We start from the raw sequence: 109,546 nt of genomic DNA, 5'->3' as shown, positions 1-109,546 counted from the left end.
TCCCAATATTTATTACAAGATTGGGTCACATATACTCATCAGAAATGTCATTTCCCTAGGTAATGCTGAATCTGACCTGTATAAAGAGCAATTAAGCTATTGTGCAATATAAGACTAGAAGAGCACCATCATACATTTTGAAAATGGTGCATAACAAATAGCTTGTCACCTGAACGTTGACCATAATATCCTTGCATTATATTATTGCATGCTTGTTTCTCCAATTAAAAAACTTTAAAATAGTTCTGTTTAAAACCCCGTTTATAATCTACAAATCCTTTATTAGTATCAACAGTATGTTGCTTTGCTGATAATACCTGGGTTGCTGTGCATAGACACAGCAAATCTGTATTTTTTAAATATTCATGGATGTGGTGGTGTTAACCTGTAAACTGGACGAGTTACCCAATGAAAACTGCCCTCTGAAACATCCGCAGCACAGCCACTTAGGTAGGGCTTTAAAATGTCCAGGTACTGCAGAGGTAAATTGGATTAAAGGATGTCAAAATATAATACTATTTATCTAGAGCCAGATTCTGCCTCCTAGAACATGTTCAGTAGTTCTATGCATATTCAGTAGTATCTCATTCTACAAGTAGTCAAGGATGACAGAATCTGGCCCTAATTACCTGAACAGCAGAAGAGGGGAAGCAGAAATTAGGTCACTATATTTCATAGCTTTAAAAAATAAATCAGATCTTAATTAGGGTCTTTGGGCAAAATCATGCTCTCCTTACCTTCACAAAACTCGTACTGAATTCAATGCAGGGAACTAGGTTTTGGTTCTGTGGGTATGAGCCTCTTCTGGTCTACTGGCTTCAATGGAAATGTGCAGCTAAGAATATGATCCTGTATTTCTACTTTGACTTGAGATACTATGCCAACCATTCACGCTTCAATCACACAGTCTCACCAAAATCTCTTGATCAAATTATAGCTCCATAACAGTTTGCAGTTGTTTTACCTCTCTCTCTAAAATCTTAACTATAGCTTGGTTGCTACAGAAGCTGTAACACTGGGGGAGGGGGGAATCATCAATAGCTGTCAGCTAGTTTGCATTTCAAATCCAGTTCCAGTGCATGTGACCTCAAAAGACTATTGTAGTAGCACAGAAGAATAACTTCTGTGCATAATCTGCCAGGGAATTCCACACAGGGAATTTTGATTAAAAATCTGTGGATATAACCACGGTGCCCGAACTGCCGGTATACATATTGCTGATTTCAATACTCTTCTAAACAGTCTAGAGTTAGTAAAAGGGCCTTCACAGTTCATGCAATTTTTTTTCTAGCAGATTGAACAATAGTGCTAAGTGGTTTCACCTTGTGTCCTAAACAACAATGTAAGAGTAGTTTAAACAATAGTGCTTGATTGCTTCCCTTGGGAAACTAGTCATTTTAAGAATAATAGTATTCTAGCAGTTCAGTGATTGGTTGTTTCCTCTTGTCACTTTCAACAGAAAGGTATCAGGCTCCTCTGTAGATTTTTTTCACCTAAATTTTTGCAGCATCCTCTAAAAAGAACAAGAACAAGAATCACTATAGGAAAAAATATACCTGGCTGCCTACTTCTGTTTGCAGAGATCTGCAACGTTCAAAAATTTCCGTATGACCATTCCCAGGCAAAGTATTAAGAGCAGCATGTATCCGATGGTGCCTAGGAAGGTTGGGGAGGCAGGGGGGGATTGGAGGAATTGCAGCAGCCCTTCCTCTATATAGTACATCTGGTCATAGATGCTGAGGAAGGTGAAGATGTGGAAGAGCTGGTGGCTGTGCCCGATGATGTCGAACAGCCCCGGCTGGATCCTCTCCGGGATCTTGCTGATGTTGAAGAAAGCCGCCACCAGGAGCCAGAAGTAGCGCCTGTAGAAGTAGACGAAGAGGGTGGGGTTGTGGCCCCGCAGGTCGAAGAGGAAGCTCTCCAGCATGATGGGGCAGGCCATGCTGAGGGGCATGGCGAAGACGAAGGTCCGGATGGCGAAGGGGTAGGCGCACCAGTCGGAGCGGCTCTTGCAGCAAGCCACGGTGCAGGTGACCGCCAGCACAAAGGCCACCGGCAGCACCAGCGCGCTGTAGAGGGCGATGGGGAGGCTGCAGTCCAGCTGCCAGCCCAGGCGCTGCTGCAGGTAGCGGCTCAGGGCCCGCGCGTCCAGCAGGCGCAGGCCGGGCAGCAGGTAGTAGGAGTAAGCCACGGTGCTGGCGAAGCCGTAGTAGCTGATGGAGGCGTAGTCCAGGTAGAAGAAGGCGGCGCGCAGGCGCAGCGAGAGGCAGCTGAACACATGGGCCGTGCAGCTCATGGCAAACGTGAGCAGGACGCCCGAGGCGTAGCACCAGAGGGGCAGCAGGAAAGGGTGGTGGAAGGGCAGCTCGCCGGCGCCGCTCAGGAAGAAGAGGCGGCAGAACTTGTTCAGGAAGAGGAGCAGGGGGATGAAGTGGGTCCAGAAGTTGAGCGTCTCGTTGGTGGGCTGCAGCACGGAGGCCAGGCACTCCTGGGCGCTGCAGTGCAGCCGCCGGTAGCCCGACAGGATGAAGCACTCCACGAAGTCATCGGGCACCTCGTCCCAGCGCAGCAGGGGGGCGGAGGAGGGTGGGGGAAGCGCCTGGTCCTTCGCTGCCCGGCCTCCGGGCATGGTGGCCCCTCGGCCGGCAGCGCCTCTGCAGGGGCGGCGGTGGGGGGAGGCCCCGGAGCCGCAGCCGCCCAGCCGGAGCAGGACCGGTGCAGGAAAAGCCGCTTTGCTGGCTGCCGCCGGAGGAGGAATTGCAGCGGATTTGTGCTGCTCCCCCGCCTCCCCCCGCCAGCATCACTCATTGCAGCAGCGGCATCGCCCCAGCCAACGCGCGGCGGCAGCTCCTCCTGCCGAGGAGCCCACCCAGCCTCGCGGTAGTTCAGCCCCTGCCGCTGGAGGAGACCGAGCCGTGCCCGGCGTGGCCCCCCCGGGCAGCGATGCGCTGCTCCGGTTCCGCGCACGCCTCCCCCGCCGGTTAATGATTGAAGCGCAGCGGACTGCAGCGCCGGGCGGCTCGGGCGGGGAGAGCCATTGATTTGCGAGGCCGGCAGGGCCCGCTCGCCCACCCCGCCCCCGTCTCTTCCTGGCTCTGAACACCCGATACACTGTCAGGCAGGGGGTGACTGGGCCACTCCTCCCCGCCGGGCGGTGGCTTGCGTGTCACTGGCATCCCCGGCCGGCAGCGCGTCCCTCGCTCTGCTCCCTGCGGCTGCCTCGCCTCCTTCTAGGAAACTCACAAAGGAGCCACTCTGGGGAGGGCGGGAAGGGGCGGGCGCTTGAGGGGAGGGGGGACAATTTTCCAGGTGCTTTGAGAGGGGCCGCCGGCATTGTCTTGTCCGTTGTAATTAGCCGCATTGGACTACAACAGACAGAAGTGGCTCGTTAAAAAGCCTCATGCGGCAGAGTGGTTCATGCACAGTCACACTAAATGCAGCGGGGCAGACGCCTGACGACAGTAGCTAGGGGGGCCCCCTGGGAGAGAAGAGACAGCGATGCCAAATCAGGAATCGCTGACCAAATACAACAAAGAGCTGGCAAGTCCCCAGCCCCCAAGAGAGAGAACCGGTTAAATTTTAATTCGTTGGATTTTTACACTTTGCATTGGAATGGTTATGTCAAGGTACCATGCTGGCTGTGTTTTCGCTTGGTGACATTACATTGTGCAATGGACACCAATCTATGTAAAAGGCTTGCGGTGAATTATTTATTACACATGCCTGGGCAGAGTATACATGCTGTACTCATGGTATGTAATGTGAACAGCAGCTTTCTACATGCTGGCTGACCGGGAGAATCTGTTAGGGGCTTGACAGCAGAGGCTCTGTGTTGATCCTTAGACAAATCCTACATTTATCAACTGTACAGTTATGTAATTGGTACAGTTACATAATCAGAATATAAAAAGTGATACAGATAAAAAATGCACTGTAAGCATGTAACTACACTGAAAGATAATAAATAGAAGACAGTAGATAAAGTTTGGTAAGGGGTCACAGGCTGAGGGATGGGTAGATCAAATGGATAGGTCAGATGGATAGTTCTGATGTGTTTCCTCTTTTTGTTTGCAATTTTAACAAATCTTTCAAAAACACTTGGCAACTGTAGGTTCTAAAATAATATGATTATTTCACTGAAATACATAAATAGCAAATAATCATATATAGTCATAGTACTTTTTATATCAGCCCTTAAAGTATTTCAGCCCTTGCCCCTCAGGGTCTTCTTTTCTCAGAACTAACCATGCCCAATTGTTTTAACCATTCCTCATAGGTCAGGCTTTCTACACCTATTACCATTTTAGTTGCTGTCCTCTGGACTCTCCTGTTTGTCCTCATCTTTCCTAAAGATGTATTGTATTGAATACAATGCTTCAGCTGAAGCTTCACTAGTGCAGAGTAAAGCTGGACAGTTACCTCCATGTCTGACAGAACACTTCAGTTAATGCATCTTAGAATATTAGCCTTTTGCACAACTGCTCATATTATTGACTCATTCCATTTGAGATTCACTATAAACCCCAAATCCTTTTACTTAGCTGCTTATTTTCCATTTAGTAATTGTGCATTTAGTACTTTACATTTGTTTTTTATTGAATTTCATCTTGTTGACTTCAGACCAAGTCTCTGATTTGCCAAGGTCATTTTGAATTCTAATCCTGTATTCCAAATTGTTTGCGGTCCTTCCAACCTTGTATCCACATGTACCGCTTATATTAGTTGCTGGAACTTCTGCAAGATAGAATCCATTCCTAATGCCTCAACCCACTCATTCGATACATCAGCACAGATCAAAATTACAGCTTTCACTTGGTATATTCCCCTATGAGGTATCTCAACCCTCCTCTTCCACCTTTCCTATCTTCTCACTTTCAGACCTGATCCTGAAAAACTCCCAGTTTGTGGGAAGCTTTGCTGGAGTAAGGACATTTGTTCTTCCTTTTCTGTTCATGCCTCTCTTCTGTTTTTCTTCAGCAGAACCTCTAGGGTATAGATTCTGTGATATTTATATTCTGTGCATCTCCGTTGACTTAATAGTGTAAGTCCAGGCAGAATTTGTCTCTACAGTAAAGTTGAACCTAAATTGCTTTCCTATCTGTTTCTACACTGACTTCATAGTTAGGATCTAACTATCTGAAAGATTAATTAACCATTCAAAACCAGCCAAAATGGCCATACAGCACAGCTGGTTAACCTCAGACTCAGACTGGGATAAGAGCATATTTGGTGATAGGATCCTGATACTGAACCTTTAGTTTCCATCTGTTTACTCCTACCAGTATTATTAACATGACAAGCATGTAATGCTAAGACATGTGAAGTGAAGTGCGTATTGATTGCACACAACATTGATTATGAGAGTTGTGCACTGCTTCGGCATCCAATCAAAGTGCTGCTACAGGTCAGTTGGCACACCCCACAAATTCTGTGCTAGCAAACGCAATTAGCAAAATTACCTTAGCCCGGGAGACCATCTGGATTATAACAGTCTTGTAGCCTGCTGAGATGGAGGGCCCTTCATGTGGCCTACTCACTAGCACAGGTTGCCTGTCACTGAAATAAGGCATATGAGGAAAGTAATAGAGAAGAAGAAATGAGAAAAACAATAGATTCACAGAGACAAAGTTGCCTTTTTGATGTTACAGGTGAAAGTCACACCTGTGGAGAAGGCCAGAGTGCCTCTTTTGCCTTCAAAATAGGACTTAAATGGGACTTATAGTGGTACACAGGCTTTCTTCTATCCCACATGTGGGTATGTTTTATCCCATTAGTACTACCTAAACATTTTGTGCCTGGTTCTTATATACAACAGTGAGGGGGGAGGGGGGCATAATGGAAACAGCTAACAGAGGTACCTGTCTTTTAAGTTTTTGAGTGCGCTGCTCTGTTGTCCCATTATTGTCAGATCTACAACTTAGCTGTCCATTCAAATTCCTCTATTTTTTTCTTCTAAAAGGAATATTGAGTTTACCATCTCCTTGTGGATTTATTTATACATCACAAAAATATCACTTATAGCAATCTGATTGAATCTGTGTAAACTGAATATTGAAAGGTGAATAAGCACCTAATCTTGCACTGAATAGAGATGTCACTTCTACAGAAGTTGTGAATGCTAAAGGATGCTGGATCAGATTGTCCCCGTGCCATTTTCAAAAGTCTGTTATGTGCACACCTTCCTGGTGTGGCATAGGGGAAACCCCATACACCTTTCTCAGTAAATAATATTTTCTTGTTTTCATAGTCCTTATGCAGTTGGAGGACATCTGTCTGTCTGTCTGTCTGTCTTAAATATGACTTCTTTTCCCAAGAAAATTTCTGTGCAGATGTTTAATCATACCCATGTCCCTGGCAGTGGGAGGAGACTTTGCGTGCTCCTCCTTCTGCCCCCAGGTCAATCTTAGCCTGGGGAGGCGGAAGACAGTTTCTCACTCCCTGCCCCCACCTTTCCAGGGAGCATCGCACTTCGAGTTGACTTAAAAGCTGAGCCCCTTGCAGGGCAGGAGGAGACTTCACGTGCTCCTCCTGCCCCCAAGTCCAGAAGCACCACACCCCTCGCAGGTCAAGAGATTTCGTGGGCTCCCCCTTGCTCCCAGGCAAATCAGGGCCAGATCAAGCCCTACAGGTGAATTGATCTGGTCCTCGGAGGCCCTACCGCTTCGCTCCCGCCCCCAGGCTAATCAGGGCCTGGGGGTGGGGGTAAGCGTGTGAAGTCTCCTCCTGTTGCCAGGAGCGCGCAGCACTTCTAAGCGCTGTGCCACACTCCTTGCAGGGCGGAGGCAGGGCAGGAGGAGACTTTGTGCACTTCCCCCCATCCTGAGGCCCTGATTAGCATGGGGGCGGGAGGGAAGCAGTAGGGCCTCCGCGGGCCAGATCAACTCACCTGGAGGGCTGGATCCAGCCTCTGCCCTAACTAATAATGAGCCCAAAGTACTGCTCCCAGAGGAAGGTACTGCTTGTCCACAGTTTTAGTAGCAGAACTGGACCTCCTGTTTGTAAAGTTTGTGGCTAAGGAAGCTGTACTTCCTTGTTGAATGTGGAGAGATGGAAGTAGACCTCTCGTCAACATGGGGAGGGTTCTGTGTAACCTGTTCTCACTGGTTTTGAATATTCACACATCAAAATAGATGCTGACAGTACACACATGGGTTCTTCCAACCCCATAGTCCATAGTAAAGCAAACTTTTCCTTGAAAACAAGTAAGTAAGGTCTGCAGGACTTGACTCTTCACTTAATACTCATGCTAGTGGCTAGGAGATGCACTTCAAATTACTAAATCTTGCCAGTCAGGGAATAGGGGCCAAATCCTGATCCTAGTGAACAGTCTGAGTAGTGAGATAGGCTTCCATCTGTCCTGCAGAACTGCTCAGCAACCTCTCTCCTAGGCAATAGAGAAAAACAGCAGAGACACTCCCTGGCCACTACTGTAGCTTTAATGCCATTATATCCTGGCCTATACTATGTGGCTACATCTAGACTGGCATGATTTTCCGCAAATGCTTTTAACGGAAAAGTTTTCTGTTAAAAGCATTTGTGGAAAAGAGCGTCTAGATTGGCACGGACACGTTTCCGCAAAAGCACTTTTCACGATCGTAGCTTTTTTGCGCAAAACAAATCTGAGCTGTCTACACTGGCCCTTTTGCGCAAAAGGATTTTTGCCCGAACGGGAGCAGCATAGTATTTCCGCAAAAAGCACTGATTTCTTACATGAGATCTGTAGGGAGCCTCTGTGGCTTTCCAAATTCTTCCTCTTTCCCTCCTGTGATCTAGAATCATAGTAGTTCTGCTGCATTGAGGCCCAACCATGACCAGAGAAGAAAGTGGGGTGGAAGAATCTGCCCCTAAGTGAACAAAGGCAGTAAGAAAAACAAGGATAATGCATAATAGCATGTGGTTTGCTCAGTGCAGTTTAATGTTAATTATTTATGATACAGTTTTCTAGTAACTATTCTGTAGTTTATTGGGTAATGATTACTCCCAGTGAGATAACAATAACTGAACAGCTCCAATACCTGCATCTAGATCTCCTTATATTTCACTTAAAATCTAAAATGCACTGCAAGCACCAAATATTATTTTTATTATTATTCCTCCCAGTAGTAATCCTCTGTGTATTTCTGCATCTCTGTGATGCCTCACTTAAGCTTAAGAGATGGCACAATATTATAATTCACTTATTGAACACTGATTGATACTGTACTACTGCATTGCTTTGTAAATAGCATGGATTCAGGAATACACTTATATGAAATGTATTGGAGATGACCTTTAAAAGGCCAGCTATGGCTTTGTCACTCTTCCCTTTCCCAGAGTACTGTGAATCATGTTGCTTTTATTTTGGTACAATTTATTAATTACATGTGCCCAGAAGCTAAGCAATAAGTCGCTAGATTGAGATCATGAGATAAGTTATTAAAAGAATTAATGAAGTGGCTTAAATAAACGGATTAAAGCCAAAATGGAGTCTGCAGTCACCAACATGGTAGGGCTCCCCCCAAAAGCTAGTGTTCCCACAGTATGCTCCTCCTTCCCCAGCTCGACATTTGTCTTTATCCAGAGTCCTTGATTTTCCTGCTAATCTAGGTAACTCAGCCAGTCCAACATCAGATTAAGTCCAGTAGCATCTTGAATCCTCTCCTACTGCATCTTGTACTGCATAGGGTTGCCAGGTGTCCAGTTTTGAACTGGACAGTGCAGTATTTGAGCTTTCTGTTTGGGAAACAAATTGAGAAAATATAAATGTCCAGTATTTTCTAAATAAGATGTAATATAGATTGTGATGCAATGTCAAGTGTGTCCTGCATTTTTGTTGAAACCATCTGGCAACCCTAATACTGCATTTCGGTGTGTACTTTGTATATTCTCTTCTTCTCTTCACTATGTATTTTAGAAATGTGCATTTTGTCTGTCCATTTGTGAATCTGTTTGTTCAAGAACGTCTCTCAAACGGTAAGAGTTAGGACTACCAAATTTGGTATGCAGCTTTCTCTTATAACTTAAAGTGTGATAGGGGTTTGATTGTACCACAACAATGGGATGTGCCTGGAATTTGATTGTTTTTCATAAAATGGAAAGGCAGGTATCTGGCTGGAGGGACAGTTATACTTCAGAATGACCACAGGGAGGTAGCAAGGGGCCAGGGGTGGGGACCAGGACATCTATAACCCCCAATAGGATCAGGGGTGGAGAAAGGGACAGCTATCTACTATATTTCAGGGAGTTTGTTTGCGTGTCTGTATGTCTATGTGCTATCTGTCTGTCCCTCAGCAGGGGACATGGGCGGTGAGTTATATGGGCTTGTGGTGCCCATGCTCCAGCAATATTCAGAGCCGGGGGCCCTGCTCCACCAATATTTGGAGCTGGGTCTCTCCCCCGGCCCTGCCTGGAGTGGGCCCCGGCCCCCACCTGCCGGTCCCCCCACGCGTCCTCCCACCCTGGCCCCAGAGCGCCCCCCAGCCCCGGCCCTGCCGTGCGTAGCTTTCAGTCTGGCTCCCCCTTGCTGGTGCACACTGCCAGTTGCTGCTGCCATGCACGGAATTTACAGGTGAGCGGGGAGACACCTGGGCGTGACGTGACATCATGGCCCGAGACTTTAAAACTGCTCGGTGCAGCTTTGCACCGTGTGGTCTAGCTCTGGGGTTGGAGTCCAGGGACTTCTGGGGCCTGAGCGCAGACTCCGGCCCTGCAAAGTAGAAGGCATAAGGGAAGGGAAGGGAAGGTGGAAAACTAGGGGGAGGGGGTGTGAGAGGAAGGGGCTTGTGCGGAGGGGGAGAGAGAGGGGGAAGAAAGGGGAAGGCACCAAGGCACAGGGTGGAGGAGAGACAAATGCCAGGGGGCCAAGTGCAGACAATAAGGAAAAGGGTAGGAGAGGAGGTGTCAGTGGGAGTGGGGACAGGGTGATGCTGGGAGAGGAGAGAGTAAGGGCATTGGGGACTGGAGGGGGAGGTGCTGGGAGAAGGCTTGAAAGAAGGAGTGGGCATGAGGAAGGTGGGGATGGAGCAAGTCATGTGCGAGGGCACAGAGGGGCAGAGAGTGGTGAGGGGGTGAGCATCAGGGAAAATGAGGGTAAAGGGTGCAGGGGCAGTGAAGGAAGGGGGAGGCACCAGAAGGGTGCAGGGCTAAGGGAAGGTGCAGGTGCCAGGGGATTCTGGGGGTGAAGCAGAAGGGCAGACACCTGCAGGAGAAGGACCAGCACCAGAGGAGAGAGGCAGGGCAGGTGTGTAGAAGGAGGTGTTAGAAGAGGGGATGAGGAGGGGTAGCTCACCGGATCAGAGTGGGGCTACTGGAGGAATGGGCACAGGGGGGAGAGAAGGGCTGGTGGAGGGGGGCAGGTCGCAGGAGGGCTAAGGGCAGTGAGAAGGGCAGGAGTCAGGACAGCAGAGGAGGGTGAGGAGTTGGGGGCAGCAGGCACCAAGGGAGCTGATGGAGCAAGGGGAGGAGACATGGCAGCAGAGAGAAAAGGTAATGGTTTATAAAATATTTATTAACTTGGGTGCCCAGCGGCACATCCAAACAAGCCACATGAACTCAGTACTGGTGCACAACACAAAATTTATTCTGCTCATGGGAGGAAACTATTAGGCTATGTTTACACTGGCGGCTTTTTGTGCAAGAACATCTTGCGTAAGAGTTCTTGTGCAAGAAGTCGTGCACAAGAACACGTCCACACTGTCATGTGCGAGCTGTGCTTTTGCTCAAGAGCATCCATGGCAGTGTGGCCGCTCTCTTGAGCAAGAAAGCTCCAATGGCCATTTTAGCCATAGGGGTTTCTTGCACAAGAAATCCCTGCTGAGCATCCACACTGCCCTCTTGGGCAAGAGAGCTTACACCTGTTAGTAAAGAGCATAGCTCTTGTGCAATATGCCCTCTCTTACCACACCATACTGTAAATTTCCTTGTGCAAGAGCAGGCAGGCAGTGTGGATACTCTGTGGGTCCTTGCACAAGAACAGCTGTACTTGCACAAGAAGCCACGAGTGTAGACATAGCCTTAGAGGGAACACTTCCCCCAGCCTCTCTACCCCCGAGTTAATGTCACACACGTTGGGTTAATGCAGTTGCAGGATAGTTGCATGAGGGGGGTTTGGTGGGGGATAAACTAATTCCTGTTGGTAGGAGGATGGTGGGAAAAGTCCTTCGAGAGGGGTGACATGACACCTTTTACTTCTGGTCATGTGTCCATCTGGCTCTGAGTGTGTTACCTCCAGAGGTCTGGTTAACAGGTGTCAGGGGGCGTGGTTAATGGGGGTCGGGTGTGTGGCTAATGGGGCACCACCAAAAATTATACAAACCTGCCGCCCCTGGCAGGGGAATATGCATCCCTCCCCTGGTTGTGCCTACTGCAGCTGCAGGTACCATGGACAGGTACTTCTCACCAGACCCCAAGCCGCTGTGGTGAGAGAGAGCTGGGGTTGTCCTTTCTGCCTGGGACAGCCTGCATCCTGAACCCCTCATCCCGAGCCCCATGCCAGATCAATGATTTAAATGAAAAAAAAAACCCGTAATTTATTGGAGTTAAGAACATGAGCAACTCCGTGTAAATGTTCTAGTATTTCATATTGTCCTGCTGCTCTGCCTCTAACTCTGAGTTCGATTTGGGCCCTGAGCCTCATAACAAAAATGTCAGGGAGTGGGTGTCACAATGCATATTAATTCTGTATCACGTGGGTAGAACATCAAGAGAATGCTTAGAAGCTGTGTGGGATGGAGGGTGGGGACAGAGCCCCTCATTCACCTTCCTCAGTCATTATCCAACCCGCAGAAATACCATGATCCTTCTTAGTCCTCCCTAAAGTTTCACTGGCCCAGATCACCCCTTCCAGTGGCAATTCCTATGAGACCAGATTTGGAGAGACGTAAAGACTCTGTCTCCCTGACTGAGTTCATCTGAAGAAGTGGGTTTTGCCCATGAAAGGTCATATATATTTTTCTTAGTCTCTGAGGGTATGTCTACACAGTCACGCGTAGCTTGAAATAAGCTACGCAATTTGCAAACTGTGTAGATTATTTTGAGAGAGCCTATTTTGAAATACATTTCAAAATAGAGCAATATTACGGTGTCTTCCTTATTCCTCATACAATGAAGAATAAGACACCCATTAATTTCAAAATAATGGACATGCTGTTAAGACACACACAATGCTATTTTGGGATAACAAATGTTATCCCGAAATAGCACAGCTGTGTAGACATACCCTAAGGTGCAACAGGACTACTTGTTGTTTCTAAATCTTTCTGTTAGAAGAAGGAATTATCTTTCTCCCACAACTCTCCTCAGAAATGACAGGGGTTCCACTTTAAAATTCAGGATAGATCTGAGTGGATTTGTAGGAGGTTCATGTTCTCCATGTGTGGAACAGATAATATATAAGGAAGTAGGAGAGGCTGGGGAGTTCAGAACTCATTCTTCATTATGGAAGGTGGGGTTCTGAATAGTAAGAAGCAGAACTGACTGTGTCAGGCTATTGTTTACAGCAGGCTTTGGTTGTTGTGTTATGTAATACCTAAATAAAATCAATGGAGTTGTTAGCTATAAGCTCTCTTTGCCTTAATAAAAAGAACTTGCTCCCTAGGGAGGATCTGTGGCTCCTTGCCAGTGGCTGGGGCCCCTACTGCGTCTCCAGCTTCTTAATTACACTTCTAGGGAGTTGTTCTGTGTGTCTGAGTTGGGGGTCATGAAAGTTATGGAGGCATTCCCCCCACATGCTTCCTCTATGTCCATCCACCTTCTCACACAAGTGCAATATTTCCACTGCCCTAACATACTGGAAAGTAATCCAGTTTGTTTTGCTAAATTTTCTTTGCTCAAGTGTATCTTTTCTGTCAGAAACCATGCTACCATGTTTATAAAATGTAAAATCAACATCCATTCCAAATTTAAAATAAGCTATTTTATTATTGGAATGTACTCTATAAAGGTAACAGATTTCCTTACAAGTGATGTCAGGTTATTTACTATTGTGAATAACTTGCATTTCCTCTTTTTCTTCTTTTAAACATCTTCATGGTGATAATTGACATGCTGTGTATACCTAGCAATTTAAAATTTCAGCCCCTACTCAGTCCACGCCTGTGCCTATAGTAGCAATGCAGAGACCATAATCTCCCTATGTAGACCAGAAATCACGCATAATGGGGAAAATGCATCCCTGGAGTAACTCAACTGAAGTCAAAAGAATTACACGAGGGATGAATTTATCCCATTATGAGCACTAACAAAGCAGGTGCACTTAGAGATAGAGATGTAGCTGTGTGGAAATAAATACTTGACCAAAATAACTGACAGTATTCCTGAGTAAAACTGTCTCCAGGAATTAAAATCTGCATCTTGTGGTGTACATGCTTGATTATGTCCATGCCACAGCTGTGTGTAATTTTGTTTTCCTTTTGAAAATGAACTGTGCCATATGTGCCCTCTAGTGGGAACTGAATAATAACACAAAGTGTTGTTCTTCTGTAAAAGTTGCTGTCCCTGTGTGTATTCAGTCATATCACAGTAGGCTCCAGAAAAGTTTTGTACAATTTTTTACTCTTACTACCAATGCACCAATCAGCAAGAGAGCTGGATTCTATTTTTGCCATGCATCAACAGTTGTAGGACCAGAGTCAGTATTCAGTTATGCTTGCATTACCCCACTACAAACTTCAAATATATATGGTGGACTTCAAATTGAGGAAGAAAATGGGATTGAATAGGTGTAAATTTGGAGAATTTGGTCTCCAGCATCTTAATTACTTGTGATGATGAATGAGTCAGAAAAAATCCATCCTGACTTTTAAAAACCAGACTGTGCCTGCTGGCCTGGCAGCTAGAAAATATCCATCTCTTTATCTGTAAACTAAGTAAATTTGGTATGTCGTCAGTAAGGCCTGGTCTACACTAGGAGGTTAGGTCAAAGTTAGCCACACTAGGTCGATTTTATAAACAAAGAATCTACACCACCAAGCCCCAGCTTTAAGGGTGGTCAAAGTCAATTTCTGTACTCCTCCTTGACAAGAGGGGTTGCGCTAAATTCAGCTTTGCATGGTTCACTTTGGGATAGTGCAGACGCAATGCTGTTAAAGCTGATGTCATTGTTTTCCAGAGTCCCAATGTGACTGCTTTGGACAGCACTTTCAACTCTGCAGCTCTCCCAGCACACAGAAAAAGCCCCGGAACTTTTGAATTTCATTTTCTGTTTGGCCAACGTGGTGAGCACAGCAGCACACCTGACTGTGAATGCCAAGTGTTGTAAATGAGCTCCACTGCATGGAGCATGTGGGAGATCCAGGATCTGACTGCTGTGTGAGAAGAGGAATCTGTGCAGGCAGCTTTCTAGTTAGATTGCATGGAGATTTTAGCACCATGCTCCACAAACTAGGAGTGGGAAACCTACATTGGTAGCTTCCCACTGGGCTGCCTATTTTGCCATTGTGGATCATACTCTTCTTCTCAAATCCTGTCATCCTTTACTTTGTGAACATGCTTGACTGCTCTCATGCATTGCTCCCCATATCCTTTCATTAATGACACAACCCAATCTTCCTCACCATAATCATCCTGGCAACAAGTTATAGGTCCTTCACTCCAACTTTTAGGAGCTGGTTATCTTTGGCCTCGACCAGTCGACTGCGAGACGTTTGAGCCCCCCCATTTTTCCCCCACCCCTGAGAAGCCCCACTGCCTACCTCCAGCAAAAATGGAGGTAGTTCTGGCTTCCTGTGGGGTGGATGGAAGTCCTGCAGCTTTGCAACACTTCTGGGTGTTCCGGAAGTGCGCTGGCTGCTCCTCTCCCTAAGTTCTTTGGCGTGCTGGGAACTTGCCTGGGGGTACGTCTACACTACAGCGCTAGTTCGAACTAACTTAGTTCGAATTAGTTAATTCGAACTAAGCTAGTTCGAACTAACGCGTCTAGAACTAAAAACTAGTTCGAACTAGCGTTTTGCTAGTTCGAACTAGCAAGTCCACATTGAGTGGACTCTGAACAGGGCTTAAGGATGGCCGGAAGCAGTGCTGGCAGGGCATAAAAGGAGGACTTAGAGCATGGAGATGCTGTCTCAGGCTAGCCGAGGGCTGCGCTTAAAGGGTCCCGACCCCCACCCCGGACACACAGTTCTAAGGGGTGCCCCGCTTGCAAAGAAGTTCTGGCTTGGAGTGCCCTGAGTGCCCACACTGGGCACATCACACCACTCGGCCATCAGCCCAGCTGCACTTGCCATCTGGGGAGAGGGAGTAATTGGGGGCTGCAGGAGAACTTCCACCCCCAGAAGCCCGCAGAGCCAGCCCAGTCCTCCCCATCGGGGGCTCGTACCCCATTCCTCCCTCACCTCCTTCCACTTACCCTTCCTTAGCCCCCCTTCTTATTGATGTACAAAATAAAGATAACGTTTCTTCCAACATTGACTCTGTCTTTATTGAAAAAAAACTGGGGGAGACTGGGAAAAGGAGGTGGGAGAGGGGAAGAGAAAGGCTGGGAGAGGGGAGGGCAACTAACATGATCAGAGGTTGGGAACAGGTCCCAGATGAAGAGAGGCTACAGAGACTGGGACTGTTCAGCTTAGAAAAGAGGAGACGGAGGGGGGACAGGATAGAGGTCTCTAAAAGCAGGGGTTGGGTGGAGAGGGTGCATTCAGAAAAGTTCTTCCTGAGTTCCCATAAAGAAGGACTAGAGGACACCAAAGGAAAGGAATGGGTAGCAGGCTTCAAACTAGTAAGAGAAAGTTGTTCTTCTTGACAAAGCAAATAGTTAACCTGTGGAACTCCTTGCTGCAGGAGGCTGTGAAGGCTACAACTAGAACAGAGTTTAAAGGGAAGTGAGATCAAGTGATGGAGGTTGGGTCCATGGAGTCCTATTAGCCAGAGGGTAGGAGTGGTGTCCCTGCCCAAAGTTTGTGGAAGGCTGGAGAGGGATGGCACGAGACAAATGGCTTGGTCATTGTCTGCGGTCCATCCCCTCCAGGGTCCCTAGGGTTGGCCGCTGTTGGCAGACAGGCTACTGGGCTAGATGGACCTTTGGTCTGACCCAGTACGGCCATTGTAAGCTCAGGGCTCAGTGTCGGGGGTCTCAGTGGACCCCCTTGATTTTCATGCACACCTGGTCCTGGGTGGCCAGGCTGGCAGCTCTCCTGCCCTAGACGGCCACTTTCCTGTGCCTAGTGCGGAGATCGTGGACGAGGTCCACGATGTCCGCACTAGCCCAGGAAGGTGCCCGCCTCTTGCGGTCCAGGGCAAACTCCCGGGAGCCGCCAGCCTGGTCCCGGCAAGAGGGGGTGGGCTGGGGGGCATCGGGTGGGTGGCTCTGTGCCGTGCCAGGTGCAGGGTCTGCTAGCTGGGTGCTGGCAGGCTTGCACCTGGCACGGGCACCGTAGCCAGCCCGTGCCCCTTTAAGGGGTCCGGGGCCGGGAGGGGGGCATAGAGTTTCCCTGGTGTTGGCCAGAGTGGCCACCAGGGAAACCTGGGGAGGGCTAGCCTCCCACTAGTTCGAACTAAAGGGCTACACAGCCCTTAGTTCGAACTAGCTAGTTCGAACTAGGCGTTAGTCCTCGTTTACCTAGTTCGAACTAAGCGCTCCGCTAGTTCGATTCAAATTCGAACTAGCGGAGCGCTAGTGTAGCACCTATTAAAGTTAGTTCGAACTAACGTCCGTTAGTTCGAACTAACTTTGTAGTGTAGACATACCCTGGGGGAGTCCCCAGAGGAGGCGCGTGGGGGCTTCTATGCACCGCGGGAGCGGGAGGTCGGCCCTGGAAGAGGCATGCATGGGGGCTTCCCTGTGCCACAGGAGGGGGAGTTGGCCTCAGAGGAGGCACGCGCGGGGGCTTCCCTCCTCTGGGTGGTGCGGTGGTGGGGGAGTCCTGGGAGGAGGCTGAGGGAGGGGACTCCCTGCCCCCACTGGCACCTGCCCCCTGCTGCAGTACCCTGCTCCCACCCCAGCACTCTGTCCCCTACCTCAGCACCCACTAGCATCCTTCCCCAGTACCATGTCCCTTGCGCCCACCAGCATAGTTGGGGCCACATGAGGCTTGGGGTTTTTGTGGGAGGAGGTTTTTTTTTGCATCTCCCTTGTGTGGCTCCTACTGACTTTTCTGTGGGTCAGTGACCCCTGACTCAAAACAGGTTTTCTTCCCTTCTCATAAATAAAGACAATGCAGAAACTTTTTGTGTTTAACATAGTATTTTATTTAAAAATGAAGCCTGGCCAAAAAAAACAAAACAAAACAAAACAAAAAAAAAACCCAGTTGGGGCCAAGCCTCTATCTGGCCACAGCATTATAACACTCCTGCACACCCCAGACCCGAGCCTATCATACACTGAATGCCCCTGCCCTGAACCCCTCACATACCTCAACCCAAATTCCTGCATCCTCACAGCCATGAGCCTGTGGCTTGCTTAGTATCGCAACCCTCCATCTGACTCCAACACTCCCCAGCCTGGAGCTCCCTCCCTGAGCCAGCATCCTCTTCTCGACCTCCTCCTGCATCCAGATTTCCTCCCAGAGCTTGCACCTCTCACCCCTTCCCACACCCAAATCCCTCATTCCCATCCCAGAGCCCACACATCCTGTCTCAACCCAGTGAGGGTACGGCTAGACTGCAGGAGTTTTTCCAGGATTCCAGAGATATCCTGGAAAAACTCTTCTGCAGGCAAGAATGCATTTGTTCTTCTGCTTTTTTTAGTGGAAGAGCAAACATGCTCTTTCGGTAACCCCTATATTCCTCGTTCTACGAGGAATAAGTGGGATTCCAAAAGAAGGGTTTTTTCTAACATTTGGTTCAGTCTAGACAGGTCAAATGTTGGGAAAACCTCTTCCTACATAAGAATTGGGAAAAAAGTGGCAGTGTAGAGCGTATAAGGGCTGGAGAGAGCAAGTGATAGAGAGGAGGAGAATAGAGAGGGCGGGGCTTCAAGGAAGGGGTGGGGTCTTGGGGGAAGGATGGGGCAGTAGATCTTCACTTGTTCTGAGATTTAAAAAGTGATCTTGGGTGTAAAAAGGTTGGAGACCACTGCCCTAGAGTATGTCTATAAGGGTACGTCTACACTACAGCACTAATTCGAACTAACTTAATTCGAATAAGTTAATTTGAACTAAGCTAATTCGAATTAGTGCATCTAGACTTAAAAACTAATTTGAATTAGCGTTTTGCTAATTTGAACTAGAGAGTCCACATTGAGTGGACCCTGAACCGAAGTTAAGGCTGGCCGGAACCAGTGCCGGCAGGGCATCAGGTTAGGGTTTAGAGTGTGGAGCTGCTGCCTCAGGCTAGCTGAGGGCTGTGCTTAAAGGGACCCGACCCCCACCCTGGACAAACAGTTCTCAGGGTTCCCCACTTGCTTGTCTACCTCGATGAGGGACAGCAAAGCAGTCCTGGCTTGGAGTGCCCTGAGTGCCCACACTCGGCACATCACAGCACTTGGCCATCAGCCCGGCTGAACTTGCCGCAGGCTGCCATTCGGAAGGGTCAATTGGGGGACTGTCAGGATCCAGGAGGCCTTGCAGGAGAGCTTCCACCCAAAGGAGCCCGTAGAGCCACCCCAGTCCTCCCCATTGGGGGCTCATGCCCCATTCCTCCCTCACCTCCTTCCATTTACCCCTCCCTAGCCCCCCTTCCTGATGTAAAAAAATAAAGGACACGTGTGTTCAAAAATACAAACTCTCTTTATTTAACAGAACTGGGGAGGGGGAATAAAACTGTGGGGAGAGGGGTGAAAGGAGGCGGGAGAGGGTAGGAGAGAGGGTGGGAGAGGGGAGGGGGAAAACTGGGAGGAGAGAGCTGGAAGGGGGAAGGAAGAGGAAGGAGGGGGAGGGGAAACTCAGGGAGCGGGGTGGGGGTCTCGCCGGCCCAACCGCCTTCCAGCACGACAAGGGAGGGGGCCTCGGTGTCCGCGGGAGAATGGGGTGGAGGGTGCAGAGGTTGAGGTGGGGGGTGTGGACATAGAGGAGGAGGGTGTGGGTGTTGAGGAGGAAGAGGTGGGAGGGAAGGCAGGAGTGGGAGGAGGGACAGTTGTTGGGGGGCAGCAGGCACAGGACCAGCACAGGGCACCACAGGGCAGCAGGGCCTGTAGGTTTGCATTTCTGGCTCGGTCCTCAGCCAGCTGCTCCTGGCGGAGCTGCAGGTCTGCCCATATCCAGGCCTCCACTGTGCGGTACAGGGCTTGCAAGGACCCCAGGTGCTGGTCCCAGTACTCCTGCTCTGTGGTGGTGGTCCGGAGCAGGCCGCGGGTGCGGGAGCATGTCCCGGGCAGGGTGGTGCGCCCTGTACGAGCAGCTGGTGCAGCTGTAGAGAAAGAAGAAAAGTGGTCAGTTCTCCCTGGGGACACAGTAGATGATGACCAGCCCCCTGTCTTCCTCCCGGCGACGTGAGGATGACCGTGCCCTGCACCGTCAGAGCCGTTGTGCTTGTACAGAGGCCATGGTCAGGATGTCTGGCTATCCCCAGGACTGGGAGCTGTCCCAAGACCGCATCCATGTCCCTGTGCCGTGTATAGTGTGGCCAGGGTGGGGGAGGGAGGGGAGATGTCCCCTGCTTCTGTGTAGAGGGGACGTGTGAAGGGAAAGCATCCTGCTGGGTCCCGCCCCGGGGTCGGGAGCATGTCAGGTCTCTTCACACACGTATGTGCCTATTGGGCCACGGCCCCTGGATGTCACGCAGCTGGAGCCACCTGCCCAAAGGTGGCATGGCACATGCTCGCACGTGCACAGGTGTCTGCGTGATCCGTGGGAGGCATGGCCCACGCGCGCGGTCCCTGGTCTCCCTCCCCGCCTCCCCCCGTGAACTACTTAAATCGAACTACTTACCCGATACGGTCTCCCTGGACGACCCTGCCGACTCCGGTGCTGGAACTCCTTGCGGTGGCCTCTCCGGTGCGCCCAGGTCAGGGCCCTCTGGTCCCGGCTCGCTGCCTTCTGGGCTGGTGCAGATCTCCCCTCCCCCCAAGAGTCAGTCGAGGTGGGGAAGTAGGGGCAGGTGGCAGCCCCTGCTGCGGTGCTGCCCCTGGTGGCCCTGGCATACACCTGCCGCAGCTGTTTTATTTTCAGGTGCACCTGCTCTTGCGTGTGCCTGTGTCCCTTTCAGGATGACTTAATGTGGACGCGCTAGTTCGAATTAGCAAAACACTAATTCGAACTAGTTTTTAGTTCTAGCTGCGTTAGTTCGAATTAGCTTAGTTCGAATTAACTAATTCGAACTAAGTTAGTTCGAATTAGCGCTGTAGTGTAGACATACCCTTAGACACTGATTAGCATATGCATAGTTCCACTGAAGTTGTTTATTCATATACTTAAGTACAGGTTGGACCTCCCTGGTCCAACTCTCTCAGGATCTGACTGGCCCTGGATGAGGGATTTTGCCAGACCAGGACAAGTCATATCTGGCCCCCTTGCTATCGGCCACCCCAGCTCTGGACTGATTACTGACCTCCTGGCAGCCACCTCCCCCACCAGCCCTGCTGCCCTGCCAGTCCTGCCCCCTTCCCTGCTAAGCCAGGCAGCCCAGCTCCCTGGGCACAAAGCTCCTGGCTGTACGTGGGAGCTCCGCTGCAGTGTGCCAGGCTCCTGGCCCCTCCGGGCAGCCTCACTGAATTGTATCTAGCAGTCCAGCCACGGCACGCCAGGCAGCCCAGCTGTGGGGAACTCAGCTGCTGGCCTTCCACAGGGATTCTCTGGTCCTGGAACATCCGTGGTCCGTTGCTGGACTAAGGAGTCCCAGTTAACAGAAGTTCAACTTGTACCACGCTGATTCAGAACCTGTCTTTCCCCTCATTCATTTCCCCTTTCTTCTCTGTCTATCCTTGATCTCTCCCTCTCTTCCCCTTTGCTCAGTCCCTTTCTTTCTGTTCACACACTTCCCCCTTTTAGTTCCCTTCCAACCTTCCATTTGGCTTCTTATCCCATTCCTGTTTCGTTTTTATGTTCAGTAGAATCGCTATGGATAGTAATTCCATGCTCCAATAATGAGAAATTAGCAGTAGGGATATATTACCGACCACCTGATCAGGACAGCGATACTGACATCGAAATGCTGAGGGAGATTAGAGAGGCTACCAAAATAAAGAACTCTATAATAATGGGGGATTTTAATTACCCCCATATTGACTGGATACATGTCACCTCAGAAAGAGAAGCGGAGATAAAATTTCTCAATGGCTTAAATGACTGCTTCTTGGATCAGCTGGTGCAGGAACCCACAAGGGGAGAGGCAATTCTTGATTTAGTCCTGAGTGGAGCTCAGGATCAGGTCCAGGAAATAACCGTTACAGGACCGCTTGGGAATAGTGACCATAATATAATAACATTCAACATTCCTGTGGTGGGAAGAACACCTCAGCAGTCCAGCACCCTGGCATTTAATTTCAAAAAGGGGAATTACACAAAAATGAGGGGGTTAGTTAAACAGAAATTAAAAAGCACAGTGACTAGAGCCAAATCCCTGCAAGCTGCATGGAAACTTTTAAAAGACACCATAATAGAGGCCCAACTTAAATGTATACCCCAAATTAAAAAACATAGCAAGAGACCTAAAAAAGAGTCACCGTGGCCTAACCACCATGTAAAAGAAGCAGTGAGGGACAAAAGGGTATCTTTTAAGAAGTGGAAGTCCAATCCTAGTGAGATAAATAGAAAGGAACATAAACACTGTCAAATCAAGTGTAAAAATGTAATAAGAAAAGCAAAAAAATATTTTGAGGAACAGCTAGCCAAAAACTCAAAAAGAAATAACAAAATGTTTTTTAAGTACATTAGAAGCAGGAAGCCTGCTAAAAAACCTGTGGGTCCCCTAGATGATCGAACTATAAAAGGAGCAATCAAGGACGATAAAGCCATTGCGGAGAAACTAAATGATTTCTTTGCTTCAGTCTTCACGACTGAGGATGTTGGGGAGATTCCCAAATCTGCATTGTCCTTTGTGGGTGATGAATCTGAGGAACTGTCCCGGATTGAAGTGTCATTAGAGGAGGTTTTGGAACAAATAGAAAAACTTAATGTTAACAAATCTCCGGGACCGGATGGTATTCATCCAAGGGTTCTAAAAGAACTCAAATGGGAAATTGCTGAACTATTATCTGTGGTTTGTAACCTATCCCTTGAATTGGCTTCCGTACCTAATGACTGCAAGATAGCCAACATGACACCAATATTTAAAAAGGGCTCTAGAGGCGATCCTGGCAATTACAGACCGGTAAGTCTAACTTCAGTACCGGGCAAATTAGTCGAAACAATAGTAAAGAATAAAATTGTGAAGCATGTAGAAGAACATAATTTGTTGGACAAAAGTCAACATGGTTTCTGTAAAGGGAAATCCTGTCTTACTAATCTTTAGAGTTCTTTGAAGGGGTTAACAAACATGCGGACAAGGGGGATCCAGTAGATATAGTATACTTAGATTTTCAGAAAGCCTTTGACAAAGTCCCTCACCAAAGGCTCTTGTGTAAATTACATGGCCATGGGATAAGAGGGAAGGTCCTTTCTTGGATTGAGAACTGGTTAAAAGACAGGAAACAAAGGGTAGGAATAAATTGTACATTTTCAGAATGGAGAGGGGTAACTAGTGGTGTCCCCCAAGGGTCAGTCCTAGGACCAATCCTGTTCAACTTATTCATAAATGATCTGGAGAAAGGGGTAAGCAGTGAGGTGGTAAAGTTTGCAGATGATACCAAACTGTTTAGGATAGTCAAGACAGAAGCAGACTGTGAGGGACTCCAAGAAGATCTCACCAAACTGAGTGATTGGGCAACAAAATGGCAAATGATATTTAATGTGGATAAGTGTAAAGTAATGCACATCAGGAAAAATAACCCCAACTATATGTACAGTATGATGGGGGATAATTTGGCTATGACAAATCAGGAAAGAGATCTTGGAGTTATTGTGGACAGTTCTCTGAAAACTTCCACACAGTGTGCAGCGGCAGTCAAAAAGGCAAATAGGATGCTAGGAATTATTAAGAAAGGGATAGAAAATAAGACCCAGAATATCTTATTGCCCCTTTATAAAACTATGGTACGCTCACATCTTGAATACTGTGTACAGATGTGGTCTCCTCACCTCAAAAAAGATATTTTGGCCTTGGAAAGGGTTCAGAAAAGGGCAACTACAATGATTAGGGGTTTGGAATGGGTCCCATATGAGGAGAGGTTAAAGCAAGTGGGACTTTTCAGTTTAGAAAAGAGGAGACAGAGGGGGGATATGATAGAGGTATATAAAATCATGAGTGGTGTGGAGAGGGTGGATAAAGAAAAGTTATTTATTAGTTCCCTAATTAGAAGAACTAGAGGACATCAAATGAAATTAATGGGTAGCAGGTTTAAAACTAATACAAGAAAGTTCTTCACACAGCGTGTAGTCAACCTGTGGAACTCCTTGCCAGAGGAGGCTGTGAAGGCTAGGATTATAATAGAGTTTAAAGAGAAGCTAGATAATTTCATGGAGGTTAGGTCCATAAAAGGCTATTAGCCAGGGGATAAAATGGTGTCCTTGTTCTCTGTTTGTCAGAGGCTGGAGAGGGATGGCAGGAGACAAATCGCTTGCCTCTCTGGGTCACCTGGTGCTGGCCACTGTCGGCAGACAGGATATTGGGCTAGATGGACCTTTGGTCTGACCCAGTACGGCCGTTCTTATGCCCTTTATGCTGTCATCCATTTTCTTCTTTTTGCTATTTTTGTCCTTGCCTTCTTCCCTAAATATTAAGGTGCATTTGGCAAAGTCTCTTGTGTCCTTTCTCCACCCTGCTAGGGGTGTGCAGCAGCTAGAGAGACATGATGACTGTTTTAAAACAGCTGGTGTGTCTCTCTAGCCGCGGAGGGTGAGAGGTGGGAGGACTTCACATGCTCCCCACCCCCACTCCCTGTTTGGCTTGGGGAGCGGCAGGGCGGCTGCGGGCTGGATCCACTGACTTGGAAGACTGGATCCAGCTCACATAGCGCCCTTTGCCCACCACTGGGCTAGAGAGACAGGCTGACTGCTTTAAACAGCCAGTGTTGTCTCTCCGGCAGCTGCACACTCTTGTGCGGCGAGGAGACTTCTCGGTGAGGCAGCATTGCGGCAGGTGAGGGGGGCAGGCTGGAGCTGATACATGTGCTGCCTTTCAAGCCAGCTCCCTATGTGCATGGGCTTCTGCGGACCCAACTCTGCAGGAGGCAGTGAGGAGGGACAGGCAGGAGCTGGGGGGAGCAGGCTTAAAAGCCATTTCACCTCAGCACCAGATCCATGGTGCCGCCTGCCCCGCCTCCTGAACTGCAGGGGAGGCTGCTGCCAGCGGCGGATTTAGGGCAGGGGGAGCGGGGCGGCTGCCCCGGGCCCCGTGCTTCCCGAGGCCCTGCACTTGAGCCTTGGCACGACAGTGCATGTGCTGGGTCAAAGGTGGGGGGAGGGGGCTGCGAAATGTTGCTACCCGGCCCCGTGGCACTCTCATCTGCCCCTGGCTGCTGCAAAGCAGCTTCTGCCTGTGGGGGTCCGAGCTCCCTGTGGAGGCTGCTCCACAGCCTTCTGAGCAGCCTGTCCTCAGCGAGCCTGGGCCTGCTGCAGGCAGAAGCTGCTCCGAGGCAGCAGCCTCTGTCTGCAGGGAGCTCGGACCCTCCCACAGCCAGGCTGCTCCACCACCCTGCCCTGCTGCCTCTGTATCAGAGGCAGCAGGGCGGCAGGCAGCCGGTGAGGTGAGCTGGTTTTTAAACTGGCTCCTCTTGTGAAGCAGCTCGGCCTCCCACCTGACCAAGAGGCAGCAGCGGCGGTGGCAGGGGGCGGGGCTGGGAGTGCCCTGGGACTTCCGAAGAGTCGGGTGTCGCTAAGTGTTCATGCGGTTACACAGCCCCGCGGCCACACGCTACCGCCCCCGCCTCCAACCCCGCACTCTGACACCCCTGCCGGCGCTCGCCGCTGCCTATTTGCCGCCGGCGTGACCCCGGCGCTAAACTCGCGTCAGTGGCGAGGGAGCCAGGCCCCCTGGAGCCAGCCACTCGGGGCGGGGCTGGCAGCGCGCGCAGCACCCTCCCTCCTGCCGCGCGGCGCCAGCCGCAGCAGCCCAGCCGACCGAATCGCTGGCTCAGCCATCGATTCGCCGCACTTCCTCCTCCCCGCCTCAGCGCGGCCAGTCTCCTTCCCTTTACAATCGGTGCTCGATTCTTCGCCGCCAGGGCTGAGCTGGGGAGAGAAGCAAGATGGCGGACAAAACGCCAGGCGGGTCGCAGAAAGCCAGTGCGAAGGTGAGGCCGCCCCGCGGGCCCTGCAAACGGCGCCGCTGCCTGGGGCCCGCGCGGGGCAGGGGCGGGAGCGGCATCCATGCCCCGGAGGCGTCAGGCCGTGCTGGGCGCTCGGACCCGGCCGCGCAGGCCGTGCGGCCTGCTCCGTCCCGCCCGGCCGCGGCGTTACTGCGGGCTGCTGGCGGCGGAATGGATGGGGCGGCGGGCAAGGGCTGGGGCAGGGAGGTCGGGCCCAGTGTTTCTCCTACTGCTTGTCCAGCATCGGGGTGCGTGTGTAAGGCCTGTGGGATGCGCCCCCCCCCCCCCACTGCACCATGAGCCCTCGGGTCCCTTCCCTGCACCCTCTGCTGGCACCGCGTCCCCCCTCCCGAGCGGGAATAGTCGTTGGGGCAGAGCGGGGCAAAGATGCAGCCTTGCTCCTCTGGGTTCGCCCCCTCTCAGCGCTGCATATTCGGGGGGTTGGGATCGGTGTGTCCCCCGTTACCTGGATACTCATTGCTTCTTTGCTCATTGGGATGGATTTTGCCTTATTTTTTGTTTCCCTGAAACAGTCTCAGTAGCTTTCCCGGGCCTTGCTTGAAAACATTATTTTTAAAGCGTCTGGCGCTGGTGATGAGTAGTTTTAAGTTTCAGTTCCAGATTGAAAACATTTTCCCTATTCTATCTGTTTTATGTTTTAATTATTTGTTATAATGTGTGTGTGTGTGGGGGGGGGGGGTGAGGGCAAGCGATTCAGGTGTTCTTAGGCCATCTTCCCATTACCATTTGTGCCAGCAAAACTTAATGTTGCTCAAGGGTGTGAAAGTTTTGCCAGCTTAAATGGTAGTGTGCACCATTGGTGGGATAACTTCTCCTGATACAGCTACTGCTGCTCATTGATATGGTTTTATGTCAATTGAAGAGCTCTCATTCCCTTTGCCATAATGTGGCTACACAAGCCAGTGTATAGTGGCTCAACTGCATTGGTTCATCTGTACTGTAAGTTCACTAGTGTAGATGTAGCTAGAGACTCTGGAGAAATGGACAGACTTGTCCTAAATCCCATGCATTTTTCTAGTGTCTGATTCCTAATCCTGTGCTCAGATTACTAGGCATTTCCCCCACTAGATTGTTTGGCTTGACAACTTTTCAGTCATTCTTCCTCTCTGTTCCTAATTTCCATGGCTAACTTTATTTCCTGTAGTACTGGAATAAGCCAGTATTTTCTGTAGTCCTGCAGCAGCATTTGCACAGATCCTGTGTGATTAGATAGCCATTGCACTTGTACGATTGAGGCCTAAATACTCTATCCTCTTGACTCAAAAGTCTAGAAATGTTTGGAATTGATATTTTTGGGGTAGTGGTTGGAAATTAGGAAGAGGTTGTTGTTATATTAAGCCTCAGTCTGGCAGACACATGCATGTGCTTAACTTGATTCACATAGGTGGTCCCATTTTTTAGTTTGGAAATATTTATACCTGTTTGGCTATTGTTTCCCAATTGTGGATTAAAAACTTGTAGTTAACTTGAGGTTGATTTTTCTGTTTCCATGGCCTGGTTCTCTCTTTTGATTGAAAACATTGATGTTTTTCTTTGGTGAGCCAAGTTTATTTTCCATAATTAACATTACCAAGGATAGCGAGGTCCAAGTCAAAACTGTATGGTAGCCACTGGTTAGTTTGTTTAAAGCCACACACAAAATCTGCATTTGGCAAGAGTGGATGCTTAGGAGTAATATCCAGATGTGGGAGAACCATTAATTCCTGCGTCTCCCACAAAAGTGAGGAATTAGTAAGGACTCTAGTCTACTCCCAGGGTTGAATGCTTTTTAGCATCTGACAATGATCCTAGACATAGTTAAGCAATAAATTATCTCATACTCAATAATGTTGCTGGTATTAGGCTATGACTACACTGTGGACCTTATAATGGTACGGCTGTACCATTATAAAGCTGCACTGCTGTCAGGTCTCCTGTGTAGCTGCTCTATGCTGGCAGGAGATTAAAGCACCCTCCCAATAAACAGGAGTAGATAGGTCAGCGTGAGAGTATCTTCTAGTGACATAGAGCTGTGTACACTAGTGCTTGTCTTGGTGAAACATTGGTTTGGGGTGTATTTTTTCACAAAAGTAATTAACAAAAATGTTGCTTAGAAGAGTGCAATTGTAGACAAAGCCTTAGAATGGCTAGCCAGTAACTGTATGTAGTTCTTCCTAGCAGCTGACTATTCAGCCTTCCCAGGAGGAAGGGTCATGGACCAGGAATAGGATATGGGACTTGGAGGACCAGGATTCTGTTTCCATTGCTACTTAATACATAAATTATTTAACCTCTTAACTTTTCAGATGAAATGTGCTATATGTACGTATTAAATACCTATTGTCTCCCATCACTGGAATGTTGTGTTTTTTTCCATTGATCCATATCACTTATAGACCTGAATAAGAATTAGTAGTAGTTTCTTCTGAAACACATGACATTTGAATTTATTACTGTACTGCTCTACTCCTAACAGTGTAAAAGCAAGTGCTGCTGTGAAAAGTTGGCTTAGCAACTGGAGGAACTTTGTTTTAAAGTGCCTGGATAATGATTTACACCAATTCAGAGGAGTGACTTTGTTCACAACGTATCAGCAAGCGTGCACTGAGTAGATCAGTGGTGGGTAAACTGCAGCTCAGGAACTGTATGCGGCCCACTGGGGCTCCACTTGTGGCCTGAAGACCCTTTATCTGCTCCCTTCCCCCACATGCTTCATACACTGGAGCCCCATATTTTCTATTCTTCTCACCTCTTTCTTTCTCTCCCTCCCAGCACTTTCTGAAATGTGAATCACCTGATTGACGCTTCATCTCTGCTCCTTTTCCTTCCTCTCCCTTCTTTTTTTGCAGCTGTTCAATTTCTGGGAGGGAGTGGGAGGAGCACATATGGAACACAGATCAGGCGATTTGCACACCCCGAAAGTGCTGGGAAGGAGGGAAGAGTTGTAGGAAGTAGGGATGTCAATGTGTGAACAACTGCATGATTAACCGATAAGCCTGGGCTACAGTAGCCAGTACTAGAGGCTGCAAGGAGGGAGGGGAGCTGTTGCTGGTGAGGAGCTGGCTTTAAGCAGGCTCCCCACGAGCACTGGTGGATCTGCCTGCATTCCTCTTCTCCCCCCCCCCCCCATGCTGCTGCCTCTGATAGAGAGGCAGCAGCATGGAGCGTGAGGGGGGCAGGCGGGAGCCAATATGCACATGGAGCTGGCTTTCAGGTAGGCTCCCCTTGCATGCTAGCTCCATGGACCCACCTACCCCCCCTTCTTGGTGTCGTCTACAGAGGCAGTGGGAGGCCAGGGCAGGCAGAAGCCAATGCTGGGGGGAACTGGCTTAAAACACGGTTCCCCCCAGCACCAGCTCTGCGGTGCTGCCTGACCCTCCTTCCCCCTGCCTTGTGCTGCTGCATCTCTAAGTCAGTAGTGCCTGGGGGGAGAGGGTAGGAGAGGCTGCCGTGAAGCAGCCTCTGTCTGTGGTGGCCAGGCTCACCTGATACAGAGGCAGAAGTATGGAATGGCAGCAGACCCTGTCCTTGGGGGAGTCTGAGCTCCCTGTGGACAGAGGGTGCTCTGCAACAGCAGCCCGTGTGTGTGTGGAAGGGGGTGGAGACAAAGGCTGCAATGTGGGGTGGTAGACGGAGCCGGTTGGTATGGGAAACTGGTTTTTAACTGACTCCCTTCACGGACCAGCTCCCGCCTGCCGCCCCATGCTGCTGCCTTTGATAGCACATTGGCTGCTGGTCCTGCCTTTGGGAACTATCGAATAGTGGTATAACTGCTAAAATTTCATCTGGTTACATGACTATTCAATTACACGCTATTTAACTTCCCTAATAGGAAGTGTGCAGCTTCGATGCCGAGTGTGTGAGAGGTGCATGGGATAGTGGCAGAGGGGGTGGAGGGATGGGGTCGCAGGTGGAGCCCCAGTGGAATGTGGGTTGCTACAGCCCACTGAGGTGAAAGAGGGCCATTCATACAGCCCCCATCTCTATTTTTGGTTGCTCATCACTGGTTTAGATGGTTTTACTCCGGAACTAAAATTTATTAAGACTGGGATAACGGAGTGATTTTTGAGATGCCTGTGCCATGACAGTAGCATCTCCTTCAGAAGTTAGGCATCTATCTTTATTTCTGGGGTCAAGAAAGATTGCAAGAAAATGAGGTAGAATAGTGCTTGATCCAGTCACATATTGTTTCTTTAGTCAGTGTCTCTTGAAGTGTCTTTCAAATTTCGATAAGATCAGCAACGCAGCAGAATTTCTCTTAAAGTTTGTTTAAGGCTATGGATATAGCCTTCAGCCTACTGAGCATATCTTCTACATTTATCTTTATTCCAACATTAGATATTTTGGATGAGATACTTCTATTTTATCATGGCTTTCTTCACAAAGTTGTATGAAGATAGGCCAATTCTTAATAAATTGTTCAAAACAGTCAGCCCCAGAACATCTGGAGGGAGAGTTAGTTTGAATCCTCCTGCTCTCTTCAGTGAAGCTGAAGCAAAATGGTTGTCAACAAAAGTATTTTGCGACTTCACAACATTTTCTTTTATTCTTGGAGAAGACGCATTTAAGTCTTTGTCTAAAAGATATATTAAATGAGCACTGCAGTCATGTTGTTAAGGAACATCCTTCTGTTTCTTCTAAGTTTCTTCATCTTTGCCATGTTTGCAGCATTATCTCTGTCAAAACTGCATGTGACAGTTCAATTTTTGGTCACAGTATATTACAGCTTTCACTGCCACTTTTTAAAAATATTCTATTGTGTGGCTCGATGTATCTATTATTTCTGAAAGATATGCAACCCCATCATCTATTGTCATACAGGCACATGTTATTGGATTATTGTGTACAGTGCTCACCCAGCAAGGCTTAAACTGGCAAACTTCCTCTCAGTATTGCTTGCACACTGTTCAAATTCCTTCTCATATGCTGCATCTTGCAACCTTCCACCAAAGTTTGCTCTACCAGGTGGAGTGGAGCCTGATTATTGAAGTAATGGAGTTATTACAAAGTTCTTATTTACAGTGCACAAAAGAGAATTTGTGGAATAAATGAATTGAGCAATGATTTCATGGATGTTATCTTTTTGGTATATGCTGGTTCTTACTACAAACCCATTCATGGGGGTGGTTTTATGGATGATTTAAATCCTTTGCTTGCTACTGACACTCTTGTTCTCTAAAATATGTTTAGTTATGGCACATTTAGCAGTAGTGCTAATGGATGACTCCAAAGTTATTGCAGATAGTCAAAGTATCTTATGGTTAAAGGGGATCTTGAAACAAAATTAAAAAATGATTAGAATACCCATTCTTCTCAGTTGTTCTCACTCTGTTATTCAGTTAATCATTTACATTTTTCGACAAGGATGCAGATCCGATTCTAGATTGTCAAAAAAGCTAAGACTGAATGCACTTACTTTAGGAGCAAGCCCCATTGAACTCACTGGCACTTCCGTTTTTTGAGGAAAAACAAGTATAGAATAGGATTCCCTTGAGAGAGCTGACTTATGCTGAAGTAAAATCGTGACCAACTTCTGGCATCACTCGTATGGTCTGTGGTCATGATTAGGGATGTGAAGGACTAGTCAACTATCTGATAAGCAAAGGGCCCCTCTTTGCTGCCTCTATCAGAAAGAGGGGGAAAGAGGATGGGGTACTTCAAAGCAGCAGCACTGCTTGAAACCTGGGGCCAGACTGCGGGTTGCATGCTGCATTTCAAAGCGACAGCACTGCACAGAGCCTGGGGTCAGCTGGGGAGTCCCTAGCTGACTCTGGGCTCCACACAGTGCTTTTGTCTTTGAAACTACACTTCAAAGGCAGAGGTGCCTTATCGACTAATCAAATAGTCAATGCAAAATCCATCAACTATTCGATTAGTCGATATTTAATATCCCTAATCATGATGTTCCAAAATAAGGGGCATGTATTATGTAATGTAAAATAAAAAAAATGACATCCAGTGGCAACTGGCAACTCTAGATTTCTCTAACTGAAGCTTTCTGTACTGTGTATTTGGGTGATAGTCTAAACCTAGTTAATTTAATTAAGCTATAAGGATTAGCTAAAATAAACTTTTTCTAGCAACATCCAACATAGCAAACAGTTTGAGAATTTACTTGTTAAATCACTTATTAAAAGACATAGTCTTGAAGAATGATCCATCACAAGGTGAATTATTTAAGTTACTAACCCAATTGATCCAAATTGTTCATACATATACACAACATATTCTCCCAGTAAGCAGTTTTCCTTATGATTTTTAATTCTTGCAACTAGGCCGTGCATCATCTTCTCACACTACTTACACTTGACATGTTTTCCTTTTTCACCCAGGGAAGGAATTTCTTCAAAATATTCCCAGATAGTCTTTCTTACTCAGAAGCCATGGCAGTTTTTCTGTGTGTGTGTGTGTGTGGGGGGGGGGGGTGCGAGGGGGGAGAAGAGAGAGAGAGAGAGAGGCTGTGAGTGTACTGAACAGAATAATATTTTGCTCTTTTCTTTCCAGTCCACTCCCCTGTTCCTTTATACCTTTTCAAACCAAAGAGCCAAATTACATCAAAATTTGGAAGAAGTGGTCAACAACGAGCCGTATCAGAATGCCCATTTGCATGACTGAAAATATATATAACTTAATATTAATAATTGACATGATTAATAATAGCATAAATAAAACATTGTACTCAGAGACTTTATTTAATGGGACTTCACCCTCAACAGCAGTAGCAGTCTGTGGATGTGGGGGTGCAGGAGTCAGGATTGGCGTTTGTAAGGGGCTCAGGGCAGAGGCTTGGTGTGTGGGAGGTGCAGGAGGCAGGACAGGTGCAGGAGGCAGGACAGGTTGCTAAGGATGGAAAGTAGAGTATGTGGGGGGCGGCTCAGGGGCCAGATTACTTATCTGGCCAGGGATACGCTGCTGCAGCGGCGGATTTGGGGCAGGGCGAGCAGGGCGGCTGCCCCGTGCCCCGCGCTTGCAGATGCCCCGTGCATGCGCCGTGTCAAAGGGGGGGGCCCCGTGAAATTGTGCTGCCCGGGGCCCCGTGGCAATCTCATCCGCCCCTGGACTGCTGCACCGGGGCAGCAATGGCTGGATGAGGGGCTAGACCAGGATAGCGGCAGCCATATTGTGGCCTTTCATCCTACCCATGTTGCAGCAGGAAGGGGTCTGCCATGAACACTGTCTGCGGCCAGATGAAGGCCTGACTGCGGGGCCAGCCCCAGGATCAGGGCCGGCGACAGGATGCCATGGCCAGATGGGGCCTGGCCCCAACTGAGGCTTTGTTGACTAGGCTGCTGTGGCTGGAGCTCAAGCTGGACCGTTGCAGAAGTCACAGGGCTGCCAAGTCTGGGCCATAGGATATGCCCCAGGAGCACAGTGGTTGGCCATAGGATATGCCCCAGGAGCACAGTGGGGTGACTGTGGCCAGATGGGGGCATCTGCTTCCTCCAGTTCCTCTCACTATCCCGGCTGGGAGTGCGCACAGATCCCCTACAGCATGCTCTTATGTACTTAAAAACTTATGTTGTTATGTTTTTAAAATTTTGAATTTTTCATTTTAATTTAAAAAGTTGCATGTATTTTGGGAATAACAAAAGAGTGATATTTGATTGAGTACTGAGCCATAGGTTGCTGACCCCTGCTTTATACTCTGCCTACTTTCATATACATTGTCTGACTTTAAGACGGTGTCTTAACTAATTCCTCAGCCTTGCTTGGCCCACCTTCACCAGCACATAAGCATAGATCAGCAACTGTCATATTCAACCTGTGTCATTTCACATGTGACTCCAGTCTGTTGTGAAACAGAAACTGAAAACCCAGAACGTTCAAGAAGCAAGAGTTGGTAGTTCTTCTGGATAGATTAGAGCCATTAATTCATTTTTATGAGACTAAGTGTAAGTTTATCATGTTTGTGATGAAATTTAATTTTAATTTTTTTAAAGGGGAGAGAAATTTAGTCTTTTATTGTCTTAAAAAAACCAAAAAAGTCCATTTTTTTCTAAAATGCTTCATTGATTTTTATCTACCCTGCTGTGAGCAATAGTATAACCATCAAGAATCTTGTCAATTTTATGCTATGACTTAAAGTTCCTTCTTTGTTTATTGCCCCTTTATCTGCTCAGTGGATGCCACAGGAGTGAGAAGATCTAATTGTAAAAACAAGCCGAATATTTTTGTGTGTGTGTTGTGAGCTTTCTGTTTCTTTTGCAGTAGAAGAAAGCATCCACCTGAAGAACATAAGAATGGTCATATTGGGCCATGTCTGAACCAGTTGTCTAGCTAAACGAGTATATTGTCTTCCAGCTGTAGCCACACATTTTAACATCCCTACATCGTATGGTTGGGGTCCTGACCATCCTGGACAAAAGTCATTTTCTGTGAATTTAGCTAATTGTTTTTTAAAACTCAGTTATAATTGTGGCCTTCACAACATTCCCTTGGCAACAATTTTCACAGATTGACTGTGTGTTATCTGAAGTGTTTCCTTATATTTGTTTTAAATCAGTTAATTTCAGTGGTGACCCCTGGTTCTTTTGCTATAGAAGGGATAGATATTTTCTTTTTTTTTCTCCATACCATTCCTGATTTTCTAGATCCTCCACCTTATTCCACACTTAATCTCTTCTCTCTTAAGGTGCTGAGTCCCAGTATTTTAATCACTTGTTCCATAACCCTAATAATTTGTATTCTTCTCTGTACTTTTTTTTTTCAATTCTAATGTATTTTTGAGATGGGGTGACCAGAACTGCATGTAGTATTCAAAGAGTGGATGTATCATCTTAACTATCCCTTTTCTAATGGTTCCTGACATTTATTTTTTTGACTGCCACTTCCCACTGAACAGATGGTGTCAGAATACTATCCACTATGATTCCAAGATCTGTCTCATGCGTGGTAACAGCTACTCTAGATCCCAGCACTTTTTTTTATAGTTGGGATTATGCCTCTTGTGCTTGTCTACATGTATTTATTGTGTCATTGTTTTGCCCAGTCATTCAGTTTTGTGAGATTCCTTTGTGACTCTTAGCAGTTTGGACTAGGGATGTAATAGTGTAGTAGATTAAGTGATCAGCAAAAACTTATAGGTTAATGCTATAGACCACAACTCTTTTTCCCCCTCCCTGCCAGCAATTTTTTTAGTAAGCTGGCCAGCAGCCCAGCTCAGTCCTGGCTTGCATCAGGTCAGAGACCTACTTCCACTGCTGCTCTGCATTTGGGGCAGGCAGACTGGCTCAGTTCTGGCTTCCGCTGGGTCCAGGAGCTCAGTCCACCTCCCTCCCCCCACCAGGACAGAAGCTGCTGCCTTTGTATCAGAGGCAGCAGCACAGGGCGACAAGCAGCTAATTTGTGAGAGGGACTAGTTTTTAAACTGGCTCCCCTCATGGACCAGCACCTTCTTGGCACTCATGGCAATGCAGAGTGACAGGGGGTCCTCAGGAGTAGGGCTGGAGCATGCTGACTACTGGCCCCACTCCTGGGGACTATAGAATAGTCAAGTAATGGATAAGAATTCATGAGGTTAAATGACTATTCAATTAACCAATATTTAACATCCTTATTTTGGAATCTGCAAACTTAGACATCCCACTGTTTATCCCTTTTTCATATAATTTAGGAATATGCTTAATGTCACTGGTCCCAGTACAGATTCTTGAGGGAACCCCCACCCCTAGTATTTATTGTTTTCTATTTTGAAAATGGACCTTTTATTTCTACCCTTTGTTTCCTAACCTTACTGGTACATGAGAAGACCTTCTTATCCCATGACTCTTTGCTTCAGAGCCTATTGCGAGGGCCTTTGACAAAAGCTTTCTGAAAATCCAAGTATGCAATAGCCACTGGATCTCCCATGGCAACTTGTTTGTTGTCCCTCTGAGGGTACGTCCACACAAGTGTTATTTTGGAATAATGGACATTATTTCAAAATAACATAGTGCGTGTTTACACAGCAAGCTGTTATTTTGAAATAATTTTGAGATGGAGGACTTCTTACTCCAACTCCTGTAACCCTCATTTCACAGGAGTTAGGAAAGTCCAGGGAAGAGTGTTGTTGTTTTTTTTTTCTTCAACTTTCTGCTGTGTAGACAGCACCATAAAGCCCAATTAAGCTATTTCAACTTCAGCTACACAATTGATGTAACTGAAGTTATGTATCTTATTTTGACTTTTGCCTTGCAGTGTAGACATGCCCTAAGAGAATTCTAATAGAATTGCAAGGCATGATTTCTTTTTACAAAAGCCATGTTGATACTTTCCAAAATATTGTGTTCATGTATGTGCCTGATAATTCTGTTCTTTTAGTATAGTTGCAGTTGTTTTGCCTGGTACTGAAGTTAGGCTTATCAAACTGTAATTGTCAGGATTGTCTCTGGTGCCTCTCTTAAAAATTGGCAATAAAAGTTGATTTATGAGAGAGTCTACATGTCACAGTTAATATTTCTGCAATTTCATATTTAAGTTCCTTCAGAACTCTTGGGTGAATACTATCTAGTCCTGGTGACTTACTGTTGTTTAATTTGTCAGTTTGTTTGCAAACTTCGTCTATTGACATCTCGATCTGGGACAGTTTCTCAGATTTGTCACCTAATAAAATGGCTCAGGTATTGGAATTGCCTCATATCTGTAGTTACAGTGAAGACTGATACAGAGAAATTCATATAGCTTCTCTAAAACTGCCTTGTCTTTCCTGAGTGCTCCTTTAGCAGTTCAGTCATCTAATGACCCCACTGCTTGAACATCAGGCTTTCTGCTTTTGATGTGCTTAAAAAGTCCTGTTAGATTTGTCTTGCTATTTGTCCTTCAAATTCTTTTTGTCTTGCCTAATTATATTTTACACTTGACTTGCTAGAGTATGTTCCTTCATGTTTTTGTCAGTAAGATTTGGCTTTCAATTTTTAAAGGATTCTTTTTTGCCTGTTGCTGCCTTTTTTTGTTGGTTAGCAAAGGTAGCATTTTTTGGTCCTCTTCCTGGTTTTTTTTAATGTGTATAGTTTGAATCTCAGGAATGGTGTTTACCTGCAGCATGCAGGCATTTCACCCTTGTGACTGTTCCTTTAAATTTCCATTGAACTAGCTTTCTTGTTCTTGTGTCATTTCCATTTTTGAAGGTAAATGTTACTGTTCTGGTTTTCTTTGTTGTTTTCCTCCCTTCAAAGACGTTAAATATAATTACACTATGGTTGCTGTTATTGAGGCTTTGGCTATATTTACTATTTGGATCAGATATTGTGCCCCACTTAGGACAACATCAGGAATGATTTCTCCCTTGTGGGTTCCTGGGCTAGCTGCTCTAAGAAGCAGTCATTAATCATGTCTAGAAATTTTATCTTGCCATCCTATCGTGAGGTGACACACACCTATCAAAATAGGGATAGTTGAAATCTCCTATTATTGTTGGGTTTTCTGTTTTTGTAGCTTCTCTTCTCGGACAGAGTATTTCACAGTCATGGTGGTTGCTACTATATACTAGTAATACTGCATTCTTACATTTAATCATGGAATTTCTATCCATAAAGATTGTGGTAGTTGGGTTAATTCCAGTTTTTTACTATACTTGATTCTATTTTCTTTCACAGATAGAGCCCTCTCCCACCAATGCAACCTACTTTGTCATTCCTATTTATTTTATTTAGGGATGTAAAATCCCATTTCAAAAAGTTAACCAGTTAAATGTTAACTGGTTAACCATGATTCCCACAGACGGGGGATCCTCTGCCTGCAGTGCGGTGGGTGGGCTGAAACAGCTAGCCCTCCAGGCCACGGATTAATCAGGCCAATAGTGTTGCACAGAGGGTGAGAGGCTGTTCCAGCCTGGCTGGGTTGCCAGTAAACTGCTTACCCAGTAAGCATCACCCAATAGATTGGTTAACTACATAATAGAGACATAATAGAGACTCTCTGATCACCCTCTTATTGCTAATATGCCTGTAGAAACCTTTCTTGTTACCCTTCACATCCCTTGCTAGCTGCAATTCCAATTGCGCTTTTGCCTTCTTGATAACTCCCTTGCATTCTCGAGCAGTATATTTATACTCCTCCCAAATCATTTGTCCAAGTTTCCACTTCTTGTAAGCTTCCTTTTTGTGTTTAAGCTCACCAAGGATTTCCCCAGTAAGCCAATCTGGTCACCTAACGTATTTACTTTTCTTACTCCACATCAGGATGGTTTCTTCCTATGCCTTTAATAAGACTTCTTTAAAATACTGTCAGCTCCTCTGGACTCCTTTCCCCTTCATGTAAGCATCCCAGGGAATCTTGCCCATCAGTTCTCTGAGGGAGTCAAAGTCTGCTCTTCTGACGTCCATTTTGCTACTCTCCTTTCTTCCTTTGATCAGGATCCTGAAATCTACTATCTCATGATCACTGCTTCCCAGGTTGTCACCCACCTCTACTTCCCCTACTAGTTCCTCCCTGTTTGTGAGCATCAGATCAAGCTGTGCATGGCGCCTGGTTGGTTCCTTCAGCACTTTTACCGAAAAGTTATCCCCAACATTCTCCAAAAACTTCCAGGATTGTCTGTGTACTGTTGTATTGGTCTCCCAACAGATGTCAGGGTGATTAAAGTTGCCCATGAGAACCAGGGCCTGCTGGAAGCTTATCTCAGTTATTTGAAGAAAGCCTCATCTACCTCATCCACCTGATCCGGCGGTCTATAGCAGACACCAACCACAACACCACCTCTGTTGCTTCCATCTTTAAACTTAACCCACAGACTCTCAACAGGGTTTTCTTCCTCTATATGCTAGAGGTCTGAGCAATCATACTGCTCTCTTACATACAATGCAACTCCTCCTCCTTTTCTCCCCTGCTTGTTCTTCCTGAACAGTTTATATCTTTCCATTACAGTGCTCCAGTCATGCGAGTCATCCCACCAAGTCTCTGTTATCCCCAGGGCTCGCCAAGCTGCGGCGAGCCCAGCTCGCCAGCTGCATAGTTAAGCACCCTGCGCATGCGCTGACCACGCTGCACGGCTGGGCCAGCTTGTAATCTACTCGCCACGGGTGAGTAGATTACATTAATTGTCGAGCCCTGGTTATCCCGATCAAATCGTAGTTCTTTGACTGGGCCAGGGCTTCTAATTCTCCCCAGGCTTCTTGCATTTGTATACAAACACCTTAGATAATCAGTCGATTGCCCTACCTTCTCCATTCGAATCAGGGTCCTCCTTTGTTGCTTGTTCCTCCTTGTGTTTCTTCCTGGTATCCAACCTTCTCACTTACCTCAGGGCTTTGGTCAGAGTCCCCCAACAAACCTAGTTTAAAGCCCTCCTCACTAGGTTTGCAAGCCTGCTCGTGCATTTGCTCTTTCCTCTCTCGATTAGGTGGATGCCATCTCTCCCTAACAATACTTGTGCCTGGAACAGAGTCCCATGGTCGAAGAAACCAAAGCCCTCTCTCCGACACCACCTGCACAGCCATGCATTCACTTCCTCAATTCGACGATCCCTACCTGGACCTTTTCCTTCAACAGAGGATGGACGAGAACACCACTTGCGCTTCAGATTCCTTGAACTGTCTCCCCAGATCTATATAATCTTCATTGACCTCCTCAAGGTCATTCTTGGCCGTATCGTTAGTTCCTACATGGAAAAGGAGGAAGGGATAGTGATCCAAAGGTCTGATCAACATAACATTTTTATGTAGGCATGGCCTCAGACAGTGAGGAAGAAGAAAAGGCACTAAACTATGAGAGAAAGTTAACACTACTGGCTAGTTTAATTGATGCTTTTTAGAAGTGTGGCAGTAGTGTATAAAGGTCAAGCAAGGACAGTTTCCAGTGGGTACTTGTAAAGCTGTGAGCAGCAGCAGGGGCAGAAACTAGAGTTATTCGTGGGAGAACAGTACTTGACAAATCTTGCTAGAAGGGTAGTATAGGACTAACTCTTTCTCTTTGTAGCAGCCGGGAACAACTGGAGGGGATTAGTGTGTCATATTTATTAGACATCTATAAGTAGAATCTGATACATAAGCTGGAGTCCAAAACGGGTTCTTCAGAAGAAATTCCATCCTCCTACTGGTATTTAGGTTTGGTTTCTTTTCTAGCACATTGCTGTTGCATCTGTTGGTGGAACACCGTACATACCCTCTGGTTTTTTACATTTCATCTGTCTAGTTTGTTTGTCTAGCAAATTTATAAAAATTACTTGATCTCTCTCAACTGTCTTTCAAACAATTGTATACAACAGGGCTATGCAACATGCGGCCTGTGGGCCACATGCAGCCTGTAGCTTGTTTGTTTGCGGCCCGTGGTGGGGTTTGGGTTTATGCTCAACATGTGGCCCGCGGTTGGGATCTTTTGAACATGGCCTCTACTGGGAACATGCTCCAGAACGGCGAGGCATCTCCCAGACGGGGTGATCATTGAAAGACGCAAGTGGACAGGCTGGCTGAAACAGACGGGTACAGGGTGTCGGCATTTCTAGCCGTCAGGGAGGAGGTGCTAGGAGTGCTGGGGCATTGTGGGAAGTGCTGGCTGCTTAATCTTGTGGGCAGAGCCTGAGAGGTGCTGACTGGCTCTCACTGGCCACTTAAAGCTTAATCTTTGTATTCATGCCAGTCAGTGTGAAACAAGCTATTTGCATATATTTGCATGCATGTGCAACCCCACTTAAGTTGTGGCCCTCTGCATGTGCTGTGAGTATCATTGTGGCATCCGGGACTTCCAAAGTTGAGGAGCCTTGATATAATACGGTATTGTTCTCTGTAACTTTACAGCTGTGGCTATGCCTATACTACCGACTCTGCACTATTGTCAGATGTGAAGGGGTGTGATACTGTAAATCAGTGTTTCCCAATTTTATTTGGCCACAGAACCCTTTTCAACTTAAAAGAATTTCAAGGAACCCTTAGGGTTGCCAGGGTAAAATCTGTCCCAAAAAAAAAAAAAAAAAAAAGACCCACCAGAATCGGTCAAGCAATAAATAAATAAAAAGCTGCAAAATAGACTCTGTCTTTTTAAGGGGGCGGGGGAGTGCCGCATTCTCGCGGAATCCTTACTTTCACTTCACGGAACCCCAGGGTTCTGCGGAGCACCAATTGGGAAACACTGCTGTAAATGAAGTTATACTGGCAAAACTTTTATTTTACTGGTACAGGTCGTTTCTCTTAAGCGAGTATGACTGTTACTGTACTGATGTAAAATGCAAGCTTGCCTGGATAGCTGTTCCATGCTAGGAGTGGTTTGCTTCTATAGTATACAGGCAACTCTGACTTACGACCCCCTGATATACTAACCCCTGCATTTTTGACCGCCTTGCTTTGGCCGCCACCTCCACCTGGCACAGCTCCGAGCTGGCTCTGGGAGCAGCTCGTGCCATACAGTCTTCCCCTGGCACAGCCCCCAGCCGGCTCTGGGAGCAGCTTGCGCCATGGACTACAACTTCCAGGAGGCAAAGTGGGCCAGGAACGTAACCCCCACTTTTATCGTTGCACCTATGGGGGAAAAAGTGTTCGACTTACAATGGCTCGACTTACGACGGTTCTTCAGGAACCAATTAGGTCGTAAGTGTGGAGGTCACCTGTACTCGAACAGTGGTTCCCAGCCACTGGTCTGTGGACCGGTGATGGGCCATGAACCCCTGCCTGCTGGGCCACGGTATTCTGCCAGGCCATGCCCCCAGCCTACTGGGGAAGCCTTACCAAGACCCTGGTTCCAGCTCTGTGGCAGCCACGCAGCCTGGCCGGCAGGGCAGCATAAGGAACAGCTGCCCCATGTGCTGCGGCTAGAGCTGTCCCTACTGGGGCAGCCTCATCATGGCCCTGGGTTCAGCTCCGCGGCAGCCACCCAGCCGATGGGGCTGCGTGGTGGTGGCTGATCCAAGGGGTGGGACTGATCTGGGGGTGGCTGGGCTGTGCCACTGAGTGGGCCTGCTCTGGGGTCGCTGAGCTGTGTGGTGGAGCAGGGCTCCTCTGGGGGTTGAGCATGCTCTAGGGGGCGGCTGATCTGCATGGTGGAACAGGCTGCTCAGCCATGATGAGCCCTGGGGGTTGGCTTGGGACCCCCTTGTGGGGCGGCTGGAGCTGAGCAGGGGCCACCACTACTGAAGAGGGTGGGGTGACAGGACAAAGTGGGAGAAGCTCTCCAAGTTGAAGTCAGTGCCCTGCTGCTTTCAGCCTAGCCTCTCCCCAACTTGGTCCCTGTTTTCTTTTTTTCCCTCCCTTCCTCTTGGCCACAGCCCCCCTTCTCCTGCCCTGCCTCCCGTACCCCTTTGCCTTTCTCCAAAAATTGGTGAAAACCAGAACTATCCTGCAAAGCATGCCATCTGTTTAACAAAGTATGATTTTGATCTTCCCATCCACACAATCACATGTATTGTGTGTGTACAGATGCAGTGTAAAATAATACATGACCACTTACAAGTAATTACCGCAATGAATAGGAAAATATGCAGATAAATTAATTACTATAATGAATATGCAAATGTTCCAGTGCTGGGCCGTAAAAAGTTTTTGAATGCGTTTGCAGGTCCGCAGTATAAAAAGGTTGGGAATCACTGTACTAGAAGATTTACCTGCAATTGTTCAAATTCTTAACTCAATTAATTTTTGTTTCTTGGAAAATAAAATACAAATGTACATAGTTCAGTTAAATCATTTCCTTGTGGTAGGGGTGGGGATGAGGGGTTCAGCATGCAGGTTGTCCCTTGATGGTAGGATACCCCAACCCTCTCTCACCATAGCAGCATGGGGTCAGGTGAAAAGTGCCTCTCCATGGCCACTGCAGCTCTTGCGGGCATAATCCGGGGAAGGATGTATGTCTCTTGGCTGGAGCAGGTCCAGGTTCGTCTGCCCTCTGTGTTTCCCAGCTGGAGGAAGTGCATATGTTTCAAACTCTGTTCTTTCCCTTTTCTCCTTGATGAAGGGGAACAGCCAGCAATGGTCCTGTACAAATCTGGGAGGGAGGGGGGAGAAGGTTCAGCCACTCAGGGCTGGTGCAGTCCTATGAGGAGGGAAGGGTCACCCCCAGCCAGCCCCTTTCACCTACCTGGTGATTTTGTCTCTTTTCTGTATGGTTTTATGAGAAGCAACCTCATTCCAAGCACATCCCATTCTCCCGGTACAGCCAAATCTTGACTAGGCATGTCAAATTTTAATTAATTGGCTAATCAAATAGTCAATGCAATTTGCATTGACTATTTGATTAGTCGATAAGTGTGTCTCCGCCATTGAAGTGTAGCAAAAGCCCCTGTTTCAAAGTGGCATTGCCACATGGAGCCTGAGGTTAGCGGGGGAGTTCCCAGCTGACCCTGGGATCCACATGACACTGCTCCTTTGAAACATCGCGTGCAGCCTGGGCCAGCTGAGGACTAGTCGTTCATATCCTTAATCCGGACCTTGCTTTAAGTTATGATAAGAGGAGGCTGTATATTGAATTTGGTGGTTCTAGCTTTTACTGTTTGACAGGAGTGGGCGAAGGAGCCTCTGTGGGCTGCATGTGGCCCACCAAGTGGGTTGATTTGGCCCGCACAAGTCCTGCAACTCTCCCGCCCCTAGGCCAATCAGGGCCTAGGGATGGGGGAGCATGCCTCTACCAAATAGGGCTTATCTAGACTATGGGGAACAGTTGAAAGAGGATATGCAAATTGTGGGAATTTGCATATCTTCTGATGGCAGTTTCAAAAGCTCTCCGGGCTCGAACCTGTGACCTCTGGCTACAGAGGCAGGTACCTTATCCACTGCGCCACTGGGGGAGCCTCAGCCCCCCCAACGTCCCCACATTCTGGGCCCCCTTTATCCTTCCTTTGTTCCAATGGTGCCTGGTCCATCCTTCGCCAAGCTGGTGGTGGTGGTGGCTGGTCTCTGCTTTCAAAAGTGAAAGTAGTTTAGACGCGACTTTTTCGGCGAACGGCCCCTTGGTCAAAAAGTCGTGTAAACCGAGGAGGGGGGAGTTCGCCAAAAAAGCTGCATCTAAACTACTTCCGAAAGCGCAATCGGAAGATGATATGCAAATTCCGCAGGAATTTGACTGTTTTTTTTGACTGTTGCCCATAATCTAGATAAAACCATAGAGGCAGCGGGGGAGGAGGAGTACTTCAAAGTGGCAGTGCCACATGAAGCCCGGGAATCCCCAGCTGATTGCGGGCTCCCTGCAGCGCTGCCCCTTTGAAACGTGGTGGCGGCATTTCAAAGGGGCAGAGCTACCCTATTGACTAATCGAATATTTGATGCAAAAATGCATCAACAATTCAATTAGTGAATTACACGCTACTTAACATCCTTACCCTGTATCCCGCTTCATCTCCAGCATTTATAATAGTGTTAACTATAAAGAAATGTAATAAACGTATTTTTAATGTATAAAGGAGTTACACTTAGAGGCTTGAGAAGCACTAGTATACGTAATCCAACACTCCCAAGATGTCTGAGGGGTAGTTATGTTAGTCTGTAACTGAAAACACTTAAACAGCAAATGATCCTGCAGCACCTGAGAGACTAATAAAAAATATAGATGGTGGTATGAGTTTTTATGGGCACAACCCACTTCTTCAGATGAAAGAAAGGATGATAGCTATGTCATTAGAAGACTTCTTCCATTGATCCAGTGCTGTCTAGAAGAGGTCTTAGGTTGGCTAATTATGTTGCTCAGAGTATGGATTTTTCACACCTCCGAGTGACGTAGCTGGTTCAGTCTTGTTTTCTAGTGTAGACTAGGGATGTACAATCCTGGTTAGTCAGTTAACCAGTTTAACAGAAGATTGAACTAACATTTAACTGATTGAATGGGATCCAGACTGATACCACCCTGCAAGTTGACTATTTGCATTTCCCTCCCCCTGCTGCCTCTATATCAGAGGCAGCGGGGCAGGAAGGAAAGCGGGAGGGAAGCAAGAGCCAATGCTGGGGAGAGCCATCTCTGCGGTGAGGAGGTGAAGGGGGACAGGTAAGGCAGAGGCACGGCACAGGACCCGGTGCGCACCGCCTGGCTCTTAATACATTTAAAAGGCAGAGCCACAGCAGTCAGGGACCTGGCACGAGTGGAGACTGTTTCAGTCCCCGCTTGTGCCAGGTCCCGTGCTGCGTTTCTGCCTTTTAAATGTAATAAGAGCCCAGTGGCTCTTACTAAATTTAAAAGGCAGAGGCACAGTGGGGTTAGCTCCTGGAGCTGGTGCAAGCCAGGACTATGCAGTCCTGGTTCATGCTGGCTCCGGGATGCTGCAGCTTGTACTACCTTTAAAAGGCAGAGCCACAGCAGGGTTAACTCCCAGGGCTGTCGTTGGCCGGGACTGCTTAATCCTGCCCCCCCGGAGCTAACCTCACTGCGGTTCTTCAGTTTAAATGTAGTAAAAGCTGGGCTGCTGCATGCCCAGCTCCTACTACATTGAAACTGCAGAGCCGTAGTGGGATTAGCGAGCACCTCCCCGATCGACTAATCGAGTAGTCCTCTGATTAATCATGATTTAACATCTCTATTCAAATCTTGAAGCTCTGTCCATCATTTATTTTAAGTGGATTTGGTAGTGTTAAAAATGGAGGTAGTGTCCTTAAGGAAACACAGTGCATGCAGATATAAGTGGTAATATCTTGGTTGACTGGAAATGGGGAATACTTTTAGTGATGCATTTCTTAGACTAGTGGTATCTGACATTGTTCCAATCTGGCTGAATGAGGAATAACATTTTCTTCACGTGACATGTTTAAAAAACAAATTTCTTACAATAAAGAAGATTGTTAATGCCCATGTAGCTAACATTGAGGAAATTTGGTAATCTCTACACTTTATTGTTAATTTTAATTTAAAGATAAATGTGTATGAAAAAGCCATAAATTAAAGGGGACTCTTCTGTAGTAGTGGAGTTTTCAGGGAAGTATGTAAGAGACTAGTTGCTTCTTCTTCCCGCCTTCCCTTGCTGCCTCTATTAGAGACAGGCAGCAAACGGGGGGAGCAGGAGCCCATGCTGGGGGGAGCTGGCATTTGCTTTTCGGATAGTCAACTAGTTCTTCACATCCCCACCAGGATTATCTGGTCCAGCAACATCTGCAGTTTGGCATGACCACAGATGTTCCAGGATCAGAGAATCCTGGCATATTGCTGGGGGAGGGGTAAGGAACTGGGTGTCAGCATGTGGCTCAACTGGGCTGCAAGGGGGGAGTCAGGAGCCAGTGTGCAGCTCAGCTGAGCTGTGGGAGGGGCAGCAGTGGGGGGGGGGGGCTGGCAACAGGGGACCTGAAAAGACCTCCCCATGTCCAGAAAAACCCCTCCTCCGGGAGCAGTCAGGTCCTGAGAGTTCCGGGCTAGGGAGATCCAAACTGTAGTCTATACTCCTGGGGAATTGAGCACCAAAAAATTAAAAACTCTGTGCACAGTATTTTAAAGTTCTTCAAAATTCTGCATATATTATTTGTAAAAAAAACCACTATAATTATAGCAACCAGTGTTCCTTCTAGGTGCATGGCCGCATGGCTTCACAGGTGATTAATCAGCCCCCCTCAGTCAGAGGCTCCGGGCTCTGTGCACAGAGCTGTCTGACTGGGTGGGGCTGATTAATCACCTGTAAAGCTGTGCTGCCCCATAGCTGAGAGGGAACACTGATAACAAGCTTCAGTTATGAATTTATTTCAAATACCTATCAGCAAGTATGCTTGTAACAATACAGACAACAAAAAAGATGCAGGAAATGCTTTCTGACAAATAGATTCCGTACTAGGAATATTAGTACAGAATGCGGTAGGGATGTTAAAATACAGGGAAATGGCTGTCTACATGTAGGGATGTAAGTGATTAGTTGACTATCTGATAAGCATTTGACTAGTGACTTAACTAGTCATTTCCCCCCACCCCTCTTGCTGCCACTATCAGAGGGACAGCAAGGAGGGAACAGTAGTCTGTGCTGGGGGAAGCCAGCTTAAAAGCTGGTGGCTAAGAAGTGGTGGAGCTGGGGGCTTGCCTTCCCCAGCCCTGCCTTCACCAACAACCCATGTTAACAATCCTTCCCTTTTAGAAAGAACCCTGTTCCACACTTCTCCCACCCACGTGCAACAGGCTCCATCCTAGCACCTACTTCCCTCTCGCTCAGCTCTTCCATTTCCCCTGACTACCCATGCCTTTGTGTGACTTCTAAGCGGAGCAGGAAATAAGTTCCTGTATTGTTTAAATAAATGATTATTCTGCATTCTAGGGATGTAAGACTGTAGCATGAGCTTATCAGTAACCCAAATGGTCCCCCCCATCTGGCTCCCTGGGACCGTGGCAGCAGGCAGGAGCCTATACTCAGTAGGAGCTGGCTTTGATGCCCCTGTGTCAGAGGCAGCAGCATGGGGCAGCAGCCAGCTCTCTTGGGAGTGGGGCAGCAGGTGGGAGATGGTGCGTGACATGTATCCCTCACACCCCATTTCTTCTTTCCCATGTGGCCTTGGACCCTCACTAAGCCATTCTCCATCCCCATAGAATCCTAGAATGCTAGGACTGGAAGGGACCCCGAGAGGTCATCGAGTCTAGTCCCCTCCCCATGGCAGGACCAAATACTGTCTAGACCATCCTTGTAAGACATTTATCTAACCTACTCTTAAATATCTCCAGAGATGGGGATTCCACAACCTCCCTGGGCAATTTATTCCAGTGTTTGACTACCCTGACAGTTAGGAACTTTTTCCTAATGTATTGCTCCATCTCTTTCCCCTTATTCCCATGTGTCCTTGCACCCCAATCCCATTTAACCCCTGTACCAATCTGTCCCCCTACCCACCACTAGGCTTTCTGAATCCCAGTCTGTGACTTCCCAGAAGCTCAATGTGCCCAATGCTGGCCATCCCTCCATATCCCATGCCTCCTGACTTGGCCCCAGGAGCAGGGTTCAGTGAGGAAGGCTCTTTTTCTATCCACAGCTGGAGCGGCTGTCACCTGAGAGTGGCTGGCTGCTCTCTAATCTGGTGCCACAGTGAATGATAGAAAGGAGTAATTACAGCACCTTTCTGGTGAAATGTATTTTCTGCGGTGGTGGAAGGAGAAGAGTGCAAAAGGGGAGAATTTATGTATTTATTTAAAATATTTTTATCCTGCCTCTTTCTGTAAAATATTTGAAGCGGCTTACGAAATGTTTATATATATTATAAATATATATAAACGGATAAAAAGGGTGGCTTTGTCCTGGCACTGAAACTGTGCCAATGTTGGTGCCAGGCGAATGTCCCGGGGGAGAGAATTCCGTTGCCTGGGGGCAAAGGCTGAGCAGGCTCTGCTCCTCATAGGTGTCTGCGCAGCACATAAATTTTGAGCATAGGGAGTGATGTGGAATTCTCCCAGGAGTATATTATAGTACATGTCTGATTGTGCCTTCAGTTTCAACAGTAGCCCAACGTGTCTGTCTTCAAACAGCATAACTAGGATAAAAATATTTTGTCACCTAACAATAATATCACACAACCTTTATATTTTAATTGAATATGCATTTTCTTATACTGAAACATACTTATTAATAAAAGTGTGTGGGGGGAGGGAGAAATTAAAGTAAATGTGTAAAAGTAGAGCTGTGTAATAAATTGCCACTCTACATTATAATCCTTAAATGATCTTTTAGAGCAGGAGTGGCCAACTCATTTAACAGCGAGAGCCAAAACAGCTACAGAAAAAATTGCCAAGAACCGCACCAGAATTGTCAAGGAAAAAAAAAAAGCTCCCCAGAACAGAATTGTCGAGCAAAACCAAAAGCAAAAATTTTTTAAGAAGGGGGCTGTCCCTTTAAAACAGCCGCCATCTTGGGTGCCATTTTTAAAACCCCACAGCTCCGACCCGGTAAGCACAGGGAAGCCTGGGGCGGAGGCTGTTTGGCAGGGCGCAGGAGTGGCTTCGCGAGCTGCGCTTTTGGGGGGCAAGAGCAGCAAGCGGCTCACGAGCTGCAGGTTGGCTACAGCTGTTTTAGAGATTTAACTTGTAGACAGCAAAATATTTACGACTAGGTATGCATAGTCTTAAAGACTGAGCCATTTTGCTGTGCGATTCCATACTTTTGAATTGAAAATAGCCATAAAATGATTAATTTCATTTTAAAGTATTAGAATGTCTGTTTGAAGATAAACTTTTGAGAACAATCCTTCCCACAACTTAGAATACTGCAAATCAATTCTTCCAAAATTTAAATGATAAAATTGTAAAATAATCAAAAGAATGCTCATAGAGTATGTGTGTTGCAAAGCCTTAAGCAAGTGGAATGAATGCATGTTTCTGTCCTCATCTGTCAATTTTTGGTATCCCAAGTACTAGGCTATGGAGTAATTTTTTTTCTTCTTCGCTGAGGTCCACTTGTCAGAACAGGTTGTAGTAGAGTATCATTTGGGGGCCAGTTTTACAGCTTTTCAGTTCTTTGAACTTCACTGTGTTTGCCTTCCACATTACACCTGAAGGAGTTCCCATGCACTGCCTGAGCAGCATGAGATGGTATTTGCAGGGTAGGAATCCGGGCCATGACTCTTCCAACTTTTGGTTTACTTGAATTAGGCTCCAGTTGGCAGTGATTAAAAATTGCTACCTAATATATGTTTGCAGATCAGTATGATCTAGCTTGTTGGTCTCATTTGAGTTCTACAACATAAAAAGCCACCAGAAATATTAGTATTCTTGTTTCTCTGACAATACAGTGAGCCCTCGCTACTTCGCGGTTCGACCATCGCGGATTCACGACTTCGCGGACTTTTTTCTGTACATTAAAGGGTGGTTTGTTAACAGTACTACGTAAAGGGAGGGTTTTAAAAGTCTGAATATACATGTTAAATAAATACGTAAATATGGTGTCCCTACTTCGCGGATTTTCAGCTATCGCGGTCGGGTTTGGAACCTATCTACCGCGATAAACGAGGGTTCACTGTAGACGTTGAATTCATGTTCAGATTGCTCCCTTTATTCTCTCCTTTCCTCCTCCAACATTTGTGGAATCGCACACTAGTGGATAGAGTACAGAACATGGTGCTTTTGTGCATTCTATACATGAGTTTCAAATGCTGTGTACAATCTGACATGTTTTACATTCACCAAAGATTTTATCCACTATACTGTCCTACAGCCCTTAGAACAGTGGCTCTAAGCCTTTTTCATACCACGGACCAGCAAACCCATTCACAAACTTTTGGTGGACCAGGAACATTTTATTTATATATTTGCATATTCATTATGCAAATAACGAATGTGCAAATATGCAAACAAAATGATACCGTCTGCCAAAAGCCCTGGCCCCCAGAGCTGCAGCGAATAGCCAGCTTTAGCTCTGGCAATCGCCCTCCATTCCAAACATCTGTGCCAGCCCCCAACTCCTTAGAGCCCACCATCACCAGACCCCCCCACCCAGTGCTAGCCTCCTGTTTCCAGAGCCCTACTGCACCCAACCCCCCCCCCCCCCGTGCCAGCCACCAGTCCCCAACATTAGCTCTATCCACAGAACCCCCAGTGCCAGCCCTGCCCCTGTAGGTCCCTAATCTACTAACCTTGTCCCCAGAGCCCTCCAGTGCCAGCTCCCCACCCTGGATGCCCCTGTGGTAAGCCCCCCCCCCCCCCCGTTGCCCAGGTCGTGACTGCTCTAAGGCTGTTGTGCTGCAGCCCTCCCACCACTCAAAGAACCGCTCTTTCCTGTCTGGAAGGAGACCCCACCCCTGCTTAGTGCTGGTTGGCTGAGAGGCAAGGCAGAACATAGCTCTTCCAACAAGCGGGAGGGGATGTGCTGGGTGGTGTACCCCAGCCTCCCAGAGCTGCTGTGGCCCAGCAGCCAGCGGCACTGGTCCACAGACCAGCGATTGGAATTGCTGCCTTAGGAAATGTAGATGAAATTTCACATAATACGCATCCCCACTGTTAGAAAAATTATGTACTGATGAACAAATATAGCCCTCAAAGAGTAATTTCTCAGTATCCTATATTAGTCTTAATATAAAAGTTTTGTGTAGTTCTTGGAAAATAGTGGAACACAAACTTCTGTTTTGGTTTGGATGTCCTGGGGGTTTTGTATAAATTCCCTACAAATATTGTACTACTTGGTGCAAAATGATTGCTTTAGTTCTCGTTTCTTTTTTGGAAAATTGCACTTCTAGCAGCTGTAGGCTTTGGGATTACCATGATGTGGGGATTGTCTCTTGTGGATGTATTCCTTTAGTTTTATCACATTTATGGTCTTAAGATGTTTTTAATTACATTACAATTGTTTTCTTTGTTTTATTTGGTAATTATGATACCATCTTTTTTGGTGTGTGAGTATATCTGTGCACATAGAACCCTCAGTGTTAAAGGCTAATACAAGTTAGACCTCTATAATCTGAAATCCAAAGAGCAGAATTCAGATATTTATGGATAATTGCAAGAGCCTTTTTTCTATTCTTTGCTGCCTCAGATACTATCAATATATTGAGTATAACTGTTGGACTGCTCAAATATTTTTAAAAAGTTGAAATATATGAGGGCAAAGGTGCGTGCTGGGATAGAGGTAGAGAAAATTGAAATGAAAATGGAATTCCAACAGCTATATCTGAAAGGGCCAATGTCTTTTGCTTATTAGTGAATGCTGTTTGTATATTCGTAAGTGACTTTTCCCCCATCTTTTGCAGGCCAGAATTCCAGATGCGGTACACACTACTGGATCTGCAGATAGTCATGTAAGTCCTGAAGAATATAGCTGTTAGATTACAAAGAATAGTTTGTTTTGCCATAGTCATCTCCCATTAGTGGGTAATACATATAAATGATTGATATGCATTAGTAAATGATACATAGAATTATTTCAATCTTGCTTGCCAGTTTCATGTATGTGTCTCTGCATCCTGAGCTTTTGGCATATTCTGCATGCATGCTTCTGAGAAATGCCATTTGTGATTTTAGCACTTCAGATTATTTTCTTAAACAATTTAGAAAACCGTAATTACTTAATGATGGTACTACGGAATTTGTCTTCCTCTCACTTCTCTTTCTTGACAGAAAGGCACAAAATACTAGAACAAGATCCTTTCTTACTGATATTAGATGAGCTATATATAATATTTGTTGCAATAATAATATTAGAATAAACTGCAAGTTGGACCTCCCTGGTCCAGCACCTTCAGGATGTGACTGGACCTGGACGAGAGAATTGCTGGACCAGAGGAGTCCCCTACATCCTGCCGCTCCCCACTGCTGGCTTCACTTCCACCCCAGCTGGCCACCCTGACAGCTCTGGCTGGGCTGTTGGACACTGGTCACTCTACTGCTGGTCTTGCTGGGCTCCACGGATGCTGACTTCGGTCCTGGACAGGCTGCTGCATGCTGGTTCTGCCCCAGCTTAATTGCCCCATACTTTGTGTATAAATGAGTTGATAGCAGTGGTAGGACTCTGAAAATATTTTGATGGGATAAAGTGTATTATGTAGAGTTCTGGTAACTACTGGAGAAGTTTTCTTTATTCACCTAGTCCCATTTTGATTCTTAGTTTCAATAATAAACAGAAGTGGCATTTAAAAATTGAGATTAATACCAGTTAAACTTCTCTAATCCATCATTCTCCCATCTGGCAACATCCATGGTCTAACATGATTTTAGTCAGTCAGATGTCCACTTATCATGTGTTTGGCCTAGTTTCCTGTGGTCCCATAAAGTTTGTCCACAAACATCAGTGCTGGCTCTGTGTTCTGTACTGTTATTTAGCTCTAGTTTATGCTAAATATCTTCCAAGAGCCCAGTAAGCAGTGGAAATGTTGGTAATGTGGCTAAACAATTTTGACCTCCCGTAGTTTGGCAAATTCTCTGATTTGGCACCAGTCAGGTCCTGAGGGTGCTGGACTAGAGAGATTCAAACTATATTTACTATCCTTTAAACTCCCAATAGTCAAACAAGTTTCTGTCTTGTTTCCTCTTTCTAGCCTCCCCACTTCTTGGGGAAGTTGTTCTCAAATGATATCTTCCCTCTCAGTGCCTTGATGTCTTTCTTCCATCCACCAAGCAGGCAAATCCTCAAGATGATCAATTATTACTACAAGTTGGACCTCCCTGGTTTAGCACCATGGTGACCTAGGCCAGGAGCCAGCTGGTCCCCTGCCTCTGGCCCCTCTACCTTTGCCCTCGCCTTGGGCTGCCAAGGGTGGCAGGGGTTCTCTGTCCGTGGCCTACGCTGTTGTGTGCAGTCATATTTCCCTAGTTTCTGTGCTGCCGCAGGCGGACGAGCTTCTTCAGCCCCTGTCTCCGTACTTCTGCAGGCTGTTGGGGTTGTCCGGGTCTGTGCTGCTGTAGACAGCGGGGCTTCTACAGCCCTGTGCTTTCATGGGTGGCTGGGCTTCTAGAGCTCCTGGCCCCATGCTGCCATGGGCACCTGGGATTCCCCATCACCTGGTTCTGCACTGCTGGAGTTCTTTGATCACCAGCCCCAGCACTGCTGTGGGGCTCCTCTGGCCCTGCTGCTCCCGGGCTCTCTGGTCCAGGAGTATTCATGGTTCTGCCGGATGTTGCTGGACTAGAGTGTGCTGGTTTTCAGAGGTGCAACCTGTATTTCAGTTGTTCATGTGTAATAGTGCTAGAGAGGCAAGAATCAGGAATTGGGTAATGAAAGTTTTAATTGCACTGGGGCTAAAAGAGCTCAATAATATAACTTTCTTCTATATCTTCCCCCAGCAAAAATATTATTTTAAACTTCTCAGCACTCTTTTAATTTTATTACCACTAAAATCCTCCACCACAACTGGCTAGGAACAGTATTCCCTGTAAGTTTTGTGCTTGTACAGCCACTCAGAAGATAGTCATATGCTGCCCAGATGGTTAATAGAGAGATCATAGCTAGGTTTTTGTTTTTACTGGTGGTACACATTTGCACATGCTTCAGTGTGTATAAAATTTATTCTACAAATGGATGGAAAAGATTAGAGAAAACATTGGCTAGGATCACAAAATTGTTTTTTTGGCCAATAGAATTTGATTAGCTGCAACTATTTTCAGTGTCTGTCCATATTTCTTAAATGGCTGCAGGAGTTGCCACTATGTTATGGTTAACTTACCGTTCTCCACATTGGCATCTTCAGCTTCTGCTGACCCATATTATTGGGCTCACAAACTTGGTTAGGTTTCCCCACAAGTAAGCTTAGCATATCACAGGACAACCAACCTAGATCATCATCTAAATTTGGATGTCAGAACTTTTCTCCATAGGCTATTGCTGAATAGTTTTAAATTATCAAAATATTTCAAAACTGTATTGCTGTTGGAATACTATCTGTCCTGTGGGACAAGTCTAGGCAGACTTCAAGGAGTTTTTTTCCCAACTAGCAGATTGGCTGAGTCCTTTCCAAGTAAAACGTTATTTTGGATGTTAGATTCCAAGAATGAGGTTCATTTAAAAAAATTTTTTCTAAACATTCTGTTTAACATTTGCTTTTTTCTGTTCCTTTGGTAGCCTCTTTTGGAAAATAAACTTAAAGCATTCAGTATTGGCAAAATGAGTGCTGCCAAGCGAACTTTAAGTAAGAAAGAACAAGAGGAGTTAAAAAAGAAGGTAATGGTAAATAGCCAAGGTTTTTTTTTCCTATTTTTATATATATATATATATATATTAAATTATCTTGATATATTTGCTAATACAAAGAAAGAAGTGGCAGTGACTATCGAAATTATGCTCGACAGTCTGTGTAATCTACTTGCCTGTGGCGAGTAGATTACAACCCAGAAGAGCCGGGTTCGGGCGATCTGCCCATGCGCAGAACGATCTGTGCATGCACAGAACTCTAGACAGCGTGACTGGCGATTGGGGCTCGCCGCAGCTTGGCGAGCCCTGCATATGGTAATCTTTAAAATATTTGCTGTCAACTATGTTGGGGAACACAGAGCTCTGTCTTGGAAAAGGGAAAAAAGCTGGGATAAATCTGAATGAGAGATCAGATTTTGTGGCCTTCCTGGAAGCTTTGTGTTATAACAGTTCAGTGACTGTTGTCATAATAAAAAGCTTCCAGGAAATCAGCCTGTACCCTTGACCTGCTGTCACCTTAGGCCACTTTTTTCTTGTGTGGTTTTATTTTGTATATTGTTTGACTTTAATTGCTATCAGGAGTATCAGAGGCACTGTTCAGTGTTGCATATTTTTTTCCTACAAAATAATTTTATTTTCAAACTAGATATTTTTATTTTGGGAACACAGTATATTTGTTAAATATGGTTTAGCGCAGAAATGCACATATCTGATATAAAATGGATTAAGAACAACTTGAAATATATAAGTTTTGTAAGGCCATTAAAATATCTCAATATGTTTTAACTCTTTGCTTTAGCTTGTGAACTGATGCTAATTAAAGTTGGAGTTTTTTAAAGAGCCTAAGCAAGTTAAGTGCTCAACTTTCTCAGAATTTTCAATAGGATTTTGCTTCCTAACTTTCTCATACTCCTTTGAAAATCCTAATGTGAGGCAATTTAGTGTTGCTAATTTGCAGCCTCTTATTTGTATTTATTTGTCACTTCTGAAATATACCATGTAAAATTGATCCCATTATTAATTTCATTCAGACACACAATTTGACTGGTATAGTATACACTATACAATTTTTTTTTTTTTTTTTTGCAGCACAGAGGTTACAGTCTGTGGTTTTTTAAATATTTTTCTGTTTGGCCTTTCTTTTTAGCTCTGAAATTATAAATTGTTTAAAAAAATCAACTCTACATTTATTAAACGAATAATCATATTTGACTTGTCTCTAGCTCTTGTGTTAATAATTGTCCCTACATTTCTGCTCTGAAAAACCATCTTGTCTGAAAGTGAAACTTATCTGTTCTAATTCAGTATGTGATGAGCGCCAGAAAAAAAAAAAAAAAAAAAAAAAAAAGAAAAGAAAGTCATATGACCGCTTAAGGTTTGATGTCTCAAGGATGCTGTTTGTAAAAATAGTAAACAAATTGACATTTGGTGTGTAGGAGGATGAGAAGGCAGCTGCAGAAATTTACGAAGAATTCCTTGCTGCTTTTGAAGGAAGTGATGGTAATAAAGTGAAAACTTTTGTAAGAGGAGGAATTGTTAATGCCTCTAAAGGTAAGACTGAATATTTCATCCTTAACAATTTTTGGATAATTATAAAGAACAAAGGTTAGGTTTGGATTTTATTTTGTGTTAAGTCTAATAAAATATTCTGCCCGCCAAAATGTTTCATTATGCTTTTAGGAGATGTTTATAAAACTTACTAGCATGTCAGTGAAATTATCACTTTTTTTATATTAAAAGTAAAGGTTTTTTTTATTAACCAACTACACATTTTACACATGCCTTTCCTGAGTATTACAGTTAAATTGCAGAGAGTGTGATACTATTATAGCATTTCATTTTGATTTATAAATAGCTATTTTTTATATTCTGTGTTAAAGGGATAGAATTTCAGAAATAAATTAAAAAAAACTGGGTTCTATAGCTCATTATTATGCAGTAACTGCTAACAGGATTCCTTTTTAAAATCCAGATGAACACGAAACAGATGAAAAACGAGGTAAAATCTACAAACCTTCAGCACGGTTTGCAGATCAAAAAAATCCACCAAGTCAGCCATCCTCTAATGAGAAGCCTCCATCTCTTCTAATGATAGAAACCAAAAAGCCTGTAAGTTATTCTTTTACAGATATTTACTACTTATTTAATTATTTTTCAAAGCATTTAGACACATTAACTAGATATAGTAGTTTTATCCACATTTTTAATTGGAGGAGCTAAGATATGGACATTGATTGCCCAAACATTATAGTGAATCATTGTAGAGTTTACAATGTAAAGGTCTGCTAGTCCTTTATTCAAAACAGTATCTCATGGTTCTCTAAAAATGGTGCTCTGTCTTGATTTTGTGCAGAAGAAATATTGTACATGGTCTAATATTCCTTTTAACCAAGATAATTTCATCGTGAATTAGTATTTGGTGAATATTAAAAAAAAAATTTCCAATCATTCAAGTATATGTACTTGGTAGCACCAGCTCTTTGCAGTTTTCAAAACAGCTGTCATCTGTTTTCATATGCATGTAACTTTAAGAAACTTTCACCTTTTGGACTGATTTACATTTTCCATGCTTGGTCTCTGTCTCAAGGTGAATTTTTTGAAGCTTAAGCAAAATCCTTTTATCCCTGGCAAGTCTTCTAAGATGAAGCACTTATTTTATCTTTCATTTTTCTCTCTTTTCTGTCAGCATGTATATCGTTAGTTTGTTTTGCTTTTAGCGAAAAAAATTACAAAAACTATTAAGAGTATATTAAGATGATTCGAATGAACACTCAAATCAGAAAATTTGAAAGTTAAGGTTTAACCTGAAAACTTAATGCTGTTCCTGGGCCAATTCATTTTGATGGTCTTTAGCTACTTAATCCTGTTTTCTAGATAGAATGCTTTCAACAATATATAGATGGTGTAAAGCATCTATGGTATGTCTAGACTACATTCCTCTGCCAACAGAGGCATGTAAAATAGGCTACCCGACATAGTCAGTGAAGCGGGGATTTAAATATCCCCGGCTTCATTAAAATAAAAATGGCCGCCATGCTGTGCTGGCTCAGCTGATCGTCGGTGCAGCGCACGAGGCATAAGGGAGTGGTTGACAAAGGCTTCCCCTGTTGACCGAGCCACGTCTTGACTCACGTGCTGTGCCGACGATCAGCTGAGCCAGCACATTGCGGCGGACATTTTTATTTAAATCCCCACTTTGTTGACTATGTCGGATTGTCAACAGAGGCATGTAAAATAGGCTGAGGCGTGTAGTCCAGACATATCCCTATAGTCTTGGGTGCCAGTGTGGGGGGAAAAATAAGTAATATTAAAATTAGTCAAACCTACCCTAAACATAAAACAATATGCCATGGATTTATAGAGTTGGATATTAATGGACAACATATTAAACATTTCAGTGTGTCAGAGTTTTAGTTACAAAAAAGAGCTACTTAGTTGCACTTCTTGAGTACATTTTACTTGTCCCACTGAGCCCTTCAGTGTGTTGCTGTGAAAATGTTACTGTTTTGTAAAATTGTAAAAAATAACAGCTGAGGGAAGCAATTTTTATTTTCTTGCCAACTACTTCCATCCCCATCCTGCAATCCTCCAAATGCAAAACATGTCTCCACAAAATAAGAAGTAGTATTTCCCCAAAGCTGTAGTGTATAATATTTAGTGATTAGGGGAAAAAGTACTTTTATATGTCAGCTAACTGGAAAAATGTATTCAGTTACATTAAATTACATACCTCAGAGGGGTAGCGATGTTAGTCTGTAACTGAGAACTTAAAAAACAACTAATGGTCCTGTGGCACCTTAGAAACTAACAAAAATGTAGATGGTATTATGAACTTCCGTGGGCATAAACCAAAAGCTATCTTAAAGAAGAAAGAATGGGTCACATGGGTTAGATAAGAAGCATATATTAATGCATTAAGAAGCAAGCATGAAATATTAGAATATTCTCATTCTTAATTTTAAGTCAAGTATTTTTCTGACACACTTTCCTTTTAAGAGTAAACATCCCTTCAGAGCTATTTCTGTATTTGAAGTAGAAATAGAAGGAAATACTGCTTGAGTATAGTGTTTGTGTATGAATGTATATTTCAATATGCATGAATTACTTAACTGGACATAGAATATAACTTTCAAAGTCTAAGGGTTCAACCCCTAAGGGCTGATCTACACTACCACTTAAGTTGATCTAACTTATGTCACCCAAGGTTGTGAAAAAGCACCAGCATACACGTGAAATTTGTGTCATGGGAAGGACTATGGTGGTGAGAGATTCTGTGCTGCCCACATAGTTTCTATTTCTTGCCAAAGTGGAATAATTGTGCCAACAGGAGAGCACTCTCCTTTCAGCACAGTGTGTCTGCATGAGACACATTATAGTGGCAAAGCTGTGCCGATGTAGCACTGTAGTGAAGTTTTGCCCTTAGTAACTAAGGATGTAGTCCACTTTTATGATTAAAGTAAGTGATAAGATTGACAAACAGCATTAGAAGATGTTAAGTATGTATCTTACGTCGTGAAGATAATGTTTGAGCATGAGAACACAATTAAAGATTGAATTGTCATGTATAAATCCAAAGACAGAGTTAAGATTTACATTCTGCCGTAACTTTTGTATTTCCTGACTTTGTGTTCATAGGGCTCAGCTTTAATGTTTTTAAAGGTGGATTTTTGTCTGCAATTCAGTCATTTGGAAACCTGCAGTCCAAAGATAATATGGACTGGAACTGATCTAAAATACACATCACTCAAACATTTATTTGACAAACCATTTCATTGTGTGGTGTTCTGAAACATCCAGCACCTTTCTTGCTGACACATTCTTTATTTTAGCCTTTGAAGAAGGGGGAGAAAGAAAAGAAAAAGAGCAATTTAGAACTCTTCAAAGAAGAACTAAAACAGTAAGTAGCAACGATGGCACACGTTTTAAATTTCCCTTTTTACAGATATCAAACCAGGAATCAGATCATCACATCAGTTTCTAGTACGCTTGAGTGTTACTCCAATAGAGTGCATGGCATCTACTAGTCCTTTGGGGGGAGTCACATTTCATGAATAGCCAAGGAGTTTGGTTCCTCAGTTAAAGCAGGACTATGTACCGGGAGTGCAACAGTCTTTGCCCCCTCAGCTACGGGTGCCTGTGCAGTGGCCATTCTGGACTACCCATTCTAGACCTCAGGGATCTCAATGCCTTCGTCTTCACAGCCAAATTCAAGATGGTGACCCTAGCATTGATCATCCCATCCCTGAATCTCGGAGACTGGTACGCTGCCCTCAGTCTGAAGGACGCCTACTTTCATATTTTGTTCGCTGCTCACCACAGGCAGTTCCTACATTTTATGGTTGGCCAGGATCATTACCAGTTTACTGCCCTCCCCTTCGGCTTGTCTATGGCCCTTGGTGTCAGCCGACGGTCAGGGCAGCGTGTGCGTGTGTGTTACACCCAAGTCTTCAACTGCTGAGACGCAAAGTCTCGTTGCAGCGGGCAGCCTAGGAGGCTGGAGGGCGCCCCGAAAAATAGTTTAACGTCCGTGACTTTACTGCTAGGACCGAGGTCCCATCGCAGAGGGTAGCCAAACAGGCTAACAGACGCCCCAGTGTGTACAGGAAGAGCTTATTACACTTCAGATTTTAGCTGCTAGAATTCATAATTTCTTCGCAGCGGGCAGCCCAGGAAAGGCTGAGAAGTGCCCCAGTGGACCCTGTCACCTGGGAGTAACACAGATCCAAACGCCCAAGCTCTTCCTATAACTGTCCCTTTATGACCGGCTGAAGTTCTTTTAAATTGTGCTTGGTTCTATTACAGCAACTGAAGGAGTCAGGTTAAAGCTTAAACAGTTACAGGTTTGTTGAGGAAGCTTATAAATCATATGGTTACAATGGCTATTGCTCTATTTCTTAACTACTAGCAAAATATAGATCTTAAAAATGGTTACAAAGAAGATAGATAGAAAAATAGAAATAATGGTACCAAGTAACAGCTTACTCTTTCTATGTGTACACTTAAGACAGAGGACCACATCCAGGTACAATTTTTACCCCCTTATGCTGGAGTTGAGAGGCACAGGTCAGGCCAGGGCCGGGCCCTCAATTCCTAGGAAAGACGAAAATATGAGGTGGGCGTCCCCATAGAACCTCGAGAGGTCAAACACCTAACCTGACCAGCAGGTAGAGGGTAGAATGATACTCAAAGTGAGTGTGTTGCTGGACCTATTTTTATACTCATGGGGTCACGTATTTCTCTTTCTTGTCTGTCATGCCAAATGGGGCTGGTCTGTCTTTTGTGAGACCAGTTCTTACAAGGGAGTTGTGAACTTAATTTACACTTGTAAGAGAGATAACTAAATTGGAATTACTGGGGATTCTTTTCTCAGTGGGAAATTCCTCTCCCAGGGACTGTGTGTGTTCGAATCAACATGGGTGTCAGCCTGGGCAGTTCTCGCAGCCTCGAGGCCAGCTTATTGCCTTAATCGCTCTCTCTCTCTCCTCATATCTGTTTTCAGCTCCTCAGGATCAGATGAGCCAGCATAGACTATACTGATATTATTGCTCCTTCTCTGTCCTGTATGCTTCAGGAACCTCAGAGAGGCAAATAAGATGGATGAGATGGGGGGGTGGGGGCTGTCTGGCTACACTTGGGTATTCACAAAATGCATGGCCGTAGTCGCTGCCACTCTGAGGAAAAGTGGTGTCCAAGTGTTTTCGTATCTGGATGACCGGCTGGTACGGGGTCTCTTCTCCGACCAAGTGCTGGCCCACATTGCCCTGGTACGAGACCCATTTCAGGAGTTGGGCCTTCTCTTAAATGTGGCCAAGAGAAGGCCTGGTCCCCAGTCAAGTCATAATTCATGGGCACTCAGCTGGACTCCACGTTTGCCACGGCCTCCCTGCCCAGGTCATGTTTTCTGGCTATCAGAGACATTGTCATGACTCTGTGGGCATTCCCAATGATTGTGGCCAGGAACTGCATGCCCCTGCTGGGTTTCATGGTCACCTTTACTTATGTCATCCAGTACAGCAGACTCCACATGCTCCTGCTGCAGTTGTGGCTGGTGTGGGCTCACAACCTGTCCCTGCACTCTTGGGGCAGAATGGTGATGGTTCCCCCCAAAGTCCTCCATTCTCTGGATTGGTAGATCTAGGAGGAGATTTTCTGCGCCCGAGTACCATTCTCTAGGCTGGGGATGTTAAATTTCGATTAATTAGCTAATTGAGTGGTGGATGGAATTTCCATCCACTACTCGATTAGTCGATTGTGGGGTTGCTTGCTATTCCACTGTACCTCTCCCTTTGAAATGTACAAGAGCAGCCTGCAGCTTTTGTATATTGCAAAGGGAGAGATGCAGCGAGTTCTCTCTGCCTCTCTGCTTTTGAAATGTACAAGAGCCACAGCAGCTCCTGTACATTTCAAATGGAGAGAGGCAGTGGGAACCCGTGCCAGCAGGCAGCAAAGCAGTCCCCGCTGGCACGGGTTCCCCTCTGTGTCTCTTCATTTGAAATGTACAACAGCCGCAGGCGGCTCTTATACACTCCAAAGGGAGAGGAGCAGCAGTGGGACCAGCATGAGTGGGACTGTTTCAGTTCCCGTTCATGCTGTTTCCCCCCTGCTCCTCTCCTCTCCTGCCCCCTGTGAAGACAGTGCTGGCACCGGGGGGTGGGGTGGGGCGGGAAGAGGGGGAGGGAACTGGCTTTTAAGAACTTAGAAAACAACTTAAAAAAAGGAAACTAAGGAGGGATATGAGAGCACTCTATAAAATCGTAACTGGTGTAGAAAAAGTGAATAAGGAAAAGTTTTATTTAGTTATTCCCTTAACATAAGAACTAGGGGTCAGCAAATGAAATTTATAGGTTCAAAAGAAATAAAAGAAGTGTTTTTTCACGCAGTGCACAGTCAACCTGTAGAACTCCTTTCCAGAGGATGTTGTGAAGACCAGGACTTTATCGGGGTTCAAAAAAGAACTAGATAAATTCAGGGAGTTAATTTCATCAATAGATATTAGCCAGGATGGGTAGGAATTGTGTCCCTAGTCTGTTTGTCAGAGGCTGGAAATGGATGACAGGAGAGGGATCACTTGATATTTACCTGTTCTGTTCACTCCCTCTGGGGCATTGGCCACTGTGGGAAGGCAATATACTGAGCTAGATAAACCTTTGGTCTGACCCAGTATGGCCTTATGTTCTTATGTAAAATGTTGAATGCTCATATTTTGGAAGATATAGTTAAAAATTGTTTAGAAACGATCACTCAAATTGTAGCTAATTGCGCTCTGTATTTAACGTTTTTGTAGAATTCAAGAGGAGCGTGATGAAAGGCATAAAACAAAAGGTAGATTAAGTCGTTTTGAGCCTCCTCAGTCGGATTCAGATGGCCAGCGCCGTTCCAGTAAGTAATCATTATTTTATTATGTATGTATATGTGTGTGTGTGTGTGTGTGTGTGTGTGTGTGTGTGTGTGTGTGTGTGTGTGTGTTTGAAAAAATGTGTAGACTAAATATACATAATTTCTTTTTATTTAGTGGATGCTCCTTCAAGAAGAAACAGATCTTCTGGTGGTAATATAGATTCTTTTTCATTTAGTACTATATTGTTTCATTTAAATTAATGCTTTGGATTATAATAATCTTCTGTTCATTTTAGTACTGGATGATTACGCACCAGGTTCACATGATGTTGGTGATCCAAGCACAACAAATTTGTACCTTGGAAACATTAATCCTCAGGTAATGTGGAATTTAGCCATGTAACAAGAGCACTATTTACATTGACTCCAGTTGAACTCTTTCAGGAATTTTCTGTGGATTTTTATCTCAGTGAAATTTTGTTTTATGGTGACCAGTAATAATTAGACTGTACATTTAAAGTAGTATTTATTAGTGAAAAATATTATCACACTGTAGATTCAGATTTAAACAGTGGAATACTGAGGGCAGCATTTTCTGTGGAAACATTTTTACTGTAGATCTCCTTGCTGGAAAAGATCAGGCTGAGCTGAAGCCTGATTGTGTTGGGTCAGAATATGAGACATTCCTTTTCAAGCCTTCCCCCAAGAATGAGGCCAAAAACAGCACCACACTGAAAACTCACATATATCTACGTCGGGGTTCTCAAAATTCATAGCACCGCAAAACTCTTCTGACAATACAAATTGCTACATGAACCAAGGAGAGGGGATTGAAGCTTGAGCTCACTAGAACTCTGCCATTCTGGGGTAGGGCAAAGAAGATGGGCCTAAAACTTGAGCCCCACTGGTTAGGGCTAAAGCCTTCAGGCTTCAGCTCTGTGTGCTGGGGCTTTGGTTTTGACTCTGGGTAACAGGGCTCAGGATTTAGGCCTGGGCCCCAGTAAGTCTAAACCAGTCCTGGCAACCTCATTAAAAGGAAGTTACAACCCACTTCCCCACAGTTTTAGAACCACTGATCTACATAGTTGCCTGTTTTTTCCGAGAATCGAGAGAAATAATATCTCAGCATGATATATGTGCTTCACCAAATCTGTAGCTAAATGCTAATTCTGGTTTCTTTTCCTATAGATGAATGAAGAGATGTTATGTCAAGAATTTGGGCGGTTTGGACCATTAGCTAGTGTTAAAATTATGTGGCCAAGAACTGATGAGGAAAGAGCCAGAGAGAGGAACTGTGGTTTTGTTGCCTTTATGAACAGGAGAGATGCTGAACGAGCATTAAAGAATTTAAATGGTAAAAGGGACTTTAAATTGTGTCTAGTCATAATTACCTTTTGTGGGAGGCTTGATTATAAGTTTGGTAGACATGTATCCTAGAGTTAAGTTGTGTCAGAATCAGAGGGGTAGCCATGTTAGTTTGAATCTGCATAAACTGAGAAGTCCTGTGGCACCTCATAGACTAACAGTCTATAAATCTATCAGATTTAGTCTATATAAATCTGTTAGTCCAGTGTTTCCCAATTTTATTTGGCCACAGAACCTCTAGAGTTGCTTTGCGATTAGTCGGGGGGAGGCAAAGACACCCCCCTCCACTTTTAGTTGGGGGCGGGGGGGGAGAGACCCGACGCAAAAAAGCTCTGTCTTTAAGAGGGGGCAGGGGAGTGCCGGCTCCTCGCGGAACCCTTACTTTCGCTTCGCAGAACTGCTGGGGTCCGTGGAGCACCAATTGGGAAACACTGTGATAGTCTATGAGGTGCCACAGGACTTCTCAGTGTTTCAAAATGTTATTGAAAACATTGCATGTGATAGAAAAGTTTGAAACTTACCATATTCTTATTTCATTTTTATTTGCTAGTGCAGTTTTAAATGCCATTTAAAAATAAGATTGAAGTTTTATGGCTTGCTTTCCTCTGAGAGTGGAAATAGTTTTTCTAATTGCAAAGGGTGGAAAGAATGCTACTGTATTATACATAATTAAAACATTTAAATAGTGAATTGATTATTTTTCGTAAATAGTTAAAGGTGTGAATTGAGGCAGGTCTATACTTAATATTTGTGCTACTATAATAAAGTTGATTAGAAGTGTGAAATTGTTACATCATTTTCATATTTGCCAAAATCTTGGTATAGATGCGGATAGACTGGCAAAATAGTGTTTTGAAGATGTAGTGTGTTTCATTTGGGGAAATGACATAACGATTCCAGTGAAAGCACATTCTTAATAATGTTAGCTGGGTCTATATTAGGGCCATATCTACGTGAGTGAACTGTCAGGGTACGTCTAGACTGCATCCCTTTGTTGGCAGAGTGATGCAGATAGGCAGGTCGACATTGCGAATGAAGCGGGGATTTAAATATCCCGTGCTTAATTTGCATAAAAATGGCTGCTATTTTTGCCGACTCATCACTTTGTCGCCAAAAAGCGGCAGTCTAAAAAGGGAACTGTTGAGAAAGAAAGCCTTTTTCAACAGATCCCTGCAAGGAGGCATAAGGGATCTGTCAAAAAAGGCTTTCTTTCTTGACAGATCCCCCTCTAGACTGCTGCTTTTTGCTGACAAAGTGTTGTTTGCAAAAACGGTGGCCACTTTTATGCAAATTAAGCACGGGATATTTAAATCCCTGCTTCATTTACAGTGTCACCCTGCCTAATCTGCATCACTCTGCCGACAGAGGGATGCAGTCTTGACATACCCTCAGTTGCACAACTACCAATGAAGTGTACTGCTCTATGACCGCTCATGTAGTCACTCTTTGCTGATGGGGGAGAGCTCTCCTGTAAACATAATACAAACACCTAAATAAGAGACAGTAACTATGTTTGTGGGAGAGTGTTGGTTGTGCACAGGAGTGCTTATGTTGACAAAAAGCTAACACCGCTCAGAGACTTGTGGGTTTTTTTCATACCTTGAGCAGCGTAAGTTTTGCTCACAAAGGGGGTAGTGCAGACATTTCCCATAGTACCACTGTATTGGCAAATCTCTTTGTGTAAACTAGGCCTAAATAATGCTCTACAAACTATTTTATAGCTCATCAATTTGATATGAGTATTAGAATCAATTGAATTTAGGACAGTGATCTTCAAAAACTTTGACTTGATGCACAAATCCTGTGCTGTTAATACTGGCAAGTTATGAAAAGAAAAACCTGCCAAATGAAGAAATAACACAAAAAACGAAAGGAAAAAGTACTTAAAGTACTGCTTTCATGTAACTGTGGGTGAATGGAAAGGCTTTCTCTCCAGCCTACATATCCAATTTTTTGTTGTTGCGAGTGAGTGAATAATTTTTTACTTGGTTTAAGGAAGATACAACAAGCTATAGAATGGCTAATTTGTGATTAATTCAGTTTTGCCACAATGACTGCCAGTGGTTGCTTTGAAGTTGAAAATTCCCAGAGGGAATTCAGAATGTTTTGGATAATAAAGAGATCATGCTCAAAAAGGTCATGCATTTAAAATTAAATGCAAAAGTGCATTTAAAATGTGTGATATTTTTATTTACACTCACTAAATTGTTTATCTGTGAATAAAACTTCAGATTTTTCTTTTAACTTAGTAGTTACATATTTATCCCAATTGGGGAATAAATAATGAACAGTTTTTATTGTCTTTGCCTTACATACTTCCTATTTTGTAGTGAGAGTTGTTCACTTTCCTGTATATTTTATTCATACTATCTTTGGCCTTTTCTGAAGAGTAGTTTTTTTTGTTTAGTACTCATTTCAGAACTTCCATATGGAGAAACCTAATATTTGGAGAATGGAGTGTTAATCACCAGTATATATGCAAAGACTTTATGGTTACTGTGGATTTAGTTAGTTTTTAACAATTCAACATCAATGTGCACGGTACTCTTTTGACAGCATACTTTGAACCCCTCCAAAAATCTTTTATGTAGTGGATTTTCATTTTGGATGGTTGTAACCTGTAGGGATGTTAAAAAGCAGTTAATTAGGTAATGTGACTATAATCACTACAAGCTGTGGGCTCCCTGGGAGTGGAGCTGGTAGCCAGTGCATACTGGGGCTCTTAGCTGCCGGCACCATTCACAGGGAGAACGCAGCACGGGCCACAGCTAGCTCCCTTGGAGATGGTGTGTGTTGGAAGCCAGCATGTATCGGCTCCTGCCTGCTTCCCTTCTACTGGGAAGCTTGCTGCTGTCCCTTGCTGCTGCCTCCGTGACAGAGGCAGCAGTGTAGAGGTGGCAGCTGGCTCCCTGGGCGTGGGGGGTGAGCCTGCATGTAACTGTTCTGGTAACTGATAAGTTCATGCTTATCAATTAACCGTTTAAACAGTTTTGCTATTACTTCCCGAGTAAAGTGCAATCTTGATATAATCTTACCTGAGTAAGTGAAAACAGATTAATTTTAGTATAGGCAGGTCTGGGCCCAAAAGCCATAAGGAAACATTGTGAACAGTGGCACAGTACCAATTTATAACATTGCTTACAGTTTTTTTCAACTAATTCACTTTTACAGGCAAGATGATTATGTCCTTTGAAATGAAGCTAGGTTGGGGCAAAGCAGTACCTATTCCACCACACCCAATATACATTCCACCTTCCATGATGGAGCACACCCTCCCTCCACCTCCATCAGGACTGCCTTTTAACGCTCAGCCTAGAGAGAGATTGAAGAATCCTAATGCTCCGATGTTACCACCACCAAAAAACAAGGAGGATTTTGAGAAGGTAACTTAAAAATGTACCATGGGCCATATCTAATTTATATATATTAAATCTATGGTAGTCTTTTTCAATGGCTTTATAGAATTGCTTTGTTCAGTCTGTTTCTGGTGGCCCTTAGCTACACAAACTGAGCTGTTCCCCGCCTTAGCCTAAGGGACCTTTATCCCTGAGGCACTGTCTGACTACATTAGGCCATGGTATTGGGCCTTGTCTTATTTTTATTTCTCTTTTAAATCTGGCCATCATTTTCCCCCTCCAAACTCCCTGGGGTTTTTTCTCCTACGTCCCCCCTTTCGTAAGCTGCCAGATTTGCAGTGTCTAAATTATTTCCTTTAAAGCAAATGCTACATATGAATTCAGATAGCTTAATTTTTACACTAGAATGAGCTCATAAAATAGTTCTTCTGTCTAGATGGCTGCTAGTAAGTTCAGACTTTGAGTCAGTATTTGAGAATAGCTGGAGTCAGAATGTTTTCAGAGGTTTTTAGAACATTAGCTATGACAATAAAATGAAGGGTAAGTATTTTTTTAAACACAAGCCAATTTGATTTATATTTGTAAGAAGTTGTTGATTAATGAATGAAATTTATAAGATAGGTTTATTTTTTAACAGGCTTGGGAACAGAGTAGGAAAAATTAGTATGATTCAGGTCAAATAGTTGAGAACTGTTTCATAAATTAAAATTCCTTAGTTATTCTCAGTGTAGTACTTATTCAGTGCATTGATGTGCATTCCGACAGGAATGTTCTAATACTTTGCAACTAGTGAACTTTTGTGATTCACTGAACACAACCATCTGCTTTTTATGTAATTGCTTAGTTATAACTTTCCAGCAGTGATTGCCTGCAAGTCTTGTGATAGATGTGTAGTATTTTCAATGCATATGTATATTTTTGCTTGTTACTTGTTAACAATACTCACATATTCTATGTTTATTATCTGATGTGACTTCATATACAGACTCTGTCGCAAGCCATAGTCAAAGTGGTTATCCCAACAGAAAGGTACATGTTTTTCTTTATTATTACTGATCTAAATATAGAAAATATCCCCTTCGGAATTTTAAAGAAAAATTGTGATGTTGAGGAAAAGGTAATGGCTTGACTGAGCAATGGTTCTTTCATACTACTTATAATAGAAATTCATTTATTTTACAGCCTATATTTCACACTTAATATTTACCTCAGCAGTTTGGTGGAGAAGAACAGAATTATGATTCTCAGCAGCCAGACTTGAATACTAGGGTATAGTTCATGTAATTTAATCAGAGAACATTAGTCTGAGAAGTATTTAAGATTAGTGACAGTTCTGTAGATCTTGCCATTAACATCTGAATAATTCAGAGCTATAACATTTCTGTATATACTGCTTTCTTTTCAGAATTATGAACACATAACTCAGAACTCTGGTGTAGTTGACCCTATTGATTGAGCTTCATTACCCTTTTTGTTTTGTTTTGTTTTTTGTTTACTTCATACACAGCAGTCAACTAAATAGGTAATCAGGTAGAAAAGGGTGTTCTGTAATGCAATGAGTATGTATTTAAGTTTGACCTCACATTAGTTTAACTGCCAAGGCATTGATGTAGGTACACCCTTGCTCAGTTAAGCTAAAACCTTCTCCCAAACATAGGAACACAACACTGGTTTAAAAATTAATGAGCACAAAAGAAACCAAATTCTCTTTGACATTGGCCTTGGTGAGCAACACCAGCTGAACTGTCTGCGGCAGCGGGGGACCAGGAAAACATCATGGGATGGATTGGGAAAGTATACAGTTTTTGACCAGACATTGGTACGATCGGCTCCAATAAATGTGGTTTTATTGTAACTGAAAGAAATTTTTTGTTGGCCAACTTAAGATAATTGACATTTTTAAATAATGCACTTTAAACCATCATCCTTTTGTACTACACTGTTTTTATTGTCATAAAATAGGCCCTATTTTTTTGTGTGTAAAGGGTTTTGTAAAAATAGTTTAAGGCAGTAGTATAAACACATTTTCCAGCATACACAAACAGTGTAATTTTACTAAATTTCAGGATAATGCAACTTTTGATTAGTTTGATGTGGAATTATTACAGTGGCCAGCAGGAATTTGCCTTTAAAATCAGACTTAGTAAGTTGTATTGGTTAGTAAAGCAAGTATTGAAATAGGAATGTTTGTAATGTAACTAGCTTTCAAAGAAAACTATGCTCCCATTTTATGTATTGCAGCATTTTGAAAGTTCATGTGGTGAGGAGTACTTATCACATTACCTGAACTGTGTTCAAAAATAATTTTGAATTCAGTGTTTTTTAGCTTCCTGTTGGTAACTTGATTGAAGTGACATTAGTGATGCCAGTAGTGGGAAAAGACTATATGATGTCCCTACTGTGCAAATTTATGTAATTGACTTCAATGGGACTGCTCATACAATTGCAGATAATGTGTACATATCTGCAAGATTAGAGGCCTATGATTATAAAGCCAGTTTCCTTTCTTTTCCTTCGAACAATACTTAATTTTGTATATATTTTAGTTTATACACTGAAAATTTTCTGTTTATATTTTCATTGTTTTGCAAGCGAAACTGGTTTTAAAGTATTGTACTCTCATTATAGGTATTAAAAGTGATATGGTCTTGTCAGAAGTGTGATGTACTAAATCTTTTCTCCTGTGCAGTTGTGCAGTTAAGACTGGATATTTTTCTAAAATATATGCTTTTGTTCAGTCACAAATAAATGGACTTGATGGAGTTGCTGGTTGAACTTCCATGGTTGTGTTATGCAAGAACTTTGGTTTGCTAATCACAATGATCCCTTCTCACCTTAAAAATCTATGAATTTATCAGCATCAGGAGGCTCAAATCTCATTTTAATTTTTCACTGTTATTTTCAAGTAATTAGCTTGCTGTTTATGAAACATTCTTGCTACTTGGACTTTCAGAACACTGCACTGAATAAAATGGCTGCAGAATTATTTTGAGTATGTTGTCTGCAGAATGTTTCCAGGCTTGTTGTCAAATGTAGTATCATGCAGAAAAACACTGAGTTTTAGGTAGGGCTTAGTTGAAGTACTGCTTTTGGTCTTTTGTGTAATATATGAAGGAAATGCAGTCCTAGTAATAATTAATGCATTATTCAGACCATTTGCCAGTTTCTAAGCTGTAGGAACAAATTATGTTTCTTTAGTCTTAAATTTATTTTTCATTACATTCTTTAGTTTTGTGGGGAAAAAATAGTCCAATTACGAATTTTATATTTGTGAGAGCTTTGAACTATTATGATGGTAAAAAATAAAATAGCCATCACCTAGTAATCATATGGTACATGGAGACACAAATGAAGTAATTCTGTTATTTTTCTTTTATGAACAGTTACCAAATTTTAAACATAATACTTTATGGATTTTATCCTATTTTGGAGTCACTGAAAGGGAAATATACGTACAATGTTTGAAGAGCCAATATCCTTTTGTTTTGCTTTTAAATAACTGATATGGGATAGAAACACAAAGCAGCTAAAAATAAAGCTGTGTTTTTTTTTTTTTTTTGCTTGTACCACATCTGAAACACTTACATTGTGAAGCCTTTCATTGATGTGCAGGATGTGACCTATATTTGAAAACTTAGGGCCCTGTTTCAAAATGTAAACCTGTTTCCATTATACTTAATATTAATTTAGCCAAAAGAAGGTCACTGTTAAATAATAAATGTATTCTGATTGAAAATCAGGTTCTGCCATATTACAGGAGTTTTATCAGTCTTTAAGTGGGCCTAAATTTTCAAATTAAATAATACCTTCAGATTTTCATCCAACAGATTTGTCTAACTGTAAATGTCTAAGGCTGTTGTGGGGAACAACATGGAATCTAGCTTTCTTTATAGATTTTGGAATTTTAATTTGGCTTATTGAGTTTGGGTTGCTACAGAATGGATGAAACAGCAAATGGTATGTCTTGATAAATGACACACAGGTTTGTTTTAATGGCATACATCTTAAAATGTCGATCAAAAGGATGTTGGCTCATTAATGACCTAATTTTAATAAAATCTTCATCTGGTTTGTATAAGGAAAGCTGATGCACAATTTTGCACCCTCAGACATTTTTTCTTCTGTATTTTTTAACTTGAAAGCTGGATGGAGTTTCTATTAAAGTGGTTACATGATAATTTGTATTAATTTTAAGTATAACAAGCAAACAATAGACAGTCTACAGAACACTAACTTTTAAAATGTATCAACACTAAATGATACATTAAACTAGAATGTATCAGTACTAGTTCAGGGATAATTTTTCGTTGACTAACTTAGAAAACTTTTTGGTGTTCAGTTGCCCTTTTTTATAAGTAAGATCATTATGTTTTGACTAAGGAAGAAGAAGACATGGGCTAAATTGTTGAAATTTAGGAATATGAGCTTCAGGTAGAAAATGCACACTCCACCTTTATCAGGCATCTTTTCATTTTAGTATGCCTGTGTTCTTGATGCACATTTAACATTGCTCCATGTTACCTTTTTATATTACTTTTTTTAACAGTACAGCAAAATAATCTCCTGCACACAGTAATAGTATTTTAGGTGGAGTGTAGTTTTATATAGCGTTAGGTCTGAATCCATTTTTCTTTAACTGTGTTGTTGTTGTAGGAATTTGCTCGCATTAATACATCGAATGATAGAGTTCGTGGTACGTGAAGGGCCTATGTTTGAAGCCATGATCATGAACCGAGAAATCAACAATCCAATGTTCAGGTACTTATTTGTTTAATATTCAGTAACATTGAATCTGTTTCAGTTATTGTTAGTATTTTTTTTAATTATAGTGGGAGATGTTTTCTGGATGTGTATCTTGAATGTAAATAAGTTATTTTTTTGAAAATTTGTGAGTTTTACTAATTGTTCATGTGTCCTGAATCAGAATGAAAGCTAAAACGTCAGCATTTTTTGTGAAACAAAATTTCCTCCCTGACAAAAATTTCTAAACAAAATAGTTTCAAAATTATATTAATTTTAAGCACAACAAATTTTTTGTGTTAAATAACAAAATATTATGTTTTGACACTTTCAGCATGATTTTTTCTAATATTTTAAAGACAAAATTTTGTCAGTGAAATTTTGATTGTTTCAAATGGTAAAGTAGGTGTTTTTCCAATGATAAACTGTTTCAGAAAGCTCTCATGCTATTATAGCCATTGGTACAATAAAATTCTTTCAAATGTCATGCGACTCCTAGTAGTCTGAAGAGTTCAATGTCATTGATAATGAAGTATAAAATGCATATTTTACACAATATATTATATGAACACCAGACTCCAGTAGAAGTTAGGAGTCTTTATATTAACTTGGAGCAGGAATCAGATAAAATCCCTAGCAAGCTGCTGTTTGTCCCACAAGAAACTATGGCATTTTGTAATTTCCTTTTGTCCTGAATCTGAATGAAACTTCAAAATTTCCTACAAAACAAACTTATGAAAAACTTAAATTCAGTCTTGGGGGCTATAATAACTCTTCAAGCTCATATATTTCCCACTTGCTGAAGGACAAGCCACTTAATCTGTATAGGTCCAGTAGCTGTGCTATCAAAATCCTACTCTGTCCTGGAGCACAAGGTGCTCTAATGGAGTTCTGCATTTCATCCTGCTGTTTGTCTGTGTCTCCATGTATTGATTCCCCCAAACTGCTATCGCTGTGCAGGGGCAACGCTCTATTTCTGCTGCTCTTAAGTAGCTTGTGGCCAGAGTGGGATGAGGGGAAGGAGTTGCATATTGATGCCTTTCATTTATTTAAATAGTGTTTCCTTTGAATTGTGTGTGTGTGTTTTAAGGTATACATGTAATAATACTTTACTTTTTAAGGTATACATGTAATAATGCTTTACTTTTTACCCCCCTCCCCCCCCCCGTACCTTACTTAGGTTTTTGTTTGAAAACCAAACTCCAGCCCATGTATATTACAGATGGAAGCTTTATTCAATTTTACAGGCAAGTAAAATGTTAGTGATAATTCACAATGTTGCACATGATAAAGTACGGGAACACTGAGTGAAATGTTTTGTGTTTTTAGGGAGATGCTCCAACCAAATGGAGGACAGAAGATTTTCGTATGTTCAAAAATGGATCATTTTGGAGGCCGCCACCATTAAATCCATACCTGCATGGGATGTCAGAAGAGCAAGAAACTGAAGCCTTTGTAGAGGAACCTAACAAGAAGGGTGCACTTAAGGAGGAGTAAGAACTTAAAAGATCTAGTATTTTCAAAGATGTCATTGTGATGTCTTATCTGCTAATTTTTTTAATAGTATGGCATGCTATCCCAGATACCCTACTGTGTTTTACTGTAATGTTAAGAGTTTGGATCTCTTTTAGAACTGTTGTTGCATGTATGTTTTTAGTATCGTTCATGAATTTTTAGTGTGATTAATTTCAAGTCACATCTGGTTTTTGACTTAGATTTTGTTGAGTTTTCCCACCCTTGCTTATTTAACTGCTTGAAAAGTGCTCAGACTGTTGGTCAGTGCAGCCCCCTATTTAAGGGAGGATAATGTCAAAGTATTTGTCATTTTCTTATCTTCATGTGTTGGTGGGTGACACTAATTCCAGAGTGGGCTGGAGAAAATAAATGAACAGTTAAAACTTGCCTGCTTTGGATGTCTGAAAAGACTTAAATGTAAATATTGTCCCTGTTTACTCATCCTATCATTAGAGCCCTGCACTAATTTATATCTGAGTTTGTATCTGAATCTACAACTGTATCCACAAAAATGAGTCGTGGACATCTGCATTGATATAATGCGGATATAGGCAGATTTTCAGAGTTCTACCAATGACCAGCATTTGATCCACCTTGACCCTATTCTAGATAGATGGATTTTAATACTTTTATATCTGATGATTTCATTAACTGGAAATTAAAATATGAAATAGTTACTAATTGGCAGAGGGAAAGTTAGTCACAGGGCAATATAAATTTTCTTCCGTTTAGTCTAACTGCAGTGACATGTTAATATCAGTAGTGCACAACAAAGTGTTATGTTACAGAAGGAACTTTGTGGCTGAACTTATTGAAAACTTCAACTCAATTCAAAACAGAAGCTGGAAAACTCTGTTAGTCTCTCTATAGTCTTACCTTTCGTTTGGCACACAAATTCTAAGATTATTATACACAAAGGAGAGTAGACAAGAACACGAATTGTGAATACCTTTTTGTATTGAAATACCCCATAAAAACTTGACAGTCACAGGTCTGATACAGACATAAATTAGGAATAACTCTATTGCAGTCAAAATAGTTAAATCACTTGTTACATAATTGTGAGAGGAAAATAGGGTATAACCTTTCTCTCCTTATATATGTCTTCCATTTTGTCAACTCCCCCCTCATATGTTTAAAAAAAAATGTGTGGACTAGGGATCTAAGCGGATAGTCGACTAGTCCCTCAACTAGTCACTTCCCCAAGCGTGGGAAGCAGGAGCTGGTGCTAGGGAGAGCCGGCTTAAAAAAGCTGGTTCTCCCCTAGCACTGTCTCTGTGGAGGGCAGGGGAGGCATGGGAGGTAGTGGGGACTGGGCATGAGCTGGCTCTTAATACATTTAAAAATCAGAAGTGCAATGGGGAGGACCCGGCATGAGCCAGGGCAGCTGATTCCTGGCTTGCTCTGGGTTCTCCCCACTGCGCTTTAGCCTTTTTACGTTTAAGATTGGTGCATAGTGGGGGAACCCAACACAAGACGGAAATCAACTGGCCTGACTCGCGCCGGGTCCTCCTGCTGCGCTCCAGCCTTTTAAATATATTTAGAGCTTGCTAGCTTTTAATACCTTTAAAAGGCAGAGCCTCAGTGGAGTTAGCTTCCACGGCTGGGAGCTAACCCTGCTGTGGCTCCCTCGCTTATTGACTAGTTGATGGAAAATCCATTGGCTAGTCAATGTTAAATTTAGTTTACTCAACATCCCTAGTATGTACTTCTGTTTCATTATTCTTTATTTACACCATGTAATTATTGCAATATGTGCAGCTGTGGAAATAGGCTACAATGTGGCATAAATTAGAGGAGAGTTTATAGTAGACTTGGTCTGTTTGGTTGGCTAGTTTGTTTTTACATTTTGATTATTTAAGTTTATTTTGGCCCTAAACAAGTTGATTTCACTACATGCTTAATTAGAAACATATAGGCAAAGTGATATTCTATTATATTAAAATGTGAAAAACACTGTGAAATTTTAGACAGAGGGACAAGTTAGAGGAGATCCTGCGTGGATTAACACCTCGTAAGAATGATATTGGCGATGCAATGGTTTTCTGTCTTAATAATGCTGAAGCTGCTGAAGAAATTGTAGACTGCATTACTGAGTCATTGTCCATTTTGAAGACTCCTCTTCCTAAAAAGGTATAAAGCATTTCTCTAATCATACTAAGTATAATTGGGGATCTTTCACTTCAAGGAGTGCATGCAATTAAAATTGTTTCCCATGTTTAGGATGATACTGAGTTTCTGTATTAAAACCAGAGTTTGAAGATTGTTTTACATTCTTCTGAGAGGTGCCATTTTGTTGAAGCAAATTCTTATTTTCTTTTTGCCTAGTATTTTTCCATTTGAATCTTTTCACGTTCTCAAATTAGCCTTGTATATGGGTGAGGGAAGCGTTGCCAGTTCACTGCCTGAATAGAATATTGTGAGTGTTCATACAGATGGAAAATAAATCAGAAATGTAATATTTACCTGTTCAGTACATACATTCACTGTATAACCTTAAGTTCTGATGACTTTTCTTGTTGGCAGTGGAGAGAAACATGTGAAAGGATAGTTGGCATCAAGCTAGTTTAATTTACAACTGCCCAAAGTATTTTGAATTTCCATGTCTTTAGATTTATCTGAAAATATTACAATATTATCACAGCATAATTTAATTTTTTTAAATTGATCTTAATTTGGATGCTCTTTATTGTAGATTGCAAGATTATATTTGGTGTCAGATGTATTATACAACTCTTCAGCTAAAGTTGCCAATGCTTCTTATTATAGAAAATTGTAAGTATCAGTTTTTTTAAATTCTTTACAGAAATTAAGGAATGTAATCATAGCCTTAAAAGTATATCCATCTAGTTCAGTGGGCTCCAGCCTTTTTAACCACAAGATCACCTTTTCAGTTTAAGTGCAATGTAAGATCTACCTCAAACCCCAATACCTTTGCCCCATTTTCTTCATACCCTTCTTGATGTCCTGCCCCTGCTCCACCTCTTCTCCAAGGCCTCACCCTACTCACTCCACCCCTTTTCTCTCCCCCTCACTTTCACCAGGCTGGGATAGGGAGTTGGGGTGCAGGCTCTGCTTTTGGGCCAAGGAGTTTGGAGTGTGGTAGGGGCTCCGGGCTTAGCTCAGGGTTGGAGTCCAGAAGGGGTTTCAGGATGCAAGCTCTAGGAAGGAGTTTGGGTGCAGGGGGACTCACATCTGGGGCAGGAGGTTGGGTGCAGGAGGAGGTTCAGGGCTGGGACAAGGGTTCAGGGTACAAGCTCTGGCTGGGCTCTGTTTAACTGAGATGGCTTCTGGGTGGTGGAGCAGTGGAGTTAAAGCAGGCTTACTCCTTCCCTGGTCTTGTACCACTCCTGAAAGTAGCTGGCATGCACAGCAGTGGCTCCATGGCGCCATGTGCTGCCGCTCACCTACAGGCACTGATCCCACAGCTTCTACTGGCCACGGTTCCCCCTTATTGATCAATGGGAGTGATGTCTCCCGGCAAGGACAGCATGTGGAGACATCCAGGAGCAGCAGTTACCACAGGGATAATTACTCCAGCCATGACAGGTTAAGCATTTTAGAACTCAGTACTCAAAGAATTACATTTAAGCATAAAGAGAAATGAAAATTATGAAATGCACAAACCAGTCAAAACCCAAAAGTAACCCACTCTGCAAGCAGTTTAAAAGAAGTAACAACAACCCCCCTCATATGTGTTGTGTCAGGAGATGAGAGGGAAGGACAGTGTGTATTTGTGAGTATGACAGACACACACACACTGTGTGACAGTGACAGAGATATTTGCATTGCCAAGCTTCCTCCATCCCCTTCTCTCTGTGCGGAGATAGGATATAGGAGTGGGGGGAGGAGGGACACTCACATCAGCACCCCCCCCTTTTCACGAGGTGTACCGGTAGTTCGGAATAGGAAGCCTAGTTCGAATTACCTAGTTCGAGCGCTGCACGGGGTTCGAACCAGCGGGGTTTTAAAAATGGCGGCTCCCCACTTATGCAAATGAAGCTCGGGAAATTCAAATCCCGGGCTTCATTTGCAAGTGCGGTATGCCTTCATTACCCCGCTAGTTCGAACTAGCGGGGTAGTGTAGACATACCCTATCATACTACATATAGCATGTTTTTAAAATATATGTGGTAGGTGGGTTCTTTTTGTTCCCCCTTCTTCCACATGGGATCATCTATACACATGGCTTTTATTGGCTTTAATTTTAGAAATGGCCTCATGGACCCAGTACCCATTTGCAACAGTCAGGCCACTACCTTAAACAATATTTTTTAGTTTTTTCCTTCCACTCCTAGCACAGTTTTCCTCACTTAGTTTCTTAGTTTTCATCTTATTCTTGCCACTGGTTTGTGGTCTAAATCATATCAGTGGATCAAATAGCAGCAGGAATTAGAACGATAGGAACATCAGCTCTTTGTGACGTAGTTTATCACCTTCATTTCTTATCTTGTGGTCAGTTGTATTGAATTTACTGCCAAACATTTTGAAGTTTTGGAGTGAAAGAAGAGAATGACACCTTGAAATATTTTTAAAAGAATTTGATGAGGTGTTAGGTGTTTTAGATACATCTGTCCCTAACGTTTTCTTGCTGATTTTTGTTGTTTCACAATCACATTTCTTTGCTTCTGACTTCCTGTGTTAAAAGTCCACACAAACAGGAGAAGCATATTGTACAAGGAAATCAAGAAACTGACTACATATGAAAACCTGTCACAGGCAAAAAGAATACAAACGAAAGAATATAGAAATATTTTCCCTGAAATCCATGTTGTTTCAGTGTTAGCCTCCTCTCGTCCTTTCTGCAATGAATCATCCAGGTGGCCCCTTCACACCACTGAGGAGGCCCATTATGTAATTGGGGCTATTGATGTTTCTTCTAGTAATATAGCAAGTAAATCTTATAGACAGAAGCATTTTTAAAAGTTGAATTTGTCCGTTGGAAATCTGGATGGTAGATACAAAACAGAATCTCACTCATAATTTTCCAAGCACTGTGATAAGCATAAACTAGAACTCACGACCAGAGAGTGGGAGCAAGCCATTGATCTCTTTTGCTCCTTGGTTTCTTTGGAGCCTTATTAAAGTTATTTGTAGCCTTCCAGGCTGCCTTGTTACACCACTGTTTTGACTCTCCAAAACATTGCAGCCCTCAACTCAGCCTATCCCCCCCATGTCAGGCCTCATACTGTGGTGTCCTCATAGAGGGACTCTTCTGCCTGGAAAGATCTTTTATGCCAGCCACTTCATCCCTACTGATGAGTATCTCCCTGTATAATTCCACCATTCACTGAAGCAAATTTCATATATGGTAACTGTATTTGGTTTACAATGCAAATTCATGGCTACAAATCCTGACGATGAACCCACATATTTAAAAGGAATAGGTTCCAGGGGCACTCATGAACTAGACTGCAATCCTCATGTTATGCTGTTTAACTTAAGAATTATGTTTAATTCCAGTTTTGAAACAAAATTATGTCAGATATTTTCTGATCTCAATGCTACCTACCGTACAATACAAGGCCATTTACAGTCTGAAAATTTCAAGGTATGTGTATTATTCTTAATATGAATATTGAGAATGTGAATTAATAATATACTTCTGCACAAGAGAATATGTTTATAACATGTTGATAACTCCTCCCCCCCCCCAACTTCCAGAAACTTCCAAATTAAGGGTGGTATCTTTTTGAATTTAGTTCCATTTCTGTTTCTTTTATCAGAGATAATTGCTTTGAATTTGTGTTCAAAGTGTGTCCTTATACAGATGTTACTTTTAAAAAACATTAAAGGAAAAACAGTTTTTCCTCCTAGAAGTTTTTTGTGTAAAGGTAGTGATCAGTGTAAATGGGGAAAAAAACCAACAGCTAATTAATGAATTAGTGAATTATATACTCGTGGTATTGGGAAAGAAATGTAGCATTTGAGAATGAATTTGTTGTGGTATGATCACTTTAGTTTTATGTTAGACCATATCCCCTTCTGTGAAAGAAATCTTAATGTTAAAAGAAATTGCTGAGCACAAAATACACAGTTTTATTTTCATCCTTTTTGTTTATTAGTGGTTGATAATTAGACTTTATAAATCCTTAACAGAGAATGATCATTTGCTACTTTTTTAAAGTAAATTTATTTCTAATTTATATGTTCAGAAAACATACAGTATTTGTTTTACTGTTGAAAATTGATTATATTCTACATGCATGTTTTAAAACTTTATAGTTTTATAGTGCTATGCTATCAATTTCTGATAATTTAAAAATACCTCTTATTACAAAGAGCTAGCATTTTTCTGTTTTTAGCAACGGGTAATGACATGCTTCAGAGCATGGGAAGATTGGGCGATTTATCCGGAACCTTTTTTGATCAAACTGCAGAATATTTTCCTGGGGCTTGTAAATATTATAGAAGAAAAAGAAACAGAGGTAAGTGCTTCGCTTAACTAAAACTAAACCTTGCTAATGATGCAAATGTGGTGGAAGCAACCAGAAAAGCCAGCAAGGATTATTTTGGCATCCCTGATTGGATAAGTGTCGCTGTTGTTTGACAGGTTTGAAATTTATGTACTTTTATAAACTTGAGGCAGCTATTGGCTCCTCAGGTGCAGCTAAGAGAATTTCTTTTCATTTGTACCTTGGAAGATAAATGTGACAGTTTCTTTCAGATATGGATGTCACTACCATAATTCATGCTTTTGTCACTTTCATACTAGATTACTGTATTGCAGTATATCATGGAGTTACATCCTGAGACTGTTTGGAAACTGAAACTAGTGCAGTATGTGACAGGCCATTTACTTAGTACTCTAAGTACCTTGTAGAGCTGACTTGTGAATTCCCAGGTGGAATTTAAGATGTTGGTATTAACCTTTTAAAGACTCTCTCTTCCTCTGCCATAGTGTAATAGTTGGAATTAGTGGCACTTCCAACTCAAGTAGTATCTCAGTTTAAAAGAGGTAAACTATTGGCATGTTGAGGAACAGGATGTCTTCTGTGGCTTGCGTACCCCAAGCTTGGTCTATCAGAGCCAAGAATTGCTTTTGTTTTTTAACAGGAGAGGAAGTCTGAAGGATGTTTGTGTGTGGTGCTTGGATGTATAATTACAGTACAGCTCACTGTATACTCCTAGTTGTTAGACCACCTGGAGCATGGGATGGGTGCTTACTGACTGAAGGAATTGTTCACATATCTGAAGTCAGATGCACAGCTATGTGTCCTTCAGTGAATTAATTCATTTGGCTCATTTGTACCAAAGCTGCTGTTAACGTATGAGTTTCATCCTCTTTCTTTTAGATATGGATATTGCAGAATTCTAAGTAAGCTTCCTGCTTGCCACTTCTGTATGAGATAAATTTAGCCACTTCTATTGAAATTGCACAGCAGTTGTACTTACAAAGGAGCAAATACCAGTTTAGATTAATGCACTAAGGTATATGCTACCAGGAATGCTTTGTTGCTTTCTATTTAAGATGTTTGAACTACACAAAAATATAAGTAAATGTTACCTGAAATGAATTAGAAACATTAAAAAGTAAACAATATAGAACATTCACTGGGCAGCCACTAGCTGAAGGAATTTAATTATTTACAAAAATATATTTGCCTTCAGGAAATTCCAGATGATCTTGATGGAGCTCCCATTGAGGAAGAGCTTGATGGCGCACCACTGGAAGATGTTGATGGAATTCCTATTGATACTGCTCCAATGGATGATCTTGATGGAATCCCTATTAAATCACTTGATGATGATCTGGATGGTGTACCTTGTAAGTTCAACTTGTAATTTGGAATCCTAGGTTTCCTGCTATAATGTACTTAATGCTGATATAGGAGCTTGACTTAAAAAAAGTTAATGGCCTGGTGTCTGCTTTGTAAACTTGAATTTCAGAATGAAATAAACCTAAAAATTGAGCAACAACAAAGAATAAGACAGAGTATTTAACAAATAGATTGTTGATGTGATGACTGTTTTTAATTTTATGATGTAAACAAGAATTAATTTATAGTTTGTTGCTTTTAGATTGTAATCTTTTGATGCAGGGTCCATGACTCTCAAGTGTTTATGCAATGCCTACCCTGGTGGGCTCCCAATACTGATAGTTTTGGGTGTTAATGATATAAATCAGGGCTACTCATCTTCGGAAGCCCCAGGGGCCATAATGATACTCTCAGCACATGGCGAGGGCTGCAACTTAAGTGTGGTTGCATATACATGAAAATATATGTGCCAATATATGCAAATAACTTCTTTCACACTGACAGGCACGAATACAAAGATTAAGGTAAGACTACGCAACATGTAGGCCCCATTTTAAGTCAGTTCTGGCTGATATTAATAAAATGCAATATTTACCCGATTTCTACCCATATGACAGCACTTTTAATGAGCATTGACAGTACAGGAATTTAACTACTAAAACACATATCAACAGAAGACGGTTATATTGACTACTTTTTTGTTTTGGCTTCACAATTTTAACACATCAAATAAAAACTGCCAATGCGCTACTGGAATTTACTGGAGTATAAGTACGATCAATGTGAAGATTGTGTCTGCAAACTTTTCACCAGTTGTTTCACATCAGTCTTGTATTCTGTTGTAGCAGCACAGAGACAGTTTGTCAGATGTCTGTCAGTAAGAGAGGTGCACAGTTTTGACTTGATGATCCCCATTTGAGGAGAATGAACTTTCACAGACATATGTAGACCCAAAGCAATTTAGCACTTTTTTGGCACATTTCAGTAATACATGTCTTCCTGTACGTAGATCATCCAAAATGTTTCAGTGTCTTTTTCCTTATGCCTACCTTTTAGAATACTATTGTTTTGCAGTTCTATCATCTTTTCTTCAAATGTGGCCCTCTCAACACCAAATCTCACTGCTGAAGGTGAGACTGCCTCTACCTCAACTGAAAATGGATTTTCAGAAAATCAAAGAACTGTCTTCAGGGATTTGACATCTAGAAAATGAGAAGAAAGTTCAGTTTTCAGCTCTGAGATGTACTCCATAAAAAAAAATATGCATGTTCACTCAGCTGTGTCACTTGTGAGTTGAGGATGAGAAAGTGAGTTGTCTTTCTCACAAAGCTGATCTGCAAAAAGTGCCAGTTTTGTTTCAAATGCAGAAACATCACACTTCAGAGAAGGCAGTTTTTTTTCTTTGCCTTGAAGTTTAAGATTGAGTGCATTTAAGAGGCATGTCATATCAGTGAGAAAAGACACGTTTAGCAGGAATTTCTCTTTGTCTAAACATGACAGTAAATCCTGGCGATCCTTTGTCTCCAAAAACACTCGTACACCAGGCAGTAGATCCATAAACCGATCTAACTCTTTGTCTCGACTCAGCCATCTAACTTCTGCAAGCTTTGCCAAGTCACCATACTGTGTTTTGTACTTCTCAACTAATACTCAAAATTGTCTGTTTCAAAGCATTTGCAACAATGAAGTTGACGATTTTTGTTACACTATCCATTGTGCTCATGAGAAATCTTCTCATCACTTTATTCCATAACTGTTCATGATGCTGAATGCAATGGTTTGAAAAGAAATCAGGAAACTGGATTTTTCTTCAGCAAAGAAATTAGTCCCTTCTCTTTTCCAGCCATGGAGGGCGCGCCATCAGTTATTACTGAAGTAAGCTTCTTCAAATCAATGCATTTTCCTGGTCCTTCAAAAAATGCCATCAGCTCAGAATAAACATCCTCTCCCCTAGTTTGACCTGTCAAAGGTAGCAGAGTAAGCATTTCTTCGACATACTTTTTGCCATTGAAAAAACGCACCCAGATTATGAGGTCAGATATGTCTGAATGATCAGTAGATTCATCCATTGCCACACTGATATACTCAGTGCTTTTAAGTATCAAAGGGGTAGCCGTGTTAGTCTATAAGGTGCCACAGGACTCCTCGTCACTTTTGCAGATTCAGACTAACAGATTTATTGGAGCATTAGCTTTCGAGGGCAAAGACCCACTTCGTCAGACATGCGTCTTTGCCCATGAAAGCTTATGCTCCAATAAATCTGTTAGTCTATAAGGTGCCACAGGACTCCTCGTCAGTGCTTTCAATGTCTCTTAGAAATTTAGAAAACAGATCACCTGAAACACTTTTAATTCGTCTTACTACAGTTGAATCAGACACTTGCAGTTTTGATATTTGTTTAACTATATCCTCTTTGTTTTTAAATTATGCAAAAACTGAGTCGCTACAATCCTGCATAAACCCAAACTGCATTGTGGACCGCAAACAAACGGGCCACAGGCCACATGTGGCCTGTGGGCCGCGTGTTGAGAGTAGTCCTGATATAAGTAATAAACAAGATGGCACAAGACACTTAAATATTTTATTACTCTGCAAGTGCCCTAATAAAATTCAGAGTTTAAGATCTACTGAGAGATCCTTGGACAATAAGTTTCTTAAAATTTTTCCTCAACAGTGGATACTTCTGAAGAGTCTAAAAAGAATGAGCCCATATTCAAAGTTGCCCCTTCAAAATGGGAAGCCGTGGATGAATCGGAATTGGAAGCTCAGGGTTAGTTTAAAAAAAATGTTTAAAACTGAAGCACTTTTGTAAGTAAATTGGAAGCTTAATGTTTTACTTAGTTATTTGACTGCTTTTTATGAACATGTAAGTAAGCTATCTAAAACTGCTAAAGCAATTTAAATTCTCTGTTAAGTAAATTAAGCTTTGTTTTGCATCTGTTTTTCGCATTTTAGTAACATGTAAACTTTAAAAAATCTTCCAGTGCATAACAAATATGTACTACTGATTACTCATTCTCAAATGTTTATTCTGAGAATAAATTTTTTTAAAAACATCCAGAGTTCCATTTTCACAAGTAATACATATACTTGGGCTTCTAAGTCTCATTAATTGTTATTGAGACTTAGTCTTATAAGTGCCTATCATAAATGGGACTTTTAAACTTCTAAAAGTTACTCAGGTGATACCTAAGTGTGGTGCATGTTGCCATTAAATAAATTGGAAATATATTTTACTATTCTCATAAAATGAAGGTTTGAGTAAAGATGTAATTCATTTCCATGAAGAGGGGATATTTGTAGCAAACTCTGGTTGCAACAGTTTTACATTTTGAATTTTATAATATTTACATATGACGTCCAAATTTCAGATGAAATAATTTTATTTATTTTTATAATCTTATTTTTTCTTCTAGCTGTTACAACTTCTAAATGGGAGTTGTTTGACCAGCATGAAGAATCAGAAGAGGAAGAAAATCAAAAGTAAGGCTCTAGATGTTTCTAGTTTACCTATGTAAGCTTCTTTCTGAATGATAGGAGGTGCTCTATTGAAGTCTACGGGAAAACTCCTCCTGGGGAAGTTGTTATATCCACTAATATTTCAAAAAGTTTTGTGCCTTCTTATACTTTCACAAGATGTACCCACCTTTGTCCAATGCTTTCATTACTCCTTTTGAAGGATTTAGACAAAGTAACTCGTATTAGATAGTTTATGGAATATTTTATAATTAAGGATAGGATTCTGTCACAGATGGACTTTCTAGTACCCCCTGTGACTACTTAGGGTGCAACTCTGGGCTCTTTGCATCATAACATCGTATCAATTGTGAGGCATTGTGAGATGGTTCCTGAAAGCCAATAATAGTAGATATAATAAATACATTGTCTACGCTGACACTGTGTTGACTTAATTAAATCAATTGTGACTCCCTGTTGCTTACAGAGGTGGAGTTACCAAACCAAGGACACACTAACACAGAGGCAGGGAAAATATGGCCTATGAGCTGGATCCAGCCCTCGAAGCTGCCAGATGTGGCCAATAGTAGTCTCTGCCAGGCTCCCTTGCCTGCCTTGCCCCTGCATGCTGCTCAAGCAACTCTCTGAATGCTGAGAGCCTGGGAGAGGGAGGAGAGGCTTCATTTGCTGCCCCTGCCCCCAGAACAATCCTGCAGCTCAAACTGGCTGGTTTCTGGCCAATAAGACCTGCCTTTTTGCAGGACAGGCAGAGCGTGAAATACTTCTCCCCACTCTGGGCTCACAGCATTCAGAGCCACATATGGCCCCTGCAGTTGGCGCATGAAAGGCAGGGACCCTGGCCGAGGAACCAGCTGGGCTGCTTGCCAGGAGCTGCCCAGGTAAGCACCTCCCAGCCAGGGTCTGCCTCCGGTGTCTCAGCCCCTCTTCCCCCACCCTTTGCCCACCTCCTACAACCCTACCCCATGTAATCCAAACCGTCCACATCCCTGCTTCTGCACCCATATCTTCTCAAAGACCCTGCACCCCCTTCTACACTCCTCCAGGTCAGAATCTTTTCCTGCACCCATACCCTCTCCTGAACTCTGCACCATCTCTTGCACTCCAGTCTCCTGCCCTAGGTGATTAGTCTCTCCCAGATCCCCCCGCGCTCCACTCCCTTACCCAACCTCCATCCCAAACTCTGCACCTTCTCCATTAATATCATGGAAGAGTGCAGCCCTTGACTATTTACCAAATTCTTGGAGTGGCCCCTCATCAAAAATTATTGCCCACTCCTACTAACAGCAGCAGGAGTCAAATTCAAGTGAAGGCAAATCCATTGCTATGTTGATGCAGTACTGTTGATCAGGCCAAAGTGTATGTCTCTCTAGTAGTGGTTACATAGTTGTCAACAATATGTAGCTGTTTGTTTCCCCTAATAGGGAGGAAGATAACTCAAGACACATATGGTCACTTTTTAATTAAAAACATAAGCTTGTGTTCACAAACCATTTCCATTATCATTGGGCTTGCTTAGCACCTATCATCTCAGCTTGTTTTCAGTATATTTTTCTAAGAATATATTTTTTTATCAAATGCATGAGACCACTTAAGACATAGTTCTACATTGTCAGGGCAATTGGATGCATACAGTGATCTGTTAGTTCTTTTCTGTGTCTGATATCCTGGATCCTTTGAAAAAGCCATATTGAATATGTATGTTAAAATCCAAATTAAATTTGAAAAGGAGAATATGAAAATGTAGATGTGAGCAAAGTTTTTAGTACTGCATACCTTTCTGTCAATCTTTGCTGCCTTCTAATTTCATCAGTTATTTTCTGTAGTATAGGTTGAACCTTTCTAGTCCTGCACACTCTGCTCTGGCAACATCCGTGGTCTGGATGGTACTTGGATTTTAGTTGTTTATCCACCTTTCATGGCTGTGACCAAGTGTCCCGCGGTCCCATAACCATAACATTTGTTTATAGCCATCAGTCCTGGCTCTGTTCTGTGCTGTTATTTAGCTCTAAATTATCCCTTCATGTCTTCTAAGAAACCAGAAAGCAGTGGAAATGTAGGTAATGGTGCAAAGCATAAGCATGTTTTTATGCTTTATCTACTTATTTCCTTGTGCCAATACAGTAAAATTGTGTGCCAATGCTAAAGCATTGTTATGAAGAGAGCTGATAAGCCTAGACTAGGTGTGTGCTTCTATAGAGCATATCAGTATAATCGTAGATTATTAAGCAGCATTGCAAAAGCTGTTCCATTTAATTGTCTCGATGAAATAAGAATAGAGACCACTCACTACAATATTGAGCTCTCATGGTTTGGCACTGGTCAGATCCTGAGGGCGCCAGACAAGAGAGGTTCAGCCTATAGTATTGTCAATTGAACTTTTTCAAAAAGAAGCTGTATTCAGTAACCCATTAATGTCAGATAGTATGTATCCAATACTACCTGAGGTTTGTCATGTGACACACCCATAAAGTTAACACATCTTGAAGGTTCAGCATTAACTTTTGAATCATATGAGCAGGTGGTAGCTTTCTTACATAGATGATTTTTTGGATACTACTAGACCTCATTCAGTGTTATAGTTGTTGGCCAGTCTTTGCTCTTTTGTTCTTTAAGTAGTTTGAGAGAATCAATAATAATGATTACAGCATCTTAGACTACATTATATGTTGAGCTGCAGCATTCTGGTGGCCAGTTTTGGAATATCATTATAGATTCTGATACAGCCTCTCCCCGAGTTACGGACCAAACACTCGATCTGTTCGTAACTCGGACCCCACTGAGTTACATAGCAACCTCGCTGTTCGTAAGCGCGGGTTATGTTCATAACTCGGGGACTGCCTTTACGACCACTCCATGGAAGCTTTGGTCGTAAATGCTAATGGTCGTAACTCTCAAGCAACTTGCGGAATGGCTGTACTTCTGATGTCTGTTGCCAGGACTTGAATGAAGAAATAGGATAAAAGCAATATTTTAATTTTGTAATGGAACTAATTACATTTGAAGAAGCAAAAATTTTGACACTTAGATTGATCTTGTAAATAGTGTTCAGACACCATTACTAGAATAATTATGGACTCAATTTGTATAAATTTTGAAGTACTTCATTGGAATGCATTTAGAGTACAGCGTAAAATAACAAACTTAAATGTAAATGTTTTATATAAAAAAGTATGAAATGGTAGCTGCCTCATGCACCTGGTTAGTGTCTGACACTGTACACCAATAAATTGCAAGTTTAGGTGCATCTGGTAATCAGTTAACTTATTCAGAAATTGGCAAAAGGCCAGACCTAAGACTGCAAGAAGTAGACATTTTGGTAAGCAAGATTTGTAATGTTCAAATTATTGAATCAGGTAGATAACTACATGCCAATAGATTCTGTACTCTTGTCCTTTAAAGTCAGGAAGAAGAAAGTGAAGATGAAGAGGACACTCAGAGTTCAAAATCAGAAGAGCAGCATATGTACTCCAATCCCATCAAAGAAGAAATGCCTGAATCCAAGTCATCAGTCAAGTACTCTGAAATGAGTGAAGAAAAGCGCGCCAAACTCAGAGAGATTGAGGTCAGTGTATAATCTCTCCCTATATATATAAAAACGTTTTTCCTGCTGGACGACAGAATGTTCCTGCCGGGTGACAGAATGACATCATCATGTCATCAGCATCAACAGGTTCTCTCAGCGAAGTGAAAGCAGCCGGGGGGCAGAGGAGGAGGAGGCTAGCGTAGCGAGCAGGGGGCACAGCCCCCTACTAAATAAATAAAAGTAAAATAAATAATAGAATCATAGGATGCTAGAATTGGAACGGACCTTGAGAGATCATCAAGTTCAGCCCTTTGCACTCATGGCAAGACTGAGCACCATCTAGATTTTGATGTGGGTCACTCCAAGATTTTGATAAGTGGTCAGGGGCTGCACTTTTCTATGGAGGGGGCAAGAGTCTGGGACAGAGCTTGAGTGCAAAAGAGAGCCCAGAGTAGGGGGCTGTGGTGCAGAAGATGATGAGGGGTCTGAGAGGGAGTTTGCATGAAGGAGGGGGCTGTGACCTGGGGCAGAGGATTGGTTTTCAGGGTCTGTCAGGGATATGGGTGCAGGAGAGGATTCTGGCTTGGAAAAATGTAGGAGAGGGTACAGGGTCTGGGAGGGAGTTGTGACCTGGGGCAGGAGGTAGGAGAGGTACAGAGGGTTTGAGTGGTGACCTGGGGCAGGGAGTTGGGGAACGGGAATGGCTGAGGTGCCAGAAGTAGACTCTGGCTGGAAGGCACTTATCTAGGTGGCCCTCAGCCAGGCTCCCTGCCTGCCACAGCTGCAGGCTTAAATATATGTATTTTAAAGGTGGCTTTTTTAGGATAAATAAGTGGGTGACTAAGTATCAATGTGAACTGTAGACACTGCAGTAAATGTTTAAAAGCACTGAAGATGTAATATAAATAAAAGCACAAGTCAGTATTGGAACAAGTGAATAAAAGCAGGAGGCATAGGGCATAGTCAGCTGGAAGCGGGCTTAATGATACAATGCTGCTTATATGGAGAAACTGAATAGAGTTAAATTAAGGCTTTAGAAATATGTGAGAAGTAGGTGCTCAGAATATGTTGGGTGGGAAGTTAAGTGTGCAGAGAAAAAAATGAGAAGTTCCTCAAAATAAAAATTCCAAAAGCCACCTGGCTGCTACTGTGACTTGTAATGGAGGTACTATCACAGCTAAGTATAACATTTGTTGTAGCAGAGCTATTTGGTGGAATGTCACTGGTATATATACCATCTACATCATAAAATAATCCCTCTTGAAAGTTGAATTAGTTTACCAAAACATTAAATTTGTTTAATAAAATGATACTTTTATCTTGTCTATCACAATCAATTGATTTCAGTGAGGTAGAATTTGGGTTTAAATAAAAAAAAAAAGGCAATTTGTAGGCAGTGTTCTGAGAGAGATTTTAGGTGTAACAAAATCAAGTGTGCAAATAGTTGCATGAGACCGAGGTCAAATGCAGTTTCACTATTTTGATATTGATGCCCTTTCATATGTGACACTTGTACATTTAATGTTGGGAGAACAAAATACAGAGGTAATTCATTTCAACCAAGTTCAGTTTTCAGATAGTTGTCTAAAACCCATGGATGACAAAGTCCAGTGAAGTTGTATTTTAAATGATGGTTATTAATTTTGCAGCTTAAGGTGATGAAATTTCAAGACGAATTGGAGTCTGGAAAAAGACCCAAGAAACCAGGCCAGAGTTTTCAGGAACAGGTTGAACACTATAGAGACAAACTGCTTCAGCGGGTAAGAGATGTTCCTCATGTTCAGTACTAATTCTAGGTTTTAAGTGTAGTGTTGAATTAAGCTAATGTATTAGCAGATGCATTTAGTTTAAATTCCACTGTATTGTTAAATTGTTTCAATTCAAGCACTTTCCTCAGAATGGATATAACTTATTTATTTGTGTCAAAATATATCTCATATTACTTGGCTTACTGTGATTTGGTTCATTGCCATCAGAATGTGGGGACAAGAAAACTCAACAGTTAAAGCTCTATCAGTAAACAATTTTGGGAAGAAGAAAATGCATAGAAAAATAGTTTGTAATAAATCAGTTGAGAAGTTTGAGAGGGTCACTTATGGACCTTCTCGAGTATATAAAACAAGGTAGACTGACTTCAGTGGAAAAAATCTGCAGTTTACACTTAGATTTTCTCCAGTTTTTTTTAATGTTCTGTTGACATTGATAAAAACTTCATTTTGTCAAATGCTTCCAGATAGCGAGAGAGAATGGCATTCAGGAAACGCATTGTTAGTAACTCCTCTAGTTCCTATATACCTCAGTTTATTGTGGCTAGCTCCAACTTGGTGCTTACCCCACAGAATGAATCATTCTACAACATTACCATTGTCATGTCTGTGGCACCTAGAGCTAGATCAGAGGAGCTCTGGAAAGCGGTATATTCCAGAATTTTTAAAGTATATCCAATAACAGTATAAAAATTGAACTTCTCAAACCATGGTATGCAAACACTTTTAATAACAGCCTTAACATGGGAGTTGCTGAGTGGCTTCTTAAGTATTCAAGCAAGCTTGCCTTTGTGTCCTTTACACCAAAACTCTCAATAATATTCAGGTAACTCCCAGTTCTTCTTCGAGTAGTGTCCCCGTGGGTGCTCCACTCTAGGCGAAGGGTCGCCCTGAGCCGCAGATCGGAGCTTTGCAAAGCAGATTCCCCCCTGTTGAGCCACGCATGCTCAGAAGGCGTCTCGAGCCCTTCCCGCCCTCTGCAGTGCGCGGCTCAACCCCCTCCCTTTCAGTTCCTCTTCAACCGCCCTCGTCAGCGGACGGAGCGAGCAGGAGTTCCCTTCAGTCTCTCAGACTGTATTTCCATTAGTTAGGTTACCACAGTTTTTCCCCTGTTACTCCAAGTTAGTTTCCCTTGTTTTTTTCTCTTTAAAATAATAACAGATTTTTTTATATAAGAACAACGAAACTGACAATAAAATCCCCCCTCGGGGACTAAAACTCGCTTCAGACCAGAGCCCGGTGAACCGGGGCTCTCTCTCTCTTGGCTCCTCAGCTGGAAAAACATATAAACTACATGAAAAGAAAAGGAAAGGACTATAACAACAGTCACAAATAAATAAAACACTGAAAATACCAACAGTTTAAAGAAATAAGAAGCTCCCGAAATATGTCTGCCTCCTCAGGCTTTAAAAAATGTGAGCAGTGCTGCGAGCCTATGCCGGCTTCTGACGGCCATACAAAATGTATTCGGTGCTTGGATGAAACTCACTCACCTCACAGCTGCACACATTGTGCTTCCCTCACAGCAAGAGCTAGAAAGGACAGAGAGCTCCGCCTGAGGATGATTTTGTTTGAAAAGGCTCTGCAGCCTACAGAGCAGGGGGAACTGCATCATGAAAACCCCCCGCCACCAAAAGCTACAAGGCAGAGAGCCTCACCGTCACGCTGTCTCCCGCCTTCTTCCTCCCCTAAGACCCAGGGAGAGGGGCAAAGAAGTCTGAGGATCCCTGCTAATAAAGCAGAGGGAAAATCCTCGTGTTCAGCACCGGGACCGGTGCGCGCTGCCTCTGAGCCGTCCCGGGAACACGCTGACAACCCGGGGCGGAAAGAAAAGCCGGCGCCGCTTCAAACCGCGGCGCCGCTTCAAACCCTCGGCGCCGCAGCAGAAGAGACCCCATACACAGCCGGCACCGGCTGCAACTGTAAACCAGATCTCTGCACCGGCGCCGGCAGCAGACAGCGAGATGCACCCTCATGAGTCTGCTACAGAGCTCTCTAAGGGTGTGTCTAGACTACCTAGTTTTGTCGACAAAAGTGGACTTTTATCGACAAAACTATACCAGCGTCTACACTACCGCTGAGTTCTGTCGACATAACGTCGACAGAACTCAGCAGTTTTGTCGACGCTGGTATACCTCATTTTACGAGGCATAACACCTTCTGTCGACAGAACTCTGTCGACAGAAGGTGTTATTGCCTGTAACGTTGCGTCCAGACTATGGAGTTCTGTCGACAAAGCAGCTTGCTTTGTCGACAGAACTCAATGTGCCTGGATGCTCTTTGTCGACGGAAGTTTTGTCGACAGTATCTGTCGACAAAACTTCCGTCGACAAAACGCGGTAGTCTAGACGTACCCTAAGACAGCGTCTAACACTCACAGCAGGCAGCAGCATTCATGCCTCCCTCCCACTGACTGCTCACCTGGGAGATCCTTTGCAAGGCATTCCCCTCCCAGATCTATTCTTCGCGACAAACGTCGCCAAGGGGGTCTCGCTCCTATTATCATAGGGTTGGACCACAACAAAGCCCATGGCACCCTTATTGGTCTTACCCACCCCCACCTTACCCACCCCAATGGGGGCCCTGGGATCATTGGGATCCATACAGACGCCGGTCCTCAGTCCACTCCACACCATCTCGAAGGGGTCTGCCTCATCCACAGCCCCTACCTCCTGCAACACACACAGAGGAGGAGGAGGAACGAATTTCGGACAATGAATCCGATATTCAATCAATAAACATCACACACCCAGACGACCTAAGTGCCCAACAGGACGATGCAGTTATACCATCAGATACAGTAGCGATTGATGACCTCAAACAGTTTCAAGAACTATTCAAGCGAGTAGCAACGAGTCAGCATGTCTCCCTACAAGAAGTGCAAAACAAACAACATCACTTGTTAAAGAACCTGCATCCTACATTGCATAGTAAGATTGCCCTGCCAATTGACGAGGCAATCATGGAAACATCTGAGGATCTGTGGAAGACACCCGCATCCATCCAACCGACTAATAAAAATATTGACAGAAAATACTTCGTTCCACCAAAAGACAATGATTTCCTCTTTACACATCCACAAGCAAACTCCTTAGTGGTTGAATCCGCACAGCAAAGAGCGAAGGTACCACAATACAAGAATGGCAACATGGACAAAGACCATAAAAAGCTAGACTTCTTCGGCAAGAAGATATACTCCTCTTCTACCCTACAACTAAAAATATCAAATTATTCTGCCCTCTTAGTGAATCATGACTTCGATAATTATTCGAAGTTGGGAGAACTGATACCACATCTCCCTGAGTCCAAAAGAGCTATCTTGAAAGCAATAGTCCATGAAGGCCATACGATCGCTCACACTGCTCTCCAAACGGCAATGGACGTCGCTGACACAGCAGCTAGGACTACAGCTACGGCGATAGTCATGCGCAGAACTTCCTGGCTACAGTCATCTGGAGTTCCCCGAGAACTTCAGCCCAAAGTAGAAGACTTACCATTCGATAAGCAAAAATTATTTGCAGCTTCTACAGACGAAATGCTACACAACAGTAAGAACTCGAAAACCACACTTCGCACATTGGGCATGTACACACCGCCTTTCAAACACAGATGATACACCCCATATAACACGTACAATCGCTACAGATATGGGCAATACAACCGACCACAGAGACCCTATGAAGACACTAGGACAAGACAACGACCTCAGAGAAGGCGCCCTAATCAAGGCCACCCACCAACCGCTCAGTCCTCCAAGCAGCAAATTTGAAGAGGTGGTCGAGGGTCTGCAATACCTCCCTCACGATCTAGCAATAACGCAACATGGCCATCTTTTTACCCACTGTTTACGGCCGTTCCTTCCACAATGGGAATCTATAACATCGGACCGCTGGGTTCTAGACATAATTCGAGTAGGCTACACTATTCCATTTACCGCTACCCCACCTACCCTTCCCCCTACCCCGTCCCTTTTCAGGGACCCCTCTCACGAGACTCTACTAAAACAAGAGATTGATCGACTCCTTTCAATCAGAGCCATAGAAAGAGTACCAGTAGAGTTTCATGGGAAAGGATTTTACTCGAACTATTTCTTGATCGAGAAAAAAACGGGGGGCTGGAGGCCCATATTAGACCTCCGCAAACTGAACAGGTTTCTCAGGAAACAACGCTTCAAAATGGTCACACTTACAACAATCATTCCTGCGCTAGATCAAAGGTTCACAGCCCTCGACCTGCAAGATGCGTATTTCCATGTAACTATCCATTCTGCCCATAGACGCTATCTACGCTTTACTCTCGGCCCAGATCATTTCCAATACAATGTTCTCCCCTTCAGCCTCTCGTTAGCTCCAACGGTATTTTCAAAGGTACTTGCAGTTGTCGCTGCGTACCTCAGACGTCAAAATGTCATCATATTCCCCTACCTAGACGACTGCCTTTTAAAGGGCTCAACTCAGGACGAAACCGCCTCCATGATAAGTACGACCACATCCCTCCTCAATCGTCTAGGCCTTCTACTCAACGAAAACAAATCAACACTGCACCCGGTTCAAGATATAGAGTTCATTGGTGCACGTCTGGACTCAATCACAGCTCGAGCATACCTACCTTGACAACGTTTCATAACTATACAAGAAATTATAAGCGTGATGTTTACAACTCCTACCACTACGGTACTTACTTTTCTCCAACTAATGGGTCACATGGCTTCCACCACCTACGTAGTCCACCACGCTCGTCTGCATTTTCGATGCTTCCAACTCTAGATAGCAAGTGTGTATATACCGTCATGACACTCCCTCAACAAGACGGTGACTATTCCACCAAACGTTCTTGCATCCTTACGATGGTGGACAATACCGAACAACCTCCTGACAGGTGTTCCATTCCAACAAATCGAACCCACTATACAGATTACCACAGATGCTTCCCTCCTTGGCTGGGGAGCACATATGAACGATCAAGGGGTTCAAGGAAGGTGGTCCCCATCCGAGGCATGACTACACATCAACCTCCTCAAACTGCGGGCAGTAAGGAATGCCTGCGCACACTTCGCCTCCAACATTGCCAATCAGACGGTCCGCATCCTAACGGACAACATCTGCACAATGTTCTACATAAACAGGCAAGGCGGAGCCCGCTCCTGCTCCCTCTGTACGGAAGCTATCCGCCTGTGGAACTCATGCATCCGCAACCATGTCACCCTGATAGCATCCTACCTGCCCAGGGTGAACAACACCAGAGCAGATTCACTCAGGTCGCAAACTCAATCTTCAACCAATGGGGATGGCCATCCATAGATCTCTTTGCGTCTACCCAGAACGCCAAATGCCCCCAGTTCTGCTCACGCGCAGGACTTGGCAAACATTCCCTGGGGGATGCCTTTCTAATCAAATGGACAGCCCCCCTACACTATGCCTTCCCCCCCCATACCGCTAATCCCAAAAACCCTACGCAAGATCTGCAGAGACGGAGCCCTAGTCATCCTGATAGCCCCGTCGTGGTCCCGCCAAACTTGGTACCCGTACCTGCACAGGCTAGTGGTTCACCCTCCTTACCTGCTACCACACCGTGTAGACCTGATATCTCAGAGCAATGGAACGATACTGCACCCACAGCTCCATACCCTACACCTTCAGGCTTGGCTGCTCTCTGGTTCTCGGAGATAGAAAATCACTGTTCCCAGCAAGTGAAGGACATCCTCCTCCACAGTAGGAGACAGTTCACTCGAAAAACTTACCTGCAAAAATGGACACGATTCTCTCACTGGTGCCAGCGAACCAAAGTAGAACCCCGTGTCGCCCCACTAAATACGATCTTGGACTACATTCTAGACCTTAAAGTGTCAGGACTGTCAATCTCTTCTTTAAGAGTCCATCTTTCTGCAATAGCAGCGTTCCATACCTTCATTGATGGCTTCTCCATATTTTCCCATCCTATCACTAAAAGATTCCTTAAAGGGCTCCACAACGTATACCCACCCTATAAGGCACCACCCCCCTTATGGGACCTAAATCTTGTTCTCCACCATCTCACCAGACCTCCTTTCGAGCCTCTGGCTACAGTATCACTCCCCTTTCTCTTTATGAAAGTCTGCTTCTTATTAGCTATCACGTCGGTCAGACGGGTGAGTGAAATTGGGGCATTAATGGCAGAACCCCCCTACACAGTTTTTATGAAGGACAGGGTCATACTTAGACCTCACCCAACATTCCTGCCAAAGGTCTGTACAGAATTCCATGTCAACGAACCGATCGTACTACCTACCTTTTTCCCAAAACCGCATGCATCACAGAAGGACGCCACTCTGCATACTCTGGACATTCGGAGGGGGCTCGCCTTCTTCCTGGAGAGAACGAAACCATTTCGTAAATCCTAAAGGCTTTTTATATCCATCGCTGAGCGTTCTAAAGGAACACCTCTATCATCACAACGAATCTCAAAATGAATCTCGACATGCATAGTCAAGTGTCATACCTTGGGCAATAAGCCACTACAGTGCCCACCAAGAACGCATTCCACTCGAGCCACGGCCACTTCTACAGCCTTTTTGAACAATGTCCCCTTAAGGGATATTTACCGAGAAGCAACGTGGTCTTCAGACTATACCATTACCAGACATTATGCAATCCTACCACAACTTAAACATGACTCAGCAGTAGCTACAGCGGTGCTCTCTACCACCGCTAAACATTGACTCCGGCTCCCTCCAGCCATATATTGAATACTGCTTTGTAGTCACCTAGAGTGGAGCACCCACGGGGACACTACTCGAAGAAGAAAAGGGAGTTATTCACCTCGTGCAGTAACGAGTGTTCTTCGAGATGTGTGTCCCCGTGGGTGCTCCACGACCCTCCCTTCCTCCCCTCTGCGCGGAGTCTAAATTACTCGGGCGGAGACGAGGAACTGAAAGGGAGGGGGTTGAGCCGCGCGCTGCAGAGGGCGGGAAGGGCTCGAGACGCCTTCTGAGCATGCGTGGCTCAACAGGGGGGAAACTGCTTTGCAAAGCTCTGATCTGCGGCTCAGGGCGACCCTTCCCCTAGAGTGGAGCACCCACAGGAGGACACATCTCGAAGAACACTCGTTACTACACGAGGTGAGTAACTCCCTTTTCCAAAGGGCCATTCATTTACCCAAGACAGTGGCACCCTAGATCTTCCATCAAAGACAACACTTATAGCCAATCCTATAATAAATTGATTAAAAATGTATTAGCTAAGAAAAGTAATACGTTCTTTACAAAGTTAATATAGGTAAACACACTCACAAATTGGCTTTGGGTTCCAAAAAGTAATGGAAGCTGCATTCATGGGAAGCTCTGTGAGCATGTTTGCACAACAAGTAAACACCTGTGGCTGGCCTTTGCCAATAGGTTCAGGCTGTGGGGCTGTTTGATTGCATATTTCTGGGCTCAGGATAGAGCCTGAGCTCTGTGACCTTATGAGGAGAGAGGATCCCAGTACTTGGGACTTTAGCTCAAACCCAGAAGTCTGTGTAACCATGAAATAGCCCAAGTCAGCTGGCATGGGCTAGCTACAAGTATCTGGTTGCTGTGTAGATATACCTTACATGCCCGTTAGGGGCTAACCCAGGTCAAACCCTAGGAAACTCTTGCTAATGCTTAAAAGAGCTAATACTCTTTTTACCTTACATTTCAAAGCAACATAGAGTGAATGGTCCTTTTTCTAGGGGGTTTTATTCCCTTCCCCCAGAGTTCAAGCTGATGTGATGAGACCTGCTGCACATCGTCTCTTCTTTGGGTGTGTGTGTGGGGTGGGGGAATCAGTCAAATACTCTTTGTTTTTGATTTTTCACAATGGCTCATTGGTTTTAGTGGGCCTTCTTGTTGTGGTCAGGATCTATCACTGCCTGTAAGAAGCTAGCATTTCTACATTAATTAATGCTCCTTTCCTGTTGAATTTACACAACTAGAGAGGTTTACAATGCATAGATCATAGGGTACAGGTGTTATAAGTAGGGATGTAAGCGACTAGTTGACTATCCGATAAGCAAAAGCTTATTGGTAAGTCGCCACATTAGTCAACTAGTCGCTCCCCTAACCCCCCTCGCCTCCCCATGGTGCTGCCTCTACCACAAAGAGACTGCAAAGGGGGAAGAAGAGGGAGTGCTGGGGGGTGCTGGCTTAAAAGCTGGTTCCCTCCAGCTCCGTGGCACAGGGCAGCGGCGGTGCTTCCTCTTTGAAATGTACAAGAGCCCCGCTTGTACATTTCAAAAAGGAAGTGCCCACATCTAGCGTGGCGTTTCAGTCTATTTCAAAGGCGGAATGCATGCTAGTCTTTATCGACTAAATGAATAGTCGATGGAAATCCCATCGACTATTTGATTAGTTAATTAATTGATATTTAACATCCCTAGTTATAAGTAAGATTAATACATGCATCATCCTACAAGGACAAACACATTATTATAAATATAATAAAAAGTACTAACACAGAGGTGAGCCAGACTGGCTTCCAGTTATGCATTTGTTAGAGAGGCCAGGGCCTTTACGTGAGGTGGTACCTGGGCTGCCCAGTGTTACTAGTATTGCACGATTGCTTCTGGCATGTCACAGCAAAGCTAGAACTACCCTACAATTTATTGGAAGCTAAACATAAATGTAAGTAATTTTGTGTTGAGTGTTTCTCTGACTTTCTTTGGGGCAGTCAATACCCAAATGTAAGAGTAACTCTCGTAAAAATAGACTTGCAGGTCACTTTTAGGAAAGAGGCCTGTCAGTCCAGAATGGTGATCTATGGAGAAAATGTACACATCTGAGGAATGATGGTAGCTGTTAGTGCTTTGTGTTTGAAACCAGTAACTTCTGTTTTAAATGGAGTTCATATTTAAAGAGTCTTTCTGACTCAGTCTTAGCTATAATCAAAGACAGAAGTGGTGTTTGTCTTGTAGCAAGCATAATGTATGTAGTAAAAGGGAGTAATTTAAAAAAAATAAAATCACAATCCAGATAATCTTGTCAGATGCTGTGTGTATGTTCTACAATGGCTTTGTCTCAATTGGCATTAATTTAAGTGGTTTGTATACTTTTCATTACATTAAAAATGTGTAAATAAAATGTAAAAAATATACATTATAAATATCGAATATGGCAATTATAACTGATTATAACACCGGCACCAAAAGAGTTCAGTTTTTGTTTGGCAAATAATAATTTTTGTTGAATTTGCTACAAAAATTAAAAGCTAGCATTTCTACATTAATTAATGCTCCTTTCCTGTTGAATTTATACAACTAGAGAGGTTTACAATGCATAAAACATAGGATACAGGTGTACCTCAGTAGTTCTGCAAAAGTGGTGCATAAATGGCTGATTTGCAGTTAATGCATTAAGATTTGAAATGGTTGCCCTTTTCTGCTTATGTAATTTGCAAAAAATAAGCATTTCAAGGGTAAAGTTGCCTTATATTATGGCAATTGGTTTGAAAAAATAGCGAATGTTTAGCTGTTTAACAGCTTCATTGTTGCTAAATGTTCTAGTCTGCTGTACTATCAAATATGTCAGTAACCTATTTACAATCCATTGACTTCAGTAGGACGGTAGTATATAATTGTAATACAGCAGGTTCAGTATAGTGGACTGGCAGTGCAAGCTTAATGCTTTAAGTATAGCTATTTCATATATAAAAGATGTGACAGTAGAAATGATACAGTTGTCCTGGGATTTGCTGTAATGTAGAACATAATCTTTTTGAGATATTTAAGTATTTGTATTAAATGGACTGACTTTTGAGAAACAATTATGCGTTCCTAGGCTGCTTTATTAACGGCTATAATTATGGTGCTGCCATGCAGCACTTAGTGTTATCTCAGCATCTAGAGAGCTTCATCCTCCTTTCATGATATACTGTATAGTGGAATTTTCCTAACCATAGAGGGAGTTTTGAAATAACAAAAATGTATACATGATTCTGGAGCCTATATTTTATTTTGTTTTAATACTGCTCAAATGGACTATTTAGTCCTGTTTCATATAATCAGCTTTACGCAGGCAGGAGTTGGAGGGGACATGGGACACACGAGATCCAGCTGGCAAAATTAAACGAGCATGCTTAGCCATCAACTTGTATTGCCTCCCTTTTAATTTTTGTACTGATGCATGTGACAATATACACTGTTAAAGGAAGGAGCCGGGGACTGGCATAGTACTTGATTGCCTTTTTCTATAACAGTGAATAAACAGTCATAAGGTAATTAATAGTTTCACTGCCAAGTCACAGACTGGAATATATATATTTAAATAGTTAGAGATACCCTGTTATTCCTGAAAATTGAAATTTAGAACAGGACGTGTTAAGATGTTGTTTAAATTTTCTATCAGTAAAAGTAAGTTTAAGATTTGTGAGTAACCATTATTTTCTCCTATCCGGAGATTTCAAATGTTGATTCTGTCTCTCTAAATTTGTAACACAATAATTGATAAACTTGATACACTTTCTCTGTATCTGAGAACAAATCTTACCTAATCTGAAATTCTCAGTTTTTAATAAATCAGGAAAAAGAAAAAGAGCTGGAAAGAGAGCGAGAGAGAGACAAGAAAGACAAGGAAAAATCTGAATCCAGATTCAAAGACAAGAAGGAAAAAGAAGAATGTACACCAACAAGAAAAGAGAGGTGCAGCTTTTATTCTGTCCCAGAGTACATAAAAATCATTTGTTTAATAGATTTGTAGACAACTTTAGACTTGAAATTAAGTTGTATTTGTGGTTCTTGCCATAAAAAAGTAATTCAGCTATTTGAACTTTAATCTAATTGTTGGACAGTAAACACAGGATTCTTCTTCAGCGTAGGTGTGTGTTCTCTCCACATGCACCGGTGCTGGAAGATTTTCTCTTAGCAGTACCCGCAAGGGAGATGAAGTGGCTCTGGTGCCCCAAAGGAATGGGGTGCACATGCCGCGCTATATAGGGCACCTCCAGCCACCTCCTCCGTCAGTTCCTTCTTGCCACCGGATGGAGCATCGAAACCTGCTAGTCTCAGCATTAGCTGTTGCTCAGTTCTATGGTTGGTCTTCATTTTACCTGTAAATATTTCTATTGTTAGTCATGTCTAAACAGAGTAGGACCCTCAGGAACTATGCCTCGGGCCAGGGCCTGCCCTGTTTCCCACTGTTCAAGTTTTATTGCACTTGTAATTGGCCCATGCCAGTGAGCAACCTCCGCTGAGAGTGTTTGCAGTGCCTAGGAGAGGGCCATATAAGTGATAAATGCTGCAGTTGCAAGTCCTTCAAGCCTCATACCAAGGAGGAGAGGGGCATTCGACTCAAGGCTCTCCTGATGGAATCCGCCATGGCTTTGGTACATGAGTGCTAAGTCCCTTGGCCGAGCTTCAGTGCCTTGGCATGCAGTGCCTCAGTGCTGCTGATACCATGGCATCATTTGCCAGCATCTTGCAAGCCTAGTCAAGGCAAGGGCAAATCTCTGGAGCCTAAGAAGGACAGGCCCAGAACTTTGATGCCAGTGGACTCTCCTGTGGTAGCCCAGCTGTCTCCTCCAGCCTCAAAGGTGTATGGGTCCCTTGCTCCCTCTCAGGCCTCCCTTAGAGTGGTGTGGAGCAGCTGCAGATGCCATCAACCCCTGAGACCTTTCAGGCGGCCCAAGACATCCTGTCAATGCCGGTATCCCCCACCATAGTAGTTGCGGGACTGAGGCACAAGGGGAAGCCACACTTGCTGCCCTCACAGTCTCCACAGTGCCTCCAGTTCCAGTCTGGTGGGACATCCAAGGCTTCACCCATGCAGGGTGAGAGTTCTAGGGCCTGCAGCCCAGCTTGGTCTGTGGTGGACAACCTGGACCATGGAAGGCAGAAAGCAGGACTCCCAGGGATTAGGCACAGATCACCACAGATACTTTCACTCCAGTATGGAGGCTATGCTTGGGACCATTCTTCACAGAGGTCCGAGCACTGGTTAAGGGACAGGTTTGTGACACTGTACTGTTCCCTGATGGCACTCCTACTCAGCTCATATTTCCCTGCAGTGCATCCATGAAGAGTGCAGGGGATAGCAGTCCTGCTCTGTCACATCATGGCACCGTACTGTGGCTGATCGGCATCAGTCCTGCAGCTGCTCCTGAGCTAGCTGGGACACGGATGGCCACCATCACATGCATCATTGATCCTGGAATAGTGTGTGATTGCCCAGGGAACTCTTATGGTGCTCCTCCGCATCGCAGGCATCGGTCTCTGTGACCAGAGGGTGGTTCTGCTCCTATACCAGCCCCTGTTCCTTGTGTCTCAGTACAAAGTGCTCTGTCAACCTGGCCTCTGACTAAGCCTCGGTGCCTCTAGCACAAGCTCCTCCAATGCCTCCAGGACTGCAGGCAGAACTCCAGCTGCAGAGAGGTTGCAAGCTTGGCACAGTGGTGTCCCTGGAACCTTTGGGATTCTCTGTGCAGCCACAGGTACCATACTCGATTGCCGGTATACCAAAGGCATTGTCAGCAGCTTTGGCCTCTGTCAAATGACTCCTGGCACCAGAGGAATCCCAGGCTCCTGTTTTTCAAGAGGAGCAAGGAACCAAAGTCCAGGCACCAACCTCCCCGGACCATGAGGAGATTTCCCCAATGCAAGCTTCCCCCTCCTTGTCCAAAGAAGAGGCCATAGTGGGGCTGCCGCTAGTGGTGCCCTCTGATGATGCAAGGGCCCACTAGGACTTTCTTAAATGAGTGGCTGCTAACTTAAACTTCCCAGTGAATGAATTAGTGGAGCAGGGGGAAACCCTCTTTGAGGTGCTGGGCCAGTCAGCCCCAGCCAGAGTGGCATTGCTTCTCCATGATGGTCTAAGGTTGTCAAGGCCTTTTGGCAGTCACCCCTGCCATTTCCCCCATATCAAAATGGGCAGAGAGGAAATACTTTGACCCCTGCAGAAGGGACAAATACCTCTTCTCCCACTCAGCTCCCAGTTTCCTGCTGGTAGAAGCTTTCAGTCATCGGGAATGGCAAGGCCAGCTTGGGAAAACCCCGAAAAATAAGGACTTTTAAGAGACTATATTTGTTTGGGAGGAAACTTTATACATCATCGAGCTTGCAGCTGCATGTGGAGGAGGGAGCAACAGCTGTGTGGGTGGTTTTCCAGGCTGCCTCAGCCATGGTGGTGTACTCCATGACTTCAGCTATCTCCAAGCAGAGGGCATCATGGCGGTTTCTTTCAGGGCTCTCCCTGGAGGCACAGAAGTCCCTTCAGGTTCTCCCCTTTGATGGAGGGGCCCTGTTTTTTGGAGCAGATAGATACTAAACTCCATGGGCTAAAGGACTCCCACATGGCGCTCTGTATCCTTGGCTCATACGTTTCGGGTCCAGCTCAGAAAGGCAGGTATAGATCTTTTAGCTCTCCTCTTTCCCCCCATCCCACTCCCCTTTTCTGTCCCTCTTCAGGGACAACTCCTATGACAAGGTTGATGGATTGCTGAGGCTGGGGGCAGTGGAGGAGGTTCTGCAGTGTTACCAGAGGTTCTTCTACTGCTACTTTCTTATCCCCAAGAAAAACAAGGGGGCGGGGAGGCTTCGGCCCATATTGGACCTGTGAGATCTAAATTGCTACCTGGTAAGATTCAAGTTCTGTACGGTCTCCTTGTCCTCCATCATTTCGTCCCTGGATCTGGGTAAGCCGCCTTTGATCTCAAGGATGCTTGCTTCCACATTTCAAAGGTCACAGACATTTCCTGAGATTCTTAGTGGGGTCCAGCTACTGCCATTTTGTGGCTCTCCCATTTGGTCTTGCCATGGCCCTTCAGATCTTTACCAAATGTATATCGGTGGTGGCTCCCAAAATTTTGGTGCCGAGGGGTGCAGATATACCCTCACCTCGATGACTCCGCCACAACCAGTTACACATAAACTATCTGCTCTCTCTGCCACCATCTAGGCCTCCTGATAAATGCAGAAAAGTCACAGTTCCAATTCAACACAGAGTTTGTAGGGGCAGTGCTGAATTCGACTCCGGCTTGAGCATTTTTCCCTCCAGAAAGGTTTTGAGCTCTGACCCAGGGATCCGAGGACCCAAGGCATGTGGACCCCATGGGAGGTGCCCCTTCACATAAACATCAAAAAGCTACGGGCGATTTGTAGGGCATACAAGGTCTTCTTCCCTCACTTGTAGGGACAGGTGGTTTGAGTCTTCAGGGACAACGTGGCCATGATCCTCTACATCAACTGTCAGGGAGGGGCCAGTCCAACACACTCTGCCAGGAGGCAATCCACTTTTGGGACTTCTGCATCCTACACAGCATTTACCTGGAGGCCCGTCACATCCTTTGCATGGGCAACCTTCTTGCAGATCAGCTGAGACGAGAGTTCTGCTCTCACCACAAGTGAACCCTTGATGTACTGATCACTGCCATGCTCTTCTAGAAGTGGGGCATTCCCTAAGTGGACCTCTTCGTCATGGAATGCAACACAGTATTTCAGCTTCTGTTCCAGACGGACGGCGAACAGGGTCACTAGGGGATGCCTTTCTCATCCCGTGGTTGGGTGCTCTGTTTTATGTGTTTTCCTTGATTCCACTCATTTTCTAGGTCCTGGGGAAAGCCAAGCAGGACAGAACCTGTCTCATGCTCATCTTGCTGGCGTGGCCTCATCAGCATTGGTATGCCACTCTGCTGAACCTGGCAGTGTGCCTCCCAGGGATCCTACTGCTACGCCCAGACCACGCCTGCCTTCTCCACGTAGAACTGTCGTCACTTCCTTGCGGCATTGGATGCAGCGCAGTAAGTCCTGCTAGGAAGCCCTAAGCCATCCACCAGACAGACTTGGCCAAATGGACTCGGTTCTCACTATGGGTTCAACAGAATGGTCTTGTTCCTACCAGAGCTCCAAGCCAGGCTATCCTGGATTATCTTCTCTACTTGAAGGGAGGAGAGGCTGGCTGTCTTGTTGATAGGAGTTCACCTGACAGTGATTTTGGCTTTTCACGTGCCAATCCAGGGCCAGTATTTTCCCACAATATGATGGTGAGATTCCTCTGGGGACTGAGCAGCATTTCCCTTGTGTGTCCCTCCCCATCCCTCAATGGGACTTTAACCTGGTCCTCTCCAGGCTAGCTGGGCTACCCTTTGAGCCAATGGCCGTGTTTTCTCTTTTGCACCTGTCCTGGAAGGTGGCTTTCCTCATGGCCATTATGTTGGCATGCCACGGGTCTCTGATGTCAGAGTCCACCTATATGGTTTTGTTAAAGACAAGGTGCAGTTGCATCCCTATCCTGCTTTCCTGGCTAAGGTGGTTTCCGCATTCCATATAGGCCAGGGTATCATCTTCAGATTCATACGTCTGTTGAGGAATGTCAGCTCCATGCTCAGGATGTTTGCAGGGCCCCTGCATTTTACGTTAATAGAACAAGGCCCTTTTGTAAGTTGCCCCAGGGCTTTGTTGCCTATGCTGAGAGAATGAAGGGGAGCCTGGTGACTACACAAAGGATCTTCAATTAGATGGCACATGCCAATGCAGGAGGTTATCAGCTGGCAGGACTCATTCAACTAGAGCGCAAGCCTCCTCAACTGCCTCCATCGCTAGTATTCAGATTCTGGACATTTGTAAGGCTGCCGCATAGTTCTCAGTACATACCTTTGCCACACACTGAGCCCTGTGTCTGCAGAGCTGTTTCAGTCCGCATGCCAGTGAACTCCTCCCACTTCTAGACATACTGCTTGCAATCACCTACGTTGAATGGACATGAGCAATCACTTGAAGAAGAAAGGACTTGTTTCCATAACTGGAGTTCTTCCAGATGTGTTGCTCATGTCCATTTAACATCTTGCCCTCCTTCCCATCTGTTGGAGTTGTCCAGCAAGAAGGAACTGAGGGTGCAGGGGGCCATAGGTGCCCTATATAGTGCGGTGTGCTTATGCTACTCCATGGAGTGCCTGAGTTGCCTCCCTTCTCCCTACAGGAGAACCTTACCTAAGGGAAAATCTTCCGGCATCTGTTCATGTGGCAAGCACACACACCCAACCTGAATGGATATAAGCAACACATCTTGAAGAAAAGCAATTACAGAAACTGATAATGGTCTTTTCCTGAATTTAATAGATTTTATATTCAAATCCTGCCCAAACCACTCCTTGAGTAACTCTCTGAACCTTTTGTTTCAGTCAACACATTTAGAAAAGTGGGTAAAAATAGGACTTTAATGAACACCATGCACTATGTTTAGCTGTGATTTTAGGAATAAATTAACTGTGAAGTAACTTTTTGGTCAGAAAACTGTATCTAAAACTAATTACATAAGAAAATAAAATTGCTCTGATCTAAATATTCTTCACCTCACTACACAAGTATAAACAGTTTAAATTGTAGAGTCACTTTTAGTCTGTACGCAGGCCCTCTATTAGTGTATGTGTTTAGATGGAATCTTGGTAATACCTCAGTAAGCATTGTTGCATTATTTGTAACATTTTGCTTTTTCAAAAACTTTTAGAAATACTGTATTTAATTGCAACTTTGTCACTAATCTGTAAACAGGCATGAGTCTTAAGTCTTAGTTTGTGAGCCCGATAAAAAGTTTGATTCAGTACTGAATTACTTGGAAGCTGATTTTAATAAAAAGTTAGCACTATGCTATTTGGAAGAAATCAATGAATGCAACTGCATGTTGAATTGGCAAATCTATACAAAAATGGGATTCCTTTAGATAGGGTGTATATGTGTAATTTTTCCCCCTTTCTTTTACAAAGGAAAAGACGACACAGTACATCACCCAGTCCATCTCGCAGTAGTGGCAGTAGACGAGCAAAATCCCCATCACCAAAATCCGAACGCTCTGAGCGATCTGAAAGATCTCACAAAGAGAGCTCACGATCCAGGTCATCTCACAAAGATTCTCCCAGAGATGTCAGTAAAAAAGCCAAAAGGTAAGCTACACATCTCTTCCGGAAACGTGTCCTGAACTGTGCAAGGCAGCAGTACCAAGAAACCACATGATTCAAGGTCCTTTGGCTACTGCCAAACTACAAGAGTATTCTTCTGGTTCTGGGATTAACATCAGTGCTTCCTTTGTACATGCCACTACAATCTTAACAATTATTCATGCTCTTTGAAGTCAAGTATGTATTTTGAGAAATGCTTTTAATATGAAGATTCTCATTGTTGAGAGCCCTAGTGTAGACACAAGTTTTTGGTGGTTGACGGAAGACATTTTAGCATGAAAATGCCAAGAAACCATTATTTCTTTGTCTATACTGTGGCTTCCAATGATGGGGAATTGCTCCCTAAATCCCCTACTCTAGATTACAGATGTTAAGGAGCAGGTATTTGGCTACTATTAGTCAATAAGGGAAAGCGCTTTATAAAGCCGCAGCATAGCTCTGTCTCTTAAATGTGATAAGAGCCAAGCATCTCTTACTATGTTTAAAAGACAGAGCCACAGCAGGGTTGGTCCAGGACCTGGCGGGAGCCGGGACTGCTTGGTCTTGGCTCACACCAGGTCCAGCAGCCTGTTTGCAGTGGCCCCAGGCTGGCTGCGGGCAGAGGCTGCACCAGCAGCAACGTCTGGTTGCAGCCAGCCCCAGCTCCTGTATCCCCTCCAACTCATTGCTGCCTCTGATAAAGAGGCCAGGGCGGGGGTTGGGGGAAAGGGGAGGCGAGGCGAGGAGTCAAGTACTTGACTGGACTACTTGATAAGCTTAGGCTTGGTGGGTAGTCAAGTACCCGACTACTTGCTTATGTCCCTACTCTAGGTTAGACCTAACAATATCCTACTGCTGCTATCACCAAAATACTGGCCTGCGACTTACGTTATACATAAGATCAGATATATTTCTCATTACTATTTTGTGTGGTTTATATTATTCTGTTTGCATTTTAAACCTCAAGATTGCTCTGCAAGTCTAGATTGCTACGCTCATGAATTGTATTGTAGTCATGTTACTGAAATTTTAACTTTTATTAGTGACTCAGTAAAGAAGAAAATTGTCATGGTGCATTATATTTGTCAGGTTTCTTAATCAAGCAAATCTATGTAACCACCTACTGGTAGAGAAAGTTAGCAATTGTATTCAAGCAGAAAGTTGTTTTGGAATAATTAAATCTTCTAAAAGTTCATACAGTGGTCATATAGCGTGATGAAGCATGAAATCAATTGAGATTAGATGAGATTAAACATGTGCATTAAGAGTGGACCAGGTGGTACACTAGGTTTTATTCACTATCTATTTATCTGTAGACTCCTGGGTTCGGTCACAACCCATGAACATGTTTGGTTAGAATACTAGATATTTTCCAGCACACCACCATTTTGCATAATCCACATGGAATAGAAATGAGCAATATTGGAATAAGTTGTGTTAATACAAAGGCCAACTTGCTTTTTCAGAACCATGTAGGGAAGCTTGTATATTATTTGCCTGCTTTAAGTGACACTGGTCAATGCTGTTTTTCTCATATTTTGAGCACTGAAACTGAGTCAGTGCACATGTATGAAGTTAGAAATTGGACATGCAGACTGATGGCAAGTCACTAATTTTTGTTTACAAATGACAAAAAGAGTAGAACCTCGCGGCCCCCCTTCCCCCCATCCAGGCCTCTCTTATCCATCTCTCTAAATTATTCATCAGTGCACACACAGGATTATGGGAAATTGATGCTTCAGCCACGTGCAGTGGGTCTGGAGCTATAAGCTCAAACTCCACGTGGTGGGGTTGAACATGTCACTTAGCTGGGTCCAATATTGCGGGGGTGGGGGGGAGGGCACTGGGCAATTTCAACCAAAATATTGAGACACGCTATTGTAGATGGGTCCCTATAATGCGCAGGGTTAAAGAGTATGAAAATGGTCAATACCTGTGCAACTTGTTTAAAAACTCGTTGGTTTTCTTGTTAATCAGTGAACAAAACATTGTTTGCAAGAGCCAGGGATTTGTATAGGCTAAGAAGATAAGAAGATAAAATATAAAAAGTATACTTTAATACTTCTGTGGGAAGGGTCAGCCAATTTAAAAGCAGCTCCATATCTTAATATGCTGTTTGTCCATTTTCCTCATCTGAATTTTTGATTATCTAATCTGGCCCTGCTCCCAATTAGATCAGATAAATGGAGTTCCCCTTTTTTATTTTATTTTATTTTATTTTACAGTATATTAGAGGAAGGGGCCATATTAGTTGCAGAAAAAAGTAAAGAAGTTCCCTGTCAGTCATCAGACTTTTTTTTCCAGGTCACCCTCTGGCTCAAGGACACCCAAAAGATCAAGAAGGTCACGATCCAGGTCTCCTAAAAAGTCGGGGAAAAAATCCAGATCGCAGTCCCGTTCTCCACACAGATCTCATAAGAAGTCAAAGAAAAGCAAACACTGACAAAATGTTCATATTTTTTATGATTCTGTCACTTACTGGAAATGCGGTTTTGTTTTTGTGCCTGAACAGTCTGTTTAAAAAACAAAAAAAAAATCAAACAAAAAAGCATTCCTGAATTTTTTGTGAATGCATGTGTATACTCATGAGTAACTGCATCTGTAGACCTGTCATTGTTTTATATTGTACAAAATATCTTCATTGTGACTATTTCCCGAAATGAAACATTTTTGTGTTTAGAGATTTCACCAGAAATGTGTGTATCTGATCTGCTGGCGGTAGTGATATTTTTGTTTTAGAATGTTGTGACAGCAAAAAATAACACAAATGTTTTCCCCTTTTTGTAGCTTTGACAATTTGAATTAGATTTCAAATAAAATCTGAACAGAAATTTAAAATGTGGTTTTCTTGCCCCACTTAACGACAGATCTTTAAAGGCATTCATAGTTTGTTTGGAAGTACTGTGTATTTCAGACATACTATATTGTTTTAAGCTTTCCTCAGTGGAGTATACAACTTCAACAGCAGTGGTCCTTTTTTGTTAGTTGAATATCAAAATAAAAGCACCTTTGAATCCTGCTGATGAGTGTAATTTTCCATTGTGATGCTTAATGTAAGAGCAATTGACCAGATAGGTGCCTACAGTTGGGCACACTTAAAGTTCTGATGTATGAGAGATGTTACCTGATCTGCTGGTATTTCTTTATTTTAAGAAAGGGGTCTAGCTCTGAAATGAAAGTGAATGTTAAGTGTAGGGATAATATGTGCAATGATGCATTTATAAGTCACGTTAGTGGCATGCCTTGGGAACAATGAAAGGAAAAAAGGC

At 43.7% G+C, this 109,546-nt stretch overlaps 2 protein-coding genes across 9 annotated transcripts in view; one reads left to right on the top strand and one right to left on the bottom strand.

The window, feature by feature from the left end:
• The window catches only part of PAQR9 (progestin and adipoQ receptor family member 9), a 9,912-nt gene extending 6,679 nt beyond the window's left edge, over positions 1-3,233 (bottom strand). The window contains exon 1 of the mRNA XM_075937663.2: positions 1-3,233. This exon is cut by the window's left edge and continues 6,679 nt beyond it. Coding sequence (XP_075793778.2) covers positions 1,565-2,629 — 1,065 coding nt within the window. The 5' untranslated portion in view covers positions 2,630-3,233 and the 3' untranslated portion in view covers positions 1-1,564.
• A 21,771-nt stretch (positions 3,234-25,004) lies between these two features.
• On the top strand, positions 25,005-109,296 carry U2SURP (U2 snRNP associated SURP domain containing). Of its 8 annotated transcripts, none has more exons than XM_089780842.1 (27): positions 25,008-25,177; positions 50,710-50,757; positions 53,514-53,612; positions 55,019-55,133; positions 55,555-55,691; positions 58,412-58,479; positions 61,867-61,961; positions 62,095-62,127; positions 62,216-62,298; positions 63,108-63,273; positions 66,456-66,667; positions 67,626-67,669; positions 71,294-71,398; positions 72,561-72,627; positions 72,710-72,873; positions 74,866-75,028; positions 75,591-75,670; positions 78,359-78,446; positions 79,201-79,323; positions 80,507-80,663; positions 83,330-83,425; positions 84,072-84,138; positions 87,532-87,694; positions 89,305-89,415; positions 99,935-100,053; positions 106,107-106,283; positions 108,582-109,296. In XM_089780842.1, exons 1-27 carry the CDS (start codon positions 25,133-25,135, stop codon positions 108,718-108,720), a joined length of 2,964 nt encoding a protein of 987 aa, XP_089636968.1. In that variant the 5' UTR covers positions 25,008-25,132; the 3' UTR covers positions 108,721-109,296. The 8 variants fall into 8 exon arrangements, with proteins under 8 accessions (XP_089636969.1, XP_089636968.1, XP_089636966.1 ...); XM_089780840.1 differs by having other exon boundaries at positions 25,009-25,177; positions 99,920-100,053; XM_075937664.2 differs by having other exon boundaries at positions 25,009-25,177; positions 62,095-62,130.
• The last annotated feature ends 250 nt before the right edge of the window (positions 109,297-109,546 follow it).

This window comes from Pelodiscus sinensis, chromosome 10, assembly GCF_052426305.1.
Source record: "Pelodiscus sinensis isolate ZL-2025 chromosome 10, ASM5242630v1, whole genome shotgun sequence".
In the NCBI taxonomy this organism is placed as follows: domain Eukaryota; kingdom Metazoa; phylum Chordata; order Testudines; family Trionychidae; genus Pelodiscus; species Pelodiscus sinensis.
Note: the sequence above shows the minus strand (reverse complement) of the source record. Positions and strands in the feature narration are given on the sequence as shown.

Excerpts from the sequence above, each read along its gene's own strand:
- U2SURP (XM_089780836.1), top strand. The coding sequence starts at position 25,133 with ATGGCGGACAAAACGCCAGGCGGGTCGCAGAAAGCCAGTGCGAAG. Across the intron at positions 55,692-58,411 it reads TGATAGAAACCAAAAAGCCT|CCTTTGAAGAAGGGGGAGAA; the intron begins GTAAGTTATTCT and ends TCTTTATTTTAG. Across the intron at positions 89,416-99,919 it reads GAGACAAACTGCTTCAGCGG|TTTTTAATAAATCAGGAAAA; the intron begins GTAAGAGATGTT and ends TGAAATTCTCAG.